Source organism: Dipteris shenzhenensis, chromosome 7 (genome assembly GCF_047967505.1).
Source record: "Dipteris shenzhenensis isolate YYH24624 ecotype China chromosome 7, Dip_SZ_1.0, whole genome shotgun sequence".
NCBI classification, from domain to species: Eukaryota; Viridiplantae; Streptophyta; class Polypodiopsida; order Gleicheniales; family Dipteridaceae; genus Dipteris; species Dipteris shenzhenensis.
Genome location: NC_141602.1, coordinates 40,564,748 through 40,708,926, shown reverse-complemented (window position 1 = coordinate 40,708,926; position 144,179 = coordinate 40,564,748). Strand labels below are relative to the sequence as shown.

At 41.0% G+C, this 144,179-nt stretch overlaps 2 protein-coding genes across 4 annotated transcripts in view; both read right to left on the bottom strand.

Annotated features, from left to right (window-relative positions):
* Positions 1-28,761: 28,761 nt before the first annotated feature.
* LOC147900346 (uncharacterized) lies at positions 28,762-90,252 on the bottom strand. Its single transcript, XM_087376626.1, has 4 exons — positions 90,160-90,252; positions 89,514-89,960; positions 89,104-89,215; positions 28,762-28,943 (listed from the first exon to the last, which is right to left on the bottom strand). Exons 1-4 carry the CDS (start codon positions 90,250-90,252, stop codon positions 28,762-28,764), a joined length of 834 nt encoding a protein of 277 aa, XP_087232752.1.
* Positions 90,253-134,061: 43,809 nt separating this feature from the next.
* Positions 134,062-144,179, bottom strand: part of LOC147900345 (pumilio homolog 3-like) — a 12,539-nt gene continuing 2,421 nt past the window's right edge. For all 3 annotated transcript variants that reach the window (XM_087376869.1, XM_087376868.1, XM_087376870.1), the window contains 8 exons: positions 136,860-138,601; positions 136,587-136,728; positions 136,316-136,423; positions 135,994-136,206; positions 135,538-135,648; positions 135,202-135,396; positions 134,935-135,109; positions 134,062-134,839 (listed from right to left, as the gene is read on the bottom strand). In XM_087376869.1, coding sequence (XP_087232995.1) covers positions 134,808-134,839; positions 134,935-135,109; positions 135,202-135,396; positions 135,538-135,648; positions 135,994-136,206; positions 136,316-136,423; positions 136,587-136,728; positions 136,860-138,601 — 2,718 coding nt within the window. In that variant the 3' untranslated portion in view covers positions 134,062-134,807. The remainder of the gene's footprint in view (positions 134,840-134,934; positions 135,110-135,201; positions 135,397-135,537; positions 135,649-135,993; positions 136,207-136,315; positions 136,424-136,586; positions 136,729-136,859; positions 138,602-144,179) is intronic.

Genomic DNA, 144,179 nt, shown 5'->3' with positions numbered 1-144,179 from the left:
CCACTTTTATTGGTCGGATTCACCTAGCTTTGGTCTACTATCATATATTCATATATATTGTACGTAGGTGTCAATAGAGCCGGTTATTGCACAACAAGACAAAGCACCCATAGACGTGCACACAGACGCGTTTACTGAACTAAATAAAAAACTTACGGGCACGTCTATTTACGCGTTTATTTTCGCATCTGGAGACCCGCGTCTATTAGTGCGTCTATATAGTAGACACACGTGCATATAGATGCGCATGTAGATGCTTAAATAGACGCGCTTATAAATGCGTTTATAGACGCAAAAATAAACACTTGTCGAATAGACAAACGCGTATATAGACGCGTTTATAGACGTACTGATAGATGCGCTTTATAATATTTTTTTTTTAATTTACAGAATGCTGTGTATGTTGTGTATGCTATATAGTTACAAGAATCCCATATCCACATTGTGTAATTTAATTCTTACAGCCAACCGCATTTTAATTACAATTCCAAATAAAACATTACAACTCCAAAACGCAATAAAATTGAAAGATCCAAAAGTGCTTGTATGTACATATAGCACAAAGCTAAGCCACGTCATGTGGCTTCAAGTAGAAAAAATAAGGAAGCTAAGCCACATCATGTGGCTTTAGGTACAAAAAATAACAGATATACAAGAGGCACGAAGCCAAGCCAGTGGCTTTAAGTACAAAAAAGAGTAGCTAGCTCTACTTCTACGAACACTTATTTCATTAATTTTGGACTCATAAGTCTACTTTTGGACTATTCCTTAAAATCCTTCCCAACTGAAAAGTTTACTTTATGAAACTGTCATTCGAGAATCAAAAGTTTACTTTCTGACACTATCATTTTCACATAAGACATTTCAAAATATCTCTCTACAATGTTGTACAAATAATGCAAAAACTACTATTAAATCCTAAATTTGTATTTCTTGTTTATAAGAATCATATTCTTAAAAAAAAAAATCTGAGTTATTAGTTTAAATCCATGAAAAACCATGCTATTGAAGATTCACAACATTTTAAAAATGTATACATAAGAGACCTGTAAGACTCTTTTTACTTTCAATGTAGAAAACTATAACACTCTTAAATATTCAAGAAATTAAAAGGTTTATATACACATGAGACATGATGGAAGCCTCTTTTGTACTCCAAAAAATAGCAATAGCTATGCTTGCAATTTTACATTATCATGTCATAAGTTTTACAACAAATATTGCTCTGGATGAGTCTTTGTACAAAGGATCTCTTGTGGCCTTTTCAATAATTTAATTTTTCCTTTACAATGAGTTTAGTACAAATGGGCGATCCAAACATTTGCTTGTTTGAATGTCCTTTTCTATCATGATCACAGAAATGAGCGATCCAAACATTTGCTTGTTCAGAATGTCCTTTCTGTCGTCACTTGTCGCTTGGGTGCCATCTTCATTCACTCTCATCTGACAACCACCACCACCTTCACTCTTTCTCGATATTTGAATGGTGTTATCATGGGCATTCTTCATTTGCGCTATCTCCTTCTACTTCCTCCCGGGCGAGCATCTTTGTGAACTCTGTAATGTGCATAATAATTGGTTGCGGTAATTTTATTTTGTCTTCTACATCATACCCCATGTGCTTCTTTGTTTTCTTTGACCTTGATTTCCAGGATACCATGACTGTCTCTGTGGAAAGTCTTGAAATTGCTTCATGGTTTGAGACCCATTCCTTTTTCAAACAACTACTATACAATGTACTGTTATCTTGGTTCTCCTTCCTGCCCCTTGGCTCATACCATACCGCTGTAAATGTTGTAGCTCTCCCCCGGTCATCCATGCTCACGTCAACTACTTTCGCAACCCAAAACTTCACATTCTCATGTTCATCATCCGATGGTCGAACTGCAACAAAACAATGGACATCTATGTCTATTTGTGGCATAAACTCTCTCTTCTTGGGTCCACAATATGGACGTGGGAGCAACGATTCAAACTCATTTTCAAAGAGACCACATGCTGGACGCAAGTCATTACCAACATTTGGCCAAAATAAAGGCCGTTCTGCCTTAATATCATCTTCTCGCATTTTTGCAAGGTCCTTTATCAATTGGTAGGTCTTGCTAATTACAACAGTAGTGTGTTCCTTCCAAGAGGGCTTCCAATCAGGAAATCTCCGGAGCATTTCCTCTTTGTATGCAATAAAAGCTTTTAAGCCTTCTATTTCACCTTTGGATTTCTCGCTGAATTCTTTTATAGGAGCCCATGTTGGATGCATTTCTTTGCTCGGGATTGAAGTTAAGAGAGAGTAAGGTTCTTTAGGTTCCCATTTTGTATCAAGAGAATAGTGTTGCCATTGCATCACTGGTTTTTCATCCTTTAAGAAAAATCGAAAATAGTGTGGAGCGCTATGACCAATCAGGGCATCACCACCTTTTTGTATGAAAGGTAGAATAAAGCTCTTCCAATCATACATCCTCTCAACCATTGAGCATATTGTTCCTTCCTTACGGCCACCAACTTGCCTCCCGCATTTTCTTATCAAGTCATCCATTGTCTCCATGTCCTTGTGTTTTAGTTCTCTTGAAACTGTGCTAAATACCTGATCGATATCCTCATGTGTGTGCCCAACCAACAAAAACCCAACTTCAATCTCATTGAAGATTCTATGAGCGATTAGCATTGAGCAAAATGCAAAGAAGAGTACATTCTTATTCTCTCGTCCGCAATTGTCTGCTTGTATTCTCAAAGTTTCTGGTAGGCAATCTTTTTCTGCATGTACATTGTGAATTGCCTTCATAACGGATGTTACAACTTGATTGCTATCGTGTAGATGCAAGGAATCAATCCATATGTCTGCAAAAAACTTAAATCTGTGCACTAACACTCCACATAGATGTGTCTTTAAAAAGTATTTGCCTTGTAGCTTAGGTGGAGTGTTAATGAATCGAGGTAATGTTATTGTCTTTTGATCCATACCATCTACAATAATGCACATGTACTCATTTAGGTGAGAAATAGCTTGCTCCTTCCAAAATGCATATTTTATTCTAGAATGTCGAACAAGTCCATGATGAAATTCTCTATTTCTTTTGTAAGCTTCTTTTTGTTCTGGAGATGTTGCACTCTCAAGTGCTCGCTTTAGATCATCACAGTCGTTGCACTTTGACATTTTTTGCCTCTTTGGGATTTTAACATGTCCAAAGCTTTTTTTCCAAAGAGTATACAAAGTATGAAAAGATGCCGGTGCATGCCCTCTTTGCCTCTGTGTTTCTCCAATAGAGTTAAATACTTCTTTTTTGGTCAAACCTATCGGAAGATGCATTTCTGATAGGTGGGGTTGCGGTAAAGCATTTTCATAAATGTAATCTTTCAAAATTGCTGTTGCCGCAACCATTGAGGCTCTTGTTTTGGGCCTTCCTATGTTTCCATGAATGTTAAATTTAACTCCATACTTTGCTTTATTAGCCAAATTCCAATATGTGCCATGTGATAATCCTGTAATAATGCGATATGCATTATTGCATATACTTTTTCCATTTATAAGAGGCCTTATTTGATGTCCTGAACTTCGCCTTCTCTTATCATTTACAAGAAAGCAAGACAATCTCGTGAGTAGGTATTCATTTCTTCTGCTTCCTTTCCTTTGCCAGACATGTTCTCTACAACCCTTGATGTCATGTAAGTTAATGGATCGCATACATGTATGCTTATAGCATGTAGATCGCATTGCTTTTAGCATAACATCTTCATTCATTACTCTTATTCTCTTTGGTTGCTTTTCTGGATCTGCCTGCACTCGTTGTCTTTTCATGCATCTGTATGTCCGTTTTGGGACCTTCTGTTCATTCTTATTTGGATTTGTGTAGTTCTCCTTGTAAGATTTATTTGTCACGTTGTTTTCATGAGATGTTGCATCCTTGATCTTATCACTCTGACAGTCAAATACTGAATATTCCTTTGTTGATGTCATCCTTGCTTTTGATACATTCGTCAAACCATTTGTAACATTTACAAGTTCACAATCAAAGTCAAACACCGAATAGTCCTTTGTTGATCTCATCCCTACTTTTGATACAATCATAGAACCACTTGTCACAATGGCATTAAAGTGTCCCAAATGATCTTCAAACTCATCTATTCCTGAGAGAACATCACTCATTGATGCACTTTCTATGGATTTCATAACTCCATAGTCAGTGGTGATAGAGTGTCCAGAATGATCTTCAAACTCATCTATTCCTGAGAGAACATCGCTCATTGATGCACTTTCTATGGATTTCATAACTCCATAGTCTTGAAACTCCTCTACTCCAGAGAGAACATCACTCATTATACTATCGTGCATGATTTCCATAATTCCATAGTTACCTGCTTTGACTCCAAGAACTTTATCAGTATCCATGAAGCCATCCATGCTTGAAGATATAACACTTTTGACATCTTTGCCCAAGTTCTCAATGTGCATGAACTCATCCACCCCGGATAAGGCATCACTTGTGAAATATTTTTCTTTCTCGGTACCAATGAACTCATCGACTTCTGATAAGACGTCAGTGCTATAGTTGAGTGCATTGGAATCATCCATCTCTGAAGGAATAGAGCTTGGTACATTGGCATATTCTTTCAATTCTTTGATGTTGTAGTATACATTATGTTTATCATTAAAAACCACATGCCGAGTCTTTCCAATCTTTAAAAATTGCATGCTCCATCTCAAATCCTTACCTACCTCATAGTAGGGACCATCCAATGACATTGAGTTATCATCCATACCATCATCAGTAACTTTTTGAATTCTCATCTGCGCAAATGTCCAGTGTTCAACTTGTTCAAATCCCAAGACTTGACCTTCTGCTACATACTTATTTGTAAATGATAACATTTGTCAAATATCACCCACTCTAAAATCCAAAGATATGCACTTTGTATTCCTGATGACATGTGTTGGATAAGTCTCATCTCTGTCCCATGCAATAAATGCTTTGTTGGAAGTATTATAGGGCATAACATCTCCAAGGATTTCCATATCCCCACACTTATGCTTTAGCTCAACATGTGCACTAAGAATCCTTGATACGATAACCGCCACCTTATCTTCGCCAAGTCTTCTAAAGTGACAAATAGAATTTGGATCACTTTCATGGATTGTAGCAAATGCAACTACTTCTCTTTTGCAACATAAAATCACCTCCATCCCCGGAATAAATTTTGTAGCCATCTCCTTTGTGAGTTTCCTTTGCAAACAAGCTGTAACAACCATTATAAAGAACATTAGTATCTTCTCAATAATCTACTTTATTAATGCTTCAAAAATCTAGAACGTGTTTGAAAATTTAATTAGACACTAACCAATAACAACCGTAAACCAATAACAACCCTAAACCCTAAACTAAAACAACCCTAAACCCTAACCAATAACAGCCCTAAACCCTAAACCCTAAACCCCAAACCCTAAACCCTAAACCCTAAAACCTAACCCCCAAACCCTAAACCCTAAACCCTAACCCCCAAACCCCAAACCCTAACTCCCAAACCCTAAACCCTAAACCCCAAACCCTAAACCCTAACTCCTAAACCCTAAACCCTAACTCCCAAACCCTAAACCCTTAACCCTAACCCCCAAACCCTAAACCCTAAACCCTAACTCCCAAACCCCAAACCCTAAACCCTAACTCCCAAACCCTAAACCCTAACTCCTAAACCCTAAACCCTAAACCCTTAACCCTAACCCCCAAACCCTAAACTCTAAACCCTAACTCCTAAACCCTAAATCCTAAACCCTAAACCCTTAACCCTGACCCCCAAACCGTAAACTCTAAACCCTAACCCCCAAACCCTAAACCCTAACTCCTAAACCCTAAATCCTAAACCCTAAACCCTAACTCCCAAACCCTAAACCCTAAACCCTAAATCCCAAACCCTAATCCCTAAACCTTAAACTCTAACTCCCAAACCCTAAACCCTAACCCCCAAACCCTAAACCCTAAACCCTAACTCCTAAACCCTAAGCCCTAAACCCTAAACCCTAAACCCTAACTCCCAAACCCTAAAACCTAAACCCTAAACCCTAACTCCCAAACCCTAAACCCTAAACCCCAAACCCTAAACCCCAAACCCTAAACCTTAAACTCTAACTCCCAAACCCTAAACCCTACCCCCAAACCCTAAACCCTAAACCCTAACCCCCAAACCCTAAACCCTAAACCCTAAACCCTAAATCTTAAACCCTAACCCCCAAATCCTAAACCCTAAACCACCAAACACCCTAACCCCTAAACCCTAACCCTCAAATCTTGAACCCTAAACCCTAACTCACCAAACCCCAAATCCTAAACCCAAACCACGAAATCCTAAACCTTAAATCCTATGAGTGTTTTCAAGTAATATCATTTATTTAAGTAATAGTTTTAATTAGAATTCATAAGTAATAGTGGAATTGATAGTTGGGAGGGTGGTAGTGGGAGAAAGGGAGAGTGGGAAAGTGGAGAAAGGGAGTGTGGGAGGGTGGTAGTGGGAGAAAGGGAGAGTGGGAGAGGGAGTGGGAATGGGGGCGGTGGGGGTGGGGGTGGGAGGATGGGAGTGGGAGTGGGAGAGGGAGTGGGAATGGGGGAGGTGGGGGTGGGAGTGGGAGAATGGGAGTGGGAGTGGGAGAGGGAGGATGGGAATGGGAGTGGGAGAGGGAGTGGGAGTGGGAGAGGGAGTGGGAATGGGGGAGGTGGGGGTGGGAGTGGGAGAATGGGAGTGGGAGTGGGAGAGGGAGTGGGAATGGGGGAGGTGGGGGTGGGGGTGGGAGAATGGGAGTGGGAGTGGGAGAGGGAGTGGGAATGGGGGAGGTGGGGGTGGGGTGAGGGTGGAAGGATGGGAGGATGGGAGTGGGAGTGGGAGGGGTGGGGAGTGGGAGTGGGAGGATGGGAGTGGGAGAGGGAGTGGGAGGATGGGAGTGGGAGAGGGAGTGGGAATGGGGGAGGTGGGGGTGGAAGTGGGAGTGGTGAGGTGGTAGGATGAGTGGGAATGGGGGAGGTGGGGGTGGAAGTGGGAGGGGTGGGGTGGGAGGATGGGGGAGGGAGTGGGAGTGGGGGAGGTGGGGGGGGTGGGAAAATGGGAGTGGGAGTGGGAATGGGGGAGGTGGGGGGGTGGGAAAATGGGAGTGGGAGTGGGAGTGGGAGAGGGAGTGGGAGGATGGGAGTGGGAGGGGTGAGGTGGGAGGATAAGGGTGGGAGAATGGGAGTGGGAGTGGGAATGGGGGGGGAGGGGTGGGGGTGGGAGGATGGGAGTGGGAGCGAGAGGTGTAGGTGGGAGGATGGGAGTGGGTGGGAGAATGGGAGTGGGAGTGGGAGTGGGAATGGGGGAGGTGGGGGTGGGGTGAGGGTGGGAGTGGGAGGGGTGGGGTGGGAGGATGGGAGTGGGAGAGGGAGTGGAAATGGGGAAGGTGAAAGAATGGGCGTGGGCGTGGGAGTGAGAATGGGGTGGGAGGATGGGGGTGGGAGTAGGAGTGGGAATGGGGTGGGAGTGGGAATGGGGTGGGAGGATGGGAGTGGGTGGGAGAGAGAGAGAAGATAATCTAATAGAGAGGCCAATGGGAGAGGAGATAATGTTATAGAAGGACCAATGAAATAGAAGCACTTAAAACCCTAGTTTTTCATATATATACTTTCCTTCTCTCATTGTTTCTCTCATTTCAACAAGGAAGAGCAAGAGGAGAAGCAAAAAGAGGAGGAAGAGCAAAAGCAAGCACAAGCATCGATTTCAACTTTTTTCCAGGTACTTTTTTAAAAATTTGTATTCTTTGAAATTTTATTATAGAGAGAGAAAAGTGAAGGAAAGATTTTTAGAGAGAGAAAAGAAGAGAGAGAGTCTTGCTGCCTCGGCAGCAAAAGAGAGAGAGAAAGAGAGAGGGAGAGAGAGGAGAGAAGGGGGGGGAAAGAGAGGGGAGAGAAAGGGAGGGGGGAGAGAAGGGGGAGGGGGGGAAGAGAGGGGAGAGAGGGGGGAAGCCGCGAGGGGGGGGAGAGAGAGAGGGGAGGGGGAGGCCACTGCCGCGGCAGCGCAGAGGGGGGGAGGGAGGGGAGGGAGAGGGGAGGGGAGGGGGGGCGGCGAGAGAGGGAGGGGGGGCGGGGCGAGAGAGGGGGGAGAGGGAGGGGAGGGGAGGGGGGAGAGGGAGGGGAGGGGGCCGCTGCCGCTGCCACGGCAGCGAGAGAGGGGGAGGGGGGGGAGAGGGAAGGGGGGGGCGGGGGCAAGGGGGGGGGAGAGAGAAGGGGGGGCGGCGAGAGAGGGAGGGGGGGCGGGGAGAGAGAGGGGGGAGAGGGAGGGGAGGGGAAGGGGGAGAGGGAGGGGAGGGGGCCGCTGCCGCGGCAGCGGCAGCGAGAGAGGGGGAGGGGGGGAGAGGGAAGGGGGGGGCGGGGGCAGCGAGAGGGAAGGGGGGGCCGCTGCCACTGCCGCAGCAGCGAGAGAGGGAGGGGGGGGGGAGAGAGAAGGGGGGGCGGTGAGAGAGAGGGGGGAAAGGGAGGGGAGGGGAGGGGGAGAGAGAGAAGGGGTGGGGCCGCGGCCGCTGCCGCGGCAGCGAGAGAGGGGGAGGGGGGAGAGAGGGAAGGGGGGGCGGGGGCAGCGAGAGAGAGGGGAGGGGGAGAGAGAGAAGGGGGGGGGCCGCTACCGCTACCACGGCAGCGAGAGAGGGGGAGGGGGGGGAGAGGGAAGGGGGGGCGGGGGCAGCGAGAGAGAGGGGAGGGGGAGAGAGAGAAGGGGGGGCCGCTGCCGCTGCCACGACAGCGAGAGAGAGGGGGAGGGGGGGGAGAGGGAAGGGGGGGGCGGGGGCAACGAGAGAGAGGGGAGGGAGAGAGAGAGGGGGGGGCCACTGCCGCTGCCGCGGCAGCGAGAGAGGGAGGGGGGGGAGAGAGAGAAGGGGGGGCAGCGAGAGAGAGGGGGGAGACGGAGGGGAGGGGAGGGGGAGAGAGAGAAGGGGGGGGGCCGCGGCCGCTGCCACGGCAGCGAGAGAGGGGGAGGGGGGGGGAGAGGGAAGGGGGGCGAGAGAGAGGGGAGGGGGAGAGAGAGAAGGGGGGGTCGTGGCCGCTGCCACGGCAGCGAGAGAGGGGGAGGGGGGGGAGAGGGAAGGGGGGGCGGGGGCAACGAGAGAGAGGGGAGGGGGAGAGAGAGAAGGGGGGGGCCGCAGCCCCGCTGCCCCGACAGTGAGAGAGGGACGGGGGGGAGAGAGAGAAGGGGGGGCAGCGAGAGAGAGGGGAGGGAGAGAGAGAGAGGGGGGAGAGGGAGGGGAGGGGAGGGGAGAGAGAGAGGGGGGAGCCACTACCGCGGCAGGGAGAGAGGGGGAGGGGGGGAGAGGGAAGGGGTGGGGAGAGGGAAGAGAGAGGGGGGGCCGCTGCCGCGGCAGCGAGAGAGGAGGGGGGGGAGAGAGATAAGGGGGGGCAGCGAGAGAGAGGGGGGGAGAGGGAGGGGAGGGGAGGGGAGAGAGAGGGGGGGGGGAGAGAGAGAAGGGGGGAGATGCGAGAGTGAGAGAGAGGGGGAGGGAGAGAGAGAGAGGAGGGAGGGGGCCGCTACCGCGGCAGCGAAAGAGAGGGAGGGGGGGAGAGAGAGAGAGAGAGGGGGGAGAGAGAGAGAGGGGGGGAGGCCGCTGCCGCGGCAGCGAGAGGGAGAGAGGGGGGAGAGAGAGAGAGAGAGGGGAGGGGGGGGGAGGTCGCGGCAAGTGAGAGAGAGAGTGGGGAGCGCAAGTGAGAGAGAGGGAAAAGGTGAGGAGAGAGAGAGAGAGGGGAAATGAAGAGGAGGGGAGAGAGTAGACTAAGATGAGAGGAAACGTAGACTAGAGCGGAGACGAAAGAGAGAGAGAGAGAAGAGTGAGAGAGATGAAAATTTAGAGAGGGAGGACACGAGAAAGTACGATCGAGATAGAAAATCTTACCAATGAAGAGGAGAAATGAGTGGTGGGTGACGATCGAGACAAGATAAAGGAGCTACGATCAATGAGGCATATGAGAGGAGATTGGTATGTGATTTAGTCGAAACTTAAACAAACAAAACTATAAACCTTGGTGTTTGATGAAAATTTAGAGAGGAAGGGCACAAGAGAAAGTACGATCGAGATAAAAAATCTTACCAATGAGGAGAAAAAATGAGTGGGCGACGATCAAGAAGAGATAAAGGAGAGATGTTTTGATGGAAGAATTTGGGAGCTACGATCAATGAGGCATATTAGAGGAGATTGGTGTGTGATTTAGTCGAAACTTAAACAAACAAAACTATAAACCTTGGTGTTTGAAAAGAGAAACGTGTGGAAACTAGAATTTCAAATTTCCCGCCTTTTTTTAAACTATGAATCCTTGTGTTTGAAAAGATAAACGTGTGAAAACTTGAAAATTGTGATAAAAGACAACCTTGTGTTTCAAAAGACAAACGCGTGGATGTGAAAATTGTGATAAAAGACAACCTTGTGTTTCAAAAGACAAACGCGTGGATGTGAAAAGACAAATGTATGCTAAAAGCAAAACTTGTAGAAACTTGAATTTTAAATTTTTCTTTGTTTTTGAATTTAAAATGAGTTTCACTTTCATTTTTAATTTACTAGTTTAATTTAGACTATAATGCATTTTGTTTTGGAATATAAAAAGTATAATTTTAATTTTATTACATTTTAAATTAAAATTTTAAAAGTAGTTTAACTTACATTCGTTATTATTACTTTAATTTATTTCTTTTTAGGGAGAATTAATATATTCTTCTAGGAAATTTTAATTTTAAGTCTTGTTTTCTTTATTTTATGTTATTTTTTCATAAACTTTAAGTTAAACTACTTTATAGTTTTTATTATTTAAATTCAAATTTATTAAGATTTTAACTTCTTATTAATGTGAATGTAGGTAAATATTAAATTTTTAATTTTAAGTCTTGTTTTCTTTATTTTACGTTATTTTTTCATAAACTTTAAGTTAAACTACTTTATAGTTTTTATTATTTAAATTCAAATTTATTAAGATTTTAACTTCTTATTAATGTGAATGTTCAATTCTTATGAGTTGTAAGTAAATTAGTTTTTGAAAATATAAATTTTATCTTTTTTAAAATGAGAAGGGGAAGGGAGAGAGAGAGAAGGGGGGGGCCGCTGCCGCGGCAGCGAGAGAGAATGGGGGGGGAGAGAGAGAGAAAGGGGTGGGAGGATGGGAGTGGGAGAGGGAGTGGGAATGGGGAAGGTGAAAGAATGGATGTGGGCGTGGGAGTGAGAATGGGGAAGGTGGGGTGGGAGGATGGGGGCGGCAGCGAGAGAGAAGGGGGGGGAGAGAAGGGGGGGAGAGAGAGAGAGAAAGGGGTGTGAGTTTAAAAAACATAAAATATAAATTTTATCTTTTTTAAACTCACAACCTTAGTGTATTAAAAAGAATAATGGAAAATAGATTATTTTTTGCTTTTAATTCGCAACCTAAGGATATTAAAAAGAACAATGGAAAAGAAATTATTTCTTGCTTTTCTTCGCTTCGACGGTTGGTGTAGTCTAGATTAGCATAGATTAGTTTGTCCTTAGAGGAGAGAACTCCAAAAAAACCAATCAAAGCCATGCTCAAAATTTCCCGACTAGTTCCTAATCGGAGTCAGTCCATTTGTTCACATTCGGTTTCACAGTCACAACAACCCTACCATTTAAGCAACGATTAAGGTTTTTAAACTTTCAAGATGATTGAAAGTTGTATCAGTGGACATGACAGATTACAGTTGTGGAAGTTTACAGAGCATTTTACACTTATATCAGTTGCGGGAGTTGACATAGCATTTTACACTTATATATGACAGACTTCAAATTTGTATTCAGAGATCATTGTAAATCCTTATTTTTTTTCACATTTATGCTCTAAGCCTTGTAAAGCCTTTTAGGCTATTCCCAAAGCATTTATGCTCTAAGCCTTGTAAAGCCTTTTAGGCTATTCCCAAAGCATGAAATTGATACTTATATGATTGGGAAGAATAAAAACTTGAGGTGTATTAATGGGACTCATTGTACTTTTGATTTTTCAAAGTAATTGTAGTTTGTCAAAGTACTTAAAATTTGTGTTGTGCTTGAATACAGGATGGATCTTGAGGCTACAGCATTTGTCAATGGTATGACACTGAAATACAATGGAAGAATTTATGCCCCAAAGGACTTCACAAACTGGACAGTTGTTGACACAACAAAGAAAGCATGGTTCTTGGTCTTAAGTAAAGGAAATCTCATTCTAGTGATGACAAAGAGAGAGTTGGAGAAAGATGAGTGCGCATCAAATGTATCTTTCTCAAAGAGCAATTTGATTCAAGGGGGCACCTTAGTAGGAATAAAAATTGAAAAAGACAACAGTACAATGATGATTTACACAAAGTCAAGAATGAGCAAGAGATCGTTTCTTCTTTCTAAGAAAGATGCAATGCACTTTGTGATGCCGCCGCCAAAAGCACCTAGATTTCCTGAATTGGTTCCTGCATTGGAGATCCTTCAACATGTGTGGGAGGAATTTCCCATTGAGGAAGCAAGAAAAATGCAGTCAAAGATTATCCTTGAATACTTTCAGGGTGTCATCCAACAAGGTTCAACTTCATTCGAGGGACCTAAGGTGCAAGAATCCACACATGAGAAAGGAAGTGATGAGACACGCCATGTAGACCTGGTTCATGGTAATACAAATGAGAGAGGAAGTGGGGTGGATGAGACAGAACACATTGTAGCAATGGATGAGGGTCTTGTACACGTGGATGCTTACAAGGGATCTACATCTGAGACAGGATTTGAATTGGTGGAGACCGGACATGCACATGCATCTCGGACAGAAATTGAATTGAGTGAGACACGACATGCATCAGATAAGACAGGACATGCACACACATCTCTTGTTCATGGTATTACTCACTTAGATGGTGTAACTCATGAAGTTGATGGAATAACAGAACAAGTGAAGCCCTTAAGTATACCTGAAGTTGAGGCAATAGAAGAAGAAGTAGGGCGATCTAAAGCAGTTCACATTGAGCCCCTAAAAAATAAATCTCGACGTCAAATGCAAAAGGCAAGTACTTCACGAGCTACAGTTCCAAGTCCTATAACTGGAAAAAGAGGTCGTTCATATACAAAGAAAGGGCAAAGAAGAGAAGAGGAAGAACATGAAGAGGATGCGGAGGGTCTTGAAATGGAGTCAGATCTAGAAGCAAAAATGTTATCAATGAAGAACCTAAATCTTCGCTTGAATGAGGCTGTGACAGATGAGGATCCAGGATATATGTGGGGCCAGAAGACTCAAGTTATACATGCTTCAACAGTGGTCAAAGCAAGTGTCTTCACCAACAGCAGGACCTTAGATACAGCCTATGCTGAAAAGATTTTTCAGGCTTTGATTGATGGGAAAAAACCAGTTGTTTTTAATTTGGTACTCCGTCCAAGAACATTTTGGCCAGTCATGGGAGATTATAGTCAATCCATCAATTTCTCTCAGCCTATAGATTTTGAGATGCAATTCACTAAGTTCCTCGGAAAACAAGTTCCCTCACTTCAAGAAGGACAGAGTTCAATGAATGATCCAAAACGACATATAAGGGATGCGAAGAGAAATTTCTTAGCTCATTGTACATTTGAGGCAATAGATGGTCAGCACTATGCCTATGCTTGTAATGAGTGCTCTAGAGATGCATACAAGAAAGGAGAAATTACTTATCAAACCTTCGCGAGTGTGCCTCAATTTCACTACTATTCTGCATGCATCTGTATCTTCAAGAACGAGAAAAAATATTTGATTGAGTCGGAAAGACTTAATCATGACATTTATGCACTACGAAAAATCACCTCCACTTCAGAGATGTTGCTCAAAGCTAGGACCATATGGAAAACTTTTAATTCTCCTTTGACCACTCTCAAAAGAACTGCAACTAAAGTGGAAGCGGATAATCTTGTTGACTTCTACACATGCTTGAGTGCCATTGTACCAAGGGGAAAGCAGGAAAGAGCAGAGGTGATTAGAAGCTTCAAGACAGTAAGGGATAGGTATCAAGACTACACAAGCATACTTTTCCGTAGTGATGAAGTTTTTCATCAGATCAAAGACGTGTGTCTTGCATGTGAGAAAGGAGATGTTACATATGAGGCTCCATCATTGATTAAAGAGAAGGCAAAGAAGATTGAGAAAAAAGAGATGACAGCTCGGATGTGGAGGCCTTTAAGAAACCTACCAGACAAATACGCAAGTCTTGCTGCAGAGAAATTAATGTCCAAAGAATGGTTTTTTGGCAAAAAGGATAAAGATCATTGCATGGAAGATTGCATCATCCAACAGGTCAAGCGTGATGCAGTAAAGAGTGCAATTGAATATTTATTGGGAGAAAAAAATATTCCAATTAGCCAATGTAAAATTGATCATAACATTGTGAGGCAGATGGCATCAGCTTTACCGTCAGCTAAACAGAAGGCTTGGGCGCATAAATGGGTGAAGGTAGAAGATGATGGATCTGAAATTACTCCCTCTATGAGAAGTGACATTCCGAAAAATGTGTATGCATATGCACAAAAAGTCATCAATAACCACACTCTCAGAAAAGAAAAAACTTTGTACAAGGGCTTTTATTTCATACATGAAATCATTTCAGAGTCTGGAAAGAGTGTTGAGTGCAAGGGAGTTTCATTGAGTGATTTTTTGTCCGACGACATTGCTTGGGAGAGACCTCAGCTTTTCTTTGTCTATGAAATATCACCGGATGACATCCGTCAACTCCTTGACAGAATATTACATACCACCATTGGTAGAGTGGGACAATGTAATATAGTCATATTTGCTGATAAAGATGACAAGGAACAAATGTCTGCTACCCTAGAAAAACAATATGGCAATGAGCTCAAGATTTACAATGGGATATACTCAAGAAAAATGGACAAGAGAGAATGCGGTCTCAAGATACAAAGTCTAGAAACCTTTTTCTTGTGCATGAAGAGCCCTTACAATGATCACTCCTTACAAAACAATATAAGAGGGAATGCAAAGAGATTGCAACTACTGCTGGAAGAGCATGAAGCTCCAAGTCCCCTCCATCACAATGCAAATCACTATGAAAGGCCAGCAAAAAGTGCTGATCTTTTAATTAGTATGATGGAATTTTTGCTACCGTCCGGATGGGAAGTCACATTGTGCCGAATGGGACATTTGTTTGAAGCTCTTATCAGAAAAGGACACAATGTAAATATTATTGAGAGCCTTGCTTGCTTGGAATACCTTGATACCGTGGCTTCTCTCACAATAAAGTTTGATAAGAAAGGTCCGATCTCACATGAAGAGGATGACATAGAGCAGATCATGTATGATGAGAGCAAGAAAGATGATGAAAATGATCAAAGCTCTGGATATAATAGTGAGGACACCAGCGATAGCAAGGAAGCAGAAGAAGATGGATATGACACTGACCTTGCCTCTGAAGGTTACATAAAAAGACCACGAAGATATGTAGAGGTATGAAGACTTATGTTTAATTTTCTTTATTCATTTAAAGGTCTTTTTAAATTTATAATTAATTTAAAATTTTGAATCTCATAATTATTTTATCCTTTTATAGGAGAAGGGAGAGGAGGAGGAGGAGGAGGACATAGCTGGAGTAGAGAATATAGAAAGCTCATCTCAAGAAAGCAAAGCTGCTCTGGCTATCCATCGGATGACTCTAGAAAATAATCATACATTGCAGCAAATGGAGAAGTCATTTCAAGTTAGGTTTCAAGTTCGAGAACAACCTCTTACTTTTATATTCGATGAAGAGGACATTTCAATCCTCATAAACTTCAAGAAAGAGGTCAATGACAAGGTTATAATAGCCATCCTCAGGTTTGACACAAACTTTTTACTGACTTTATGCTTTTGTATTTCCATTGGATCAAATGAACTAATATTCTTTTCTTTTTATTGCAGTATGGTTTTACAACAGCTTCCGCTATATATACAAAGATGTGCATATATGGTCGATCCTCTTGTTTCTAGTGTACTTAGCAATAAGCCATAGATGACGTTTTTAAGTGGTTGCAACCTATTGATTTGACTGCGGCGCGAGTTATCTTTACCGCATATCATGAGGAGTGAGTATCAATCCCTACCTAGCTTATCTCTTACATTGTGGAGGATTATATCAAATAATAATTATTCTTAATTGATAATGCAGCTTGCATTGGAGCTTGGTAATTGTGGACATCTTAGCCAAGCAATGCTTCTTTGTCAATTCAATAGCATCTATCCATGGCAGTGTGTCAGAGTAAGTATAACCTACTTGTGTCATAATTATGTCAATGAGATGCATCCTATGCAATGCGCACATTCATTTATGTTTTCTATTTTGATGTGTAGAACTGCTCGAAAGTTGGTAAGTGCTATAGATGCACTTATGCAAATGGAGGGTGACTTGGAAGATCAAATAGAGTATGTAACATGCCCTGCAGCGAAGCAGAATGATGACCACAGTTGTGGGTGGAGAGTTGGATATAACTGCTTTTTGCTCCTTGCTCAAATTTTTAATTTGAGAGGCGGTGAAACCTCATTGTCCACATATACAGACTTGCATCTATATGCATTTATGTCATCTATCATTAAGGCATTTATTGATAACGTGGTGGAGCATCCAGAGGAAACATTGGTTGCTACGCCCATAAGTTGTCCTGATGTAACTGCTGTATTGGACGAAATGGGGAGCTCTTCTGAGGTTAAGGTCATCATTAGCAAGCAACCTCGTGTTTTGACTTTTGGTAGCGAGGAAGTTACAATCCTCTCCGACCCTTTGAAAGAGGCTAATGACAAAGTCATGATGGCCATCCTCAGGTTTGATATGAACATCTCTTGACTTGATACTTCAATCATTTGATTCAATCTGCTTCTAACATTTGTTTATTTATTGCTGCAGTACGGTTATATCTCATTTTCCTAGATCAGTACAGAATCGCGTCTGTATGCTCGATTCTCTTCTTTCAACTGTACTTAGTGATACCAAGAAGACAGTAGATGATGTTTGTTCAATTCTACAACCTTTAGACTTGGATGGCATACTACTTGTCTTTATGCCATACTATGAGAAGTAAGTATGGTCTCAATCTTTCTTTTACTCTCTTATTTATAATATTGTGTCAATTAATACTTAATATTGTGATAAATCTTATCGCTCTTTATTGGTGATGTAGTTCACATTGGAGCCTGATAGTATGGGACCTTGATGACAACCATTGTTGGTTTGTCAACTCAATTACAGGCTTTCACGGGGTGTTCAAGTAAGTGTTCTTTTATCATATCATTATGAACATGCATCTTACTATTTACTACACAAATTCACTTTGTCATATGTCATGATGGACAGGTCTGCAAACAAGTTAGTTTCTGCGATTATGAAAATCATGGAGCATCAAGACCAACCAAATTTCCAGACACGCCTCGTAGTGGAGCAAAAAGACATGTTTAGTAGTGGGTGGAGAATTGCCTACAACTTGATGTTGTATCTCAATGAAATTTTTGAACATGTCTCCATAGAAGCATATACCAAGCTCGAGCTACAAGATTTTGTGGCTAAGACTGTTCACTATCTAACTGCTATCATTGGGAAACAACATGATGGACTCAATGAAGAACCTGAGGGAGCCAAAGAAAAAGAAGAGACAATTCAGTCTCCTTCTGTATCACAGCCTCAAGTAGAAGCATTACAGTCTAGACTTGAATTAGAGACTCAATGCATTCTTCCTACACAAGAAGTGGAGACTCAATGTGCATCTACAACATCACATCTTGTAAAGGAGGAAGAGATTAAGTCTATCTCGATTGCACCAGAAGTAGAATCTCAATGTACACCATCCACACAAGTAGAGACTCAATGTACTCTTAGAGAATCACAGCCTCAAGAGGACTCATCAGACTCTATTCAATTGTAAAACATGTAGAAAGAAACATGAGTCCTTGAAGATTTTTATTATGTTTGTATTGATTAATGATAGTGTTTTTAAAACTTATGTTAAATGTTGCAATACATTAGGATATTTTATGATATTTATTCATTACAATACATTAGGTTTTACTTTTTTGAAAGTCTAATTTATTATGTACAATAAATATCTTATGATGAGAATCTAATAATTATATCATTCTTATGTTCCATCACTTTATTTTATAGATTTCAATGTACTCAAAATCTATCATTTATTATGTACAGCAAGTCTAACTTATATTATATTAAAAGAATATCTCATGATGAGATTCTAATAATTACTAACTTATATTATATTAAAAGAATATCTCATGATGAGATTCTATTAATTATATCATTCTTGTGTTCCATCATTTTACTTTATAGATTTCAATGTACTATCACTATCTTATATGTCTCAAATGTCTCCCATTACAGTCTTGCATCCCATCATTTTATTTTATAATGTCTCGCATTACGATCTTGCATCTAGTCATCTCGCATTACGGTCTTGCATCTGTAGTTCTATAAATTCCCTAGTAGTCGTTCATCTTCTATATCTCACCCGCAGCAGACACTTCTTCCACTTTGCTCTTCTTACCTTACTCCTCTCCTCAAGCTTGCTCCTTCCATCTTGCCCGCAGCCTTGCCTCCTCTTCTCAAGCGTACTCCTTTCATCTTGCCTTACCTTCTCCTCAAGCTTGCTCCTTCCATCTTGCCCGTAGCCTTGCCTCCTCTTCTCAAGCATACTCCTTTCATCTTGCCTTACCTCCTCTAGTTACCTTCAGAAGGGCTTAGAGAAGGAAGAGGAAAGAAAAATAAGTATGGCTACTACTGAAATAGATAAATTGCAGTCATATAGGAGAGAGTTGATAGACTTTCAAAGTGAGATATCTTCGCGTGTGGCTCGTTATGGAAGATTTTCCCCCGAGGAAGCGCAAGCCATTCGGAACAAACAAAGTGTTATGCAGGAGAAAATTCATCAATCCTTACTTCTCTTCTATAATTTTAACTACATCGATGAGGAAGAGATGAGCTCAGCTCTTGAATGGGTTGAATTTAGGCTAAGGACTTGAAAATAGAAAATTCATCCTCGGGGGGGTCACTATGTATAAACCCTCTATACCACGTGCGTTCAAGGTATATTTCTAAAATCCCTTATCTGTGTAAAATTTTCATTAATAAATGTACCCCTTTTCTATACAAATCTGTAAATTTTTTCCAAAACTATTTTAAATAGTCCCTTATGTATATTTATTTCTGTAAATTTTAGAAATAAAAAATATCCTTTTGTTGAACTCATGTGATAGGGTTACATATGATGAGTGACCCCCCCGAGAATTCATCAAATTGAATGGTTGTAGTCTTGAAAATCTTAGGCTTAACTTTTGAAGGTGTTTATTAACACCATTAAATATTAAGAGAGTTTACAACAACCGAATCTTATTTTTTCATGTAACTTATGTAGTCTTGAAAATCTCAGGCTTAACTTTTGAAGGTGTTTATTAACACCATTAAATATTAAGAGAGTTTACAACAACCAAATCTTATTTTTTCATGTAACTTATGTAGGCTGCGTTAAATTTTATAATTTTAGTTTCATGTCCTTAAAAAATATAAAAAAAAATGCTTGTTTTTATGTTTTTATATGTGCTTTGAAGATTGGGTTTTTCTTAAATTTTATCTGAAAACTAGTCCAAAAGTATATGTAAAAATGAATTTGTACATTGACAAGTCCAAAATTAATGAAATAAGTGTTTACGGCTAATCCTCGCTGCCTTCCACGCTCCCTTTTGCACTCCCTTCTGTGCTCCCTTCTGTGCCTCCTTCCTCGTCTTCCTCATCGTTTTGTGCACGGGCCTATAAACAAGGGACAACATATATCAATGTATGAAAAATCAAATATTTACTTATAATTTTGGCATTATTTAATTACTTTCAAATACCTCGGGGGCCGCTCCAGTAGCCCAGGTATACTGCTCCTCAGTAATCAACCCGTCATCATAGAAGTGCCTCCATGTAGCTCCTTTGCGATGGTGGTGGTGGTAGGCTGTCTCCACAGGAGTAGGGTATCTGCCCACGATCTTAAGCTGCAAGACAACACACTTTGCGGAGGGATTAGTACAAAGAAACAACCTCCTAATAAACTACATAAGCAATATAATTTGGGATCGATACTTACAAATTGGGCCTTCCATGATTCAACACCCCCTGCTCCAAAATGCGCTCTTCCATATTCCTCCATTTGGATCCTTCGTGCCTCCACGTGCTGCAGACTGGGGTCCTCCCTCGTTGACTTCATTGCTTTTTTCCACTCACGCTTGTGAGCGGTGTGGGGCGGGCCCCTTGGTGGTTGACCTCCCTCAAGCCTGGCAAGCTCCGCTAGTGCCTACCTCTTAAGCGAAGATCTTTTATTGCCAAGTATTGTAACAATCTTTGACTTGGCCCATTTATCTGTGAACTGGCGATTGGGGGGGTTAGGATACCTAGAGCGAACAGCAGCGCGGGTCTCATCAGCCAACCTCTTTAGCTGGTCTTTGAAGTGGATAAAGCAATCTCTGTAATTGTTAGCAATTACAGAGCGCATGAAGGCGATGATGTCCTTCCCCCGCGCATCCATTAAGATGCCTCCTGTCTGAGTGATGTCATAGGATATCGTACCATCACCCGAAGGCACGTCTAAATCATCTGAATCATCATCGTCCCCACCGCCACCCCTCCCAAAGCACTGTGCCATGCATCCCCCACCGCTCTTCCTGCTACTACGCCTGCTACCGTGTCGTGTCAAGCTCGTACGCTAGCCACTCGTAGCTGGAGACTGCATGGGACTACGCTGACCACTCATAGCTGGAGAACCGAGTCTCGACTGCACATGAGTACGTCGACGGATCTATGAGACAGAAGGACCTCTTGACGGCATGGGGGAAGGGGCATAAGACGGCATGGCAGAAGGGGCATAAGACGACATGGGGGAAGGGGCATAAGAAGGGGCATAAGATGGCTGTGCTGACTCCGCTGAGGTGATCTCAGCAGGTGTGGGGTGGTTTGGAGTCTGTAGTGCCGACTCATGGGGAGTGTTTAGAATACCCGTCATATACCCGTATAACTCCGCAGGACTAGGAGGGTGCCCTAAAAGGTTATATAAGTCCTTCCAAATAGAATCCCGAGGATCAAGTGAGCTGGAAGCGCTTCTTGGCCACATGTTGAACTGGAAAAAAGAAAAAAAATCTATTACTGATGAGCTGTGAAGAAAGGGGAAGGGAAGAGAGAATCGGGTTACTGTCGGAGCGCGTCTGTAGACGCATTTGTAGACGCGTCTGATTAACGCGTCTATTTTTACGTATAACAGTGCATCTATAGACGTGGTTGTCTATGTCTGCAAACAGCCTAGATGCATGTTTAAACGCGCCTATAGACGTGGATTAGACGCGCTCTGATAGACGGACTTTTCTAAAAAGTAGAAAAGGACATTGCGCCCGATACACAAACATGACACTGATACCCATATCATGCGTTTTTTGGATAGGAGAAAGTACAAATCCAAAGAGAGTTGGATACGAGAAAGTACAAATCCAAAGAGAGCAAACTTCCAAAAAAGATCAACTGCAAAAAGACTTACCTTGAATAGAGGTATGGAAGGTTCTTCTCCTTTTTCAAAGTTGCAGCTTCTCCTCCTTGTTCACCCTCCTCTCCTTTAAGCTTGGAAGTAAGTGTGGGTGCCTTCCTCTTGAGTGTAAGCTTGGAAACAAGTGTAGGTGCCCTCCTCTTAAGCGTCAAAACTGTGGATCAACTAATAATGAAACAAGCAAGCCGCGCGAAGTATAAGTAGTGTGAAGAAAAGCAAAGCAAGTGCGCTAAAAGCAGGTTTAAAAGCCGCGTCTATAGGCGCGTTTAATAGCACGTCTATAGGCGCATCTCTATACATAGGGTAGACGCGGTTTTAGATGTGGTTTTAGATGCAATTTTAAACGTGGTTTTAGACATGCACCACAGAACAAACAGATGCTCCTTTAGACGCGCCTACAGATGCTCTTTTAGACGCGCCTTTAGACACGCCACAGAGTTTGAGGGGAAACATTTGAAGAAGAGCAAATTTTTTTGGGTTGTTTGTTTGTAGGATGTCTTCATCTTCAACAAGTAGCTCTAGTGAGGATGAATCCCTCCGTATCCACCATCATGAAATGTGGTTGGAGCAAAAAGTAAAATGTATGTGTGATCGCGATGTCGAGGAAACATGTATCGTGCATGCACGATTACACTCAATCACATCTCAAAGTATGGAGAATGGGATGCAACCGTAAACATGGTAAGTGTTAAAGAGTTAAGGTTGATTGAGATACCTATGGGTGTTCATATGTTTGAGTTATGATCCCGTTTTAATTTGATACAGGATGCAGTGCCACACCTGCATATGTTGCCCTATGCTCGCCGTGAGGAGGCGAAGCGTCGGCGATATGAGGTGGGATCTTCAGGAGGGACTGTTACGGATGCATGGAGTGATGGTGATAGTAGCCCTCCACCATTACCTCATGAAGCCGTGGAGGAGGAGGTGTTTGATGATATGGTGCGGGATTTATATGTCCATCAAAGGAGGGATGATAGCATGGAGTAGGATGATCTTTTTACTGCAGCATCGACTCCACTGTTTGAGGGGTGCACATTCTCTGTTCTACATGCCTCCCTTGAGTTACTAAACTTGCAAACCATCTATGGATGGAGCAATGCAAGTTTGAATGCATTACTCAAGTAAGCTTTTGCAAACATGGTGAATCATGCTAGTGGGTCAATCACTCGAATGCTTTTCCTCATTTATGGTCCATGTGTAGGCTATTGTGTAAAATGCTTCCAAGGGAGAATAAATTATGGACCTCAAGAGATATGGCAAGGCAACATGTGACCTCTCTTGGAGGATTAGATTACAAGTGCATCCATGCATGTGTCAACGATTGCGTTTTGTTTCATGGACTACATAAGGATGCAAGAGAGGGTCCTACTTGTGGAGAGGCAAGATATAGAGTAGATCTCAAAACTTTGGACATGCCTCGTAAGATCTGTGATATTTTCCCATAATCCCTCGCATCCAACATATGTTCAAGTGCAAATCTATTGCAGAGCTCATGTCATGGCATTCCTCCCATCGATCAACCGATGGCAAGTGGAGAACTCCCGTGGACTCTCCTGCGTGGAAGCATATTAAAGACACATGGCCAAGCTTCAAGGAAGAACCTAGGAGCTTGAGACTTGGATTGGGTATGGACGGTGTGAACCCATTTGGTCTCAAAAGCACCTCTTACAGTGTATGGCCAGTGATATTGGTGAATTATAATCTTCCACCCTCTATGGCTATTAAGAAAGAACATGTTATGCTGTCCCTTCTAATTCCACGGAAACATAAAGTCAAAAACCCTAATGTTTATTTGGAGCCTTTGATTGACGAGCTAGAGATACTTTGGAGAGGTATCGAGGTGCATGATGTGAGCAGGCCTCCCTCGTCACGAGACTTCAAGTGCAAACCAGTCTTGATGTGTGGACGATGCATGACTTCCCAGGCTATGGCGAGTGTTCAGGTAAGCATTGCACTTCTAATTATGAATAGGCAAAGGATGTGGCACCCTGACCCACCTTCAACTCTTAATTGCATCTATTGTTCAGGTCTCACTACGTCGGGTTACCATGCATGTCCTGTTTGTGGTCCTTCGCTAGTTGCCTCACGAGCTTGAATAAGGTCATCTATGAGAATCACCATCAATTTCTCCCACCTGATCATCCTAGATATGTTGCCCCTTGGAATGAAGTCCTCCCACAATCACTCACTGCAGGAGATTGGATGAGAATTTGGGATGGTTCCACGACTCCACCCCTTGGTATGAGCCGGTAAGGGTTTGTTTAGAAATAAAGATTGGCTGGAAATAAAGATTGCCTGCTAACACTTTATTTTGTTTAGATACTCCATCTTTTATCGTTTACCATATAGGTCCCACCTCAAGATCAATCACCTACATGATCCCATGCATATCTTCAAGAATGTGGCATCTACCATTTGGGAGCATTTGAATGGGACACGAGATTCCGCAGGCATAAGGGAGGATCTACGTACCATAGGGAGGATGCGTGAAGCTTGGCCACAAGAGAGACCAAATGGGCGTGTTTTTTTACCTCGTGTACCATGGATGTTATCAAAGCTAGAGATGGCGATGGTGAAGCGCGCTATTACTACAATTTGTACTCCCACTGGATGCATGAGGTGTTTGAAGGGAGCCTTTACAAAGAGCAAGAAAAGAGGTGTAGAGCAATTATATGATTGAAATCTCATGATTGGCACAAGATGCTCCAAGTAAGTATTTTATGTGCATAATATCTTTTTCCTTCCAAATGTGTGAGTGAATAATTATAAGCAACTAATCAACCACCTTCTCGTGGGTTCAGTTCGTACTACCTACTACCATTTCATGTAGTGCATCGAAGGACGTGAAAGATTGTATTTACAAGATGGGCGAGCATGTGAGGTACTTTACATGATACAAAATATGATGCGTATCAATGCTCCACGCATGTTTGAATGCATATTGCTAATATGGTGTACTTTTTTATTTCTAGGTATGTGAGCTCAAAGGAAATAGATCCCACCACGCTTGAGAATGCTCGAGTTATGTCAGTGGAGGTGGTTTGTTTAGTGGAGGAGACATTTCCACGTTCTATTCTCACAAGCCAACTACATCTTATAGTGCATTTGGTGGATGATATTGCTATATGCAGTATTATACATGCATGATGGTTGTTCTTCCTCGAGTGCTTCATGAAGACCTTGAAGGGCTTTGTGAGACAAAATGCAAGACCCAAAGGTAGCATGGCTGAGGGTTGGTTGGTACAAGAGTCACTTGTATATATTTCTGAGTTTCTTGTTGATGTGGATAGCTCTCTCCCACAACTATGGAGAGATGATGAAGACCTAAGGATGACCTCTATTGTGCCTCAAGGGAAAGGATGCAACAAAGTAATAGACACAGAGTTGCATAATAGTATCAACCTCTTTTGCATGCTTAATAGTGATGTGATGAAAATATGGGTGACAAGATACGAGGATGCAAAGGCAAGAAGACAAGAAGAAAGGGCCCTCTTTCGTACACACCACAGATCTCTGTGCCATACCCTCAGTATCTAAGAGCACTTCCAAAGGATATTCATGTGGATTGGCTACTTGATGAAATGGAGAAAGCAGAGAAAGACGAGGGGATGCATATCACAATGGAAGAATGGGTGTATGCTAGGGGATGCATGAGAAAGGTCGGTATATAGAATGTTATGCATAAGTTAGGAGCTTTCAATAATTTAGATTGCTTATTTAATTGATTTTTTCTTGGTGTAGTGCACTATGTTCAATGCTATATGGTGTGAGGGCAAGCATTTTTGAACACAACGGATTGATGATAAGAGAAACACACAAGATTGTGGCATCATTGCTAGCTTTGAGGGAGCCAATGGAGCCATGGATGATTATTGTGGCATAATCCAAGATATTATTAAGCTTGACTTTCGACGCTTCTATGTGTATGTTTTGGATGTAAAGTGGCTTAAGGATGTGGTGGAAAGAGGCCCTAATGCAACAATCAAACGCCATGCAAGTGGCTTTGTAACTATTGACTCCACAAAGTTTTGGCAAAATAGGAAGGACACACTAGTACTACCGCAACAATTATAGTATTTCAAGCCTGGTAATGATTGCTCATGAGTCATCACAAAGTTTCCTCATCCTCATCCTCCTCATCATCTCGCTAGAGCTTGCTTCGGTTGATGCAACTTGCAATTGTCCAACAATGGGAGGATCATGCAATGAACCTCAGAGATCACAATGTACCCACTTTTCTAAATATCCATCATTGCTCTTTCCCTTAACATCATCCAAAACTCTACCATTTGCATAAACATATACCAATTTGTCTATTCTTTCTGTCTTCAAGTGATTTCTTGTGACTGAATGACGAAGCGGGAGAGCTCACAACCTAGCCCTAACAAAGCTCAAAGATGACCTCGCCACAAGCGAATCCCTACTCGAAACTCTCATGGACCAAGTCAACAAGGCAGAGTCTGGCCTACGAACAACATTGGAGAAAAAGGTGCAGATAGAGGTGCAATATGCCAGGACACAACTAGGAGCGACAGATCCAATCACTACAAGATCTCCTAGCAGCAAAAGAACGAGCACTGACAATGTCCCTCTAAGAAGAGAATGAACGATAGCATGCCCTTCGTCAATTAGAAGAGTTTGGTTTGGAAGACCGGGAGTAATACGAATTTCAGATGTACAGGGAGGTCTCCACATAGCTCGCTACCTACACACTCACACCATGCACCATCCCACAAACACTACAAATTCACTTCAATGCACTCCACACAAAAAACCTCATCTTCCACCTAGACCTCATACCTCTACTCCCTCCGAACGCCCTCCAAACAATCCTCCTCCGTAACCTCGACCATTGCCACCCCATCCTAACCATGTCATATTTTTTACTAGATCTCCAACCCACTTGTCTCTCTCTCCTCTGCCCCTCTAACCTCCAAACTTTAGCTACCCATCCTAGCCTTCTCAATTTTTAGGCTTGGTGCTGCATCATCACGGAGTCCCTTAGTTATCCAATGGAGTGATGCAAATCACAAAGCTCGAGGAACTCACGCTGTGGATCTGCACTGTGGATCTGCAACTGTGGATCTGCACTACAAGCAGACATAAATTGGATGCAGACCTACTACCAAGCCTCTACAATCCAATCTCAAGCAAGGATGTTTTTATCAAAGCTATGCTCATATATTAATATAAAATATTGGCTATAGTTTTCAAGCTCCTTTTTTTAGTTTCATAATATCAATGGAATTTAGTACCTTTTTCTATATTTTCTTTTAAATTTTGAAGGAAAAAATGAAAGTACTGGTGAAACTTTAAAATTTTTTGCATAAAAGCCTCAAATCTTGGCGAATGTTTCAAATGGTTTTTTAAATTAGGGAATACAAACTTTCGATGCCAATATAAAATTTTAGCTTCTTAACTAAACTAACTTGAAAAAATCATCCATGATCTGAAGGGGACCTTGCAGCATTCTAGTCCACCATTTACAACCCCCTCGGCATAATAATCCTCTTCAATAGGGTGCTACAAGCTCTCCAAGACTCACTTGAGTCCTTGGTGAGCAATTTGAAACAATTCATGTAGAATACCCCAAGGACGAGGAAGAAGGCCAAGAATCCAATGCCCTATTTAATTCTACCACCCACCTACTGAAATTCCACCACCACCGCCTTTGGATCCGAACCAACCCACCCAATAAGCCACCCAACCTCCCCTCCCTTGGACAACACTGCTCGAGTATTCTTCTAACGCCTCTAACAGCACAACTGCATAGCATGGGACCTCCCCGTCCATCTCCTCTATAGCTCCGATTGACCTTCCTGACGAGGCCTTCAACACACTACTGAAAGCAGCCAATTTTGTCCAGGTGGCCAAAGAGACAATGCCAACATGTGCAGCAGAGCCAGAACCGATGCCCATTGCAGATGACGAGGCTCTTCCAGCTCATCTTGACTCACCCGCTAAAGATGTCTAATGACGCCCCAACTTGCAGTCATTTCAAGACATTCCAGACAGTGCACTTATGCATCATTGGAAGAGCCAACTCAAGGGCTCCCACATCCATATCTATGAAATATTAGAGGTGCGAACCCTCATGCGACTCATCACCCAATCCTTTGATGACTAGCGACGTGCACATCCAAAGCGCACAAGAGGAGGATACAACCTCGCCCTTGATGCTCCAGTACCAATGACTAATGCAGATGCCGCTCTACCACCATGATGGCGCCTTCCATTTTCAAGCTAGAGAAATTTTGGTGATACTACGTGTTAAGAGTTCACGCTCAAATCATGTGATCATGTGTGCATAGCACCATCACGTGATCATATGTGCATAGCACTAACCTTATAGAGTGCTATAAAGGAAAGGGTTAGATCCCCTAACCCTAACCCTAAAAGGGTTTGTATATATTCTATTTTTTCAACTAAATCTAGTGTACAGTTAGTCATTTGTGGTGTGCTCTCTAACTGTGCCCTCTCTCCTAATCTCCACTCTTCTCCTCTCCCCTCTTCATATTTTGTCATGGTATCAGAGCTCCCTTGCCTTCCGCTGAGGCATTGCGATTCTTGAGAGTGTGTGAGAGATTGTGAGATTGAGAGTTCTCTTGAGTGTTCTCCATGAGAGTCCACTTTCGGTGAGAGATCTTCATCCGTCCATTTGAGATAAAATTTCCGTCATTCCTTAAGAGATTTCCATTCATTTCTTGAGATTTCCTTGTGAGGATTTCAATTCATTTTGTGAGACTTCCATTGTGAGAGAGACAGAGAGAGATTTTCCATCCATTGTGCTTGTGAGAAAGATAGGGAGAGACTGAGTTTTTAGTGAGCTTTGAGGGAGAGGGAGACTAAAGGTTTCTGGAATTTGCACTCCAAAGCTAAGGCTTCAGCATCATGGCTCTAATGGTAGCACAAGCATAGATGGCTCAAGCATCTATGACTTCTCCTTTAATCGACAGCCATATGGGCTTTGTATCTTAGAACACGGATGTCGATTGTCATAGTCAAATCTCCCTCAACGACCAAAGCTCCCACACAAGGCTAGCTCCAAAGGCTCAGCCCACCGACTCGGATTCCTGGCTCTCCACAGCTAGCAATTTCAACAGCCTTAGACCTCCACCGAATGCGCGACCTCCAAGGCCTTCAAGCCTACCAGAGCCAACGGGCCTGCTCTAGCAAATAGCGCGGGTCCCCCAGAGCTCCTTCGCCAAGCCAGCTTCTCCAAGCAACTGCACCCTTCAAACGGCTTCCACCAGCGCCATTAGCAACTCCAGATGACCTTCACAAGCCTCTACAATCAGTGCGATGCCAGTCCATAGTGCCTCCAATGCTCTCTCCAACTCGACACTACCCATGCAAGCCACCTCTCCAAGCAGCTGCTTCTCTATAGCCGGCCCTTCTACAACGACTGCGTCTCTACCTGCAACGTCTCCATCACCCACTCATCACCCACACGGCTCCTGCTCGGCAACCTCATAGAGCACAACCAGGCCAATGAAGCAACAGGCCATGCCGAAGCAACATTAACTCCTCCAACGATTGCCACAACGGTGACTCAACCTACAATTGTGATGATGAGTGCCACCAGCAACGTAATCTTCGACTACAATGAGTGAGTCATCTGGGTCACTCTTCACAACACGCCTCCTGCGACACCGTCTACAATGAATTGTCATTTCTTTTTTCCATCTTCATCGATTTCCATCGACAATAACAGAGAAGACAATGGAATCCCAAAGATTCCGTCAAAATCTTTGATAGATTTCGATGCCTCACCTCGTGACATGTGGCACTTATCCACTTGCCACATCATCCAACTGATCAAGTGACACATCACCCTTATCTACCATGTCACCATCTCACTCAACTTACCACATCATCATCGACTGCCATGTCATCACCGACTGCCACATCATCACCGATAGCCACATCAGTAAGCCATGTCACTTGTGCCATGTCAATAATCCACCTCATCAGTGACATGTCATCCAAGCCATGTCATTAGTGCCACATCATTAAGCCACATCATCTGGCCATGTCGTCAAGGCATGTCATCACTGCCACATCACCTCTGCCACCTCAGCAGTTTCACCTCAGCTGTCCAGTCAGCATTGACCCCTGCCAGGCACACATAGTGCTCCATAGGCACTTCATGTGACCACTTCTACCACCTCAGCACAGAGCTTCACTGGCACACCTCTTGCTAAGCACAGTGCCACATCATCACTGCATGTGACTCACTGTGACACATCATCATTGAGCACATTTGCACTCCTTTTGCCCCTCCACCTAGATCAAGTCGTATCTCTTGATCCAGGAAGAATTTGAGGGTGCTCCAGAAAGGAAAGTCGCTCGTTTTTTTTGCTCTACATGCTCGTCACATCACATGCACATTTCGGTGCAAGTTACACTCACATTTGAGCCTTGCCTCCAAAACCACTTCCTTCATGCACATTTGCTTCTATATCGATGCATCTGACCCAACACTTAAAAAGAACAAAAGAAAAGGAATTATTTGGTAATCAAACATAGTGAATGCATGTGTAAAAGGATCATGCATCATCATGGTTGAGGTAATGAAGGCTTTTGCCTATGATTGGGGGTTGTAGGGTTTAGGAGGAGTTTAAGGGTTAGAGGGAGGTTCAGGGTTTAGAAGGAGGTTCCAAGGTTTAAAAGGAGGTTCCAGAGTTTAGAAGAGGTTCCAAGGGTTGAGAAACTAAGGGTTTAGGGGGAGCATAGGAGTGGGAGAGGAAGAAGGTATAAGAGCATGAGGGAAACAAGAGAGAGGAGGAGGGAGGAGGAGGGGGGAGGAGGGAGGAAGAGGAGGAGGAGGAGAAGGGAGGAGGAGGAGGGAGGAGGAGAGGAAGAGGAAGGGGTGCAAGGTTGGAGGAGAGGGAAGGAGGAGTTGCAAGGTTAGGACATGCTTTTGGACATGGAGTGCAAGGAAGCATGGACACTTGAGACAATTGCTTGGAATACCAAAGTAGAACTCAACACAATGCCCCAAAGAGTGTGGGCTTCATTCCATTATGGGGTATTTATACAAGTTGGAGAGATTCTCTCTCTACATGTAGGAATTGTAAGACATTCTCTCTCTGCATGTAGAACTTGCATATAGAAGTTGCATGTAGAAGTTGCAAGTTGCATGTAGGAGTTGCATGTAGAACTCACATGTAGAACTTACATGTAGAACTTGCATATAGGAGTTGCATTTAGAACTCGCTTGTAGAACTTGCATGTAGGACTTGCATGTAGAACATGCATGTAGGAGCTACATGTAGAACATGTATGTAGGAGCTACATGTAGAACTCACATGTAGGAGTTGCATGTAGGAATCGTATGTAGAACTTGCATGTAGAACATGCAAGTTGGATTTCTAAGAGGGATTATTCCTAGCCTTATGCAAGTACAAGAGGAGCTTTGCCGCTACTCTACACACACATTATGTACTACCTAAGTCCATGTTAGCACATAGACAACAGGTGAAGTGTATGGTGTAATCCTATAGTGCTCTTTGGATCTTTAGGAATTGATATTGTTTTGCTACATGTCTTATGTCTTTTTTCAATTGCTTTTAAGATATGTGGATCATCTTCGAGCAATGAAAAAACTTCTTCATTATGAATGTCTTTTGATGCATTGTGTAGAATAAATGAGGAATGTTTTTTTTGTCTATTGGTTGACGGAAATATTGGTTGTTAAGATGTGAGATGTCTTCTAAAGTGTGCTTACCTATTCTTATTCGATTGAGTATATCTATGTATTGAACGTTTGTTTGTCTCATTGGTTTAATTATTTCATATAAATAAACGTGTTCTTTCCAAAATGATGACATGGATGATGAATTTTGTGATTGTTCCATGAAAATCCATGAATCCTTGGTTGGACTTGCTTGGTATAGGTCTCCACACATGATAACGTCAAGTCCTACAAATGGTTTTTGATGATTGTGTTTAATCTCTCGTAGACACATGTTGGATGCAACCAACATGTTATATCCTATTAATGAAACCTCATAAAAAACAACCAATTGCATATCTTTATATAGTTGTGATAGCTTTTGTAATTTTTTAGATGAGAGGCCTATATAATTGGAAGTCATTAGTGGCAAATGTAGTGCTGAATGAATTGTTGTGCCTCCTATGTTGAATGCTGCTTTTTCTCTGTATGCTAGTAGCAATATTTTAGGGAGGTCAACATTGGTTGTTTGTTTATGTGAATAATGTCTCATACGTGCTTGTACAATGAGAAGTAGTACATATGTTTTTCCAGTGCCTGCATTGCCAGTTAGGAACAAATGATGAGCTTTTGTTGGTGTGCATCTTTTTTTTAGCATAATGTCTTATAAAATTAGGCGTTGCTCCTTATCTAGTTTTCTTAAAGTTGAATAGTACTCTTTGTTAGGCATTTTGTTGTATTTTGGCAAGGACTTGTCTTGATGTTGAGTTACATTTGGATGATCTTTCATGTCAATACCAACGTTGTATTTGTCAATGTTTGAGAATGTGGAGTTGTTAGTAGATGAGAATGTTGTGGATGTATTAGTTGAGTTTGTGGGGAACTTAAGAATTAGTTTGTTGATTTTTTTAAAATTTAAATCAATGACAATTTTATTTTCACAATACATGTCATTCCATGTAGTGATATTTTCTATAATGCAAAGTTTTGTGTGGTGGTATGGGAGGAAGAGAATACACAACTCTCTGTAGTAGTTTTCTAGATCGTGAGTTTCGTTGAAATTGTTGAAGCGAATTATTTTTTGTTTTTTTCTTTTTTGGATCTTTGTAGGGAATATTGTGTACTCACTAGTGAACGTAGCCAAATAAATAGGATGAAGCTCTATTTTGCGTTTGAAGTACTTTGCCATAATGTCATCAAAGAAAATATTTGTGCTCTCAAGATGCATTTTCTCTAACTTCTCTCGACGCTTTACTAAGTTATTTTTTCTAGTGGGTTTGTATTGATGTATTGAAATTGTCTTGTTGTGGAGGATAGTGGTGGCAAGGATAGAGCCAAGAACATTGCTTGTTGTGAGCTAATGTGTTGAGTGTTCAAAATTGCATTGCCAGCCTTGCGAATGCATTCGTTTGCTCCAAGGCCATTGGAAATGCTTTGTTGCATAGCATTTTTTACTGCTTCTATTGTCTCTTTGTCTGCTTTGTTATGTATGATGTGCAATATGCAGCAACACCATGTGGATTCAAGATGAATTGGATATCAGTATTTGCCTCCCACAGTTTGGACATTGTTGGATTGAAATTGTTTGTGTAAATGTCTTTTGGTTGTCTTTTCAAGAATAACATGGGTTGTGAAATAGATGATTGAATAGTGAAACTGTACTCTTTTTTCGTCATATTTAGTGCATCGAAAAAAGAGTCATAATTTAGCAACAATGTTTTCTCGTCCATCAAATGATTGTTGATGTGTTTCATTTGTTTTTTGAGGATTTTGTTAATTTGATCATCTTTGAAGGGAAGAAAAATTTTGGTGGATTGCATGGGCAATCACAAAAATCCAAACCTACATTTTTTTTTTCACTTGAAGCAAGTTTTTCAATGTTTATGTGTTTGTATTTCTAGTTTGTCAAGCGGGAATTCATTGATGTCAGTACTGATGTATGTGTCGATAAATTTTTCAATGTCTTTGTTGGAAGATATAGCAAATGTTGGGCATTTTGTACCCAAAGAAGACTACGGTTATGTTGGCTTCCTCGATTTTGAAACTCAGTGACAAAGAAGAAGTTGTTGACTTTTCCCAGTATGGATTTGTCTTTTTTCAATAAAGTTTTTAAAGCTTGGAATTTGTGTGCATAGTATTGCGCAGTTGTAATTGGATCGGATCGAATTAGATTTCACACAAGAAAGCACTTGAGCTCGGATCTTCATTTACTTGCTGGTTGCTTAGTTTTTTTAGACAATCAAGTAGTGGTTGCCATAGTTTCTTGTCTACTGATAGAGTTATGAAGAACCATGGAGGGCCTAGTTGTCTCAACATTGCAAAGAGGTTTTTCTTTAATTGGAATTTGCAGTCAGTAGAGCTTCTCAGGTGCGTAAAATCTGAAAATCCAATGTTTGATTGGAGTAGCTTTTCAATGTTTGTATCCAAAACAACATCTTTTACTTGCAATATTTTTCCCTTGGTTTGTGCTTTTCTCATTCGAACCCAACGTCAGGACAGTACTTGACGTACTAAAATTTTCATTGTTTTGAAGAATAAGTTGTCTATTGAGAAAGCAAAGCGTCTATCAACATATGTTAGTTCCCAACATGCTATGTTTTTATACAAAGTATGTTTGGGGATGTTGTAGTTTCTTTGTTGTCTAAAGAACAACTTGGGATATGCTAGTTCCTCGAAAATTTATCTTTGAAAATACTGTGGTGAAAATCCTTCTGACGGAGCAATAGAAATAGTTTGATCTTCATAATCTACAACTTGAGGGCTAGTGTAAATTCCATGGACGAATGTGTTTGTTGCATATTCTTCGAGTTCGTCTTTCAAAGAGTTTCTCATATTTTCATTTTGTAATTCTTCTTCTTTTTTAATGCTTTGAATGTGATTCTCCCAAAGAGGGTTTATCTTCACGTTGTATTATTGGTAAACAGGTGTTTTTGGTAATTCCATCATCGCAATCATAGTCAAAGTTGGTCGTATAACACTGCCCATGTAGCTATGTTTATATGAGAGCTTGCGATTAATGGAAATGGCACTATGTCATTTTCACTCAAAAACCTAGGTAGGATGCTTTGGGCTCTATCAACATCTGCAAACACATTCACAACACTCCCATGAAACCCATATTGATCTTCATAAGAGAGTTCTTGGATTTGTGCAAATGGAATTCGAATTGAAACAAGTCTAGCCTCCACTTCGTTTAGTTTATTTGTGGTAGGTTCGATTTTTGGCATTATTAAATCTTTCTTATTTAATAAGAGAAGCTTTGACTTTGCAATATCTTTAAAGCAAAGTGAACATAGCATTTTTTCTTATTTAGTAGTTGTTGATATAATTATTATATTGCTTTCTAAGAATATTGCCATATTTTCTTTAAGCTTCTTCAACTTAGATAAGAATTTCAATGAACCGCAGCATATACATGGATAGCTTGGACTATCCAATATTTTTTTGTAGTATTGTTGTTGATATATTATTTGGTCTCTCTTCCTTTTTTTGCCACAAAATTTTACCGGGCATTCCATATTTTCCTCTTGTGAATTGGATGGTTGTAACATAGAATGACTTTGGATAGGAATTTTTCTGATTTTGTATATTTTGTTTAAAATTGCTTGAATAGTATATGTTCTTTCCAAACATGTTTGGTAAAACAAAGATGCAATATGTTTTGCTGTTAAATTTGGGTTCTCTATCATTGCTTCTTGTAGCTGAATTTCATCTTCTTGGTTCCAAGTTTGATATATTATTTTTGCATTTAAAGAAACCAAAGGAATGATTGTAGAAAAGCCATTTAATGAATCCAAAAACAAAGTATTTCTACTTTCTTATTTGCTTGTGCCAATAGTTGTTTTAGTTTTAATGTAAAGACCATTGTAACACAACAAAGAGAACGATGTACCAAACACAAAATTAAACCTCTTGAGAATATCAACAATTAGTGCAAGTGATGTTGAAGAATATTGAATCAATCTTTGCACCATTTCAATTGTCAAGACTAGAGCCTTGGAAATTGATGTGAATATATACCATGGACTATTGAAAATCTTGAAATCAACACAACTATTCTCAAACAAAGTATGCAACAATTGATCATAAGTCAGAGTTGAAAAGAATTGTATGAGACAATTTAAGAGATTTGTGTTAGAAGGATTTTTATGCAAGAAAATTTCGTTTCTCTGGAAGTTTCTTTTTTGAAGAAGTACTTATAAATCCATTATTTAAACCCCAAACCTTGAAAAAATGAAAATTTGAACAGTATATGAACACAAAATTGAAGGTTGAAACTTAATCAAATGAGATAGTTCTTTCAAGTAGAAGCATACATTATGCATTCATCTCGAGTGCAATAACAAATCCAAAACTATTTATTGTAAAGCTTCCACTAGGTTTACGTGCATGTTTTTAGCTTGCCGCATGCCATCATAAGGTCTTCTTTGTACATTTGAAGAAACGAGTAACCTGACCCGTCTACGATGGGCTAGCGACCCGCTCCGCTGGGTCTCAAGATGCTAAAATGTCTAAAATCAACAATATAACAAAAGAAACATTTAAATGCAAGCAACATACTCTAACCAAAAAAAATCTCTATGACATAGTACTTCAAAATATTACATCCGAAAGTGAAGCTAGAGAACTCATTGATATGTCCAAATACACATCTGCAAACAAAGTCATAACTGGACATACAAAATCCATAATAGACACACAAACATCCCTAAAGAGAAAAGTCTGTGGCCATGTACTATAGGGAAAAGCCTACGCCAGCCATGTACTCCACATCCACCACGTCCAAAAAAAATTCTCTATGATAGAGTACTTCAAAATATCACATCCAAAAGTGCAATCACATGTCTAAACATGCAATAGCTACATCAAAGAACTGACTGATATATCCAAATACACAGCCGCAAATAAAGTCATAACTGAACATACAAAATCTACAATAGATGCACAAACATCCCTAAGGAAAAAGTCTGCAGCCATGTACTGTAGGGAAAAGCTTGTAACGGCCATTCACTCACATCCACCACATCCGTCATATCCACTGCAGCCAAAAGTGTAGCCACATGTCTGAACATGCAATAGCTACATCAAAGAACTTATTGATATATCCAAATACACATCCGCAAATAAAGTCATAATTGAACATACAAAATCTACAATAGACACACAAACATCCCTAAGGGAAAAGTATGCGGCCATGTCCTGTAGGGGAAAGCTTATGATGGCCATTCACTCCACGTCCACCACGTCCGCCGCATCCACTATGACAACAATCGTATCTGGACCACCATCACATAGAAAGATAATTTAGGAACTATATTTATTGAGCCATAAAACTTTTATACATGTATGTTGGTAAAACCCAACTCATTCTTTAGAGTACTTACTCAGACGCAAAGGGCTATCAATAATGCTCACAAAGGTGTACATGTAGTCCCCATTTTGCCCTCGATAGAATATTCGTGTCCGCACACATTCATAGTATCCCAGCCAGTGAACAGTGATGGTCTGTGGTCCATCATCCCTATGAAGCCAGTAAGCCAGGACCGCGTAATATCCCAAATGGACTCATCCATCCAAATGGACTCATCCATCCAAAGGATTGTGGACATGGAGATTCATTAGAAACCTTGAATCAGGAACAGTCCTAAAAGACAAACAATTGCATGTTTTCCCACTCACATATAATCCAAAAAATAAGCAACAAACAATGTACACGGTTCTTACCCAAGGTAGCTCTCCGGCTCAAGCAAATCCAACAACAATTGCGTGCTCTTCAGAGATCCCCAGCCCACAGGATCTGTAATTTTCTAAAAGTGAGTGACTATACTATTAAAGATGTCAACAAAAAATGTGGTTGTCAAGCAACTATGTAGCTTGCACTTGCGCTCTTGTTTCGGTGACAAACGTGAACTACCTACACATCCTATCGCATTGCAAAAAAGAACGCACGTGTCAATCTACATATACTGGAAAAAACAATAGGCTTTGAAGCGAAAATAGCCTGTAGTATATTGCAAACCCATAACTCAAATGAAAAATGAAATCCAAACATTATTAAGGATGAAGTCATGAAATGTTACATCTCACTTCATATTTGTATAAGTAGCCAAAATTCCCGAAGACCTATGATAGTTGGAATATTGAAAGAACTTAAAAAAAGCTATACAAAGATTACCGAAATGAAGATTTGCCACCCAAGAAAGTCTGAGGAGGGGTTGAAAGAGCAATGTCATACTCCTAGGCTCTTGCTATTACCAATTGCAAAACTTCCTTGTACACAACATTTGTGGTAGAAGTATTATCCATCTCCTCGCCCCTGGCATCAGACACACTCTGCAAAATGAAAACCTTAACAGTGTTTGATGCTTGGATACATGAAAATGCCACGTATAGTTGGCCATGATTGAATACCAGTGTCACCAAGTATAGCCCCAAAATAGACAATGTTTGGCCCTCTGACTTTTTGATTGTCATGCCAAATGCCAATCGGATAGGAAATTGCCATCTCCTCATGTCGAATGGAAGTTTAAGGTTGGTCAGAATGAATGTTATCCTTTGAATGAACGTTCTATCACCGGCATTGGTACCAATAATGATTTCAGCTTCTAACACTTTCGTGTGAAACTTTTTCCAAATACACATCTGCAAACAAAGTCATAACTAAACATACAAAATCTACAATAGACACACAAACATCCCTAAAGGGAAAAGTCTGTGGCCATATACTATAGGGAAAAGCCTATGCCAGCCATGTACTCTACATCCGCCACGTCCAAAAAAGAATTTCTCTATGACAGAGTACTTCAAAATATCACATCCAAAAGTGCAGTCACATGTCTGAACATGCAATAGCTACATCAAAGAACTGATTGATATATCCAAATACATAGCCACAAATAAAGTCATAACTGAACATACAAAATCTACAATAGACACACAAACGTCCCTAAGGGAAAAGTCTGTGGCCATGTACTACAGGGAAAAGCCTGCGACGGCCATTCACTTCATGTTCACCATGTCCACCGCATCCACCACGGCTACGAACATACAACGGAGTACCAACAATCGTATCTAGACCATAGAAAGATAATTTAGGAACTATAATTATTGAGCCGTAAAACTTTTATACATGTATGTTTGTAAAACCCAACTCATTCTTTAGAGTACTTACTCAGACGCGAAGGGCTGTCAACAATGCTGACAAAGGTGTACGTGTAGTCCCCATTTTGCCCTTGATAGAAAATTCGTGTCCGCACACATTCATAGTATCCCAGCCAGCGAACAGTGATGGTCTGTGGTCCATCATCCCTATGAAGCCGGCAAGCCAGGACAACGTAATATCCCAAATGAACTCATCTATTCAAAGGATTGTGGATGTGGAGATTCATTAGAAACCTTGAATCAGGAATAGTCCTAAAAGACAAACAATTGCATGTTTTCCCACTCACATATAATTCAAAAAAGCCTTTTGTTTTAACAAAAATAAACCAACAAACAATGTACACGGTTCTTACCCAAGGTAGCTCTCTAGCTCAAGCAAATCCAACAACAGTTGCGTGCTCTCCAGAGATCCCCAGCCCGTAGGATCTGCAATTTTCTAAAAGTGAGTGACTATACTATTAAACATGTCAACATAAAACATGGTTGTCAAGCAACTATGTACCTTGCACCTGCGCTCTTGTTTCGATGACAAACATGAACTACCTAGACATCCTATCGCATTGCAAAAAAGAATGCATGTGTCAATCTACATATATTGGAAAAAACAATAGGCTTTGAAGAGAAAATAGCTTGTAGTGTATTGCAAACCGATAACTCAAATGAAAAATGAAATCCAAACATTATCAAGGACACGGTCATGAAATATTACATCTCACTTCATATTTGTATAAATAGCCAACATTCCCAAAGTCCTATGATAGTTGGAATATTGAAAGAACTTAAAAAAAGCTATACAAAGATTACCGAAATGAAGATTTGCCACCGAAGAAAGTTTGAGGAGGGCTTGAAAGAGCAATGTCATACTCCTAGGCTCTTGCTATTGCCAATTGCAAAACTTCCTTGTACACAACATTTGTGGTAGAAGTATTATCCATCTCCTCACCCCTGGGATCAGATGCACTCTGCAAAATGAAAACATTAATAGCGTTTGATGCTCGGATATGTGAAAACGCCATGTATAGTTGGCCATGACTGAATACCGGATTGATTGTCTTATTGACAATAAATGTTTGGCCCTGTGACTTATTGATTGTCAAGCCAAATGCCAATCGGATAGGAAATTTCCATCTCCTCATGTCGAATGGAAGTTTAGGGTTGGTCGGAATGAATGTTATCCTTCGAATAAATGTTCTATCACCAGCATTGGTACCAGTAATGATTTCAGCTTCTAACACTTTCGTGTGAAACTCTTTCCAAATACACATCCACAAACAAAGTCATAACTGAACATACAAAATCTACAATAGACACACAAACATCCCTAAAGGGAAAAGTCTGCGGCCATGTACTATAGGGAAAATCCTACACGGGCCATGTACTCCACATTTGCCGTGTCCAAAAAAAAATTTCTCTATGACAGAGTACTTCAAAATATCACATCCAAAAGTGCAGTCACATGTCTGAACATGCAATAGCTACATCAAAGAACTGATTGATATATCCAAATACACAGCCACGAATAAAGTCATAACTAAACATACAAAATCTACAATAGACACACAAACATCCCTAAGGGAAAAGCCTGCGATGGCCATTCACTCCACGTGCACCACGTCCGCCGTGTCCACCATGGCTACGAACATACAACGGAGTACCAACAATTGTATCTAGACCAGCATCATATAGAAAGATAATTTAAGACCTATAATTATTGAGCCATAAAACTTTTATACATGTATGTTGGTAAAACCCAACTCATTCTTTAGAGTACTTACTCAGACACAAAGGGCTATCAACAATGCTAACAAAGGTGTACATGTAGTCCCCATTTTGCCCTCGATAGATTACTGGCCCAACCACATCATGGCCTTGTCTCTAACTAACTTAATTCACTTTCCTCTCTCTCTCTCTCTCTCTCTCTCTCTCTCTCTCTCTCTCTCTCCCCTCCACTATCTTTTAGTTCTTCTGTCTCAATTATATAATCATCTACAAACTATAAGATCATAATGGTTTGGATGATTTTTAAAAATGTAGCTTGTCTTAAACGATGCAAATGTAGCGTGAACATATGGATAGATAAATCAATCACTACTCTCTCTCTCTCTATCTCTCTCTCTCTCTCTCCTCCGTTACCTTTTTGAAAAAATGGTTCTTAGTTTGTTTTTCCCCTCCCAATAGTCTAAGCGTCCATGAATTATAAGATCGGAATGGTTTATTGATTTTGAAAATGTAGCTTGTCTTTAACAATGCAAACACACACACAATGTGTCCTAAGGAAGCAAAGAATTCACGAATTATAAGATCGAAATGGTTTCAGTGATTTTGAAAATGTAGCTTGTCTTAAACGATGCAAACACACACACGCACACACAATGTGTCCTAAGGAAGCAAAGAATTCATGAATTATCAGATTGGAATGGTTTCAATGATTTTGAAAATGTAACTTGTCTTAAATGATGCAAACACACACACACACACATAATGTGTCCTAAGGAAGCAAAGAATTCCAAATAAAAAGCAAGGGCGATTGGAAAAAAGGTAATTACCTACCTTGTAGCTTGTCTTAACTGATGCAAATGTAGCTTTATATGATAGATTGCAAATGTAGGTTTTCTCTCTCTCTCTCTCTCTCTCTCTCTCTCTCTCTCTCTCTCTCTCTCTCTCACAACAAGACAAAGCACCCATAGATGCGCACACAGATGCGTTTACTGAACTAAATAAAAAACTTACGGGCGCATCTATTTGCGCGTCTATTTTCATGTCTGGAGACCCACATCTAATAGCACGTAGACCTATATAGGACACACACGTGCGTACAGACGCGCATTTAGATGCTTAAATAGATGCTCTTATAAACGCATTTATAGATGCAAAAATAGACGCTTGTCGAACAGACAGATGCATATATAGATGCGTTTATAGATGCATTGATAGACGCGCTTTATAATATTTTTTTTTCAATTTACAGAATGCTATGTATGTTGTGTATGCTATATAGTTACAAGAATCCCATTTTCACATTATGTAATTCAATTCTTACAGCCAACCGCATTTTAATTACAATTCCAACTAAAACATTACAACTCCAAAACGCAATAAAATTGAAAGCTCAAAAAGTGCTAGTATGTACATATAGCACCGAAGCTAAGCCACGTCATGTGGCTTCAAGTACAAAAAATAAGGAAGCTAAGCCACGTCATGTGGCTTCAAGTACAAAAAATAAGAGGAGTGTATATACAAGAGGCACGAAGCCAAGCCACTGGCTTTAAGTACAAAAAAGAGTAGCTAGCACTACTTCTACGACTAATCCTTGCTGCCTTCCATGCTCCCTTCTGCACTCCCTTTTGTGCCTCCTTCCTCGTCTTCCTCGTTGTCTTGTGCACGGGCCTGTAAACAAGGGACAACATATATCAATGTATGAAAAATCAAATCTTTACTTATAATATTGGCATTATTTAATTACTTTCAAATACCTCGGGGGCCACTCTAGTAGCCCGGATATACTGCTCCTCAGTAATCAACCCGTCATCATAGAAGTGCCTCCATGTATCTCCTCTGCGATGGTGGCGGTGGTAGGCTGTCTCCACAGGAGTAGGGTATCTGCCCACAATCTCAAGCTGCAAGACGACACAATTTGCGGAGGGATTAGTACACAGAAACAACCTCCTAATAAACTACATAAGCAATATAATCTGAGATTTTGATACTTACAAATTGGGGGGTGGTAGCAAGCTAAGGGTGTTCACTTCCGGACCACTTTCGGGTGAGTGTGACACCCGCTCAAGTGAAAATACAAAGGTTTTGCTTCGGTCTGCAATACCTCGATCGAGGTATTATCTCCAATGAAAATCACACTGAAAATCACACATGAGGACAATTGAGCCAAGTTGATACCTCGATCGAGGTCTTGGACTTTTTTCACTAAACCGAGCCGATACCTCGATCGAGGTCTCCTGGCATGCCACCTATACCTCGTTCGAGGTATCGTGGCAATCCAGCTATACCTCGATCGAGGTATTGTGACATATCCAGCTATACCTCGATCGAGGTATGTGCGATCCGACAGGGCAGTTGACATACCTCGATCGAGGTATGCTGGACCGATGACTTAGTCGCATGTCGAATACGTCAATCGAAATATGTGGCATCCAGCTGGCTGCTGACATACCTCGATCGAGGTATCGTGGCAGGTCCATACCTCGATCAAGGTACATGTACCGATGTGTATGGGGCATGTTAAATACCTCGATCGAGGTATAGAGGTATGACGGAGTGATGTATATATGACATGTAAAATACCTCGATCAAGGTATCGTGGCATGTCTATACCTCGATCAAGGTATGATGGATCGATATGTGTGTTGCATGTGAAATACCTCGATCGAGGTAGGGAAACCCTAAATTTTCTTATATAAAGAGAGGGACCCCCCCTCATTCTTCATACCTCGATCGAGCTCCTCCTCATCGATCGATTTCGGATTTGCGAGAGGTTGACGTAATTGCGACAGCGACGGAGAGTGACCGACGGACAACAACGGAGATGGACGCAGCGGGAGAGTCCAGGTAAGGTTTCTTTTATGTAGCTTTTTTTTTTTGCTAAAATTTATTTAAATTTTAGTTTATAGGAATAATTATAAAATATTTCTAAATTTCAAATGCATTTTAAAGTTTTTTTTTTGGGAATTACGACATTTTTTATTTAAAATGTGAAAATGTAAATATTTTATTTTTTAAAATCATCTTTAAAAAAAAGAGATTAAAGTTATTTTTTAAATTAGTGCTATTTTTATTTAAATAAAAAAACGTTTAAATTTTGTTTTTAGGAATCATCTATTAAAAAAAAGAAAATAAGAGTTTAAAGTAGCTTTTATATTATTTTAGTTTATAGGAAAATGTAATGTAATTATAAAATACTTCAAAATTTCAAATGCATTTTAAAAATTTTTTAAATAATTTTTTTTAATTACATAATTTTTTCTTTAAAATGTGAAAATGTATATATTTTGTTTTTTAAATTCATCTATTTAAAAAAAGAGAGATTAAAGTAGGTTTTATGTTATTTTTCAAATTGGTGCTATTTTTATATAACTAAAAAAATGTTTAAATTTTAGTTTTAAAAATCATCTTTTAAAAAAAAAGAAAATAAGAGTTTAAGGTAGCTTTTATGTTATTTAAGTTAGTGAAGTTTTTATTTAAATGTCAGAAAGTATATATTTTGTTTTTAAAAATCATCTATTGAAAAAAAAAGAGATTAAAGTAGTTTGCATGTTATTTTTTAAATTAGTGAAGTTTTGAATTAAAAATAGCATTTAAATTTTAGTTTATAGGAATAATTATAAAATATTTCTAAATTTGAAATGCATTTTAAAGTTTTTTTAAATTATTTTTGAAATTATGTAATTTTTTATTTAAAATGTGAAAATGTATATATTTTGTTTTTTTAAATCATCCTTTAAAAAAAAAGAGAGTAAAGATATTTTTTAAATTAGTGTTATTTTTATTTAAATAAAAAAATGTTCAAATTTTATTTTTAAAAATGATCTTTAAAAAAAAAAGAAAATAAGAGTTTAAGGTAGCTTTTATGTTATGTAAGTTATTTAAGTTAGTGAAGTTTTTATTTAAATGTGAAAAAGTATATAATTTGTTTTTTAAAATTCATCTATTTAAAAAAAATTATAACTAAAGTTTATAAATTACTGAAGTTTTGAATTAAATATAACGTTTAAATTTTGTTTTTAGAAATCATCTTTAAAAAAAAAGAAAATAAGAGTTTAAAGTAGCTTTTATATTATTTTAGTTTATAGGAATATGTAATCTAATTATAAAATATTTCAAAATTTCAAATGCATTTTAAAGTTTTTTTAAATATTTTTTTTTAAATTACGTAATTTTTTATATAAAATGTGAAAATGTATATATTTTGTTTTCTAAATTCATCTATTTAAAAAAAAGAGATTAAAGTAGGTTTTATGTTATTTTTCAAATTGGTGCTATTTTTATTTAAATAAAAAGACGTTTAAATTTTAGTCTTCAAAATCATCTTTTAAAAAAAAAGAAAATAAGAGTTTAAGGTAGCGGTGTGCATTTATTAATCTTTATGTGGAATATTATAGATTATTTAAGAGTTGTTTCATAATTTAGGTAGAGTAAGTAGGCTGTATAAAACACCACATGGGCATTATCCCTAAAACACAACACCACATGGGCATTATCTTAAAATTGTATCCCAACATAGCTAATCATGTCCTCATCATCCTTGGGATAAAAGAGCAAGCAATATTCAATGTCATGTGGTATGTGAGTTTCTCCCTTATATTAGCAAAATGATTTTTTCTTTCATGTCTTCAGTAAAGTAACTCGTTCCTTCCCACCTGGCGCCCACCTACATCCTCTCACTTGAGGCTCACATAATGACAAAAAAGTATCTTCTATTTCTAACCTTAGTATAGCATGGCCCAAAGCGTAGTAACTTGGCTTCATTCACACCATTCACTTGGTGGTCAAATGAAATTGGAAAAGCGTTTTCTACTTTCCAGCCTCAATTGAGCATGGGATGAATGAAGTCTATCCAATGATGCATCATCCGAGGATGATTGCCCACATGCAACACCACCCTACTAAGACATTGTGCTACCCATGTAGAACATCTATTTTTTTTGCTTGGCCATATGGCAAAGACCCCAACACTAGAGTGGTTAGATGCATAAGTGTATGGCTAATTGGATCTTCTAAATGCATCAGCTCATGGAAAACACATACAACACCTATTTCATTAATTTTGGACTAGTGCACTGTCCAAATTCGTTTTGTGAGATAATTTTGGATAAAGCATTTCAAAAAAAGAGGCTCTTATAAAACAAAATTTTGAGTCAAAAAGTAAGATTTTAAAAAAGCAAATTAGAAAAAATGATGTGACATGTTATTAAAACTAGAGTACATTAAAAAAAGAGGACTTCATGTTGTTAAAAGAGACAAAAAGTAAGATTTTAAAAAATCAAATTAGAAAAAAAACTAGAGTATATTTAAAAAACTAGAGTACATTTAAAAAAAAGCATGACACATTTGTACAAGAAGTAGATCATATAACTCAAAGCCATAATCCCAAACATTCATTTTTATCGAGGATGGCTTGCGTGTTGAACTAGTAGCGCTTTAGTCAACTCCCATTTATTGTTGTGTTGACTTGGACTCCAAACAATGTTTCTCATAGCACAGCTCCGATGGGATTCATCTTTTTGACTCGATAGGGTCCTTGATCTAAATACTTCAGTTTGTTGAGGTAATGAAGGCTTTCACCTTCATTGGGGGTTGCAAGGTTTAGGAGGAGTTTAAGGGTTAGAGGGAGGTTCAAGGTTTGGAACGAGGTTTCAGAGTTTAGAAGAGATTCCATGGTTTAGAAGAGGTTCCAGAGTTTAGAATTCCCTGATGTATGTGGTCATTATAGGTATGTCTTCCAAGAATTTTAGGCTCTCATACAAACTTCCTAGACCCCTTTTCTCTAATAAAGTTGTTGCATTGGAAAGAGCATAAGTTGATGTAGGTGGCCACAAAAGTTTTATCGGTTGGGCCCCATCAATTTTTGTGTAGGTTGGTGGTGATTGGGGTGGCATTTGTTCTTCTTGGGTTTCCATGTCCTGCATAGAATCCTCCTTAGAGCTATTGCTCTAAACCACAAATTCTTGTGATCGCTGTGGTTGAGAGGAGGTAGATGGCTTGGAGCTCTGGAGGGGGTCTCGTGGTTCAGGCGGTGGGTTCTTTCAATGCATCCTCATTAGTGGCGGCATTGTTTATGAACCTACATCCATGTGCATATGGTGTACCATTGATCATTAGACTAGATGGCATGCAGGTATGACATTTATGTGTGTTGTGAGAGATCTTATTTCTACACATGCTTTGAGAGTGTTGAATGAAAGTGTGTGGCACAATTATTCATGCAATAGACTATATGTCTAAGTGAAAGCATGTGAGTGCATGTGACCTAGTAGCTATGTAGGGACTAACTATATGCTTTTTTTTGTTGCTGGGATTTCATAGAGAAGCTAGGACTCAGGCATCACTTCTAAGCCCTAGGTTGAAATTGATTGATGCTACCTATATGTGTGAAGATGTACATATGCAAGTGAGTGCTTGTGATACAATCTAATCCTAACTAAGGAAGACTTGGGTTTCCCAAATCTTCATTTTTGTCGAGGATGGCTTGCGTGTTGAAGTAGTAGCACTTCAGTTGGCTCCCATTTATTGTTGTGTTGAATTGGACTCCATCCAATGTTTCTACTGGCACAGCTCCAATGGGATTCATTTTTTTGATTCGGTAGGGTCCTTGACCTAGATACTTCAGCTTGCCCTTATGTACTTTGGCATTGTATAACAAGACCAAGTCACCTTCCTTGATGTCTTTAGCTTTAATATTTGTGTCAAAGCATGCCTTTCTTCTGCGTTTTTTTGTTGTCATGGCATGGTAGGTGACTAGTCTCTTCTCTGCATGCTTCTCCAATTGATAGAGTCTTTCTTTCAAGGATTCGTGATGTCCCATGCATTCCTGTACTGCTATGCGTGGGCTTGGTATTACAAATTCTAGTGGGACCACAGCTTCGAGACCGTACACCAATTGCAAAGGTGTGTTCCCTGTACTGACCTTGAGTGTGGTTCAGTATTCCCATATGGTTGCATTTAGCTTCTCTACCCAATCAAAATGCTATGATTCTACTACCTTGTTGAGGATAATGCATAATATTTTATTGGTGGATTTGGCCTATCCATTCCCTAGGGGATAGCAGAGTGTGATTTTTCTATGGAAAACCATAAAGCCAGATAAGAGCTCTTGGATTACCTCATTGAGAAAATGTGTGCCTCTATTCGACACAATTTCAATGGGGCATCCGAATCGGGTGATCACATTCTCGTATAAGAATCTTGCTATGCTTCTAGCATCTGCCTTTTTGATTGCATTATCTTCAACCCATGTGGTAAAGTAATCAGTGGCCACGATGATGTAGCGTGCCTGTGTTCCCTTTGGTGCTGGATGGATGGGACTCATATAGTCAATCCCCCATTTTTCAAATGGTTTTTGTGCAACAACTATTGTTAGGGGATTGAAGTCTTTGTGTTGTGGTTTAGTAGTCCATTGACATACATCATAGCCTTTTACATATTCATAGGCAACTTCCCAAAGTGTTGGCCACCAATAGCCTACGAGGTGGACTTTTCTTGCTATGGTTTCCCCTTGGAAGTGTTCTCCTGCAATGCCTTCATGGACTTTCACTCAAGATTGGTGTGATCTCATGAGGCATTACACATCTTAAAATGTGGTCCTTGCCCATCTTGTACAGTTGTCCTGTAATGAGTTGATAGGGTGCTACTTTTAAAATTAGTTTTCTGGCATCCACTGCTTTCATTTCAGGGGGTGGTCTTCCTACCATTAAGTACCCAATGATATCTCCACACCAATCTTGAGTAGCATCTATTTGAAATAGTGTGGTAGCTGGCAAGTCATCTTCTACTCCAGTGGCTTCTTCTCTCAGCTTGACTCGAGACATGTGATCAGCAATGCAATGTTGGGAACCTTTGTGGACCACAATATTGAAATTGAATTCTTGAAGCAAGAGAATCCATCTAGTTATTCTTCTTGTTGTACACAGATAGTTCACAAGATAAAGCAATGCTTTATGGTCATTGTAGAAGACAAAATCATTTGCTAGTAGATAGTGCTGAAATTTCTTAACACTATACACCATTGCTAGGGCTTCTCTTTCTGTGGTGGTATAGTTGATCTCTGCATCATTGAGTTGCCGACAGCTTGTGAAGTAGAATGGGTAGTCTTTCTTATGTTCACCAGGTTGACAAAGCACACTCCCAATTGCATACTTGGATCCATCAGTATGAACATGAAAATCAATATCCCAATTGGGAGATATAAGGATGGGTGTTGTGATTAGGTGCCACTTTAAAACCTCAAAGGCTTGCTCACACTCTTCTATCCATAAGAATTCCACTAATAATTTATTTGTAAAGTGGTCTGGCTATAATGAGATACCACAATATAAATCTTCTATAATAGTCGACATGTCCCATAAAGACCTGTACACCTTTGGAATTTGTAGGAGGAGGCTATTCCATGATGATTTTGATTTTCTCCAAGTAATTTTTTGTTGCAATTCCATGTTGAGAAACGATGTGTCCCAAAACAACTCCGTGGGTGACCATGAACTGGCATTTTGTTGGATTTAGGGAGATGCCATACTCCTTGCATTTGATTAGTACTACTTCAAGACATTTGAAGTGGTCTTTTTTGTTTGAGTGGATGCACAAATCATCCAAGAGCACTTGTAAAAACTTATTCAGAAATGATTTGAAAGCTATGAACATGACTCGCTGGAATGTGGCCGAGGAATTACAAAGGCCGAATGGCATGACTCTATAGGCAAAAATACCCCATTCTATAGCAAATGCTATTTTTGATTGGTCTTTAGGAGCAATTTTCACTTGGTTATAGCCAATGAAACCATCCAAGAAGAGATATATTTCAGAACTTGCCACCTTTTCCAACATTGTTTCTATTAAGGGTAGGGGATAGTGATCCCTAATTGTGGCGGCATTCACATTTTTTAAGTTTACGCATATTCTGAGCTTCTTGTTGCATTTAGGGATGATGCCAATGGGTGAAACCCAATCAGTGTGCTCTATCTCATAGATGAATCCAACAATTAAGAGTTATTCCTGCTCGTCTTCATAAACCATGGTGCCATACTTTGGATTTGTACGATAAGGACCACATACCTTAGGGTGGGCACCTTCCCTTATAGGTATCGTGTGTACTGCCATATATGGTGAAATTCCTTTCATCTCTTTGTATGACCTTGCTAGGTAGTCATGGTATTCCATTAGGAGTGCTTTGCATTTGGTTTCATCTTCATGTCGAAGTTGTTTCCCAATGAAAACCAGTTTTTCTTCCTCCCCTTCAAGGGCGAGGTTTATTGTGTGAGTTTTTGCTGGTCCCTCATAGATTGGAGTTTCTCCAATGCTATCGATTTCTTGAACTTCACATTCTCTTAGTGGTCTTGTAATTGCTATGGGGACATTGCCACTTGTGTAATTCTTGAAGTACTCTGGTACTTCTCAAAGATTAGCCTTTGATTGTGCTGAACTAGCCTGACATGTGCTATGGGTACTAGGTGGCATAGTATTATTAACCAATTTGTTAGGCTCTTGGTGACTTTATTTTTCTAAAGTCTCTTGATAGAGCTTCATCCACAAATGTGGCTTATACTTTCGAAACTTCTTATGTTGGGAACTATGGGATAACTTTTCCACTGGTAAGGTGTTCCCAAGTAAAGGTTCATTTGCGGTGCATACTCCATCCAGTCCCTCAAGGGACCATTCAAGAGGAGGTGGCTCAAATTTTGACGGAGATGGCTTTGCAAGATACAATTCGATGATCCTTGTTTGGACTCATTTGAATTCATTTTAGTGTTCTTTTTTGCCATTTCCTCCTTCAACTTTCTTGCGGGATCTTCTGCTGTAATAATTCAACTTTGGAGGTTCAATTTTCAGAAGCTCGACTGCCATTAGGGCGTGCAAAATGGCTGTCATTGTCATCAACTTGATCTTCAATTTGAGCATTCTCAGCCTCAGTTTCAAGGTCCCAAGGAAAATCTGAGTCATCATTGGTATGGGTACCTTCTTTAGGTTCATTATCCCACTCGAGGTCAGCCATAAATAATGGTACCTCTAGATTGATTGGTTCTTCATGTATGAGTTGAGGATCTACCTGTATCACCTTAGCATCTATCTGCGAGAAGATGGGGTCTAATGAATGGCAATTGTCGATGGTTTCCAATGTTTGTATCTAGTTATTGACATTGCTTTGTGAATCTCCTGCTATGGCATGCTATTGTAGGGGAGCTGATTTGCTTAAGGTTGCCATTGAAGAGTTTTCAACTAACACTCTAGGCACCATTGGTTTTATTGCTCCTATCCCCACGTTTACTCTGACTGTGGTGTCACGATTTTTTATTGTTAATCTATTAGTTCCCTAATCATGGAGGACTGATGCTTCCTGCAACCATGGACGTCCTAGTAAGATTTGATAGGATTTCTTGGGGAGATCCGAGATTGTGAATTGAAGGGAAAAGCGGACTCCTGTGACTTTTGTTGACATGCCATTCACTATTCCCAAGGGTTTTTCCCATGAATCATCGGTAAAGCATATGTGGAAATAAGCCTTTTGCATTGGTGGGAGACCCCATTCATTGTAGAGCTCCTTTGATAGGACATTTACACCTGCTCCACCATCCACTATGGCTTGGACTTCATTATATGCCTTGTGTATCAAAGGCATAGTAATGTTGGGTATGTCATCTCTCTCACCCATCTGCACAGGGATATCTTTGACGTCTTCCATAGGTGGAGGGGGATTTTCCAGTTCAATCCAGCCTTTGAAACTCTCCCAGAGATTCGAACAATTCCGTAGTAGGATTCCAATGGGAATTGACACAGGGCAACTTAGGATGCTAGAGAGTGCGCCTCCTTCAAGTTGACATGGCGGTACATTATGATGCAGAGTTTGTTGTTCGAACAGAGGCTTGAGTACATTATCAATACTTTGTGGGGCTAAGTCATGGATTGGATCTTGAGCTTGCTTCTCATCCTCAAATTCAGCTTGTTCCTTTTATACCCATTATTGAAGTGCCAGAAAATGAGCTTCTCCACTTCTGCATTGGGATATGGAGATTCTTTTATTTGAGGCTCAAGAGCTGATGTGGATGAGCTGGGTTGCTCATTACTTAGCAGAGGTAGAGGACTTGTGATTTCTTTTGAAGAAGCCATCTTGGTTGGATTGGAATATTGGGGTCCTTGGTGGCCTCTTTTTGCTGGTGTGTAATTACATTCATAGGTTGTGATATGATGCTTGCCAGCCCTAGACTTTGATGGTCCACCCAATAATTTTGATTGGGACATCAGGCTTAGCCTCTATTTGTTATGAGAACTTATTTTTCATGGGACAATCCATACAGGCATGCCCTATGCCACAATCTCTACAGAGTGGTTGGAAAGTAGCGGGGCTACCACGATGAGGGCACTCTACGATCCGGTGATTTTCTCCAACAATTGTAGCACTTGATTGGCACTTGATATGTATTGGATGGAACTTGATTTGCATAGACTAGTATTAGACCTTTTGCACCTTCTACATAGTACACTGGGTACTCAGCTTCATACTCGAATGGCTAGTCTACTTCCTCGGCTTGCAGTTGTTGTATTGGAACTGCCTGAGGAGATGGAATTGGTGCTCTTGGATATTGTCATGGATTTGGATTCCTGAGTAATTGCAGAACTTGTATCTGAACAGAAACAGGATTCAACCTCAGAGCTAGAGACACTTGTGTAAGTTCCAATTGCACGTACATTGGCATGGGTACCGGTTGGTATTGTTGAGGGTGAGGCAGGTTGTTGCGCATGTGAAGATGCAACTATTTTCATCATGGCCACCGACTACACAGATATAGCACCACAACCTTGGCGGTGGATTTGCTTGTGTAGTGATCCTTTCTCTTAGGAGTGGGCATTCATTTGCTATATGATTGGCCATGCAATGTGGGCACCATACATTTTCTCACCGTGGATATGTTTGAGGTGGTGGCTATGACTTATGAAGCGTTTGCTCCATGGCCTGCGTCATTTCTTCTTTTAACTTCATGATCATTGTCTCTAGGAGATCTTCATTAGACTCTTTGGTAGTGGACTTGGATTTGCCCTTTTTAAAGTGCTTATCTTATGCACTGGATCTTCCATCATCTCTACTGGTGTCAAAGTCAGTCATGCCATCCTTGATGTCAATGGGCTACTGCATGAGCACCACTAAACGTTTCGTAATTGCTGCTAATATTTTTCATGTCTTTGCGGATTTTCTTCCTTTGTCCTACAATGAACCAAGCCGTGAGGCACTTTACAGTGGGACGAGGGTCTCATTTGGTAATTAATCTTTTCAACTTGCCCAAGTACGTGCGTACATCTTCTTGACGACCTTGTTCGAGCTTGCTTAGTTGGAGACTAGGATCATCTTGTAGTCTCTTCATTTGAAAGCACCTCTTGAATTCAATTTGAAGCGGGTCCCAAAAATTTGAGTTTTCCCAAGGGGTTCCTGCCTTGATTGTTATGATTGTTTTGATTAAAGAAATTGTTACCCTCTACATCAAGGTCAATATCCCCATCATCGTCGCTCACAATGGCGATGGGCCATGTTATGTCATGGAGGAGTCAAAGGGATTTCTTGAATTTCAAGGGGGGAATTGGGGTAGAGGATTGTCAAAGGCATTGGCCACAATGGAGGTGTATGCAGATTTGGCGAGCATTGGTGTCAAAGGCATTGGTCAGAGCGTAGCTGCATGTAGATTTGGCGAGAGTTGCAAAGGGTGTCTCTATCGTGCAAGTGTGGGTGTTAATGTAGTTGTGTTAGGGATGTTCTTAGGATTGTCCCACATGTCTAGGGAAATGTGCTGGTGCGGATGAATCATCAATCGAAGGTCACGACAAAAATATACAAGTAAATTAGTGCAAAAAGAGGTCCACACGGGGGTGCAAATTAACGAGTTCTAGAGATGCCTAAATGGTGTGAAATGGGCTGAAAAAATGCCCTATAGCGTTGTGTTTTTGTGTGTGAAATTGTGGTTCAAACCATGTCCAATTTGGATCCCAAACTAGCGAGATACGAAGTGTTAAAGTAGGGGTAAAATGGGGTCTTTTTGGTGGTGGTGGGGGGGGGGCTTGGTCTTAAGGTTGGTGTTTAGAAAAGGTTCAAGATTTAGAAGGAGGATCCAAGGTTCATGGTGGAGAACTCGTCTCCCTCATAGATCATGGAGGTTAAGGGTTGAGGAACCAAGGGTTTAGAGGGATCATAGGAGTGGGAGAGGAAGAAGATGTAAGAGCATGGGGGAAAGGAGAGAGAGAAGAAGGGAGCAGGGAGGAGGAAGAGGAGAGAGGATGAGGAGGGATGAGGAGGAGAAGGAGGAGGGAGGACAAGGGAGGAAAAGGAGGAGGAGGAGGAGGAGGAGGGAGGAGGAGGAGGAGGGAGGAGGAGGAGGAGGAGGAGGAGGGGGGAGGAGAGGGAGAGGATGGGTTGCAAGGTTGGAGGATAGGGGAGGAGGAGTTGCAAGGTTAGGACATGCTTTTGGATGTGGAGTGCAAGGAAGCATGGACACTTGAGATAATTTCTTGGAATACCAAAGTAGAACTCAACACAATGTCCCAAAGAGTGTGGGCTTCATTGCATTATGGGGTATTTATACAAGTTGGAGAGATTCTCTCTCTACATGTAGGAATTTAAGATGTTCTCTCTCTACATGTGGAACTTGCATATAGAAGTTGCATGTAGGAGTTGCATGTAGAACATGTGTAGGAATTGCATATAGGGCTTGCATTTAGAACATGCATGTAGGAGTTGGAAGTAGAACTTGCATGTTGAGGATTCCTAAGAGAGATTATTCCTAGCCTTATGCAAGTATTTAAGCAGAGCTTTGCTGCTACTCTACACACACATTCTATACTACCTAAGTCCATGTTGGCATAGAGACAACATGGAGCTTGTTGGTTTCTTGTATGGCTTGCCTTGATTGTGAGTAGCAAGGTAGTTGCTCACAATCAAGACTGCAAGGGTTGATGGCGATTGTAAAGGTTGATGACAAGCATGCTCGTGAGCTCACTAGAGCTTGTAGAGTCAATGCTTGGAGCATAATTGGTGGTATAGGCTGGCTGTAGCTGGCTGTAGTAGAGATGCTTTGGATCAACGATCATAGAGGAGGCTGTTGGCCCATAGCTTTAGAGTAGCAGTTACTAGAATATCTTTGGAGTTTCTTGCAATCTGATGCTTGCCTTGTGCACATCTTGTTGCTTCCCTTATGAGAGCCCAGCTTTGCAGAGTTCATTTCTTCTGAGTCGCCTTGATAGTTTGAAGCATTCTAGATAGTTTTAGCTCTATGTTAGCTTCTCTTTCACACAAAGTAGCTCTCTTTCTTGTGCTAAAGAAATGAAAAACAAAAACTCTCTCTTAGAGAGAGGCAGAAGAGAGGTCCTTTCAGGCACGAGAGCAAGCTGAGGTTGCAGCAAAAATGATTGACATGGAAAGGCATAGAAGAGGAGAAGTAGAGAAAAGCATCAAGGAGCTCTGAGATAGGCTTGAAGAAGTTAGAAGTGATTGGGACATCGTGGATAGGGAGCTAGCAATGATGCAAAAGGAGCTCGAAGATTAGAGAGCTGAAAAGAAGGCTCTTTACCAATAGCTCTGCAACATGCAGAACACATTGAACGTTGAAAAAGACCACATGATGGAGGATTTGAAAAGGGAGAATGCAAAAACTAGAGTGGTGATATAGGAGATATGAGAGAGCTTAAAGGGTAGGAAGGATAGGGCAGAGAGCAGAGTCAGGGTGGCAGCCGGGGTGGAGAAGACAATGAGGCAACTCTCCAAGACAGGAAGGATGAAGAGAGTAACCATAGTGGAGCAACTTGGTACAGCCACAGGGGGGGGTTTTTATTTCAAAACACTATTGCCAAAAGTTTAAAGAGTAAGCTACAAGACCATGCAACAAGATTACAATAGGGTTGTGCATGAGCTTGTAGTGGCTTTCAAAAATTTTGAAAAGTAGTCTATCATCATGAGAGATTTCCATGTTAGCTACCTGATCCTCTATGCTGACATAAACTAGATCAATAAAACCTACTAGAACCTTCTCCCGCACATAGTAATAATGCACCTCAATGTGCTTTGTTCTAGCATGATAGACTGGGTTATTTGCCAAGTGTATACTGCTCATGTTGTCACAATAAATGACAGCTGGCCCATCTGTAGATTGATGCATATCATAAAGTATATTATGCAACCAAGCTACCTCACATGCAGCCATGGCTGCACCCATGTACTCAGCCTCTGTGCTTGACAAGCTGTTTCTTGCTACTCCAAGTGACTGCAGCACTCCCAAAAGAGAACACATATCCAGTGGTAGATCTTCTATTAGAAATACTACTAGCTGAATCAGCATCAATGCATCCATACAAATGTATCTAAACCCTAGTCTCATAACATAGTCCACACTGCAATGTGGACTTCACATACCTCAGTATGCACCTAGCCACATAGAAATGCGGTTTCCTTGGAGCCTGCATAAATTGACTTACCAACCCAACATCATAGCTCAAATCTGGCCTGGTAATGGTCATATAAATCAAACTTCCTACTATGCATCTATACATAGTAGGGTCTTCAAGAAGCTCACTTGCATCTGTGCTCAACTTCACATTTTGCTCCAAAGGAACATAAATAGGCTTATAGCCTATCATCCCATATTTGGACAGCATGTCCAATCCATACTGCCTCTGCCAGAGCCATATTTCACTTGTGGATCTAATCACCTCAATGCCCAAGAAGTAACGTAGCTCTCCCAAATCCTTCATCTCAAATTTGTGCTTCAATAGCATTTTCACATGAAGGATATCTTCATCACTATCACCTGTGATGATCAAATCATCAACATAAATGACAAGCAGCATAATGCATTTCTCTGTTTTTCTCACATAAAGTGAGAACTCTACCTTGAAAATATGAAAGCCAATGGTGACAAGATACTATCCTATCTTGTCAGACCATGATCTAGGTGCATGCTTCAAGCCATACAAGGCTTTCTTCAACCTGCAAACAAACTCAGGATGAACAGCATGCACATAACCTGGTGGCTGCTCCATATAGACCTCTTCTTGCAAATCACCATGCAAGAAGGCATTCTTTACATCCATATGATGTAAAGACCATCCCTTTGATGCAGCCATAGCAATGACTGCTCTTATAGTTGCCATCCTTGCAACCGGACTGAATATTTCTTCATAATCAATGCCATATGTCTATGCATACCCCTTGACAACCAATCTTGCCTTGTATCTGTTCACAGAACCATCTACATTGTGCTTCACCTTATAAACCCCCTTGCAGCCAATTGCATTCTTGTCTTTAGGCAAAGGCACTGATTCCCATGTAGCATTTGCTTCCAAGGCATCCATTTCTTCATCCATGGCTTTCTCCCAATTTTCTTTTCCCATGTCTTACTCAAAAGAAGTGGGTTCTGGTTCATGTATCACTTTGACCATATAGGCATAGTGAATGGCTGTAAATCCATCATATTTCAGCCTATCCACAACATACTTAACTGTGGTAGACCTGTGCAAAATAGGCTCACTACTAGGTGCTCTCAAAACATCCCTTGTCTTCCTTAGTCCAGGTGTAACAATAGAAGGAATACCCAACTCATCATCAAGGCTCTGTTCTGAGCCACTGGATTCACCATCCACATAAGAGTGACTTGCATTCACATCAAACATGGGCTGATCTACTTTCACATTTCCTTTTTGTGATACTTGCATACCACTATCTGCATTGCTTTGAGGAGATCCTCCTAATCTCAATGTGCTTCCCATCATGAAGTATGTGAACCATTGCTAGAGGACACTACAATTCCTCTAATATTTTGTGATTACTGCTATGAATTCTATGCAGCATTACCATTTTGTGCATTTACATCATCAATCACATTTACTGGTTTATACCAGCTACTCATCTCATCAAAAACAACATCTCAGCTCACTATAAACTTATGAGTAGAAGGGTTATAGCATCTGTACCCTTTTTCTTGGAGAGAATAACCAATAAAGATGCACTTCTCAGCTTTTGGATCCCACTTGGATCTCAACTCATCTTGCACATGAACATAGGCAATGCAACCAAAAACTTTCAAATAAAAAATATCTGGTTTCCTACCAGTATACCTCTCCTCTGGCCTCATGCCATGTATTGATGTAGTGGGAGTCCTATTCATTATGTAGGCTGCTGTTGCAACTGCTTCAGCCCAATAATAATCTAGCTGGTCTTTTTCGTTGAGCATGGCACGAGATACCTCTCCAATATGCCTGTTTTTACTTTCTGCAAGTCCATTTTGCTGTGGGGTGTGACTGCATGAATATTGCTTCTTTATGCCATGCTGCTAGAGGAACCTTGCAAACTCATTTGAGAGGTACTCTCCCCCTCAATATGACCTTAGGCGTTTTATTTGTAGGCCTATTTCTTTATCAACCATAGCTTTAAAAGCTTTGAAATGCCCAAACACTTCACTTTTCTTTTTCATAAAATACACCCAAACTTTTCTGCTATAGTCATCAATAAAAGTGAAAAAATACTGACAGCCTCCAATAGATGCAGCTTTAGTAGTCCACACATGAGAGTGGATTAATTCCAATGGCTTCTTACTCTCTTGAACATGCCTAGGAAATGGTTTACTTGCCTATTTTCCAAATTGATAGGATTCACATACCTTATGCATTTGTGCAACCTTGAACTTAGGCAATCCTGCAACAATATTTTGGGCCTGCATTAATTTAAGTCTCTGTACATTATTATGACCAATGCGTTTATGCCAAATATAAATATTTGCAACTACACTATCCCATGTGCAAACATTGCTGCACTCAATTCAGGCATGTCCGCATCCAATGTGAACATCCTACCCTTCTTCTTCCCTTTTGCTATCAAGCAACCTTTATTTTTCATATGCTCAACAAAGCATCCATGAGGATTAAATCTGCCTTGCAAGCACTACTCGACCATTTGACCAACAGAAACTAGGTTCTTGGTGATATTAGGGACATGAAATACATCAAACAGGTATTTCTTTTTCCCATCTTGCATAGACAGGAATTTTACCAATCTGCACATTAGGATGTGTAGTATCATCACCAGTCTCCACAAATCCCGTTCTTTCGATTTTCCTTGCATCTTGCATCCATTATACAACATGACCCATCATGTGGTTTGATGCACGTGAGTCAACATACCACACACACCATGTCCTTAAACCACTTTACATCCAAAACATACACAAAGAAGCTTCAAAAGTCAAGCATAATAATATCTTGGATTATGCCACAATAATCATCCATGGCTCCATTGGCTCCCTCAAAGCTAGCAATGACACTGCAATCTTGTGTGTTTCTCTTATCATCAATCCGTTGTGTTCGAAAATGCTTGCCCTCACACCATATAGCATTGAACATAGTGCACTACACCAAGAAAAAATCAATTAAATAAGCAATCTAAATTATTGAAAGCTCCTAACTTATGCATAACATTCTATATACCGACCTTGCTCATGCATCCCCTAGCATACTCCCATTATGCATCCCCTCATCTTTCTCAGCTTTCTCCATTTCATCAAGTAGCCAATCCACATGAATATCCTTTGGAAGTGTGCTTAGATACTGAGGGTATGGCACACGAGATCCGTGGTGTGTACAAAAGAGGGCCCTTTCTTCTTGTCTTCTTGCCTTTGCATCCTCGTATCTTGTCACCCATCTTTTCATCACATCACTATTAAGCACGCAAAAGAGGTTGATACTATTATGCAACTCTGTGTCTATTACTTTGTTGTGTCCTTTCCCTTGAGGCACAATAGAGGTCATCCTTAGGTCTTCCTCATCTCTCCATAGTCATGGGAGAGAGCTATCCACATCAACAAGAAACTCAGAAATATATACAAGTGACTCTTGTACCAACCAACCCTCGGCCATGCTACCTTCGGGTCTTGCATTTTGTCTCACAAAGCCCTTCAAGGTCTTCATGAAGCGCTCGAGGAAGAAGAACCATTGTGCATGTATAGTACCGCATATAGCAATCTCATCCACCAAATGCACTATAAGATGTAGTTGGCTTGTGAGAATAGAACGTGGAAATGTCTCCTCCACTAGAAAAACCACCTTCACTGACATAACTCAAGCATTCTCAAGTGTGGTGGGATCTATTTCCTTTGAGCTCACATACCTAGAAATGAAAAAGTACAGCATATTAGCAATATGCATTCAAACTTGCATGGAGCATTGATACGCATCATATTTTGTATCATGTAAAGTACCTCACAAGCTCGCCCATCTTGTAAATACAATCTTTCATGTCCTTCGATGCACTACGTGAAATGCTAGTAGGTAGTATGAACTGAACCCATGAGGAGGTGGTTGATTAGTTGCTTATAATTATTCACTCACAAATTTGAAAGGAAAAAGATATTATGCACATAAAATACTTACTTGGAGCATCTTGTGCCAATCATTAGATTTTAAGCCATATAATTGCTCTACACCTCTTTTCTTGCTCTTTGTAAAGGCTCCCTTCAAACACCTCATGCATCTAGTGGGAGTATGAATTGTAGTAATAGCGTGCTTCATCGTCGCAATCTCTAGCTTTGATAACATCCACGGTGCACGAGGTAAAAAAACACGCCCATTTGGTCTCTCTTTTGGCCAAGATTCATGCATCCTCCTTGTGGTACGTAGATCCTCCCTTATGCCTACGGAATCTCATCTCCCATTCAAATGCTCCCAAATGGTAGATGCCACATTCTTGAAGATATGCATGGGATCAAGCAGGTGATTGATCTTGAGGTGGGACCAATATGGTAAACGATAAAAGATGGAGTATCTAAACAAAATAAAGTGTTAGCGGGCAATCTTTATTTCTAGCCAATATAGCACACAATAGTTACAAACCCTTACCGGCTCATGCCAAGTGGTGGAGGAGTCGTGGAACCGTCCCAAATTCTCATCCAATCTCCCGCGGTGAGTGATTGTGGGAGGACTTCATTCCAAGGGGCAACATATCTAGGATGATCAGGTGGGAGAAATCGATGGTGATTCTCATAGATGACCTTATTCAATGCGTCTGCCTGTGAGGCAACTAGCAAAGGACCACAAACAGGACATGCATGGTAACCTGATGTAGTGAGACCTGAACAATAGATGCAATTAAGAGTTGAAGGTGGGTTTAGGGTGCCACATCCTTTGCCTATTCATAATTAGAAGTGCAATGCTTACCTGAATACTCACCATAGCCTAGGAAGTCATGCATCGTCCACATCAAGACTGCTTTACAGTTGAAGTCTTGTGACGAGGGAGGCCTGCTCACATCATGCACCTCGATACCTCTCCAAAGTATCTCTAACTCGTCAATCAAAGGCTCCAAATAAACATCAGGGTTTTTGACTTTATGTCTCCCTCGAATTAGAAGGGATAGCATAACATGTCCTTTCTTAATAGCCATAGAGGGTGGAAGATTATAATTCACCAATATCACTGGCCATACACTGTAAGACGTGCTTTTGAGACCAAATGGGTTCACACTGTCCATATCCAATCCAAGTCTCAAGCTCCTAGGTTCTTCTTTGAAGCTTGGCCATGTGTCTTCAATATGCTTCCACGCAGGAGAGTCCGCGGGAGTTCTCCACTTGGCATCGGTTGATCGATGGGAGGAATGCCATGACATGAGCTCTACAATAGATTTGCACTTGAACATATGTTGGATGCGAGGGATTATGGGAAAATGTCACAGAACCTTATGAGGCACGTCCAAAGTTTTGAGATCTGCTCTATATCTTGCCTCTCCACAAGTAGGACACTCTCTTGCATCCTTATGTAGTCCACGAAACAAAACGCAATCATTGACACATGCATGGATGCGCTTGTAATCTAATCCTCCAAGAGAGGTCACATGTTGCCTTGCCATATCTCTTGAGGTTGGTAATTTATTCTCCCTTGGAAGCATTTTACACAATAGCCTGCATGTGAAGACCATAAATGAGGAAAAGCATTCGAGTAATTGACCCACTAGCATAATTCACCATGTTTGCAAAATAGACTTTAAAGCTTACTTGAGTAATGAATTCAAACTTACATTGCTCCATCCATAGATGGTTTGCAAGTTTAGTAACTCAAGGGAGGCACGTAGAATAGAGAATGTGCACCCCTCAAATAGTGGAGTCGATGCTGCAGTAAAACGATCATCCTGCTCCATGCTATCATCCCTCCCTTGATGGACATATAAATCCCGCACCATATGATCAAACACCTCCTCCTCCACGGCTTCATGAGGTAATGGTGGAGGGCTACTATCACCATCACTCCATGCATCCGTAATGGTCCCTCTTGAAGATCCCACCTCATATCGCCGACACTTCGCCTCCTCACGGCGAGCATAGGGCAACATATGCGGGTGTGGCACTGCATCCTGTATCAAATTTAAACGGGATCATAACTCAAACATATGAACACCCATAGGTATCTCAATCAACCTTAACTTACAAACCCTTACCCTGTTTATGGTCACATCCCATTCTCCATACTTTGAGATGTGATTGAGTGTAATCCTACATGCACGATACATGTTTCCTTGACATTGATCACACATACATTTGATTTTTTGCTCCAAACACATTTCGCGATGGTGGATACGGAGGGATTCATCCTCACTAGAGCTATTTGTTGAAGATGAAGACATCCTACAAACAAACAACCCACCAAATTTGCTCTTCTTCAAATGTTTAATTTTAAACTCTATGGCGCGTCTAAAAGCGCGTCTGTTTGTTTTGTACTGTGCATCTAAAAATGCGTCTACTACACCCCTCAAACAGTGGAGTCGATGCTGCAATAAAAAGATCATCCTGCTCCATGCTATCATCCCTCCCTTGATGGACATATAAATCCCACACCATATCATCAAACACCTTCTCCTCCATGGCTTCATGAGGTAATGGCGGAGGGCTACTATCACCATCACTCCATGCATCCGTAATGGTCCCTCCTGAAGATCCCACCTGATATCGCCGATGCTTCGCCTCCTTACAGCGTGCATAGGGCAACATATGTGGGTGTGGCACTGCATCCTATATCAAATTAAAATGGGATCATAACTCAAACATATGAACACCCATAGGTATCTCAATCAACCTTAACTTACAAACCCTTACCCTGTTTATGGCCACATCCCATTCTCCATACTTTGAGATGTGATTGAGTGTAATCCTACGTGCACGATACATGTTTCCTCGACATCGATCACACATACATTTGATTTTTTGCTCCAACCACATTTCGCGATGGTGGATACAGAGGGATTCATCCTCACTGGAGCTACTTGTTGAAGATGAAGACATCCTACAAACAAACAACCCACCAAATTTGCTCTTCTTCAAATGTTTAATTTTAAACTCTATGGCGCATCTAAAGGTGTGTCTAAAAGCGCGTCTGTTTGTTCTGTGGTGCACGTCTAAGAAAGGGGAAGGGAAGACAGAATTACTGTCGGAGCACGTCTATAGACGTGTCTGATTAGCACGTTTATTTTCGCGTATAACAGTGCATCTATAGATGCAGCTGTCTGTGTCTGCAAACAAGCTAGACACACGTTTAGACGCACCTGTAGATGCGGTTTTAGACATGCTCTGAGATGCGCCTATAGACGCGCTCCGACAGACGGACTTTTCTAAAAAGTAGAAAAGGACATTATGCTCGACACACAAACATGACACTGCTACCCAGATCATGCATTTTTTTGGATACAAGAAAGTACAAATCCAAAGAGAGTAAACTTCCAAAAAATATCAACTGCAAAAAGACTTACCTTGGATAGAGGTATGGAAGGTTCTTCTCCTTTTTCAAAGTTGCTTCTCCTCCTTGTTCGCCCTCCTCTCCTTTAAGCTTGGAAGTAAGTGTGGGTGCCTTCCTCTTAAGTGTAAGCTTGGAAGTAAGTGTGGGAGCCTTCCTCTTAAGCATCGAAACTATGGATCGTTTTTTTCTTTTTTCCAGTTCAACATGTGGCTAGAAGCGCTTCCAGCTCACCTGATCCCCGGGATTCTATTTGGAGGGACTTATATAACCTTTTAGGGCACCCTCCTAGTCCTGCAGAGTTATATGGGTATATGATGGATACTCTAAACACCCCCCAGGAGTCGGCACTACAGACTCCAAACCACCCCACACCAGCTGAGATCACCCCAGCGGAGTCAGCACAACCCGGCCGGCTATACAGCGCAGGCCCATCTCCCATGCCATCTTATGCCCCTTCCCCCATGCCGTCTTATGCCCCTTCTACCATGCCGTCTTATGCCCCTTCCCCCATGCCGTCAGGAGGTCCTTCTGTCTCGTAGAGCCTCGACGTACTCCTTTGCAGTCGAGACTCGGTTCTCCAGCTACGAGTGGTCAGCGTAGTCTTGTGTAGTCTCCAACTACGAGTGGCCAGCATACGAGCTCGACACGACATGGTAGTAGGCGTAGTAGCAGGGAGAGCAGTGGGGGATGCATGGCACAATGCTTTGGGAGGGGTGGCAGTGGGGACGATGATGATTCAGATGATTTAGACGTGCCTCCGGGTGATGGTACGATATTCAATGACATCACTCAGACAGGAGGCATCTTGATGGATGCGCGGGGGAAGGACATCATGGCCTTCATGCGCTCTATAATTGCTAACAATTACAGAGATTGCTTTATCCACTTCAAAGACTAGCCAAAGAGGTTGGTTGATGAGACCCTCACTACTGTTCGCTCTAGGTATCCTAACCCCCCCAATCGCCAGTTCACAGATAAATGGGCCAAGTCAAAGATTGTTACGATACTTGGCAATAAAAGATCTTCGCTTAAGAGGCAGGCACCAGTGGAGCAGGCACCAGTTCACAGATAAATGGGCCAAGTCAAAGATTGTTACGATACTTGGCAATAAAAGATCTTCGCTTAAGAGCCAGGCTCAAGGGAGGTCAACCACCAAGGGGCCCGCCCCACACCGCTCACAAGCGTGAGTGGAAGAAAGCAATGAAGTCAGCGCAGGAGGACCCCAGTCTGCAGCACACTCGGGGGGGTCACTCATCATATGTAACCCTATCACGTGAGTTCAACAGAAGGATATTTTTTATTTCTAAAATTTACAGAAATAAATATACATAAGGGACTATTTAAAATAGTTTTGGAAAAAATTTACAGATTTGTATAGAAAAGGGGTACATTTTATTAATGAAAAAATTTACAGATAAGGGATTTTAAATATAGGCCTTGAACGCACGTGATATAGAGGGTTTATACATAGTGACCCCCCTGAGGCAGCACATGGAGGCACGAAGGATCCAGATGGAGGAATATGGAAGCGTGCATTTTGGAGCAGGGGGTGTTGAATCATGGGAGGCCCAGGGAAGTAGCAAGCTAAGGGTGTCCACTTTTTGTTCACTCCCCAATCCTTAGGAGGTGGAAAAACAAGCTTTTTAGTACACAAAAATGCAAATCTCACCTACTTCCCTATGGATCTAGTCTTTGAAGTCTTCTGACACAACATCACACTTGCTATTGTGCACACAATTGTATAGTCTGATTGAAAATTCGATGCACATACAAAAAATTTCTTTGTGTCACACCGCATGGTTCCAGGGTGGTCTCACCTTTGTCACGAATAGAGAGTGTCATATTAAATTCTAAATTTCTCACGCATTTTAGATTAAATGTTATTGAAACTTTGTAAGTGGTCTCTTTGCATAATGTAGAGCTTAACTTGATTTATTGGTAATTTTTTGAATGATTTATCTAATTATAAATAATTATTTATAATAAATAAAGTCATAAAATACATGCATTTTAGTAGCACACCACATTTTTTTAGTATTTTGAATAATTAAGCAAATCCAATTCGGTGGAAGGTTAGTAGGCACATAAGGGTGTGTGGTTGAATCATCAAATCCCAAATCCAACGGTTAGATTTAGGAAGATTAAAGTTTAATTTTTACTTTTACTCCTTGGAGGATCAATAAAGAATATTAAAAATAAATCTAGTAATTCTCAAACATGACCAAACATTTCAAAAATGTCAATATTTTTAGTCCTCCACATGATGAATAAGAGGAAAAAATTTTGGTTAAATTTGAGTAGGGGAAACATACGATATGGCCTCCAAGAGTGAAATCTCCCTTTTGTGGGAGAAAAAGGGCCACCCAAGCCTAATACCAAGACAAGGTAGGCTTGGTATTAGGCTTGGTGAGGTAGGCTAGGAGCATCACCGACCCTAGTGGCAAGCCTTTGGAGTGTGCATGCTACCCATGCGGAAGGCTGAGTCATCTATTTTTGCCTTGCAACCATGCCACGTTGTTAGACCGCGTGGTGCCATGTCATCAAGAAGATGTGACATCACTCCTTGCCATGTCACCTTACATTGCCACACATGCTGCCACATCAGCCACATGTGCCACCTCATCATTCCACATCATAGGAACTCCTGGAGCCAGGTCATCACACCTTGCCACCTTGGCATACCTCGTCAACCTTGCCACATCACCAATCCCTCCACCTCAATTTGCCATGTCAATCTACCACCTCATGAATGGAAGAGACTATATTGCCACATCATGATCATGCATGGTGCCACATCAACCACATGTATACACATCACGATGTGCGAGGCATAGAATACCTCGATCGAGGTATATGACCAAGGGGTATGTACCTCGATCGAGGTTTATACCTGCACGAGGCATTGAATACCACGATCGAGGTATATGACCTGGGCATAGCATACCTTGATCGAGGTATTTGTAGGTACAAAAATGGAATAAAATCAAACGATGCAAATATTCGAAATTAACATTGGATTCCAGCCAATTAGTTTCAATCTTAGCACCTTCTCCACCAATAATAATGAAGAGCAATCTAAGAGCAATCTAGTGGATGAGTTTAGGCTCTCTACAAGACACCACGTTTTTGTTCATTTCACCCATTCTTAGCCATTCTTGCCTCCTCATCACTTTGTCACACCTTCCATCATACTTTCATTAAGAATGGGTTCTCAAAGCCGTAGAGCTAGTAGACGTGAAAGATGTAGGAACCCCCCCCCCAAATCTCATTGACGAGGAGCGCAAGTGGAAGGCTCGTGAGTGCAAGAGAGCCTCTAGAGCTAGAGCTCGCGCTGCCACCACCGATCCACCTCCACCTCCACCCCCACCCCCACCCCCACCTCCATTGTCCCCCCATCCTCATCCGCTCCCCTACCTCTAGCCTTCGCCCTTCCCCTAGCCACCTACATTTTGGCCTCCACCTCTACCTCTTCCCCCTCCACCCTCCCCCCTCCCCCTCCCCATCCCCCGTTCCCCTTGGCGCCTCCCTTCCCCAATCCACCCTACCATCTCCCATTGATCCCCTTGCCCCACCTTGCAGCAGCAATGTTGCTTCACGATGTGACTTGCCGAAGTCCATTATCTGTCATCGTACTAGCAAGATTGTGCAGTCTTTTTTTTGTGACCTCACGCCAGCATCGTAGTCTTCTCTTCTCACGTCCCTGATTGATCACCTTGGCTTGGTAGAGTGTAGGAGGCTTGCTGGTCTTGGTGCACATAGAGATAGGGTTGTATGTAGTGAGTTCCTTAGTAGTGTTCAACGTTCCTATGCTTCTATTAAGCATAGGAGCTCCAGTGATGCCTTGGCAGCACATCGTGCTATTGTGGCTGCCATTAGTAGACCTCATATGATAGGCCATGTGCGTACTGCTTCACGTCTTCTTCAGATTGCACCACGCACATTGCGAGCAGGCATGATTAGGAGGCAGAGTCTAGAGGATAGTGAGACTGATGCTCTTTGGGCTTCGAGTGGTCGTGCACCTCGCAGCGATCAATTGTTGGATGATTCCACTAGGTCCTTCATACAACAGTTTTGGGAGGAGCATTGTAGAGCATCCCCAGTGTTCAAGAAGGCATTGCGGAAGAGGGTGTCATGCGGTGTGTACATTGAGCATGGTGCATGTTTTTTGGAGTGTACTCAGACTGAGTTGTACACTCAATTTGTAGAGACACACCCGGAGTTCAGGATTGGGCAGAGGTCATTTGAGCGATGCAGGCCATGGTTTGTGCGATGCTCTCAGGAGCGTGATACATGCTGTTGTCGCTACCATGTGGATTTTGGATTGATGTATGATGTATTCTGTTCCCTTGGTCATCATAGGGGAGTGGTTCCTACTAGCCCTCGCGACTTCATTCATTCCATATTGTGTACACGAGATGGTGATGCTTTATTCCACTCCCTTGATTGTGTGGAAGGCAGGTGTACTTTGTGTGGTGACTTTGCTAGAGTGCCAGGAGTTGCACTAGATACTTGTGATGTGCAGATGGTTCATTGGCAGCAGTATGAGTACAGTACCTTGACATTAGATGGTGGTGCACAGTCGAGGAGGTTGCAGCTTGTGGGGAAGGAGACACCACGTGTTGTATTCATTGACAGTTTTCAAGGGAAGTTGTACTGCTACATACGCCACTGGCACACTACGAAATAGGAGGATCGTCAGTTTCGTGCATGTTTGAGGACATTTCCTACAGGGGTGGTTGTCTCAGTGGTGGACTTTGCGGAGAATTACACCTTTGCACCACAGCATGAGATCCAATCGGAGTATTATTTCTCCGAACAGGTGACGTGTGATTGAGTATTGATTTTTTCCCTGCCTCATTATATTGAATTATTTCAATAGTCATATTTTTTTTCAATGCCATATTGCAGGTTGCTATATTTGTGCACATTAGCTATCGTCATGCACAGGCTCATGTGGATGGCATTGATAGCAGCATGGACTCACGCATCATTGTGCAAGAGTATCACTTCTACATTAGTGATGATCGATCGCATGATGCCCATTTTGTGCAGCATTGCTTCACTTTGCATGATAGTTTCTTGAGGGATCATGGTGTCACATGGCAGTGGCGCTGGATCTGGTCAGACGGCTGTGGTGGTTAGTTCAAATCTGCTAGACATTTTTATTGGTTTTGCAGATGGCACCATGAGACAGGCATTCTGATCACATGGAGCTACTTCGAGACAGGGCACGGTAAGGGAGAGCACGATGGTGCAGGTGCTGCCATGAAGCATGCTTTGCGTCGATACCAGTTGCGTCACAATGCCAATCGCTTCAAGGATGCACATGACGTGGTGCGGTGGTGCAACCCGCACTTATCCACTAGTGCTATCTCCTCGTTTCAGTCACGTGACAATAGGGTGGTGAGCCGGTATTTTTGGTGCGTGGACATTGGGAGTCTTGATCGGTCTAAGCCTTTTGATTGTCATTCAGTGTCTGACACTCTTGATTTCCATTCCATCAGGAGCATAGGTGAGTCTCACCTGCGATCTTTTCTCGACGGTTTGCATGTTTTCTCTCTGCATGCATTGATGATGATTGGGGAGGGTGCTCCATGATACCATGGGCCGATCCATGGGTACGGCGAGTGCTTTCTCCCTTCCAGCCTTGGGAGGAGGTACATGATGATTAGGATGCGGGATTCAGTTCCTCTAGAGATTATGACCAGCTTACAGATATTTTGCGTATTGGTGATATCTTCGCAGTTATTGCTTCGGAGGGCAATGAGGAGGGTGTGGATTATTACTTGTTGCGATGCTCTATGCTGAAGAGTGTGCTGAATGAGGATACAGTGGATAGGCATGGGATGCACTTCAATGCTCATAGCATGATTGTAGGTGGCCACTATTTTCAGCAAATATAGAGGCATGGTCGCTATATTGAGTTCCAGGAGTACATGGCGGATCAGGAGGCATACATGTATTCTCATCTTGCTGTTGCGATCAAGATTACTTTGAGTCATGTTCGCACTCACAAGGCAACGTCCACTCCACGATGGCGCCTTGCAGTGGTGGATCACGAGAGCATACTTGCAACTATTGGCATGAGAGCTGATCCTGAGGAGTAGCACATTACATATCATATTTTTTGGGATCATCAATTGATCAGATTGATTTTTATTGGGTATCACTAGTTGATTACACATTTTTGTATTCGATATGTATAGGCTCACTATGTGACCGTACCATTGTAATTTTCATGGACTCATATTTTGTATTTCACTCTGATGGTTGTATACATGTTCATACATATCATTGTATTAGATTCTATTTTATACATGATGTTCGATGTCTTCTCAATGGGATTTGTTGTGTTTGTAAAACAAAAAATTGTTTATTAGTAGTAATGTTGTAATTGTGTTTTGTGCTTTAGGACATTTTAAAAATGTGACTAAGAAAATTCATGCACGTACTAATGAAATACGTGTGTGGACTTATCTGTTGGTCCCTACTAGCACGACTACGTATGAAAAATGGTGCACGTACTAACGAAATATGCATGTGGACATTTCTGTTGGGGATGAAACTTTGCACGACTCTTAGGTCACCCTAGACATACATCCATGCAAGATTTGGTCTCCAACTGATTTGGTATGCGCCACATGGAAGGTATAATGCGTACATTTTTACAATCCCTACTAGCACGACTGTGGCAAAGCTATGGCGCACGTACTAACGAAATACGTGTGTGGACTTATCTGTTGGGGATGAAACTTCGCACAACTCTTAGGCCACCCTAGACATACATCCATGCAAGATTTGGTCTCAAATTGATTTGGTTTGCATAGTCGATCTCACATTATACACCATTTTGTTCCTAGTGTTATGCACAATCGTCATAAAATACATTTGGAGGTGTGTTATCCGAACAAGTACTTATGGGATGGGTGCACCAATTTGTATGCAAGTCAATACGACCTAGGTTGAGGCGTGTACAAAGTTTTGTGCCCATCGGTGAAATGTAGATGCGATAATATTAGAAAATTCTTGGTATGTGTATATGTGTGTGTGTGTGGCAAACAATTTTGATACAACAAAGTAAACACCTAGTACACAAATTATGCACTTCATACCTTGAGTAAATAAGCTTGTTGATGAGGATAAATACGCCCTTGAATAAAAGCACAATTGTTGTATGACCACAATAGGATCGCTTTGACACTTGATTTTGCCCACATGTAAGTTTGCAAATAGTATAAAAAATCATATAATAATATATTAATAGTTTGTAAATGTGTATAGCGAGTGAGTAATGGGAAGTGGAAGTGGGAGTGAGGAGGGAAGAGTGGAATGGGAGAGGGAAGTAATAGGGGTGTATGATAATAAGTATAATAATATATTAATAGTTTTCAAATGGCAAATGAGTAATGGGAAGTGGAAGTGAGAGTGGGGAGGGAAGAATGGAATGTGAGAGGGGAAGGTAATAGGGGAGTAGGATAATAAGGGAGTGAAATGAGTGAGGGGAGTTAATAGGGGATGAAAAAGAGGAGGGTGAGATGGAGAAATATAGGATTTTGGGAAATGGGAGGAGTATGGGACGTGGTGGAAATGTGGGATGGGAGTGGTGGCAATGGGGGAGGAAGAAGAAATGGATGGGGGGAGGGCTAATGGAAGATTGGGATGAGGGATGGGGGTCCAATGGGAGAGGGGGAGTAATGGGAGCCAATGGGAGAGGGGATAAATGAAAAGCCAATAGGAGAGAGGGGAGGAATGGAAAGCCAATAGGAGAGGAGGAGGAAAACTTAATTTTGCTTATATATAGTCTTCCTTCTTCATTCATTCTCCCCTCATTTCATTCATTGAAGCAAGAAAGCAAGGATGATCAAGAAAGCAAGGAAGGAAGAGCAAGAAAGCAAGAAAGAGCAAACTTACAAACTTTTTCCAGGTACTTGCAAATTTTTTTGATTAATTCTTTATCTAGATTTTTTTTTTTAAATTTGAAGAGAGAGGAACTAGAGAGAGAAAGGTTCCTGCCAGGAGGGGAGGAGAAGGAGAGGATGGAGGGGTGGGAGGGAAGGGAGGAGGAGGGGAGGGAGAGGCGGGGGCGGGGTCGAGGGGGGAGGGGGGAAGGGGGGCGGGGGGGAAGGGGAAGGGGGGGGCGCGGTCACCCCCTCCCTGGAGGGGGGGAAGGGGAGCGGGGGAGGAAAGGGGGGGGAAGGGGGGCGGGGGGGAATGGGGAAGTGGGGGAAGGGGGGGTGGGGGCTGGTGGCCATGGCCGCCAGACCCCCTGGAGGGGGGGAAGGGGGGATGGGGGGTGGAGGGGGGCGGGGGACTAGCAGGGGGGGGGGGAGGGGAGAGGGGGGGGCTGGCGGGGGGGGGGAAGGGGGGGGCTGGCGGTTGCCAGCAGGGGGAAGGGGGCAGGGGGGAAGGGGGGGTGGGGGCTGGCGGCCGCGGCTACCAGAACCCTTGGAGGGAGGGAAGGGGGGATGGGGGGGGTGGGGGGATGGCGGGGGGGGGTGGATGGGGGAGGGGGGGTGCTGGCGGGGGGGGGGGGGGGGAGGGGGGAGGGGGGGAAGGGGGGGGGGGCAACCGCGGCCGCCAGTAGAGGGAAGGGAGGAGGGGGGCTGGCCGTGGAGGGGCGGAAGGGGGGCACGGGGGAAAGGGGGGCTAGCGGCCACGGTCGCCAGCAGGGGGAAGGGGGGCGGCGGGGAAGGGGGGGTGGGGGCTGGTGGCCGCGGCTGCCAGACCCCCTGGAGGGGGGAAAGGGGGGATGGGGGGGTGGAGGGGGAAGGGGGTGGGAGGGGGGTGGGGGGTTGGCGGGGGGGGGGGGGAAGGGGGGAGGGGGGCTGGCAGGGGCAGGAAGGGGGGAGGGCGGGCTGGCTGTGGAGGGGGGGAAGGGGGGCGGCGGGGAAGGGGGGGACTGGCGGCCGCGGCCGCCAGCAGGGGGAAGGGGGGGTGGGGGTTGGCGGCCACGGCCGCCTGACCCCTTGGAGGGAGGGAAGGGGGGATGGGGGGGTGGAGGGGGAAGGGGGTGGGAGGGGGGCGGGGGGCTGGCGGGGGGGAGGGGACAGGGAGGAAGGGGGGGCTGGTGGCCGCGGCCACCAGCAGGGGGAAGGGGGGCGGGGGGGAAGGGGGGTGGGGGCTAGTAGCCGCGGCCGCCAGACCCCCTGGAGGGGGGAAGGGGGAATGGGGGGGTGGAGGGGAAAGGGGTGGGAGGGGGGCGGGGGGCTGGCAGGGGGGGAGGGGGGAGGGGGTGGGAGGGGGGCGGGGGGTTGGCGGGGGGGAGGGAGGGGGGGACTGGTGGCCACGGTCACCAGCCCCATGGAGGGAGGGAAGGGGGGAGGGGGGTGGCGCTCCCCTCCAAGGGGAAGGGGGGCAGGGGGGAAGGGGGGATGGGGGGTGGAGGGGGAAGGGGGAAGGGGGGCGGGAGGGAAGGGGGGGGAAGGGGGGAGCGGAAGGGGGGGGAGGGGTTCTGGCGGCGGAGGGAGGGGAGGGGAGGAGGGGAGGGCGGGGTCAAGGGAGGGAGGGAGGGAGGGAGGGGGGGAGGGGAGCGGAAGGAGAGAGAGGAGAGAGAGAGAGGGAGAGAGGGAGAGGGAGAGGAGAGGAGGGAGCCGAAGGAGAGAGAGGGGAGAGGAGGGAGGGGAGTGAGAGAGAGAGTGAGGGGAGGGAGAGAGAAAGAGAGAGAGAGAGAGGAGGGAAGGTATGGGAGAGAGAGAGAGAGTGAGGGAGAGAGAAACAAGGGAGTAAAGGGAGAGAGGTCGAATTCTTACAAGAGCGACAAATAAGATTTGACTTAGGAAAAGAATGAAAGGGACTTACTAGAAGAATGTTGAACACAAATTTGAATTCTTACAATTAAGAGTAGAACTATCACGAGCAAGAGCGACAAATAAGATTCTTGCTCAAATAAGATTACTATCACAAGCAAGAGCGACAAATAAGATTCGACTTACTATCACGAGCAAGAGCGACAAATAAGATTTGACTTACGAGAAGAATGTTGAACACAAATTTGAATTCAAAAGGAACGTACGAGAAGAAAGTATGAGAAGAATGTTGAACACAAATTTGAATTCAAATTTATAATGAATTCAAATTTCCCTCTCTTTTTTGAAAATTCAAATTTATGCGTAGGAGGAGTGGGCTAGTTTTTCTTATATATACTCTTCTTTCCATTCATTCATTCTCACTCTCTCCTCATTTCATTGAAGCAACCAAGAGCTGAAGAGAAAGGATAAGCGGAGTCTTACTTTTTTCACTTTTTCTAGGTACTTGCATTCTTTTTCATTCGTCTTGTAATTCTTTTTCTTTACTTACAATTCTTTTTCAATTAGTTTCTTGTTAAAGTTTTTGAGTTCTATTTCTTAAAATTCGTCTTGTAATTCTTTTTCTTTACTTACAATTCTTTTTCAATTAGTTTATTGTTAAAGTTTTTGAGGAGGGGGGTCTTTTAGAAGGCATTACAATTCTTTTTAAATTAGTTTCTTATTTGAGTTTTTGAGTTCTATTTTAATTAGTTTCTTATTTATATTTGAGTTTGTAAATTTGAGAAATGAGAGAATAGGGAGGGAGAGAAAGAGAGAGGAGAGAGGAGAGAGGGAAAGAGAGAAATTAAGAGAGAGAAGAGGGGCTCTTGGCGGTCGTGGCCGCCAAAGGGAGAGAGAGAATAGAAATGAGAGAGAGAATGAGAAATGAGAGGAGTAGGGAGGGAGAGAAAGAGAGAGGGGAGAGAGAGAGAGAGAGAGAGAGAGATTCACAGAGAGAAGAGGGGCTCCTTAAATGAGAGAGAAGAGTAGGGAGGGAAAGAAAGAGAGGAGAGAGGGGGAGAGAGATTAAGAGAGAGACGAGGGTCTCTTAGCGGCCGTGGCTACTTGAGGGAGGGAGAGAGTAGGGAGAGAGAGGGAGAGAGGGAGAGAGAGAGAAAGAGAGAGAGAGGGAAAGAGAGAGAGGGAGAGAGAGAGAAAGAGAGAGAGGGAGAGAGAGGGAGAGAGAGAGATGTTTATCACAATGAAACGTGGCGAGAGGAGAGAGGGAAAGAGATAAATTAAGAGAGAAGAGGGGCTCTTCGGGGCCGTGGCTGCCAAAGGGAGAGAGAGAATGAGAAATGAGAGAGAAGAGTAGGGAGGGAGAGAGACAAGAGATTAAGAGAGAGAAGAGGGGCTCCTTAAATGAGAGAGAAGAGTAGGGAGGGAAAGAAAGAGAGAGTTGAGACGTGGCCACCAAAGGGAGAGAGAGAATGAGAAATGAGAGAGAAGAGTAGGGAGGGAGAGAAAGAGAGAGAGGGAGAGAGAGAATGAGAAATGAGAGAGAAGAGTAGGGAGGAGAAAGAGAGAGGGAGAGAGACAAGAGATTAAGAGAGAGAAGAGGGGCTCCTTAAATGAGAGAGAAGAGTAGGGAGGGAAAGAAAGAGAGAGCTGAGAGGGAGAGAGAGAAGAGAGTCTCCTCGCAGCAATGAGAGAGAAGAGTAGGGAGGGAAAGAAAGAGAGGGAGGGAGAGGGACAGAGAGAGAGAGAGAAGGGAAGAGGGAGACTTAGGGAGAGAGAAAGAGAGAGAGGGAGAGAGAGAAAGAGAGAAAAAGAGAGAGAGGGAGAGAAAGGGACAGAGAGAGAGAGAGAAGGGAAGAGGGAGACTTAGGGAGAGAGAAAGAGAGAGAGGGAGAGAGAGAAAGAGAGAGAAAGAGAGAGAGGGAGAGAAAGGGAATGAAACTTCTTTGCTAGAAGAGTAGGGAGGGAAAGAAAGAGAGGGAGGGAGAGGGAGAGAGAGAGAGAGAAGAGAAGAGGGAGAATTAGGGAGAGAGAAAGAGAGAGAGGGAGAGAGAGAGAGAGAGAGAGAGAGAGAGAGAGAAAGAGAGAGAGAGAGAAAGAGAGAGAGGGAGAGAGAGGGAGGAATGAAACTTCTGTGCTAGAGAGTAGGGAGGGAGAGGGAGAGAGAGACAGAGAAGAGAGGAGGGAGACTTAGGGAGAGAGAAAGAGAGAGAGGGAGAGAGGGAGAGAGAGAGAGAGAGAGAGAGAGAGAGAGAGAAAGAGAGGAGGGAGACTTAGGGAGAGAGAGATAAAGAGAAAGGGAGAGAGAATGAAACTTCTAGCGGCCATGGCCACCAAGAGAGGGAGGTGGAGAGAGAGAGAGAGAGAGAGAGAGAGAGACTTCTCGAAGCCGTGGCCACCAAGGGAGGGAGGGAGGGAGGAAGGCTGAGAGAGATTAAGAGAGAGAGAGAGAGACATAGAGAGGGAAAGAATGACAAATCCTAGCAGCCAAGAGGATAGAGGTAGGGAGAGATGGAGAGAGAGAGAGAAATAATTACAAATCCTAGGAGAGAGAGAGAGATAAAGAGAGAGAATGAAAAATCTTAGCTGCCATGGGAGGGAGAGAAAGAGAGAGTTGAGATAAACTAAGAGAGAGAATGAGTGGGATGAGGACAGAGAGGGAAACACATAAGAGTTGTCAGAGAGAGAGAGAGAGAGATTAAGAGAGAGAATGAGGTGTCTTGACTATGGCTACAGAGAGATTTAGGAGTCAAGAGAGAGAGAGAGAAAGTGAAGAGAGTTTTATATTATACTTTTAAAAAATTATAAAAGAGTGAATTTATGGTTTGTTTTGAAGGTGAGATAATATTTTTATATATATTCATCTTTTAAATTAAAAAATGTTAACTATTCTTTAGATACTTGTTCTTCATTTATCTCACATGCAGGTTGAGCCTCTACATCAAAACCCCTTCTTTTGCATATTTAAGCCTCTTAAACCCTAGCACATTGAAATGAACACAAAAAAAGAAATTATTTATTGCTTTTCTTCGCTTCGACGGTTGGTTTAGCATAGATTAGATTGTGTTAGAGGAGAGACAATTCTCCAAGTTGCCAATCGAAGCTATGCTCAAATTTTTCTAACTAGTTCCTAATCGTTGTCAGTCCCTTCGCTCACATGCGATTTAACACTCATAACATGCTATTAAATAAGACCTTTTACCATTTACCAAGAAGTTTATCACTGGGCAGATTGCATGAGTAGATATCAGTGGACAGATTACATGTCATGGGACATATTGGAGCTTGATGATTATTGGTTATTTTTATTGCATTTGTATAAATATTTGAGCTCCTTTATTGTCATAAAAAACCTTGTAAAGCCTTCTATGCTATTTTTTACATTTATTGTCATATGAAGCGCCTTGTAATAAACCCGACCATCCTGACCATTCACTATTTAACGAGTATCAGTGGGATGCATAAGTGGATATCATGTGGGCTGCAGAAGTGGATATCAGTGGAACAGTTTTTAGTGGGTAGATTGCATCAGTTGGGTATCAGTGCACATATATCAATGGATGGACAGATTACATGTCATCACGAAGATTGAAACTTTATGACTAGAGGGCAAATTAATGGATGGACAGATTACATGTCTTCACGAAGATTGAAGCTTTATCACTAGACGACATTTTATATTATTGTAAACCTTTATTGGCTAATTTTTTTACATTTGTACAAATATTTAAGCCTTGTAAAGCCTTCTAGGCTATTTCCCACATTTATTGCCATATGAAGCCTTGTAAAGCCTTTTGGGCTATTTCCCACATTTATTGTATCAAGGGTTGTATATTGTACTTTACTTGTATGTATCTAAATTCTTCATTATCTTTTCTTGTAGGATTATGGAGCAATCAACTAATGTGGTGGCTATCCTAAATGACTCTGAGATTAGAGAATGGGTTTCTGATGTCACTTTGAATTTCAAAGGAAAGGAATATAGCCCCAATGGCTTTGGTAGGTGGACTCGATATCACATGGGCAAAAGAGCTTGGTTTCTTCATCAAAAGGAAAAGAGACTCTTTCTACTTATGTCAAAAAGGGAGTTCAATGGTGTTGAAGATCCATGGGATGCTACTTTCTTCAAAAAAGATATGACTTCAAGCCTCGTGGTAGGCATAATGATAGAGCCAAAAGAGACCTTTGTGGATATTTTTACAAAGAGTTCAGATCTTGAAGTTGGCGGTCTTCATATCGTTGTGTCAGGGAGAGACTCAAAGACTTTTGTGATGCCTCCTCCTCAACCATCAAAGTTTCCAGAGCTGCAAAGTGCAGTGGAGACTCTTTCATATACTTGGGAGCAATTTCCTAGTGTGATGGCAAAAAGGATGCATGCAAAGATAATGTTTGAGTACTTTCAGGATGCACAATATGCTCCTCATATTCAAGGATCTTCACATGAAGGAGATCAAAAAGCTCAAACTTTGATGCAGGGACAAGAAGAACAGGCACACTATCACAAACGTGTAGAACATGAGCGCAAACTTCTAGAGCAAGAAATGGTGGATGTAACTAAGGACGATGAAACACAAGCCTTGAGTGCACGGGAATTAAAAAAAATTGAAGAAGATCAAGGTCGATCCACTACAGTTATGCTAGAAGCTCTTGCTAGCAAACCACGACGTGAAATGCAAAAGGCTAGTACTGCAAGAGCCACGGTTCTAAGCAGTAAAAAAAGACATCGTCCCATTGTAGAGAGAGATAATGTGGATGAAAAACGGTTAAAAGAAGAGAAAGATGAAGAAGACTCAAAACCCGAGGCTGAAGATGATCAGGATGAACTCACATCAATCAAAAATCTTAATCTACGTCTTAATGAAGCAGTTACAGATGATGATGTGGGATATATCTGGGGTCAAAGGATGTGGTTTGTGAATGCCAAAGATGTGGAAGGTGCAGCTCTCTTTACTAATAGCCGAAGCCTTGATATATCCTATGCAATGCAAATACACGAGGCTTTGAGAGATGGTAAGAAACCTATGGCAAGCAATGTGGTCTTGCGCCCAATAATGTTTTGTCCAATCAAAAATAATTTTCTGGATCAAATAACATTTACAGGGCCTACACATTTTGAGGAAACCTTCAGTCGATTCTTTAAAGACACTCTTAAAAATATTCCACATGAACAAGGCGAAGAGGCACAAGGTGAGAATATGCTAAAGGAAGCAAAGAAGGAATTCCTCCTTCATTGCAGATTCTAGCCCATTGATGGTCAACATTGGGCTTATGCATGTAATCAGATCACAAAGGAAGCAAAGGAGGTCAAAAGACTCACTCCAGAACAATTTGCAAAGATAAGTTCATTCCATTATTATCCTGCAACAATCTATATATTCAAGCATGAGATCAAGTATTTGATTGAGTCCGAAAGACTTAATCATTATGTCCATGGAAAGCGTAAGATATCCTCAACATCAGAGGTCTTACAGAAGGCAAGGGTTATATGGACAACATTTGGTTCTCCAAATCCTGATTTGAAGCAAAAGGTCACAAAAGCAGATGCCGACACACTCACGAACTTCTATATTTCTTTGAGTGCAGTTGTGCCTAGGGGAACTCAAGAGCAAGAAGAAAGTATGACAAGCCTCAAGGTGGTGAGGGACAGATATTCCGACTACACTTCTATCATATTTCATCCTGTTGAAGTGTTCAATGAGATGTTTGAAACATGCATTGCTTGTGAGTGTGGACAGTTGACCTATGAAGCTCCTTTGTTTATCTCCAAAAAGTCAAAGGTAATGGATAACAAGGAGTTGACGGCAAGGATGTGGTGGCCTATAAAGTACTTACCTGACAAGTATGCATCCATGACAGCACAAAAAATTTTAAAGAAAGAATGGTTTTTTGGAAAAAAAGACAAAGACCACTGCATGGAAGAATGCATCAATGTACAGGTGAGGCATGATGCAGTGCATAGTGCCATAAAGTATTTGCTGTCAGAGAAACAAATTCCACTTACTCATTGTAACATTGACTATAATGTGGTGAAGCATATAGCTTCTTTGTCAACACCCAAGGTAAAGCTATGGGCAAACAGGTGGATTAAAAAGGATGAAGATGGGTCAGAAATAGTAATCTCTTATGTGAGAAAAGAAATCCCACAACAGGTGGTTGCATATGTGGAAAGATTAATCAGCGCTTGTCAACTTCAGGGGAGTCTCAGAAGATGACTTCTTCAAGAATGAGTCAGCATGGGATAAGCCACAACTATTCTTTATCAATGAAGTTTCTAGCGATGATATCCATAACTTGAAGATTGATAGAATAGTATATACCAGCATTAGCAAAGTGGCAATTTGCAACATTGTCATTTTTGTTGATAAAAAAGAACAAGAAGCCATGTAGGTTACTCTAGAGCGAGCATATTCATCAGATTTGAAGATCTATAGTGGTGTTTATGCAGTAAAGAGAGGCAAGAGAGAATGTGGCATAGCGATTCAATCTCTTAAATCATTCTTTTTGTGTATGCGGAGTCCCAACCCTGATCACTCCTTACAAAAGAACATAAGAGGAAATTCAAATAATTTGAGATTGATGCTAGAAGTTCAAGATATTCCCAGGTCCATACATTATCAAAAAAACAACTATGGAAGTCTTGTAAAAAGTGGGAGTCTCTTGCTTACCATGATGGAGAATTTGCTACCGGTAGGTTGGGAGGTCACCTTGTGCAGGATGGGATATTTATTTGAGGATCTCCTCAGAAAAGGCAACTCCACAAATATTATTGAAAATAAGCATTTCATGGCTTATTTTCAGCTTCAAGTAGATCTAACCACAGGCTATGAAAAAGAGATAGACCACAAGGACACTGATGACATGGATGATTACCTTGAAGATCATAATGTCCCAGTTGATGATGATGAAAAGATGGACTTACATGACTCGTTCAGAGAGGGTTGGTGGATGAAGACAAACATGATGATGCCTTCTTTGATAATTATGGCTCGTAGGGTTATGAAAAAAGGCCACTACAACAATACTTAGCGGTATGAACTCTCTATTTCTCAACTAAATACAATTTTTTAAATAAGATTTAAATTTAAAGATAATGAATCTAATCTCTCATATTTGTTTATAGGCAATAGAGGGAGAAGAAATGGATGAAGTCAATATGGAGGCACTCCCTTCTACTTCAACACTTCTACTTCAACAATGCAACCACCTCTAAATTTTATTGAAGAATCCCATGAGCACAAGAGCTTTAAAGACACCATGGAAAAGCAAAATGACCCCAAACATAGAATACAAGCTATGACAGAGACCCATTCTGCAAATTTAGCTACATTGGATAAAATGGAGAGCTCATTTGAAGTTAGGATCGTTTTGAAACGAGAACCTCAATATTTGAGCTTTGGTAGAGAGGAGGTTTCAATCCTCTCCAATCCTTTAAAAGAGGTTAATGACAATGTTATCTTGGCCATTCTTAGGTAACGTTTGTTTATTTGTTGCTACTTCAATGAGCTAACATTTGTTTATTTATTCACAGTGTAGTTATATAATATCAGTTTCCTAGTGCAAAATGCAAATCAATTCTACGAGCTAACGTTTGTTTATTTCTTGGTGCAGTGTAGTTATTTCTTAGCTTCCTAGTGCAGTGCAGCATCGTGTCTACATTCTCGATGCTCTCCTTTCTTCTATTCTTAGCTCTCCTCAAAAGACTATAGAAGATGTTTGTACCTAGTTAAGCCCTTTGAATTTAGATGGGGTGCGAGTCATCTTAATGCCTTATCATGAGGCGTAAGTATCAACTCTAACCTTATTTTTACTATTTCTTTGACAAGTTTGTGTAAAACAATAATCATTTTTATTCTGGTCGTGTAGCTCACATTGGAGTCTGATCGTTTGGGACCTTGAACTCAACCGTTTGTGGTTTGTGAATTCAATGGAAGGCTATCATGCCAACTTCCCAAGGTAATTATTCTCTTAATATTTTTGATACTTTCTTATTTTGTATCTTATGATCATGACATATTAATATATTTAATATGTCATGATGGACAGTGCTACATATCGGCTAGTATCTGCTGTTAGAACAACCACGGAGCAACAAGATCAAGTAGAATTCAAAAGACATCTGCCAGTGGAGCAAAAAGATGGGCACAACTGTGGGTGGAGAGTTGCCTACAAGTGCATGTTGTTTCTTAGAGAGATTTTTGATTTGGAGTTACCAGTCAAAATGGAATCATATACAGAAGCTGATTTGCTAGCATTTTGGGCTGAGAGTATTCAGCATCTAATTACTACCATTGGGAAACAACCTGAAAATATGACTACATTGCAGCATGTATAAAACCTTATCTTTATACTTGTTTGCTTGTTCAAGCCTTTAATTGGGATGTGTAAATCTCATAACTTTTTTATATTTTTCTCCAAGAGGAGAAGAGACTGAGTCTAATGAAAGCATGCTATCTTTATACTTCTATGATTATTTAAACCTTTATTTTTATTTAGGATGTGTAAACCTCATAACTTTTTAAATTTTTCCTCCAAGAGGAGAAAAGACTCACTCTAATGAAAGCATGTATGAAACCTACTTTTTAAATTTTTGCTCCAAGTGGAGGTGAGACTCACTCTAATGAAAGCATGTATCAAACCTTATCTGCTTGTTTAAGCCTTTATTTGGGATGTGTACATCGCATAACTTTTTTATATTTTTTTAGCAGAAGGAGGACGTAGAAGACATAGCAAGTGAAGAAGAATACGATGTAGACTACTCTCTCAATAAGATGAGTCATGAAAATATGAATCTATTAGAGCAGATTGGAAGTTCATTCACCGCTATGTTGTTAATTCGACAACAACCTCATTTTTTTGAATTTGGTGAAGAAGAGATTTCAAGCCTCTTGAATCCTAAGAAAGAGGTTAATGTCAAAGTCATTACAACCATCCTCAGGTTTGATGCAGCCTTTTCCTTGGCTTTATACTTTGCTTATTTTGATTAAACCCAAGAAGCTAATACTTTTTTTTTAAATATAGTAATGTTATAGTAAATTTTTCGCAAAATATACAAAGCGTTTCATCTTGTATTTCGGAAGTGCTTAGAAACAAAGAAGAAACCATAGAGGATGTTTGCAAGTGGTTGAAGCACGTTCCTATGAATGACGCACGGTACAAAAACTCGGTAGACTTCCAAAAGCGTTTACTAGTAGAGTAGGAAGATGGGCATAATTGTGGGTGGAGAGTTGCCTACAACTGCATGTTGATTTTCAAAGAAATTTTCTCACTTAAGCCACAGATCTCATCAGAAGACTCTTTGGAGCTCAAATATTCAGAGGAGGATATACAATTGTTTAGGGCTCAAATCATTCGAGAGCTAATTGCTGCCATTAGAATACAACGTGCAACTGAAGCAATATCACACCAGAGACATTCTAGCTCGTGCTATGTTTTTGCTCTAGCATTTTCTGGCCTACCCTGGGGGTAGCCTAAGCAATGGGTTCAAATGAGCAAAGCTAAAATTACTCTATTTTTTTATTTTTCTGGAATTTCATGGGGTTGGTCCACAAGTGCCACTTGTTGAGAGGAAGAGAAAGAGGAGAGAGATGGACACAAGAGTTGTGTTGAGAGGAAGAGAAAGAGGAGAGAGACGGACATAAGATTTGCTCCCAAGGAAGTGACTATTCATAGATCATAGGCATATATATAGTTGAGGACTAGGCTGAGTTAGGGCAAGCTATATATAGCTCTAACACCCCCACTCAAACTAGGACCTCTAGCTATAGATGAAAAAACCCTTGGGGAGTACAAGGGAAAAACCCGAGCCGCTATATATATCCCATGTAAAAATATATATACAAAGGATGGCCATATGCGAGTTTGAATGATACAGTGTAATGTTGGATGATATAATGCAAATTGCTTGTGGATAGTACAAATGCATAAGACAAGCACTTATCCATAGTACAGTGCAAAGTATAGGTGCTATGTTTGGTTCATGATACAGTGCAAAGTATGTGTGAAAAATAGAAAAATCTACCTAGAAATCTCAACTTGTTTGACATAGTGATGATGCATAGTTAGGGCTTGAGATCTTCAAGTTTGATGTTTGAGATCTTCATCTGAATAGTAGAGCTTGTTGTCTCCAAGTTCAATCTAGTCAAACCTCCTCAAACCTTTATAATCATGCCTTCATGTTTTGCACAATTCATCAACCTAAAATGACCGATTTCATGTAGTGTATTTCATATGAAGACAACAAATATTCAAGTGTCCTTTTCTATTGTACCAAGGATGAATGTATGAGAAAATTTCTTCAGTCACTCCAAAGATGAGTATGGAGGGGCGACTGAGATGTCCACAAAGCCATGGTTGAAATGTCTCTTAGATAATGTAAGAAAGCTGTAGCAACACAATAGGAAGGCCCATAAAGATCTTGCAAGTCAAGAACCAATAATCCAGAAACACAACAAGCATCTGGACATCCAGAAGTACCGAACAATTGGGCATCCCAGAAGTATCGAACAACTGGGCAACCGAAAGTACCGAACATCCAAAAATACGAACAATTGGGATCGTAGAAGTACCGAACAATTGGGCAGCCAAAAGTATCGAACAACCGAGAATACAACGAGCATAAGCCATGCACGTATGGCAAGAGGCAAGTTGGTGTGGATTAGACACAGCTTACATAATCATAGGCGGAAATTAAATAACAACCTCCTTATCTGAAAGTACCGAACAATTTGAAATACAACGAGCATAAGCCACACATGTATGACAAGAGGCAAGCTGTTGTGGATTAGACACAGCTTACATAATCATAGCTGGAATGAAATAACAACATCTTTGCATCCGGAAGTACCAGAACAACTAGGAAGACGAGCATTCGAGATTACAAAGAACATCTAGAACCAAGAAAATGGGCATCCAAGAATGGTGATCATGTTCAAACAAGTAATCCATATGTGCCATGTCCAAACAAGTACTTAATAAATAATCCATATGTGCCATGTCCAAACGAGTACTTAAGAAGTAATCCATATGTGTTTACCTGAAAGACGTTGAACCTTGCCACGTCCAAGTGAGTACACAATATGACCATGTCCAAATGAGTACTCAATAAGTAATCCATATGTGTCCATTGTGAAGCCAGATAAATATGTCTCACATCCAAATGAGGACTGAGTAATAGTCCATGTACCACATCCAGATGAGTACTCAAGTAGTTAGCCATATGCTATATCCAAATGAGTACTCGAGCATTAATTAGCCATATGTGTTCATAAATATTGTCACCTGAAAGACATTGAACCTTGCCATGTTCAAATGAGTATGCAATAAGTAATCCATAGGTGCCACGACCAAACGAGTACTCAATAAGAAGCCATATGTGCTCATCGTGAAAGACATATAAGTATAGCTCACCACATAAAGGACGAAATAAAAGTATGACTTGCTTGAAGTTATAAGGTGAACCAATAAGTAAATACATACCATAAGTCATCAATAAGTTAATCAACAAAGAAAGAATAAATTGCTGGTCTAGAAACACCTTGCATGCACTCGTAAATATAGATGACTATGAAAAACAAAGTAGATGTACTCATCCTGTAGGTATCAAATGTGAATCTAGTCCATTGGATTATATCTAGGCACTTGTGCAAACCTATATGTACTTGGAGACACAACTGAGTGTGATGAAAGAGAACATATGAGCTCACCCTAGAAACAAATGGGTGCCTTGAAAACGACAAGAAAACATGTGAGAAGCACCTTCACATATGTGAAGTAACGTATCCAAGATGTAATGATATCAAAGCTAAATAGAAAATAAACATTGAAAGAAAACATGTTAGCATATTAACAACGTAAAACATTTGATAAATCCTTTTCTTCCATAGGATGGATGTGAAGCTAGTGTTAAATACATGATGAGCAAGTCAAACAAGATGTTAGCTTATAAGAGAGAAAGAAACATTAGATTGATATTTTCTTTTGCATATCAAGTACACCTACATGATCTTTACCCTACTCCAGATCAAATACGATGGATGGCCTATAGGCATGCCTGATTAACAAAAGATGAAAGAGAGCCTGCTTTCGAAATCATAAGATAATCGAAAGTAACTCTCACCTTTAAAATAACATAAAACATTTAGGAAATCAAAAGTAAATGATAAGATAATCAAAGAAAATCTAGCCTTCAAAACTATATAAAATATTTTGGAAGCTCCTTTGAATCAATCATCTCATGGTGAAAGTAAAGCTAGATATAGAATATTTGGCAAGTCTCTTTAACCGAGATTCATGGAAACTTGAAGCTGTAGCTAAACTTGCTAGTAGCAAAACATAATAAAACATGTATTATCATTGCAAATAAAACACCAAGCATATGAATGTAGTGGAATACAAATAACATAACCTTTCAAGTGAAATATCAAGAACAAAGCATTGTACTGAACTACAATGATATCATGGTTTCCAATTATGTACAACATTAAAGGAAGTTGGTTTATCTCTATACCAATAGGCAAAGAAAAGCTCCAACACATAGATGTATATTATAGTGGTTACTAAAAAACAATCAAGTTTTGTGAGGCACCCGAGTATAGATATTGACAGAGCTCATTGGTTGAAGGACATTCTATGAATGTTGAGTAGCAAAGCACTTACACAAAGACTCAGCAAGCGATGAACTAACTAAGAAGCTGGTTAATAAAGGATGCACTAAATAAAAACTAGCATAATATATGTGAAGCATCATTGGCTTTTAGTTTTGCAAAAGCAACATGAAACCATAAGTGCTGAAACGCTAAACTCTTGTTTTCACTCATGACCTAATAGAAATCAAAAATTGCTTTCATATAGTAGATAACCTTTTGTCCAAGTGATTTTTGTAATCAACTTTCTGGTCTGTTGACTGTATATAATTATCACTGCAAAAGCATATAGATTGAGTTGCCTTACTCTTAACGATAAGATTGAGACTGTACTTGGCATTGATTAGATAAGATCTTGATCCTTAAAGATTGACTAAGCTTACAACAATAATCCTGTACTCTTGGTTTTTATGGATATGACCGGTGGGTGTTGGGTCTCCTCTTCATTTAAATTTTTGTGGAGTCCTATATCTAAAGAAGTTTGCTTTATGTGATTGAACATCTTATTTCTCCATGTGGGAACGTAAAATCATGATATGCCAGTGTGTTAAATCTAAGGAAACATAAATACTGAGTGCAAGATGGTGTGATCAACTGGTGGATATTGAAAGCGGGAGGGCAACACTGTATCAGGAAGCTTCTTTTCATTAAGTGTATTTTTTTATTGCTTTTGCTTTTGCTTCAAATATTGTTGATTCTATAAAATTATGAACCTTTTCTATCCTCATGTCCTAGATCAAGTCCTCTCTAGTTATGGGTGTTCAATTCTTGTCCAAACACTCTTCTACCAGTTTATTTGATAGTAGGCAGCAAAAAGAAATAACCACTAAAAAGAAATAACCACTCTCTTACCTGAAATCAAAATATAGTGATCCAACTAGTCAAAATAACCGGCGCATATGCTTCGAATAAGACATCGCGAGCCGTTTTCATCAATCATGACCACATCGCTGATTTGAGACGCATCTTTGATAACTTTTGCATATCAACGTAGTGATCAAGTAGTCGAAACAATAAAAAAGAACGTTCTGTGAATGATCGCGTTGCTAGATTGATGAAAAACATGTTGCCTTCTCCTCACAGTCACACTAGAGCATAGCCAGGCTCTAATAGCATGTTGAAAGGAAGAGAAAGAGGAGAGAGACGGAAACAAGAGTTGTGTTGATAGGAAGAGAAAGAGGAGAGATATGGAGACAAGATTTGCTCTCAAGGAAGTGATTCTATTCATAGATCATAGGCATATATATAGTTGAGGACTAGACTGAGTTAGGGCAAGCTATATATAGCTCTAACACCAGTGGTATTGATACCTCCAATGACACGTGGCACCTATTCATTGGAGTTTGCTGCATGGTTAGGTGGCTTGATTTAGGAGGGATTTGCATGGGTTTTCTACTTTTTCGTCTCCCGTTTCGCATTTGCTGTTCATTTTTGCTACCCTTTTTTGAGTTTCGTTTGTACGATGAACTGCTGCTGGTGTTTTCCGTCAGCCAGCCTCCATTGAATGACAAGAATGTCTTAAATTCTATCATTCATGGAGGAAGAAATATGGCAGCTCTGTTTGGCTCTGTGGTGGCTCTGTTCACAAATGCTCTTGCATACCTACTGCGCGTATCAAATCTGTGAAACGTTTTCCTTCGCATGCTCTCACGGATACCTTGCTTTCGCGAATTAATAAGGGAGCCTCTAGATAAGCACCATGAGTTAGCCTTAGCTGCAGGTACATATCTATCTTTGCTCAGTGCGTGAAAGTTGGTACTATGGAAGCATCCACTCACTTTATGGATACAGACAGTGGAGCCTTTGCTAAAGGTTGGCAAGTGGAGCTTCTTTTCTGCTCTTCATTGTCTCCAATCTTCTTTCCTTACTTTATTTTCGTTCTTTTGGAAAGTTTCATGCATGTCTCCTTCGTTGTAATTCTATTTATTTGCATTTGAATCTTCCTGCGTTGCACCTTCCTTGTAATCGTCTACTTTGTTTGCGTTGCAGGATTAGCAAAAGTTTGTCCTGACGCAGTCGACTCCCTTGCGACTCCTCCATGCGGCAAACGGTCTATTGGTGATGATGTTCACAAAGTTGCTAAGGCACCTGTCCACAATTTGTGCATGCAATTTATTGCACTACTTCTTGAGTTTGGGAATCGCAACATATCTGGTCGTTTTGTTTCGTGTTTGGTTGCCTTAAATCTGTGTGGGACGGAACTTCTAGTTCATTTTTCGTTCGTCCGACTCCTCTATGCAGCAAACAGTCTTACACTTCTGTTTCGTTTTCGTTCGTCTGACTCCTCCGTGTAGCAAACAGTTTGTTGGTGTTGACTTCATGAAGATGCTAAGGCATTTGTCCACGGCAGTGTGCATTCAATCTATTGGAATCGCGTCGTTTTGTTTCCTCTGCAATTCTTGCATTGAATCTGTGTGGGACGGCACTTCTATTTGTTTTTCGTTCGAACGCTTTGCTAGTGTAGGGACTCCTCTTTTACAGTTTTTCGAATGTTTTATTACGTCCGCAATTGCTGTGTTAACTGTATGTGCCATGCCACCTTTGTTTCGTTTTCGTTGGAACGCTATTCTAGCGTTCGGTTGTTTTTATAATGGTCTATGCAGGGGTGGAATACAAACAGAACGTTTCTGCAGCACCTGTGTGATTCGATTCCTTGCGCTTTCCTGCAGTAGAAGTAGTAGTTATTTCTTCATTTCGTGAGTTTATTTCTAGGAACAGAGGTATTTAGAGTTCCAATTGATTAAGCAATTGATGTTTGAGGAATTGATTTAGAGTTCCAATAACAGTGGTAGTTGCAATTGATTAAGCTTTAGATGTTTGAGGAATACAATGCTTCTACCATCATATATTCCACCTATTTATATTTTGTAGAAGTGGTTACTTTTTCTTTTCTTTGTGTGGTATTTGAGACGTATTTGTTAATGTAAATTTTTTTTGTTAGGGATTTGTCAAGCGATATATGGAAAGCTCCACATAAGTAAGATTGTAGGCACTCCAAAGAATTTTGAATTTAGTTTTCATGAATGTGCCTAGAATCTGATATTTTATCTCAATTTTCATGTTCTTGTCGTCTTTATTGTTTTTAATGCCTAGTACGATGTAGATGTCGATATGGTACTGAAATAAAGTAAATATGAAGCTTGAGTGAATCTTTTGATTTTGTCAATGTTGTATATGTCCAAATGGCATGGCATTTTTTACTCAACCAAGCAACATGTTCCAAAAATGTCGAGGATGGGCAAATGGACTGCATACAATCAAAGGAATGGTTGTTGTAGCAACCCTAAACCTCTAATGCCTAGTTCGTTCTAACAAAATGTACCATGTTCAAAAAACGAGTGGTACAAAAAAAAGTTCACAATTCACATCAATACTCAAAGGTGGCTCTCATTGAAGATTTTCATTACATCTTTATTCTATAAGAGGAGAAGAGGCTAAAAGCCACATGTGAGATACCTTCTCCAAGTTGAGAGAGTTACTTCCTAGTAACCTAGAAGAGGTAGCTTCACACACTAGTGTGCTGAAAAAGTATACATAGTAATAGTCCTTTTATAGTAGCAAAGCAGTAGTAGCTACGACTCGAAAAATCAAACTAAGCAATTTGGAGAGTACCAACATGTACCTAGTCACAGTCAAAAATATTCAACGTTTTGGCTACCAAAGTTTTCACGGACTACAATGACTTCAATGTCGTAACCTCCAAAATTCATGGTGGCCTCCACGGTACGGTTGGTGCCTTCTAATCTGCATTCGCTCTCTTTTGTATATTTGGGATTTGAACTGTGCAAATTCAGGGGTAGCACTTTGTCTGCGTGATGCGCTGGGCTGTAGCGGTGCTTCACTGACGTATTCGTGGCTACCCGCTCCCCCATCCTCACAAATACATCGAACCGTTCCCGCAAAACTCATCTCCATTGTCGTTCATAAACACCGAATCAGCCGGATCATCTGCTTCTGCGGGCTTGGACATTCCTAGCGCGTATGTCTTCTTTGATATCCTAGACTGAATGAAATCATTTTGCATGCAGAGATGGACTGCTCCGTTACAGATTGCACTCCCTGGTTCTATTGGAACGATGATATGGCCAACTTGCCTGGCGAATGGCTTTTGTATCCTCTTTATTAGATAAGGTGATAAGGTGAAGAAGCGAATCCGCCTACCACCGCATGTGCTTCTACCCCGTGATTTGTCGCTTGATCAAATCGAGCACCTTCTCGACCTCTGGATCAAATATTTCCCTCGTATCGGCATATCGTGTAGTCTCACCTCAGCATAGTCTTCATCGGGCCGCGTTGTGTACCACCGGATCAATAGTTCCCCCTCCTATATCAGCTACCAAAACCTTCTCGCCTTTCCTCAGCTTCAATTCTCTCACATTTTCAGGCTCCAGGATAATGCGCAGAGCATGAGGGCTACCATCGGCCGCCGCAGGACACAAGGGCTCGTCCCAGATCGCCGGAACGGTTACACACCACTGGACGTCTTTCTTCCCCAATTGTGTACCATAAGACAGTCGGAGCTTCTCGATCACGTATTCCCCTATGAACCGGAGATAATCGACAAGAAGCGTTTCAATCGTAAGGTCAACAGGCAGCTCCTTACGGGTGCTGCTACCTTGATATCCATTCGCCAGAAATAGCTTGAACTTGGTCGTGAAGAAGGCGTCTTTCCCTTCGACGGACAGTGTATGGTTCATCAGATGGACGATTTCACGATCACGACTATTGTCCGCACCGTGTAGAGTCGCCTGTCTTCAAGCCGCAACAAATTCATGCCAGCAGAAATTGGCTGGCGAGGCGGCTCTCTGGCTTGAGTAAATTTCCACAAGGCACTCCAGCCCCAATCTTGGACGACATGTTTCCCATCGCTGCCATGAGAAACATAAGAGACTGGTTTGTGTTTTGCAGTAAGGTTTGCCTCCTAGGCCAGTGGTACCAATTGAACACCCTATCCGGGTCAGACGTGCGTGCATGGGCAAATCCAGAGAAAGTAGTGCCCAGATCTACGGCTACCACCACACTCGCTGCTGCCGTAGACATTGGGACAGATCTCTCGAGCTTCTCCATCAGCATTCTCAGTGATTCCCAGGTGCCCAGATCTATGGCAAAAGAATGCAAAAGTCCTCTCTCTCTCTCTCTCTAGCCCGAAGGCCCGATGCAAGAAATGTAGTTAGCACGAGCTCAGCTGCTTGGCACTATGTTAAAGGGCCGAAGACACTCTCCAAAATGTCATATCTCCCACCCCTAGGCGCGTAGGCGATGTAGACAGGCCCGTACTACAAAGAAAACGAAGACAAAACTACTGGACTAGTGGATAACGAGAGGGGAGCAAGTCTACAAAATCCCACTTCATGAGTGTACAGCTAGTACTTTCCAATAGGCATGTGAAGTAGGGCTAATGAGAGGGTCGCTCTAAGGTTGGCATCTAGTTTTCTTTTTCTCTGCTAGTGGAGAGTCCCTTCCCTAGTACAACTAATAAGACGATGTGTTGAGGGTGGCGGTAAAATGTGGTATCTAGTTTTCTTTTTCCTTGCTAGTGGAACCTTGGGATTTGGTTGTGGTTTCATAGGGGTGTTTGCTGGTCATGCACACGGAAGGTTCATAGAGAGTTTTCGCATGACACAATGAGGTCTACAATCGGAGATAACTTAATCTCCACTGTACGATTTCACATTCTTCCTTTTCAGAAGATAACATGGAGAGACTTGCACGTCAACGTCAAGCACAACAAGACAAAGCACCTACAGACATGCATACAAAAAAAAACTTATGGACGCATCTATTCGCGCATCTATTAGTGCGTCTACAAACCTACATCTAAAGGCACGTCTATATAACAAACAGATGCGCCTATAGACGTGCAAATAGATGCTCTATTAGAACACAGAGACGTGTATATAGACACGCATCTATAGACACTGGGGTGGTTTAGAGTCTGTAGTGCCGACTCCTGGGGGGTGTTTAGAGTACCCGTCATGTAGCCGTATAACTCCCCAGGTTTTGGAGGGTGCCCCAAAAGGTTATATAACTCCCGAAAGATGGTCTCCCGAAGATCAGGTGAGATTGAAGAGCTTCCTAGCCACATGATGAACTGAAGAAAAGAAAAAAAGAAGATTACTAATAAACTAAAGAAAAGAAAAAAAAAGAGAGAAAAAAAGAGAAGGAAAGAGAGGAGAAAAGAGAGGAAAAGAGAGGAAAAGAGAGGAGAAAAAAGGAGAGAAAAAGAGAGGAAAAAGAGAGGAGAAAAAGGAAAAGTGGGGATAAAAGAGAGGAGAAAGGAGAGGAAAAGAGAGGAGAAAAAGAGAGGAGAAAAAGTGGGGCACTACCTTTCTTCATTCATGCAATCACTTATTTCCATCATTCAATATGCAATCCTTTACTTGGAAGTGGAAGGGTAAGGGGAAAGGAAGGAAAATGAAGAACATCTAAGACTGTCGAAATGCATCTATATCCGTATCTAACAGTGCGTCTATGGGCGCGGCTATCTGTTTCCAAAGACAAATGCATCTATAGGCATGTTGTTAGATGTGCTCTTAGATGCGTCTATAGATGTGCTTCAACAGACTCACTTTTTTTAGAACTTGAAAAGGACATGCGCCCGGCACAAAAAAACAACACTAGTACCAAAAACATTTGTTCCTTGCATACGACAAAGGACGACGAATCCAAAGAGAGCAACTTCCAAAGAAGATCAACCATCAAGAGATTTACCTTAGATAGAGGTATGAAAGCTTCTTGTTTTTCTTCAAAGCTGCTTCTCTTTCTTTTCTTCCTTGTTCACCCTCTGCTTGTCTTTCTTCTCTTCCTTGTTCACCCTCTTCTCTTGTGTGCTTGGGGATGATTGTGTAAGCCTGGAGATGAGTGTGGGTGCTCGGAGATAAGTGTGGATGCCCGGAGCTATGTCTGTTAATAGCAAGGCAAGTCACATGACATTAAATGTATGTGAAGAAAAGCAAGCACGCTAAAAGTAGGTTTGAAAATTAACTCGCAGTCTGCGTATCTAAAAGTGCGTCTATATGCGCATCTAAAAGCACGTCTAAAATGGAATCTAAATGCGCGTCTAAACGTGTGTCTATCAGTGCATCTACAATACGTTTTTGATGCACCTATAGACATGCACCACAGTATAGATGCGCTTTTAGACACGCCATACAACTCATGCAAGAGTAAATTTTTTGGGTTGTTTATTTGTAGGATGTCTTCATCTTCAACAAGTAGCTCCAGTGAGGATGAATCCCTCCGTATCCACCATCGCGAAATAACGGTTAGAGCAAAAAATCAAATGTATGTGTGATCAATGTCGAGGAAACACGTATCGTGTACATAGAATCACACTCAATCACATCTCAGAGTATGGAGAATAGGATGTGACCGTAAATATGATAAGTGTTAAAGAGTTAAGATTGATTGAGATACTTATGAGTGTTCATGTGTTTGAGTTATGATCCCGTTTTAATTTGATACATGATGTAGTTCCACACCTGCATATGTTGCCCTATGCTTGTCGTGACAAGGCGAAGCGTCAGCGATATGAGGTGGGATCTTCAAGAGAGACCGTTATGGATGCATGGAGTCATGGTGATAGTAGCCCTCCGCCATTACCTCATGAGGCCGTGGAGGAGGAGGTGTTTGATGATATGGTGCGGGATTTATATATCCATCAATTCGTACTGAGGGATAATAGCATGGCTCAATTTTGTCTTAAGGGAAAGGACGCGACAAAGTAATAGACACGCAGTTGCTTAATAATATCAACCTCTATTGCATGCTTAATAGTGATGTGATGAAAAGATGGGTGACAAGATACGAGGATGGAAAGGGCCCTCTTTCGTATACACCACGGATCTCGTGTGCCATACCCTTAGTATCTAAGAGCACTTCCAGAGGACATTCATGTGGATTGGCTACTTGACGAAATGGAGAGAGCATAGAGAGATGAGGGGATGCATATCACAATGGAAGAATGGGAGTATGCTAGGGGATGCATGAGCAAGGTTAGTATATAGAATGTATATGGTGTGAGGGCAAGCATTTTTGAATACAACGGATTGATGATAAGAGAAACACACAAGATTGCGGTGTCATTGCTAGATTTGAGGGAGCCAATGGAACCATGGATGATTATTGTGGCATAATCCAAGATATTATTAAGCTTGATTTTCGACGCTTCTTTGTATATGTTTTGGCTGTAAAGTGGTTTAAGAACATGGTGGAAAGAGGCACTAATGCAACAATCAAACGCCATGCAAGTGGCTTTGTAACTAATGACTCCACAAAGTTTTGGCAAAGTAAGAAGGACACACTAGTACTACCGCAACAATGTGAACAGGTATTGTACACACATATAAAAATACTCACTTTTAAATATTTGATACCTTCGATGCAAGGAAAATAACATGATTATATTTGTGTTTAAATTAGGTTGTCTATCAACCAATGGTGGATAATAATAGATGGTGGTATGTCATACCTATTATGCCATGTTCCAAAGTGATGTATAGTACATTTACTAATATTGAGCGTATGGAGGATGATCATGGCAATGGAGGTGATGATGACCGTGATACAAGAGAGGAGGATGATCATGAGATAGGAGATACAGATATTGAGGCCATTACTCGTGAGGACGAGCCTACCATTAGTGATGCTGATTTCGATGAGCACATGAGTAGCACAAGTAGTGGGTTGAATGTATTTGTAGATCTCAATACTGGTTTGGATTTTGAAGTAAATAGTTTGGCAAGGGTTGATCTCATTGAGGATGAGATTGTTCATAGCCCATCATAGATATTGACAAAACTATTTTACATATTGTCTTATTCTCCTCACCTCACTTAATTTTTGTATATGTGGCATGGGTTTGCAAAAAAGCATTGATATTTTTGTTAAAATTACGTGCTTTGGTAATCATGACATGGGCAATGTTTGGAAAGCATTGATGTACATTTATCAGGCTGCCCCAAAATCTCACTTTTTGTATTCTCTGTTTTGTATCTAAATATGTGTCTAAATCCGTGTCTAAATTCGCGTCTAATTAAGAGTGCAAACACGTTGGTAGACGCACTAATAAATGTGCTAATAGATGTGCTATTACATGCACTATTAGATGCACTAATAGACGTGCTAATAGACGTGCTATTAGATGCACTATTAGATGTGCCCGTAATTTCTCTATGTGAACAATGCCTATAGATGCGCCCACTATTTTGTGCTTCTATGAAGCGCGTCTATAGTTGCTTTGTGTTATTGTGAAGCAAGATGTCGCTTTCAAGATTGGAAGATCCAGGAATGGCTAAATTTTACAAGTTATAAACTTAGGTATGTAAATAGTCCCCGCTCAGATAGGAATTTCCAACAAGGGTCCCTTCCCCCACGTGAAGTAGGGCTCATGAGAGGGTGACTTGAGGATGCCTGTAATTTCTCTATGCGAACAATGCCTATAGATGCGCCCACTATTTTGTGCTTCTATGAAGCGCGTCTATAGTTGCTTTGTGTTATTGTGAAACGAGATGTCGCTTTCAAGATTGGAAGATCCAGGAATGGCTAAATTTTACAAGTTATAAACTTAGGTATGTAAATAGTCCCCGCTCAGATAGGAATTTCCAACAAGGGTCCCTTTCCCCACGTGAAGTAGGACTCATGAGACGGTGACTTGAGGGTGGTCCTAAATATTTTCTTTGTGATTGCTAGCTAGCAGAGACTGATGTTTGTTGGTCTTGCACATGGAAGGTTTATTGACAACTTTTGCTTGATATATAAGGTTATTAGGTACCATTTTAACATATTTCTTTATGATAAGGGACATCACAAAGAAGACAAAGAAATGTCCCATGACCAAGCAATATCAAATCACAAAAGAAGAGATACATATTTTAGGTCGGTGCTGACCTTGTAGGCAAGACTTGAGACTTGGTTGGCATTTTCTTAGGGTTGTGAATTAGTCATGCATGTCTTCCTCAATATTAGTCATGCACTGAATAATCTACGTATAATGACCACTACTACACACAGATCCTATTGCGACGTTTACGTACCGACGCTTAGCGCGGATGGGGCACTAATCGTCGGTATGAAAAGCGCGTCTCGTAAAGCGTCGCTATATAGCGACGTTAAGCAAAAGTCGCTATATAGCGACGATTATAAAGGTCGCTATATAGCGACTTTTAAAAGTCGCTATATAGCGACACTAAGATACTATGTTATAGCGACGTTTTTCAGAGATGTTTTTTACTCATATAGGCCTTAAAAGTTAGTTTTTTCCAATGACAAAATTTTTTAAATTTTCATACATGTTTGATCTCATAGAGAATAAAAATACGAGAGCATGTACATGTTTGATCCTTTAAAAGAATAAAAGTACAAGAACATGTACATCAAGTTTGAAGCTCATATAATCATGTCTACGTTTGAGACTTGGTTTCATCCTGAGCCAAGTCTAGTGTGCCAAACAAGTCTATCTCCAACTCTATATTGAGTTGATCTCCTATATCATCATCGTACGTTCACCATAGACTTGATCATCTTCTTCAATAAAGTCGGGTGATTCTTGATGATTATCATCTTCTTCCTCAATATCATGATCTCCATCTTCCTCCCATATGATGTCATTATGCACATCTTCATCTTGGCTCGTATTGTGATCTTCATCTTCTTCTCTAAATCCATCTGGATCAATTGGATCCGGCATTGGTAGTGGCATCTCCATATCCACATGATCTCTATCTTCATATCCACATTGGTAGTGTGAAGGTATATGCACACCACCCTCCTCATCCTGTCTCAAGATATTGTGTCGTGTACGCATGCAATATTAATCATGAACTCAAATAGCAATGACTTTTTGATGATCCATCACCATGTGCACCACCATGTCCCTTCCATCTGCACACCTCTAAAGTCACAATACAAAATGCAAGGAAATCCTTTAAGATCCAAAAATTAGCCACCCATGAGCTCCTTCCCTCTCTTCTTAGATCAAGTGCCTTGAATTGATACTTTTAAGGTATAAGTGTCGCTATATAGCGACACTTAGGGTTAAAGGTCGTTATATAGCCACTTTTAGGGTTAAAAGTCGCTATATAGCGACTTTTAGGGTTAAACGTCGCTATATAGCGACTTTTAGGGTTTGAGTTTTTTAATGTTAAAGGTCGCTATATAGCGACACTAAAGAGTCGCTATATAGAGACGGAAAAGCGTCGCTATATAGCGACGGAAAAGTGTCGCTATATAGCGACGCTGTGGATTTAAACCAAAACCCGTCGCGATGCGCGGCGCTTTCTTTTCCACTCTCTAATTTCTATTGTAAGCAAAGCGATCTCTCCTCCCACCTATTTCCGACAACCTCCCACTCCATTCTCCACTCCTCACCACTACTCACCACTCTCCTAGCTCTTGTGCTCCCCCTCCACCCTTCTCCCTCTTTGGTTTCTTGAAAGGAAGTTTTTGAAGAGGTGAGTCTCTTTGAACAATGTAGGTAGGTTTTTTGTGAGATTTCGTTTTGTGAGTGCTTCTCCTTGTATTGCTAAAGCTCCTTACTAGTTTTCATGCTTAATTACTAGTCTTCATGCTTGATTTCAAAGGATTGAAACAAAAAACGAGATTTCAAGAAAGAAAGAAGACTCTTCTCTTTTGTAGGGCCAGTCCACAAAACACCGAGTGGGACGTACTATTCCAAGTAAGTGCTTCCTCTTTTTTCCATTTGTTATTTTTTTAATTTGCATTGGCCTGCAGCTAGTGCCTTAAGTGCTAGCTGCAATGATGGGCGTAGGAATCCTCTCTTCCCCTCTCTTCCCTCTTCTTTCCCTCTTCTCTCCTCTTCTTTCCCTCCTTTCCTTCTCCTTCTCCTTCAATCTTTCAATCTCTTTCCCCCTCTTTTTTCCTCTTTCGTTTCCCTCTTCTTCTCCTCTTTCCCCTCCTATTTTCCCTCTTTCATGCTCATGCTCTTATGCTCATGCATAAGCATAAGCATAACCATGAGCATAAAAGAAGGAGACATATGCTCATGCATAAGCATGAGCATACGTCTCTTTTTCCCTCTTTCCTTTTCCTCTTCTTCTCTCTTTCTGTTCCTTTTTCCCCTTTTCCAATCTCTCTTTCCTTTCCCTCTTCTTCTCTCTTCTCCTCTTTCCCCTCCTCTTTTCCCTCTTTCATGATCATGCTCTTAGCTTATGCATAAGCTAAGAGCATGATCATGAAAGAGGGAAAAGAGGAGGGGAAAGAGGAGAAGAGAGAAGCTTATTCATAAGACTCCTCTTATGCATAAGCATAAGAGAAGGAGACATATGCTCATGCTTATGCTTATGCATGAGCATAAGAGAAGGAGACATATGCTCAGGCATAAGCATGAGCATATGTCTCTTTTTCCCTCTTTCCTTTCCCTCTTCTTCTCTCTTTCTTTCCCTCTTTCCCCTTTTCCAATCTCTCTTTCCTTTCCCTCTTCTTCTCTCTTCTCCTCTTTCCCCCCCTCTTTTCCCTCTTTCATGCTCATGCTCTTATGCTCATGATTAAGCATAAGCATAAGAAAAGGAGACATATGCTCATGCTTATGCTTATGCATGAGCATAAGAGAAGGAGACATATGCTCATGCTTATGCTTATGCATGAGCATAAGAGAAGGACATAAGCATGAGCATATGTCTCTTTTTCCCTCTTTACTTTCCCTCTTCTTCTCTCTTCCTCTCTTTTTCCCCCTCTTTTCCCTCTTTCATGCTCATTCTCTTATATTCATGCATACGCATAAGCATGAGCATTATAATGCTTATGCTTATGCATAAGCATAAGTGCATAAGCATAAGAGAAGGAGACATATGCTCATGCTTATGCTTATGCATGAGAATAAGAGAAGGAGACATATGCTCATGCATGAGCATATGTCTCTTTTTCCCTCTTTACTTTCCCTCTTCTTCTCTCTTTCTTTCCCCCTTTCCCCCTTTCCAATCTCTCTTTCTGTTCCCTCTTCTTCTCTCTTCTCCTCTTTTCCACCCTCTTTTCCCTCTTTCATGCTCATGTTCTTATGCTCATGCATAAGCATAAGCATAAGCATGAGCATATGTCTCATTCTCTTATGCTTATGCTTATGCTTATGCATAAGACTCCTCTTATGCATATGCATAAGCATAAGCATAAGAGAAGGAGACATATGCTCATGCTTATGCTTATGCAATGTAGGTAGGTTTTCTGTGAGATTTCGTTTTGTGAGTGCTTCTCCTTGTATTGCTAAAGCTCCTTACTAGTTTTCATGCTTGATTACTAGTTTTCATGCTTGATTTCAAAGGATTGAAACAAAAAACAAGATTTTAAGAAAGAAAGAAGACTCTTCTCTTTTGTAGGGCCAATCCACAAAACACCGAGCGGGACGTACTATTCCAAGTAAGTGCTTCCTCTTTTTTCCATTTGTTATTTTTCTAATTTGCATTGGCTTGCAGCTAGCGCCTTAAGTGCTAGCTGCAGTGATGGGCGTAGGAACCTTCTCTTCCCCTCTCTTCCCTCTTCTCTCCTCTTCTTTCCCTCCTCTCCTTCTCCTTCTCCTTCTCCTTCAATCTTTCAATCTCTTTCCCCCTCTTTTTTCCTCTTTCGTTTCCCTCTTCTTCTCCTCTTTCCCCCCCTCTTTTCCCTCTTTCATGCTCATGCTCTTATGCTCATGCATAAGGATAAGCATAAGCATGAGCATAAAAGAAGGAGACATATGTCTCTTTTTCCCTCTTTCCTTTTCCTCTTCTTCTCTCTTTCTTTGCCTCTTTCCCCTTTTCCAATCTCTCTTTTCTTTCCCTCTTCTTCTCTCTTCTCCTCTTTCCCCTCCTCTTTTTCCTCTTTCATGCTCATGCTCTTATGCTCATGCATAAGAGCATGAGCATGAAAGAGGGAAAAGAGGAGGGGAAAGAGGAGAAGAGAGAAGCTTATGCATAAGACTCCTCTTATACATGAGCATAAGAGAAGGAGACATATGCTCATGCTTATGCTTATGCATGAGCATAAGAGAAGGAGACATATGCTCATGCATAAGCATGAGCATATGTCTCTTTTTCCCTCTTTTCTTTCCCTCTTCTTCTCTCTTTCTTTCCCTCTTTCCCCTTTTTCAATTTCTCTTTCCTTTCCCTCTTCTTCTCTCTTCTCCTCTTTCCCCCCCTCTTTCATGCTCATGCTCTTATGCTCATGCATAAGCATAAGCATAAGCATAAGAAAAGGAGACATATGCTCATGCTTATGCTTATGCTTATGCATGAGCATAAGAGAAGGAGACATTGAGCATATGTCTCTTTTTCCCTCTTTACTTTCCCTCTTCTTCTCTCTTCCTCTCTTTATCCCCCTCTTTTCCCTCTTTCATGCTCATTCTCTTATGCTCATGCATACGCATAAGCATGAGCATAATGCTTATGCTTATGCATAAGCATAAGAGAAGGAGACATATGCTCATGCTTATGCTTATGCATGAGCATAAGAGAAGGAGACATATGCTCATGCATGAGCATATGTCTCTTTTTCCCTCTTTACTTTCCCTCTTCTTCTCTCTTTCTTTCCCTCTTTCCCCCTTTCCAATCCCTCTTTCCGTTCCCTCTTCTTCTCTCTTCTCCTCTTTTCCACCGTCTTTTCCCTCTTTCATGCTCATGTTCTTATGCTCATACATAATCATAAGCATAAGCATGAGCATATGTCTCCTTCTCTTATGCTTATGCTTATGCATATGCATAAGAGGAGTCTTATGCATATGCATAAGCATAAGCATAAGAGAAGGAGACATATGCTCATGCTTATGCTTATGCATGAGCATAAGAGAAGTAGACATATGCTCATGCATAAGCATGAGCATATGTCTCTTTTTCCCTCTTTACTTTCCCTCTTCTTCTCTCTTTCTTTCCCTCTTTCCCCCTTTCCAATCTCTCTTTCCGTTCCCTCTTCTTCTCTTCTCTTATGCATAAGCATAAGAGAAGGAGACATATGCTCATGCTTATGCTTATGCATGAGCATAAGAGAAGGAGACATATGCTCATGCATAAGCATGAGCATATGTCTCTTTTCCCCTCTTTACTTTTTGTAATAACAAACTTTCTTTTGTAATTTTAAAAAAAAAAGCATTAGTGGGGCAAAACAGGGCTTGCTATGGCCCTGTTAGGCCCCACTAATGCTGTTTTTTTTACTTCTGTTAATCGTCGCTATATAGCGACGTTTACCAGTGTCGCTATATAGCGACGATTAGTAGTGTCGCTATATAGCGACGTTTAACAACGTCGCTATATAGCGACGCTTTATAGCGACGGTTCTTTTCCGACGCTTTTAGCGACTTTTATAACGACGTTTGTGCCCGTGAAAAAAAAAAAATTAATGTAAAAAGCGTCGGTATTTTCGTCGGAAAAGGGCCTATGCCTTGTAGTGGACTATTCTATAGTTTCTCTTCAATCGATTATTTGCATTTATAGTAGTTGTTTTTATATATAGTTGAGCAATCACTATATATAAATATAGGTTACCTTTCTTCCTCTTGAATATGTATTGATTTCTTACACTTCTATGGGGACCTTCTACATTTACATTTTCACGTACATGTATAGTTCTATGATAGTCTTGTACATCTACATCTACATCTATAGTTCATGAACATGTAGATGTAGACGTACAAGGCCCTCGTAGAAGTATCCATCTACATCTTCCCTAATTCCTAAAAGAACCTTTCCAGTATCCATATGAATATTTTCTCTATCCTTGCTAGCTAGTAAAGACTTGGTATTTGGTTGTGCATCACATGGATGCTTGTTGGTCTTGCACATGGAAGGTTCATTGACAGATTCTACTTGATACATAAGGTTATAGGGTACTATTTTTACATATTTCTTTTATAAGGGTCACCAAGAAGATAAAGAAATGTCCCATGACCAAGCAATATCAAATCACAAAAGAAGAGATAAAGATTTTAGGTTAGTGCTGACCTTGTAGACAAGACTGGGGACTTGGTTGGCATCTTCTTAGGGTGGTGAATTGGTCATGCACGTGTTCATCAATATTATTCATGCACGTACATTGGTTGGAAATTCACATGTTCTTCCTTACCTACCCACCTTAACCACTCATGCATGTCTTCTTCCTCACCTTCCCAATGCTAGTCTTTATTGGCATTTTCTTAAGGAACACTATTGTGGTTGAAGTGAGAACATTGCATGGCTTCTCAAAAAAAGATTCTCTTCAAAATCCTAGGACTATTGGCTAATTTTCAAAAGTAATTTATTTTCTCATAGGTCCATCTCCAAAAACAATCGATTCTTAAAAAGGGCACAAATTTATGCAATGTAGCTTTTTAAGATGCACTAGATACATATACTTATGTTTTCATTCTTGACTACACATGAATATGATCTTCAAAACACATGCTAGATTATGCATATTTATTCGTAGGTTACAAGAAATATTTTACATCCACAAAGTCACCCTAATATTTCATCATCATTGATGGTATAGAAATTTAACTCAAACCAAATGAAGGTGAAAGATATTATTATTTATAAGTTCCAGCCCTTCTTTAAAGCAAAAACTATAGTTATACCAGAACCAAAGAAGAGGTCCAAGATGAAATCATTCTCAAAAGAGAATAAGTCTATCATCTCATTGATCAGCATTTGGGGCTTTTGATATGGATTCACCGTATGATGGGATGAATCTGAGAAACACAACTTTCTTGTCACCACATGATGCTTAAATACATTTTGAACATTCTTTTTTTTGCAATGCATCCCAACCTTTCTCTTCTTAGAGATAGAGAAATACCCAATTGTCATCATCTCAAAATAGTTCACCATCCTTTCTCCAGGTACATGGGTGAGATTTGTTTTATATCTATAGAAACCAGCCATATAGATAAATCTTTTGCAACACATATATAATAAATGCTGAATTTTAGAAAACATCATAGAAAACTATCATAGGGATAACGATGCTTACCACAGCACATTGATTCAAGTGCATGTGTTTTGTGCATAAGAACCTTTGCTTCATAGAATGGGATATCAAAATCCTCCAAAGTGGGGCTGTTGTTACCTATTTAAATTTTTGGAGCATTTCTGTCAATTGCTCATAGTTAAAGGGGCTTTGATCAAATGTTGATCCCTTTAGTTTATAACCGAATGGAATGTGAGCTACACAGAATGTGTAGTTCAGCTTTGGGATCTTGTCAACCATGTCTACAACATCAATATTGAAGATGCCATACTAGAGAGGCTCAAGAGGACACCCCAATCGAGTAATTTTTTTCATTTTGAAAGTTGGCAAAAATTGTTGTTGGCAGGCTCTACTCTCCTTTTCAAACTTTGCAGATTCAATATGGGAAATAAATTTGGTAGGACATGGGAACTCTATTGTATTTGCTCTACCCCTTGTCTTCTAAGCAAAACAGCATGAATAATCCAAGAAACATTTACACTTGTATTACTATTTAGTAGCAACTAGCCCTTGCTTTCTAAGTAAAAAAACATGAACAATCCAAGAAACATTTACACTCGTATTACTACGTAGTAGTAACCAGAAGCTAGAGTAAGGTACATGAGGAAGGAAGGATTTATAACTATCAACAATGAAAGTATAAGACATTCAATTAAACTCACAATATTCTTGAACAAAATGAAGAATTGCTTTAATGAGTCGTGACTACTTGAGGTTGGCTAATTTTTCCTAACCTCCTCCCATGACGAACAATTTAAGCAAAACATCATTTGTTCCTGCATTTTCAAATAAGTCTTGTGCCTATTTTTGCCAAGACACATGTGTTAACATCATTAATAAATCAATATCTTAGAGAAATACTTCAACAACAAAGTCTCATGAAAACTTTAGAAAACACTCACTCATCAACTCATTCACCATTTCATCAACAAGTGAGAGCTCCTTGCCAATAACATGGGATAAAATAAAAGTTATCACCTTCTCATCACCAATCCCTTGCATTGACTTCCAATGACTGATTTTCATATCATCTAGAACCGACTTCGGAGATACATCAACTTTCTTCTCTTTCCCTTTGTAGGACTCATTTGGGTCATCTCGTTAGATAGCCTTCTTTTGACCTTTCAATTCTTTAACGTCCCATAGGGTAAATATTTGATCCACTAAATCCCAAATTGGATCATTTCTAAATGCCAACTAGAAGAAATTATCATATTTTTGTAAGGCATTAGAAGCCTTACTTTCATCGAATACCAATCTAGTTTCAAAGCATCAAATTTTTCTCAATTCAATGGAAGTTTTACCATGCTCTGCAATCCACTCCACATACTCACTGTGAAAGAATATGATGCGTTGAATGAACGTCATTGTCAATGTTATGGTCCCATGCTAAGAGCTTTGCCTACACTGAGTTAAGACTTTTATATATCTTACATTCATAGTTCTTAAAATATAGGGAGTCTGGAAACTCATGTACTAGCTCTCTCTGGGCTTGTGTAGAATGACCACCACCAATGCATTAGTAGGCATATTGATCCACTTGATGAGCATCAAAGTCATATTTTGTTGGACATTGTGCAGGATGAAGCATTATAAGAAATAGAAGAACATTAGCAAATGGATTGATCTTCATCCTAGTCTTTAGGTTATGGACATGCAAAGGATGAGGTACACGGATTTCTAATACTCTCGTTCTAGTGTCATCATCAATAACAGGTTGGTGAAGCTTATTGAAATGTATGTAATAATTCCTGACATCCACAAGATTTTCTCTTTGAATTTTTTCCCTTATTCTATTTTGTTCGAAATCTATAGCTCCAAATCCCAAAGCAACACTAGGGACCTTTGTGACGGACACATCATCACCATCTTGCACATGTTTTTTCTTGTCATCCTTCTTTGTCTCAAGTCTTCCAGATTTTATAGTGGATATTTACCTTTAAGCAGCATGCACGGACTTGGTTGCAATATCCTCATCTAGATGTCTTGATTGTTGGAGTTGTAAAGCCGACACTTGCTTAGGTTGAGAGGGAGAAAAAGTGAAATGCTTCAGTAGCTCAGTAATAATGTTTCTACTTTCTTTGATACATTGAATTATTTCTCTTGCAAACTCCATAGGTGTAGAAACATATTCACTAAAAAGAGATTCCATAACAACATCACATACCTTCCCTTTATTTATAAGACTAAAGTGCAGAGCATCAGTGTCATCCTCATCGTACCAAGAACTAGGAAGAACACCCAAGGGTTTTGGTGTACCAAAATTAGCAATGCCTTTATTTCTTAAGATGATCAAGACTACTCCAATTATTCATACCTTTTTGGTTAGTGACCATCTTTTAGTCGCATAAAAATTCTTTGCTTCATCTGAAATGTCCTATGCTTCAATCCTGATAACAAGCTCCTAGATTATACTCTTTCCCATGTCCCTGTGAGGAGAATATGCTTCTAAGGAAGACTCCAATTGCCTTTTTTATCTCTTCTTTTTAGGTACAAGAGACAGTTTCTCTTGCAAATCATATTGCAGGCTACTTTGATGTGCATCACTCTTCTTGGGAGGAGGTGTTAGATCTACCTCAACATAGCCTTGCTGTTGCCTCCTTTGTCCTTGAGCTTTTCCTAGTCTCCCAACAAGAGGCGACTCAATGACTCAATGTCCTCAGTGTTCTTTTGATACCTTCCCTTCATACCCTTTCCACCAATTGGTGAGTCAAACTCATCGTGAGGCTGCCTTCCTTGATCAGATTTTTGAGAATATGCATGCTTTGTTGGAATTGGGTTGTTTGAATCTGGTGATTCATCTTTATTCCTCTTATTTCTGTAGATGAGCCCAACATCTACAATGAAGAGCCCATAGATGAAGAAGCTGAGGAGCGGGAAGCTGCATTCACCTTGGAAGTGCTCCAGCGACCTCCTGAACCCCATTCTAGTTCTCAAATTCCATCCACCTCGGGCACCACCTCAGTTGACCCCACAAGAGTAATATGATTTCTTGCCCCCCTTCTTGTTGATGGAGAACAATAGCTCTTTCTCCAAATAAACCAAAGTGCATGTGCTCTAATAGGCATCCATAATTCCTATTTTGTCCTTGCAGAGTCTCCTAGTAATATGGCCTTCCAATTTATTGGTTCCCCTGTTTCAAGTTGTACTATTTTCCACACCTTTCTAGTAGCAAGACATGCAACAAAGAGATGGAAACTATCTTCATTTGTAGAGGGGCACCTCATGCATTTCACATTTACCTTTCCAATCCTTAGTCCTCTATTGTTAGTCCACACAGCTTTATGCATTATTAGCCAAAGCAAGGCAGACATTTTGTCAGGAATTGAGATTTACCAAATGGAGCAGAATTTGAATTTTCATTTGCCCTTAGAGTCGTGATGTTTCCACCTAGTATTAAGGACCATGCAGAGATCTCCAATGTCCCTTCTTACAGTGGGGATAGGGAAGAAAGTAGTACTCTCCACCCAACTAAACTCTCTACTGTAAACCAAGAAAGATCCACCTTTCCATTGCTGATTTCCCTCCCAGAGTTGAATTTTGTTCAAGACAAGTGTCTGGCTTTGGTTATTGAGCCTGAAATCTCTCCTAATCTCAATCTAGGTTGTAGCTGCAGATGCGATTGGTACACCGCCCACGAATAATAGCTAGATGACAGCTATCCTTATCTACTTTAGTTCGTGGCTCAGTTAGTATGCCACCTTAGTTAGTTGAGTTTGGTTTGAGACCCACATATAGGGTTCTTCTATTTCTTTATACTAGAGTTCTTTTGGATTTCACAACTAAGACGAGGAAAACTGTTTTGAGCCTCCACCTGTGTGTGTAATCTCCCATTGTGTATGTGAGAAAGCCGCAAGTGAGACTCCTTCCCTCTCTCCCACTATCTTCACATGGTATTAGAGCCTTTTTCGTGGTAAGGAGCTCAAGAAAGCAAACCAAGTTCACGGTGTCCTAGTAAGAGGACCAGTGTTGCTTTCCTTTTTCGAGTTTGGGAGCAAATCTCTGCAAGTAGCATAGCCAGAAGTGCAAGAGTGCACTGTCTCAGATTGAGATGCCCTTCATGGTGTGGCGAGAAGGTAGTATATGCTGTGGGATAAGGGCAAAGCCCTTGGTGACTATATTTTTCTAGTTCGAGGCCATTTCGGGGCCCGTTTTAAAGGCGGAAGTTCTTCGTAGGCACTCAGAAAAAGGCCGTGTTTTTGCTGTGCGACCACTGCTCTGCTGATCGGTGAAAAGTTGCCGTAAAAATTGCATTGTATGCCTGTGTGCAGAGATATTGGGAGTTGCAGAATCATGCTTGTTGCCTGTTGATGCAAAATCGTCACTTAGAAGTGACTGTGTGGTCAAATACCACTTTTGTCAGTTTTGCAAATCTGCCCGTGTGAGGCAAAAGCTGTGTTTTTTTGTAGTGACAGAATATTTTGCAATGTTCTATAATGGCGTCTGATTCTCTTTTATAGATTGTCACTAAAAAGCTTGACAAGAACAACTTCCAGGCATGGAAGTTTAGAATGATGAATTTCCTTATGGGAAAAGGCTATTGGGAGTTCATTACAGGAAATGAAGAAGAACCAGTTCTTCCTAATGTTCCCAATCAACAGGAAATGCAGGCATTTAAAGGATGGCATGAGAGAGCCAGAAAATTTATGTACTGGCTGTCTATCAGTATTTCGGATTCTATGATTGTGCATATTCAGGATGCATGTACGCCAAAGGAGGCATGGGATACTTTGGCAAAAATGTATAGCACAAATACGCAAGCCAGGAAAATGCAGCTCAAGCAGGAGTTGCACAATGTGCAGAGAGAAAATATGAGCATCAATGACTACCACATGAAGGTGAAGAAAATTATAGATGCACTTGCTTCCATTGGGTCACCAGTGGAAGATGATGATCTAGTTTCTGTGACCTTGAATGGTCTAGGAAAGGATTATGCACAGTTCTAGACATCCATTGCCATCCGTGAAAATTTTCTTGATTTTGAAGAGTTGTTTGCTCTTCTAATTTCTGAAGAGTAGAGAAATGGGGGTGCATCTTCTTTAGGAGGAACTTCACAAGAAACTGTCTTCTACTCAAATGCTGGAAGAGGTAGAGGCAGAGGTAGAGGAGGCCAATCTGCAGGCCATGGCAGAAATCAGAATATGCAGCAAACTCAAGAAAACCAGTCCTATGGAGGAGGACGTGGTAACTCTAGAGGCAGGGGGAGCTGAAGAGGTCGTGGTGGATGGCAGAGAGGCCAAAATGCAAACAACAATGTTGAATGCTACTACTGTGGTAAAATGGATCATATGGCTAAGGACTGCTACAAAAAGCAGAATGACATTATGAATGGAAAATTGCAGCAAGGCAATTATGCATCTTCCAGTAGACAGGGTGATGACAGAAATGAGAATCTATTTATGGTGCAGCACATGACCAGTTCTGTGAGAAGTGCAGAAGAACAAAATGATGTGTGGTATGTTGACTCAGGTGCGTCAAACCACATGATAGGTCATGCAGAATGGATGCAGGATGCAAGGAAAATGAAAAAACTAGGATTTGTGGAGACTAGTGATGATACTGCACATCCTATTGTGCAGATTGGTAAAATTCCTTTGTCTATGCAAAATGGAAAAAAGAAATACTTGTCTGATGTATTTCATGTCCCGAACATCACCAAGAACCTGGTTTCTATAGGTCAAATGGTTGAGCAGGGCTTGCAGGTTAGATTTAATCCTCATAAAATGCTTTGTTGAGGATATGAAAAATAACGGTCACTTGATAGCAAAAGGAAAGAAGAAAGGCAGAATGTTTACGTTGGATGCAGACATGCCTAAATTGAGTGCAGCAATGTTTGCACATGGGACCGGTGTAGTTGCAGATATTGATATCTAGCATAAACGCATTGGTCATGTTAGTATATAGTGACTTAAATCAATGCAAACCCAAAATATTGTTGCAGGATTGCCTAAATTCAAGGTTGCAAAAATGCATAAGGTTTGTGAAGCCTATCAATTTGGAAAATAGGCAAGAAAACCATTTCCTAGGCATGTTCAAGAGAGTAAAAAGCCATTGGAATTGATGTGTGGACTACTAAAGCTGCATCTATTGGAGGCTGTCACTATTTTGTCACTTTTAGAGCACTTTTATTGATGACTTCAGCAGAATAGTTTGGGTGTATTTTATGAAAAAGAAAAGTGAAGTGTTTGGGCACTTCAAAGCTTTTAAGACTATGGTTGAAAAAGAAACTGGCTTCCAAATAAAATGCCTAAGGTCAGATGGAGGGGGAGAGTACCTCTCAAATGAGTTTGCAAGGTTCCTGCAGGAGCATGGCATAAAGCAGCAATATTCATGCAATCATACCCCACAGCAAAATGGACTCACAGAAAGGAAAAACAGGCATATTGGAGAGGTATCTCGGGCCATGCTAAATGAAAAAGATCTACCAGATTATTATTGGGCTGAAACAGTTGCTACAGTAGTTTACATAATGAACAGGACTCCCACTGCAGTAATACATGGCATGTCGCCAGAGGAGATGTATACTGGTAGGAAACCAGACATTTCTCATTTGAAAATTTTTGGTTGCATTGCCTATGTTCATGTGCCAGATGAGTTGGTCCAAGTTGGATCCAAAAGTTGAGAAGTGCATCTTTATTGGTTTTTCTCTGTAGAAAGGGTATAGATGCTATAACCCTTCTACTCGTAAGTTAACAGTGAGCAGAGCTGTTGTTTTCGATGAGATGAGCAGCTGGTATAAACTAGTAAATGTGATGATTGATGTAGATGCACGAAATGGTAATGCTGCATAGACTTCACAGCAGCAATCACAAAATATCAGTGGACCTGCAGTGTCCTCTAGCAGTGGTTCACATACTTCACCATGGATAGGCAGCAGGAGAATCTCCTCAAAGCAATGCAGATAGTGGTACGCAGGTATCACGAAAAGGAAAAGAGAAGGTAGATCAGCCCATGTTTGATGTGAATGTAGGTCACTCTTATGTGGATGGTGAATTCAGTGGCTCCAAACAGAGCATTGATGATGAGTTGGGTATTCCTTCTGTTGTTACACCTGGAGTAAGGAAGACTAGGGATGTTTTGAGAGCACCTGGAAGTGAGCCTATTTTGCGCAGGTCTACCAGAGCTAGGTATCTTGTGGATAGGCTAAAATATGATGGATTTATAGCCATTCACTATGGCTATATGGTCAAAGTGATACAGGAACCAGAACCCACTTCTTTTGAGCAAGCCATGGGAAATGAAAAATTGGAGAAAGCCATGAATGAAGAAATGGATGCCTTGGAAGCAAATGCTACATGGGAATTGGTGCCTTTGCCTAAAGACAAGAATGCAATTGGTTGTAAGTGGGTTTATAAAATCAAGCACAATGCAAATGGTTTTGTGAACAGATACAAGGCAAGATTAGTTATTAAGGGGTATGCACAGACATATGGCATTGATTATGAAGAAACATTCAGTCCGGTTGCAAGGATGGCAACTGTAAGAGCAGTCATTGCTATGGCTGCATCAAAGGGATGGTCTTTACATCAGATGGATGTAAAGAATGCCTTCTTGCATGGTGATTTGCAAGAAGAGGTCTTTCTGGAGTAGCCACCAGGTTATGTTCATGCTATTCATCCTGAGTTTGTTTGCAGGTTGAAGAAAACCTTGTATGGCTTGAATCAAGCACCTAGAGCATGGTCTGACAAGATAGGACAGTATATTGTCACTATTGGCTTTCAAATCTCCAAGGCAGATTTCTCACTCTATGTGAGAAAAACAGAGAAAGGTATCATGCTGCTTGTCATTTATGTTGATGATTTGATCATCACAAGTGAAAGTGATGAAGATATCCTTCATGTGAAAATGCTATTGAGCAGAAGTTTGAGATGAAGGATTTGGGAGAGCTGCGTTATTTCTTGGACATTTAGGTGATTGGATCACCAAGTGGGATACAGCTCTTGCAGAGGCAGTATGGATTGGACATGCTGTCCAAATATGGGATGACAGAGGCTGTAAGCCTATTTCAATTCCTTTGGAGTAGCATGTGAAACTGAGCACAGATGCAGGTGAGCTTCTGGAAGACCCTACTATGTACAGACGCATAGTAGGAAGTCTGATTTATATGACTATTACCAGGCCAAATTTAAGCTATGTTGTTGGATTGGTAAGTCAATTTATGCAGGCTCCAAGGAAACCGCATTTGGATGCGGCTAGACGCATACTCAAGTATGTGAAGTCCACATTGCAGTATGGACTATTTTATGAGGCTGGGGTTCAGATACAGTTGCATGGATACACTGATGCTGATTGGGCTAGTAGTACTTCTGATAGACGATCTACTAGTTCTCTTTTGGGAGTGCTGCAATCACCTGGAGCAGCAAGAAATAGCCTTCTCAAGCACAGAGGCTGAGTACAGGGGTGCAGCAATGGTTGCATGTGAGGTAGCTTGGTTGCATAAGCTACTTCATGATATGCATCAGTCTATAGATGGTGGGCCAGTTGTCATTTACTGTGACAACATGTGCAGTATACACTTGGCAAATAACCCAGTCTATCATGCTAGAACAAAGCACGTTGAGGTGCATTATCACTATGTGCAGGAGAAGGTTTTACTAGGTCTTATTGATCTAGTTTATCAGCATAGAGGATCAGGTAGCTGACATATTCACGAAGGCATTGGGCATAGAGAAGCTACGCAAGTTTAGAGACCTGCTTGGTGTGCAAGAATTGGGATTGAGCTCGAGGGGGAGTGTTGAGATATCGAGCTCCACTCGCGATATGCCAGGGTTGAGATATCGAGCTCCACTCGCGATATGCCAGGGTGACCGTTGTGCATTTAACCATTGTGCATTTATGTCACCGACTTGTTAGCTGCAGATGCGATTGGTACACCACCCACGAATAATAGCTTGATGACAGCTAAGCTTATCTACTTTAGTTCATGGCTCAGTTAGTATGCCACCTTAGTTAGTTGAGTTTGGTTTGAGACCCACATATAGGGTTCTTCTATTTCTTTGTACTAGAGTTCTTTTGGCTTTCACAACTAAGAAGAGGAAAACTATTTTTAGCCTCCACCTGTGTGTGTATTCCCCCATTGTGTATGTGAGAAAGCCGCAAGTGAGACTCCTTCCCTCTCTCCCACTATCTTCACACATAGTGAGATCCAAAGCTGATTGTTGGCTCTAGCTTTGCAGGGTTCACGGTTACAAATATCTAACAGCATAGGGTACTTTTTCCACTTGGGGGCTCTCAGAGGTCTTATGGAGTTGACATTCCTTAGAAGGATTTGGGCCCAATCCTCAAGAGGATGCAGGATTGCCTTAATTATCCAAGTTGAGGATAGTTTCAGAGTAGCTTGTTCTATATGTATAGCGCCTAAGCCTCCTTCTTACTTGGGTTTGATACAAAAATCCCATTTGACCTTGGCTATCTTGCCCCCCTAAAGAATTGATCTACAAATTTTAATGAACCTATCAATTCCAGTTCTAGAAGGGGACCAAGAAGTGAGGTAGAATATGACAATAGGGTATATGCAATGGTTGAGGACAGTTCTTCTTCCAGCTAGACTAGCTTGGAACCCTCTCCATTTCTCAATCTTGTTTTGAAACCTGTTAAAAACCAGTCCCATCTCTATTTGAGGGAAATGTCAAAACCCATAGGGATACCAAATAATCTGAAGATTGTGCCATGTTCGATTCTCTACGAAAGCCTGTTCATCCCCTTTGAGAGTTGCATATTCAGTTTTGGAGTGGTTGATTTCGGAACTAGAAGCTTTACAAAAGATCTCTAAGGACTCCATATCCTTTTTAATATCCTGAGTCTCATTCCTGAGGGTTAAGTTTGTATCATCAGCAAACTGTTGGCATCATATAAGGTGCTTTCTAGAGGGTAACTCAATGCCTTTCACCTTTCCTTCTTGACTCTAATGTTGAAGTAGCCACCCTAATGAGTCTGCAGCAATTGCAAAAAGTAGAGGAGCAATGGGGCAACCCTATCTTATAGAGCTTTTAAGGACAAAGGGTTGACTCATGATCCCATTGACACAAATCTTGGCTGTAGCATTAGTGAGAAGGAGTTTGATATAAGAGATGAAAAGGGGGCCAAGGACCATATCAGCCAGAGTCTGGATGATGAAGTCCCATTCAAGTCTATCATATGCTTTATCAAAGTCAACCTTCAAAAAAAATGTCATGATTTGTTTCTCTAGCATACTCACATCCCTCCCACATATTGATGATGGCTTTAAGAAGATGTATGCCCTTTATGAAGCCTTTCTATTCTAGAAGTATCCACTTGGCCATTCTATTCTTTACTCTCAGAGCCAGTGCTTTAGCCAAAATTTTATAGCTGCAATTAAGCATAGTGAGAGGCCTCTAGTTTCTTAGCTCTTCCTTATCCCCTTCCTTTGGAATAAGTTTAATAACACCCCCATTAATATGAGTAGGCAGATTCCCATTATTGACACTCTTGCCATAACAGTAGGAGACAAGGACCAACAATGGGCCATAATTTTTTGTAGAATTCAATTGGTAGTCCAATCCTCTCCTGGTGTTTTGCCATCTACCATCACCTTGACAGCCTCAAAGAGTTCATCAATAGACAGAGGTTTTTCTAGGTACTTGTTACCAAAGCTAAGTACAGAGTTCTTTCTAGCATCCTTGCATTTTTCCCTGGCCTTGGTCACTTCAGTATCTACTTGTATAGTGGAAGATAGTAGATTTTGAAAGTGGAGATGAATGAGATCAATATTCTCCTCAGTAGTAGATAAAGCAAGAGAGTTGTCATCTTTTCTAAGAAGGGGAATCTCTTCATTAGACCTTTTCCTTCTAAAATAAGCTAGAAGTACTCTTTGGTAGGTCTCTCTCAGCTTTACCAGCCCACCAATCCCTAGAATATATTTTGGAACCACTAAGAAGAATCTGTTCTTGAATTCTAAATTCATTTCTTTTCAAAACCAAGTTAGCCTAGGCCTATGGATCCCCCTGTTTGGCTAAGTTCTTCAAGGAAACAATCATGTCCTGAATGCTATCCATTCTCTTAGCCCTTATTTTGGCTCTGTCCTTTCTTTCTTTTCTGAGTAGTCTTTGGGTCTGTTCAAATGCTATACACCAAGAGTCACTGATTGAGATAGAATCAGTGAAGCCCATCAGCCGAATTACTTTAACTCCTTCTTGGACACTTTTCAGGTCAAAGAATTTAGGATCAGCCTTAAACCATGAGGTGGCTTTTTGTCCTGGGCCAAAATTACGTTTGAGAAGGATTGGCTTGTGATCAGAGAGAAAAAGAGAGGAGAAGACTTGAGTCTGAAGAGAACTAGTCTACCTTACTAGTTCTTGAGAAGCATAGATCCTATCCAATCTAGCCTCTCTTTTGTTGGCTCCAACTTGGCTATTGGACCAAGTGAAAGTACCTCTCATCCCCATGTCCACAAGGATTAGGTCTTCTTTCATATTCTCCCAAAGAGTTAGTTCCCTGCCTCTAATTACTGTTCCTTTGCCCATCCATCTGTTAGTGGAGTTTTTGACCATGTTAAAGTCTCCCACCACAAAACATTTGTTTCCTACAAGCAGTAGAGATTCCCAACTCACCATTCTTTCTTGTGTACTGTTAGGGGCATATAAAGAAACCACAGTGAAAGATTGACCCTGTAGAGTGCATTTGAGCATAATCCATCTGTTCTGTGCATCCAATTCAACCCTAGGATTCCATGAGAATAGTTAGAGGGTATCCCAATTGCTACTCCACACTTTCCATCCTCATGCTGACTAAAGATGTTAGTAGATGATGTGGCAATGATGACATGGTAGATGACATGGCACTGATGATGTGGCAGTGATGACATGGTAGATGACATCGAGTCAAGCTAGGCAAAGGATTTTGAAGAGGACATCAACAGAGAGGATGATATGCCCTCTTCCAAGATCAGTGAGGAAGACCTAGAAGTTGATCAACACATGGTCACAACTATGGAAAAGGATACTATGGCTCAAGGAAAGACTTTTACTCAAGTGCAAAGGAAGAGAAAGATCTCTCAAGGAAAAAGTGCTTCCCCCTACACCAACAGCCCCAATCCCAAGGCTAGAAAGGGAACCAAAAAGAATGTCAAGTAAACCAATAGCCATCCTCTCCCTCAATGTCAGAGGACTCATTGACCCTGGCAGAGAAGAAGAGTTAGCTTATTGGCTGAGAACCAACAATCTTTCCCCTACTTTCCTTACTTTACAAGAACTTAAAATCTCTAGACCCTCTCTAGAGAAGAGACTTATAGCTATTGTACCTCTTGCATGTTTTACCTACATATAAAATTGCCTTTGCTTTACACTTGCAAAAGATTAGCTTTTATGCTCATGTAAAATGAGACATTTGAGAAAGAATTTATTTTTGTTGTAATTTGTTTCAACCAGCCTCCTTAGGAGGAGGTACTCAATGGTACTTCATTTTGGTGCTATCCCGAGATCTACGAACGGTTTTGCCACAGTGGATCGGACACAGACAACGCTCATGGCGGTCATGGCACAAGTAGTATGAGCAGGGAGTCTCTGCATGGGAGGACAGCCAAGGACCGCAAATCTTATAAGAAAACAATACAACGTCTATGCTCCACATGTTATTTATAGGATCTTGTATGCAAGAGAGAAAAGCAGATAGTATGGAGAATCAAAAATTTGATTACTATAAAACTGATACAATAGATGGCGCTACCTCCCAGCCGTGCGCTACTGTGAGAGAAGCTTCGATGGCATGCTGGAAACAGTAGAGGATGGAGGATGGATGCTAAGGAATCACGGTTGCTATAGCTAGTTATGAATATGGGCTTCACGGGCTTGCTCTTATATAGCCACTAGTCGTAGTCGGTTAGACTCAATTGGGAGACCGACCCAGTCTACCCAAACCAGCTGACTAGAGGTCGGTCCCGAAATAAGCCACCGACCACATGATAGAACCGTGGCGCAGAATAGAGCAACTAACCTACAGTCTCCATTCAGCCCACAACCATCCAGGATCATCTCGGGCTCCAAATGGGCCCCGCAGCCCGAGAGTGGGCTGCCCCAGGAAATGCTCCGTCTACCCTCAGTGTGGTCAGTCATAAGATGTCTTCCCGCAATTGCATCTAGCCTAGTTGGTAGTGTGCTAACTCTATCTGAAGCCGTCCAGCCATCAGGCCACACATGGCCCCCATCTGGTGCCAAACCAAGACCTACCGGATAACCGAGCTACTCAAATGCCTTCTCCTCATATGGGGGGCTTACAAGTAGAGTTAGCTGGTTCCCGCATAGTTACACGAGAGTGGAGCATTGATATCTAACACCCCCCCTCAATGTCCACTCGCAAGTGAACTTACTTTTTTGGTCCAATGCCAAGTCGATGAAGATGCCTCTCCAGCAAGTCTCTTCCAAGAGCCACATAGGGTTCTTTGCAATCACCATGCAACTCAGATTGTCACATGATAATTGCATAGGCTTGTTCTGCATTGCACCCATGTCCCCTAAAATACTCCTCAACCACACTGCCTCAGAAGAAGCAAAACATGCTGATTTGTACTTAGCCTCGGTAGAAGAAAGAGCAACTGTAGGTTTCTTCTTGCTGACCCATGACATAGCTCCACATCCAAGTGAGAAACAGTAACCTATCAGTGATCTCCTGCTGTCCATGTCTCCTGCCCAATCCAAGTCACAGAATCCGGTCAAGATGTTGCCCTTGGTATAGGTGATGCCATAATCAAGTGTGCCTTTAATGTATTTCAGCACCCGCATCCCTGCCCTCCAATGGTTCTCCCGGGGCTCATTGGAAAACCTGCTTAGTACACCAGTCGCAAAGCTAATGTGTCTGACCGCGTGTTGCACAAGTAAATCAAGCTACCCACAAGCCTTCAGTACTTCGCTTCATCCACCAGTGGTGATGAATCCTCATTTGAGAGCTTCACGTCTACCTCCATAGGGGTGCCAATTGCAGCTATGCCAAATCCCTTCAGTATCTCTCCAGCATACTTCAGCTATGAGATGAAGATCTCTTTTGGCTCTTGCCAAACTTCAATCCCCAAATAGAAATGCATCAGTCCGAGGTCATTTCAAACTCTCTTCCTAGCAAATGCTTTGTCTGTGAGATCTTCTCTTCATGGTTCCCTATTATGATAAGGTCGTCCACATAAAGGACCACGATCATAGACCTGCCTCCTTCTCTGTAGTTATACAAATTTGCATTAGATGGGCTCCTCCTGAACCCATTTTGTAGAAAGTAGGCATCAATCCATTGGTACCACGCTTATGGGGCCTGTTTCAACCCGTAAAGTGCCTTCTTTAGTTTACAGACTTTACCTTCTAAACCGGGGATCACAAAACTTGGTGGTTGTTCCATGTATACCTCCTCCTTGAGATCTCCATTCAAAAAGGCAGATTTGAAATCCATTTGAAACACAGGCCAACTTTCTTGTGCTGATATAGCCAAAACACTGTGAATTATGGTTAGTTGAGCTGTGGGAGCAAAAGTATCTTGATAATGAAAACCATGTACCTGTGTGAATCCTTTTGCCACGAGCCGAGCCTTGTGTGAAGATAGTGGGAGAGAGGGAAGGAGTCTCACTTGCGGCTTTCTCACATACCCAATGGGGGAATACACACATAGGTGGAGGCTGAAAATAGTTTTCCTCTTCTTAGTTGTGTAAGCCAAAAGAACTCTAGTACAAAAGAAATAGAAGAACCCTATATGTGGGTCTCAAACCAAACTCAACTAACTAAGATGGCATACTAACTGAGCCACAAACTAGAGTAGATAAGGATAGCTGTCATCCAGCTATTATTCATGGGCGGTGTACCAACCGCATCTGTAGCTAACAAGTCGGTGACATAAATACACAACGGTCACCCTGGCATATCATGAGTGGAGCTCGATATCTCAACACTCCCCCTCGAGCTCAATCCCAATTCTTGCACACCAAGCAGGTCTCTGAACTTGCGTAGCTTCTCTATGCCCAATGCCTTCGTGAATATGTCAGCTACCTGATCCTCTGTGCTGACATAAACTAGATCAATAAGACCTAGTAGAACCTTCTCCCGCACATAGTGATAATGCACCTCAATGTGCTTTGTTCTAGCATGATAGACTGGGTTATTTGCCAAGTGTATACTGCTCATGTTGTCATAATAAATGACAACTGGCCCATCTGTAGACTGATGCATATCATAAAGTAGCTTATGCAACCAAGCTACCTCACATGCAGCCATTGCTGCACCCCTGTACTCAGCCTCTGTGCTCGACAAGGCAACTATAGGCTGTTTCTTGCTGCTCCAGGTGACTGTAGCACTCCCAAAAGAGAACACATATCCATTGGTAGATCGTCTATCAGAAGTACTACTAGCCCAATCAGCATCAGTGTATCCATGCAACTGTATCTAAACCCCAGCCTCATAAAATAGTCCATACTGCAATGTGGACTTCACATACCTGAGTATGCGTCTAGCCGCATCCAAATGCGGTTTCCTTGGAGCCTACATAAATTGACTTACCAATCCAACTGCATAGCTTGAGTCTGGCTTGGTAATAGTCATATAAATCAAACTTGCTACTATGCGTCTGTACATAGTAGAGTCTTCCAGAAGCTCACCTGCATTTGTGCTCAGCTTCACATTCTGCTCCAAAGGAACTGAAATAGGCTTACAGCCTGTCATCCCATATTTGGACAGCATGTCCAATCCATACTGCCTCTGCAAGAGTTGTATCCCACTTGGTGATCTAATCACCTCAATGTACAAGAAATAACGCAGCTCTCCCAAATCCTTCATCTCAAACTTCTGCTTCAATAGCATTTTCACATGAAGGATATCTTCATCACTATCACCTGTGATGATCAAATCATCAACATAAATGACAAGCAACATAATACCTTTCTCTGTTTTTCTCACATAGAGTGAGAAATCGGCCTTGGAAATCTAAAAGCCAATAGTGACAAGATACTGTCCTATCTTGTTAGACCATGCTCTAGGTGCTTGCTTCAAGCCATACAAGGCTTTCTTCAACCTGCAAACAAACTCAGAATGAATAGCATGAACATAACCTGGTGGCTACTCCAGAAAGACCTCTTCTTGCAAATCACCATGCAAGAAGGCATTCTTTACATCCATCTGATGTAAAGACCATCCTTTTGATGCAGCCATAGCAATGACTACTCTTACAGTTGCCATCCTTGCAACCGGACTGAATGTTTCTTCATAATCAATGCCGTATGTCTGTGCATACCCCTTGACAACTAATCTTGCCTTGTATCTATTCACAGAACCATCTGCATTGTGCTTGATCTTATAAACCCACTTACAGCCAATTGCATTCTTGTCTTTAGGCAAAGGCACCAATTCCCATGTAGCATTTGCTTCCAAGGCATCCATTTCTTCATCCATGGCTTTCTCCCATTTTTCATTTCCCATGGCTTGTTCAAAAGAAGTGGGTTTTGGTTCCTGTATCACTTTGACCATATAGGCATAGTGAATGGTTGTAAATCCATCATATTTCAACCTATCCACAGGATACCTAGCTCTGGTAGACCTGCGCAAAATAGGCTCACTTCTAGGTGCTCTCAAAACATCCCTGGTCTTCCTTACTCCAGGTGTAACAACAGAAGGAACACCCAACTCATCATCAGTGCTCTGTTCTGAGCCACTGGATTCACTATCCACATAAGAGTGACCTGCATTCACATCAAACATGGGCTGATCTACCTTCTCTTTTCCTTTTCGTGATACCTGCGTACCACTATCTGCATTGTTTTGAGGAGATTCTTTTGATCTCAATCTGCCTGTCCATGGTGAAGTATGTGAACCACTGCTAGAGGACACTGCATGTCCACTAATATTTTGTGATTGCTGTTGTGAATTCTATGCAGCATTACCATTTTGTGCATCTACATCAATCATCACATTTACTGGTTTATACCAGCTGCTCATCTCATCAAAAACAACATCTCTACTCACTGTAAACTTATGAGTAGAAGGGTTATAGCATCTATACCCTTTCTGCTGCAGAGAATAACCAATAAAGACGCACTTCTCAGCTTTTGGATCCAACTTGGACCTCAACTCATCTGGCACATGAACATAGGCAATGCAACCAAAAATTTTCAAATGAGAAATGTCTGGTTTCCTACCAGTATACATCTCCTCTGGTGTTATGCCATGTATCGTTGCAGTGGGAGTCGTGTTCATTATATAAACTGCTGTAGCAACTGCTTCAGCCCAATAATAATCTGGTAGATCCTTTTCATTTAGCATGGCCCGAGATACCTCTCTAATATGCCTGTTTTTCCTTTCTACAAGTCCATTTTGCTGTGGGGTATGACTGCATGAATATTGTTGCTTTATGCCATTAGCCCGCCAAATACTTCCTCTTGTTGTGGCCCCTTTGATCTCTTGATCTCCTCTCTTTGCCTTTCTTGCTCCCCTTTTGGTCTAGATGCTCCATGCCAGGACCCCACAGAGGAGGGATGACAAAATATGAAGAGGGTAGAGGAGAAGAGTAGAGATGAGGAGAGAGGGCACAGCTAGAGAGCACACCAGAAATGACTAACTATACACTAGATTTAGTTGAAAAAATAGGATATATACAAACCCATCTATGGTTAGGGTTAGGGGATCTAACCCTTTTCTTATTGCACTCTATAAGATTAGTGCTATGCACATATGATCACGTGGTGGTGCTATGCACACATGATCACATGATGTTGAGCGTGAACTCTCAACACCTTCCCTCAAGATCATCATGAAGTAGGCCTTCCCTCAAGATGATGATTCTAGGGAATCGAAGAAGGACTGAGCATTACATTCCATCACACCCCTTTAATGGGAATGTCCTTCCTTTGCGTCAAACCAAGAGCTACTAGCCGGTGTTTCTCGAATAACTCTTTACTGAGTGGTTTGGTAAAGATGTATGCAACATTCTCTTTGCTATCACAATGCTGCATTGTGATGTCACCAAGTAACACTCTTTCTCTAATGAAGTGCTCTCTGACATCAATGTGCTTTTCCCTGGAGTGATATACTATTTTCTCGGCCAATGCTTGAGCCGATTGATTATCACAGTATATTGTTGTTGGTTTGACTCATCAAAGTAATATGTTTCTAACAATAGTCTTCTCAGCCATATAGCCTCACATGCACCTGTAGTGAGTGCTCTATATTCTGCTTCAGTCGAAGACAAAGAAATAGTTGGTTGTTTGTTCAACAACCATGATATAGCACCTTGACCAAGGAAAAATGCATATCCATGTGTCGATCTCCTAGTCTCATGATCTCTGGCATAGTCACTGTCATAGTATCCATGCAACCGTGGATGACTTCCTCTGTATTCTATCCCAAACTGTCTTGTACCTCTGATGTATCTCAAGACTCTTTTGGCTACATTCCTATGAGACTGTTTTGGATTTGCCATAAATTGTTCTAGTGAGCTTACTGCATAACAAATATCTAGCCATGTAATTGTCAGATATATAAGAGATCCGATGAGCTACTTGTAGTATCTATCATTGACTGTAGGCTTTTCTTAATCTTTAGTAAGTTTCAAACTCTGTTCCATAAGAGTGGCTACAATCTTGCACTCTACCATATGAAACTTCTTTAGGAGACTGTCAACATACTTGAGCTAGCTCATGAATGTGCTATCTGAATCTCTCCCGAACTCAATTCCAAGACAATAGTGCATAAGTCCAAGATCTTTCATGTCGAACTCTGTAGATAAGTCTTGTTTCACTTTTTTGATGAAGCTATCCTTGCTTCCTATCACAATCAGATCATCTACGTACAAAAGTGCAATAGTAATGTCTTCCCCTTGAACTTTGTAGTAGAGAGTATGATCTGCATTGGATTTCATGTATCCCAGATCAATAAAATACTTATCAATTCTGTTGTACCAACTTTTGATGCTTGCTTTAAGTCGTAGAAACTTTTCTTAAGATGGCAAACCTTATTCTCCTTTCCTAGTTCAACATAACCTGCTGGTTGTTGCATGTAGACTTCCTCGTCTAGGTAACCATTGAGAAATGCATTCTTGACATCGAGCTGATACACATTCCATCTGCTGAGTGTCGTTAGTGATATCAAGGATGGTATGGAATCCATCTTTGCTACTTGAGCATAAGTCTCATCATAGTCCTGACCATATTGCTGTGCAAATCCTTTTGCAACTAGTCTAGCTTTGTATCTCTGAATACGTCCATCTAGATTGTACTTCACTATGTATACCCATTTGTTTGCTATGGCCTTCTTTCCTAGTGGAAGGTCACATAATTCCCAAGTATTATTCTTATACAAAGCATCCATTTCTTCATTCATAGCAATTTGCCATTCTAGCTTGTCTACTGCATCTTCGAAGTACACTGGCTCTTCTGTAGCCATGATGGTAGTCATAAGAGCATAGTTGGTGGTTTCCACCTTAATTGCTTTTCCTTTATGAGCATATGTCAATCTAGCTGGAGGTCTACTTTCCCTAGTAGACCGTCTGAGCCACTGTGGCTCTGCTTGGGGTGATGCTGGCAATTCTTGCTCTTCTTCATCAACCTGTTCTGTAGATGACTATGAAGTCGATGCTTGTATCTCTTGTGTAGGTGAGGTTTTCCATTATGATTCCTCATCAAAGATTACATCTCTGGAGATAATGACCTTGCAGTTGATGGGATCATACATTTTTTAATCTTTACTTTCTTCACTATAGCCAACCATGATGCATTTGCGTGACTTCGCATCTAATTTCCTACGATGATCATCATGTATGTGGGCATATTCTATGCAACCAAATATGCGGAGATGCCCAATATGTGGCTTGTGTCCAGTGAATGCTTCATAAGGAGTCATTTCTTGTATCGGTTTGGTAGGAAGATGATTAAGCAAATAGTTTGCTGTAGCTATTGCTTCTGCCCAATACTGATTTGGAAGATGCTTTTCACTAAGCATTGCTCTAGCACTGTCTGCTAAAGTCCCATTCTTCCTTTTAGCTCTTGCATTCTGCTGAGGAGTGTCTGCACATGTGAATTGTCTTCAAACGTTGTGATTTCTGCAAAAGTTCATGAATGCTGAAGACATGTTTTCACCTCCTCTATCTGATCTCATGACCTTGATCTTTCTACCTATCCGGTTTTCTACCATGGATTTGAATTCCTGAAATGTGGAAAACACTTCAGATTTCACTTTTACAAAATAGATCCAACAATATTTGCTGTAGTCGTCGATGAAAGTCAAGTAGTAAAGTGAACCATTGATGCTGCAGGTCTAGGCATAACCCCATACATCTGTATGTATCAAATCAAGAATACCTCATGCACAAGAGGTACTTCTGACAAAGTTGGTTTGCTTTTGTTGTTTCCAAGAAACTGTAGCTTTGGAATCCCAATTGCCATATTTTGATTCCTGAGATATAACAAGTACTTGAAGTTGACATGACCATATCTCTTGTGCCATTTTGTAGATAGTGACATTTGTTGCAGTTGAGCTGACATGGCATGCTTATCTGGTACTGTAGCTAGCATTCTGTATAAGCATCCTTCCTTGACACCTTTTGCTACCAGTTGACATCTTTTGGATTTGTCTCTAATAGTGCATTCATCACCATCGAAGATGACTTTGTAATTGTGTTCCGTCATTTGACCTACAGACAAGAGGTTCTTACTGAGCTTTGGAACATAGAGCACATCTTTCACCAATCCTTTCGTACCAGTGAAATTGTTCATAGGGATAACGCGTGTCCCTTGAACTGGATTCGGTGTATTGTTTGCTGTGTAGATGACATTATTTTGACCTTCTAATGGCTTCATTTCTATGAACCATTCCTGATGATTTGTCATGTGAGATGATGCACCACTGTCAATATACCAAGGATCCTATTCCACTTGGTCAACTTCATAGATGTAATCCTCTTTGGGATTGTAATTAGTGTCTGGGTACATTGTCTGGGTACATTGTATCAGTCTGATGCATTTCCTCACTTGCAAGAAACATATTTCCATGTTCATTTGCAAAATGACTGTGTTTAAAATGTCCACCACGATGATTTCCTCTACCTCAAAAATTCCCTCGATTACAACTGGATTGACCGCCTTGGTCGTACTACTTTTTGCAGCAATCTCTTTCATAGTATCCAAACTTGTGATAGTAGTTGCACTAGATGTTTAACACGTTGGTGGATGTATTCCCTCATCCTTGAAATCTTCCTCGGTTGGAATAATTTCCTCTGTTGATTTTGATGTTGCTGAGGATGATGCTGATGCTGATTCTGATTTTGTTGACGATGTTCTTGTTGATGATGACCACTTTTATTATATGATCTACCTCTGCCTCTGCTTTGCCTCTACTTCTGTCTGAAGCTGTAATGTCTGATCATTAGAATGACCTTTATGTGCTTCAATTGCGGAGTCCTGAGTTCTTCACCAAGTAGGATTGACTGAAGTTCTTCCAGTGTCGGAATTTGCCGTTGAATGGCAATACTCTGGACTAGATTCTCATATCCTTCTCCTATTCCATTCAGAATGATTTGAACCATTTCTACGGGGTTCATAGTCTCTCCTGCTACTGCAAGTTGATTGTTGTAGTATTTTATGTGGAGTACATAAGCATGACCGGTTTCACTGCTATTGCAAAAACTCTGGTTGATTTGGTTTCTCAGTGTGAGAATCCTGGAAGTGTTCTTGGACTCATAGAGAGCTGCAAAGATATCCCATGCTTCTTTCAATGTCTTGACTATGTTGAGATATCGTAGCATGACATCTTGCACATTTTGCTTGATCAAATGATAGGCATACTTGTCTTTCTTATCCCATTTTACCTGAGCTCGGGCGATGGCAGGATCTGCTAAAGGTGTAAAAATGATTTGTGTAGCTATAGATCCCGTTGCTGGTGCTATGACAACAGATGGAGTAGAGCTACTTATGGCTAGAGATGAAGCCAATGGTCTAGGTGTAGACCCATCAACATACTCCCATTTGTCTTAAAGTACAAGAATGGTCTCCATTCGATATTTCCATGCACTGTAATTGGAGTTGTCTAACTTAGTAGATGCCTCCAGATTGAGGTTGCTAGTCGTAGACATGGTGCAAGAAATTTACTCAAAAGTGTCGTGAAAATCTCTGTATGAATCAATTGCAAATACATTGACTATGCCAAGTGAAATCTCTGAACCATCAGTGAAGATAGAACTGCAATATATAAAATCTAATCTGTATTATAAGGCTTGTGGCAATGATGCCAAGAATAGCCAAGAGGCTTTACAAGGCTGAAATGGTGTGCACGATACCGTGAGATATCGAATAGGCTTTACAATGGTGGCATGTGTGTGTGAAATCAAGTGCTATCTGCTCATTAAAACAATCTGCAATGCGTTTGTACACTCTGAAGTCTGCTCACTGATTTGATGAACGTAAGGTTTCAGGTAATGTAATGATGTGAAACCATATGTGAGCATATGGACTGACTCCGAGTAGGTACTAGTCAAGAATTTCACGCATGGCTTAGATTGGCAACTTGAGGAAATTCAAAGTGTCCCCTCTATGGTGATCTAGTCTACTTTGATCTAGATCTATACCAACCATCGATCAATGAAAGAATAGCAAATAATTCCTTTTCTTTTATTCTTTTTAAGTGCTAGGTCCGATGCGTTGATGTAGAGGCAAATGTGCGTGAAGGAAGTGTTTTTGTCGACGAGGCTCAAATGTGAGTGTAACTTGCAACGAAATGTGCACATGTTGTGACGAGCACATAGAGCATAAAAAAACGATTGACTTTCCTTTTTGGAGCGCCCTCAAATTCTTCCTAGATCAACAGATACGAGCTGATCTAGGCGGAGGGTCAAAAGGAGTGCAAATGGTGCTCAATGATGATGTGTCAATGTGGGTCACATGTAGTGATGATGTGGCATTGTGCCTAGCAAGAGGTGTGCCAGTGGAGACGTATGCTGAGGTGGCAGGAGTGGTCACATGAAATGAATATGAAGCATTGTGTGCGCTTGCAGAGGTCAGTGCTGATTGGACAGCTGAGGTGGCACAAATCCTTTTAATCATCGTGATAGAAAGAGACAGTTTAAGGAGTACATGTCTACTAAAAACTTAGAGCACATGTCTAAAAACATGCACGAGGTACATTTTATCCATTTGGCCTTTTAATCATAGTAATAGAAAGAGACAGTATAAGGAGTATATGTCTACTAAAAACTTAGAGCTTCAATAAGACCATAACAAATCTAAATTTTTATAAGCTCAAATTTATAAAGTACATAGGAAATTCCTTATCAGAGCTATGCGTGTTGCAAGAAGTCATTTTATATGAATGACTTACAAGGGAAGCTTGTGACACACATTGCTAGAGTAAGTTGTATCTGGACACATAATCCTCCACATCCTGATCTCCCTGATCCAAGTGTCGCAATCTATCCAAAGTTTGCGGAATCGTTTTTTCCTTACGAAACCATTGCAAGAATGCTTCGCAGACGAGATCATATGTGGCGAAGTGATCCACTGCATACTCTGCCAGCCACTGTGCATCCTTGCCTACTAAAGTTGACTCAAAAACTGCCTCCTGTTGGAGTGGTACCATGGGCGGTGGAATGTTGAGCTCATACACCTCAAACTGTCGGACATGGGCATCCAGGTCATCTGACTTTTTCCCCAAAAACTTGGCATATTTGACTTGGCCCACCATTGCGGCGCCTCCAATGTTTGGTGCTCCTCATCTGGATGGCCCTCCTTGACCGAAGAGATTGTGAGAAGCAATCGAAACTACTGTTGGAGACAAAGATGCACTCAATACTTGCCAGCATCCATCAAGCGAGACCCACACCCGTAGCCGTGGCAGTGAAACTCAATGAGAAGGCATACTTTGACGCCAATCAACTCCTTCCAGAAAGCCTTGCGGCATGACGTCTCCATGCTCAGGATCACTGTTCCATTGCAGTCACAATCGTGTCATTGGTGTTAAGGGATTGGGAGGTCCTTGCGAGCGTGTGCGCATGCATGCCTACTAGCAAGATAGCAATCATAGAATTTGTTGCCAAGACCATCGGATGAGGTTCTTCATTGGGATTTCCGCACTCACTCGACCCTAAGCAGGGTACTGGGGATCGGGTCGCATTTGCTGGAGTTCATCTTGAAATCCATGGATGTGCCTCCTTACAGTAGCAATCTCCTCTCGAATCTCCGCCAGAGTGAGTGCAACTACGTGCAAACCTCCATGTGAAGTGCCTCCGCAATGATGGCAAGGAACGAACGACATGAGAGTGCCCAAAACACCTTGTCGGAAGACAATCAATTGCCAAATTGTTGCGAATCCCTTTCATGATGGTATGAATGCGCATCATGATCGCCAATATGTAGCGTCATAACTCCGCGCAACAAAGATAAATTGATACAGGCAACATCTACGAAAAAGGAATATAGAGAATGCTAATAGAGACATAACACTGAGGATCTCTGTATTCCGAAGCAAGAGCTCTCACAATAACTGTGTAATGAACATCGGAATGCTAGTAATAGCATGCGTACAAGAACCGTATGATGGTTAGAGAGAGACCATTGAAGACTCAACCGCTTGGAGGACTGAACCACCAATCCTTGCGGCTAACCTATCCTCGCACACCCCTCAGAGTCACTGTTGAGTTATTTAAATAACTCCATTATGTTTGAAAAATATGGTAGACTCTTCCATATTCAAGGAGAACATGATGTGCCCAACTCTCCTCTTATTTGTTTGATGGAATTGGAATGACTTCTACAACAACAACAATGCAAGTTATATCTCCATGAACTTTCTTCTATTGGTGATTTTATTTTTGCTACATCTAAAAAAATAATTTTTCCATTAATATAATCAACAAATATGATTCTTCATTTAAGGATAAAATGGTTGAATTTAAAGATGTTTTTTCAAATGATTTTCGTGATGGTTTACCTCCTGAATGATGTAGATCATAAAATAGATATAATTCCAAGATCTACCCCTATCTATAAACCACCCTATAGACTTAGTCAAATAGAAGAATGTGAGGTCGAAATACAACTAGTTGAATACCTTAGAAAGGGCCGAATTCAACCTAGCAATTCACCATGGTCATCGCCAGTTTTACTGGTAAAGAAAAAATATGGCACTATGCATTTATACATGGATTATAGAGCTTTAAATAAAATCACAATAAAGAATAAGTATCATATGCCTTGCATTGATGAGCTCTTTTATCAATTGCAAGGGACAAACTATTTTACTGAACCTAACTTAAGATCAAGATATCACCAAGTATGAATTAGAGAAGAGAATGTCCCTAAGACATAATTTCACACTAGGTACAGGCATTATCAGTTCAAAGTGATGCCATTTGGTTTAACTAATGCTCCAGCAACTTTTATGACACCTATGAATAGTGTCTTGAGACCGTTTTTAGGAAAATTTGTTGTAGTATTTTTAGATGATATCCTAATCTATAGTAAAACAAGAAAAAAGCATCTAGAACATCTAAGGAAAGTGTTTCAATTGCTTAGAGATAATTCTCTTTTTGCAAAAGAATCCAAGTGTGAATTATTTGCAAAAGAAGTGAAGTACTTGGGACATATTATATCCCAAGAAGGATATAAGAATTGCAAACATTCCTGGGCTTGTCTAGATTTTATAGGAGATTCATCCGACTATTCTAAGATTGTTGTTCCAATGATGGACCATCTTAAGGGGAAGGGAAGTACCTTTAGGTGGTTGAAACAAACGCCAGTGATTTTGCTATTGGGGTGGTACTATTACAAAAGGGTGGACCAATAGATTTTGAAAGAAAAAAGTTAAATTGTTGCCCAACAGAATTACTCAGCATATGAGAAGGAACTGTATAGTATAATCTATGCTTTAAAGAAATGGAGGCACTATTTGTATGGTGCCAAATTCGAGATCATTTTTTATCAAGAACGTATTAAGTGGATTTGCAATCAGCCAGAGCTTAAAGGTAGAAAAGCAAGATGGGCTAAAATAATGCAAGAGTTCAATATCCAATTGACATATCGGAAGGGGAAGTTCAATATGGTAGCAGACTCCCTAAGCCGAATACCAATTGTTAATGAATTAAGTTTTACTCAATTTTAGAATGATTTCCTAGAGTCCTTAAAAGGAAAATGTGAGCTTGATCCACACTTTTCTTAAAAATGGAAAGCAATTAAGAATAGGGATCCAACAATTGGAGGATCTTTCAATGAGGAGTCACATGGAAGTGGTGACATACCACATGTTGGTGATAAAGGACTCAGAGGGAAAAAAATATACTATTGAAGATCCATATAATATTGACATTAGGCACCAAATCCTTTTTGAGTGTCATGATAGTACGAGTGTTGGACACCCGGGAATTCAAAAGACATATGCGGTTTAAAAAGGCAATTCTTTTGGCATGGAATAGATAAGGACGTCCAAGACTATGTATTGAAGTACCAAAAATCTCAGGTGAATAAGGGTGAATTCCTTAAGGTAGGAGGTCTCCTACACCCATTGGAGATTCCATCTGGCAAATGGGAAAGTATCTCCCTAGATTTTATTATTTGTTTACCTAGGACATAGAGGGGGCACGAATCGGTGTGGGTAATTGCAGATTGATTGACCAAGATGGCTCATTTTATTCCCACCATTGAAGAGGTTAAAACTCTAGAATTAGCTAGGTTATTTGTGGATCTTTTTTATAAATTGTAAGGGCTACCCATCAGTATTGTTAGTGATGGGGATAGCAAATTTAACAACCATTTTTGAAGGGTTGTGTTTATGAGGTTGGAAACTTCTTTCAATATGAGCATTGTGCATTATCCACAGATTCATGGTCAAACTGAAAGGGTCAATCAGATCATTGAGGATACGCTTCAAGCATATGTAAGTAAACGGCAAACTAATTGGGAACAATATTTGCCCATATTAGAATTTGCACACAATGCCAAATATTTAACTACATGTTTTAGTCCATTCATGATGATGTGTGGATTTCAACCTAGTGCCCCAGTTGTAATGGGACTCGAAAAAGAGAAGGTTCAATTGGCCAAATACTTTCTTGAAGATATGAATCAAATGCTTAAGTTAGCTAAATATAGCATAAGAAGAGCTGAGGATAGTAGAGCAAGTAGTTATGCAAACCCCCACTATAGAAGGTTGGAGTTTGAAGCAAATGAGAAAGTCTATCTTAGCTTAATCTTTAGAATCCTTAAAGACAAGTAAATGTCGAAATTTGTCTCCAAGGTATTGTGGACCTTTTACAATACTTAAGAGAATTGGAGAACTTGCATACAAATTAGCCTTACCAGAGGGATGTAGAGTACATCTATTCTTTCATGCGAGTAGGCTCAAAGGAAAGTTAGGAGATGCTGATAATCTCATTGGAAATGAAGTCCTGGTTGAACTCATTGAACCTGCCCCTTTACTACATGAACCAAAAAGAATTTAAGATAGATAAGAAAAATGTACGCGACATACAATATGGAAATAATGTATGGTTAAGTGGAAAGATAGGCCTGAAGAGAGTTCAACATGGGAAAGGGTAAGCAATCTCCAGAGGAGGTTCCCCAATTTTGTTTTCGAGGACATAAACCATTCTTAAGGGGAAGGGAATGTTACGTCAGCCATAATCATAGAAGCCTGAGGCTTGGTTATGGTGAGATGGGAGATCATGAGGGCTTGATAGAACTTGCAATTACTGGGGCTTCAAGGGCTTGGATCTAGCTTTATTCCTAGGCCTAGGCATTAATGAAGAGAAGCAAAGGGGAGCCCATGAGACGGTTAGAATCGTAAGGTCTCTTGTGCGACACATGGCACTAATAGAAGAAGCCATTTGGCAAGTTCTGGGTTCAAGGGAGGATTCTAGAGGGATTTCATAAAAGAAAGGAGGTTGAGATCTCACGGGACACATAGGAAAATAAAAAGGAAGGAGCTCACACATGAATCCGTGGCTAGGTGGTGAACAGTTTGAGAGCTCTCTATGTTTTCAAGTGTAACAAGAACCTTCTGAGAAGAAACAAAACGAACAAAAATAGATCTCTCAATCATATATTCAGTTGACTAGTTTGAACATCAGCATAAAACTTCAGTTTACGTGTGACAATTGATACTGCTGCTTTTGAGAAAACAGAGGGCCTGACCCATAGCGGCAACTATTGCACTACTTAACATAATAGGAAAATGCACTGCTTCCATCTGCCTTTGATATGTGGAGGATGACTTCCTTTTATGCATATTTCCTTCCTCTTCCCTTTGGCCTAATTTCTAGGTTTTGTTCCCAAAGGCGAAGGATGACCTAAACAGGAGAGGGGGAAATGCACATTTATATATAGGATCTAAGTTGTGTACTCAATATCAGACTTTCGCTACATATTCATTGTGCTCACATACACACATACTACTCTAATTGTCTCCACGTTTCTTTTTTTAAAATATGGATGCTATTATATGCATCAAATGAAATCCACGTACCCTCTACTTACCCAATGCAATTTAAGAGGGGGCATTAAAGGATGGTATAAATTGCACCATACCATAAAGGGCATAGGGAGAGACACTAACCCTAACCGTAACCCTAAGAGATTTTCATGTATATATTCATGTTTATGATCAATACAGTGTAGTTACAGTGCATAATGCATACAATTACCTATCTTATGCACTTTACTTTCTCCCTCGATCCTTAAACATCCAAAAGTTGCAAAACTTTTCATTCAACATATCTTCAAAGATCATGGTATGCCTAGATCGATTGTGTCATATGGAGATACTAAGTCCACTAACAACTTTTGGAAGTCATTATTTGAAGGCTTGGCTACTAAATTAAATTTCTTCTTAGCATTCATCCTCAAACAGATGGCATGTCTGTAGCAGCAATTTGTGAAATTATAAACTTGTGAAAGGACTAGGTGCATGATCAACAACATGAGTGGATCCATTTATTACCCATACTAGATTTTCCTATAATGATACCAAGCACTATTTTACAAAAAGGCCACTTTTGAGAAGTTTATCAGTAGGCTTTTCCAATACCATTATGAATTCCAAGGACTTAATCTTGGTCAAAAAGTTCATAAGTGATCACAAAGAGATTTGGAAAAGCTTGAAGTGGCAATAAGTACTTCCCAAGAAAGATGAGAAGAATACAAATAGAAAGACAAAGCCAAAGACATTTATGGAAGGAGACTAGATACTTCTTCTATTCGATAAGAAGTGCATTGCTAAAGCCAAGAACATCATCTCAAGATTAAGTTGGTAAAAAGGTACTATGATCTCTTTTAAGTTGTGAAGGTCATAAACCCATTAGCCTTTTCGCTAAAGCTTCTTGGATCTTGGAAGATGCACCATGCCTTCCACACTTGGACTTGAACAGATTGTTGATGTTCCTTTCAAATTGTTGATGGAGAAGAAATACTTGGACTTGAAAAGATTGTGATACATCAAGAGAAAGAAACAAGATTTGGATGGATGTACCATATGTTCTAACTAAACTCCAAAGGATATTCTACCATGGATGTACAATGGGTACCTAGGGAATTCTTTGATGATTTCCCCTCCTTGTTATAGGAGTATCTAAAGAAGACCTTCCAATTGAGCGCATCTGCTTAAAAGTCGAAGGGAATGTTACGACCATGGTTACTATGACCACTATTATTACAATTATCTAATCCATTATGGTTACTATGACCAGCCATTAGTTAGCTTTTGATGGAATTCAATTTGCCTATTTGACCATGAGTCAATTTTGATGAAATGATATATATGTAGTATTTAACACAATAGTATTTTATTGATCACTCTAACTACAATTCAAGCATCCGACCAATGTTGCATCCAAATAGTGCCGTGGCTTTGTATGAAGCCAGTATAACTTAAATAAAATAACAAAGCCTAGCTTGCCAATAAAAGCAATTGAGGAAATGGGAGCCAACATAAAATTGCAAGGGATGTATTCAGGAAAGACTATTACATCTGCAATTTATTCAAGGAGGACCATTAAACCTAGAGTTTAGTACTTGGCCTAGTTCTCTAGTTTGGTCATGTGAAAAGAAAGTCTCTTTAATAGCAAACAACACACAAGGTGAAACTCATTAAAAGTTACAATCACAAACTACATGTGTGGTTGAGTAGCTCCGCTTGTAATACACTAAGTTTGAGAACATATATCCAATAGCTTAGGCATAGCCAAAACACAGCCAAAACACACTATGGACCACATTTAAACACTTTTTAAATCTTTCCTTTTTATGTGAGAGATGCTAGGTCTAGTGAGAGTCTCTCTCGTTGAGAAACTCAATAACTGAAACTCCATTTGCACTTTTGATGATGGAGAACTCATTTTTCATAAAGGCTTGGATTTAAACTCTAAGTGCATTTTGATATTAAAGAGGCAACAACCTTAGAGAGGCATCAATCTCTCGAGCACCATACCTGTGAGGCATACATCCATGAATGAAGTCATGCAATAGTTCTTGGATTCTCAAAGGTGTACGAAGTGACACTTTCTATTTACATGATGGGGATTTTTGATACTATAGACGTAATGATTTCTTCAACATAAATTTAATGGTGTCCTATCTTATACAACGATGATGTTTTTAATAATAATGTAATCATTTAATGTATATAAAATACTGTTCAAATACATGATGAGTTTAATAATTCCAACCTTGCTTACATTTCAATATTGAGTACTATAGTTCTACCAAAAACTTATAATAGGGTGTAACATGTTTTATAGGTGAGATGCATTATGTTTTAAATATCGACTAACAACAATTATAAGACAGTTCCATGACAACCTAGTAGACATTGATGCATGACATAATGATCCAAGGGAAAATGAGACATGCTATAAAGAAAATGTCACATCAATGGTTCTCAAGAGTGTGGGATATAGCACCTTGAGGTCTAGAGCATGAAGTGCTATTTCCCATGGTCCCACCCTATTTCCCACCTATTTCCCATGGTGCATTTGCACAGCATAACAAAAATGGCTATTTCTTACGTATTTCCCTTCCATGACATAAGGCCCAAAGAGAGAGAGGAAGGGGCGGGCGGGAGCCGGGGGGGGGGGGCAAGTGTATGCTCATCTGCACAAGCTAACTCAATTGTATGCCATGAAAGAAGTCAATGCTTAACCAATATGGCCATTGGTGTTTTTAAGGGTAGCTCAAAGGGCAAGAATCACGCTCACCTTGCCATGGAGCCAATAGAATTCTCAATTACATATACAGTAAGGCTCTCCAACACCATAACTTGCCCTCGAAAGTGTTTTATGCAGAATTTGTACTCACAAGAGAATAAGATTATTCAAGCAGGGAGGCACAAACTCGTAGGGAGCTTACATCTATCAAAGCCTCACCAATAGAATTTTTTGAGAGACATGAACAAGTCTCATAGGGGGTCCAATTTCTAAGCGAGATTTTCTGGAGCAACCAATTAGCCAGTTTCAAGTTTAGTACAATTGTTACTGTTGCCTTGGAAAAGACCAGAACTCATCAGCACACTTTACTCACTATATATCCAACCCTGTTCTTTTTCCAAGACCTACATACATAATATATTTCTTGGTTGAAGTCAGGCTCACTCATCTGCCTCTTGCAATCAAGGTGACCGGATTAAACTTAATATTTTTAAAATATTTGGAAATTTTCAAGATGCACAGACCAATTTGACCAAAATACACTCCACTGTTGAGGATTTCAAATATTGTGCTCGTAATGTACAGAGCCACAAAAACGCTCCTTGCAGCAAAAGAGTTGCATGGAGCAGATACAATAATTTTGTTTGGAAGCAGCAGTGCTAAGACTATGCTTGCTCTGAAGAAAATCAAATTCACATCTAGTTCATCATTTACTTCCAATTAATAGTTCAAAGACAATGTATTGGCCCAAACAAATAAAGAAAACAAAAAACATAAAACACAAAAAAAAGTGTTCCCCCTTCCCCAGCGTGGCCACCCACAAAAATACCCATGAATAGTGGAGCTTCTAATATACTAATAAGCCAAAAGGTGCAGCACCACTCATTTTGTATTTAACCAAAACTGACACAATATTGGATGTCGTTTTTAAGTGCCCCATTTGTTCTTTATGTTCAACTGTAAGCAAGGGAACACATTCCAAAAGCACCACCATAAAGGGGCACAATATCTGGCAACGCAATGAACAATTAATCAACAGCTGAGGTGGACCATGAACCTTATGTACAGCTTGAGTCCTTAGGAGTTGTCTGACGCTGAAGCTAGCAGAAAACCTCATGCAGCAGCACATTCCAACATTTACCATGGCCAATGCTAATATTCAATTTGAGCCTGTACAGTTGACTTTAAATATCCTCTGTACACACAGCCAGCTGAAGCATACTCAATTTCCTACATAACATACAGTCAATGATGCACTGACAAGGTTAGGATCCCAGAAATTTGGGGAGACTGGGAAGCCTAACTTCAATGGATCTAGCACTTGTATACAAATCAGCTTTGCTGTGAAAAGATACATTCCGGTACAGCTATGAAAGCCCTCTACACCGGCTTTTGTTCTGTCCATCTTTACCAGAAGTTACACGACTGCCATAACAGCTTGGATGATTGTTTCTTTTCAGAGTTGATAAATTTGTATGATGTAACACCATTTGACGATGTATAGTATGCACAGATGAGATGAAGACAAGTCAAAAGATACAATTTTCCATCTCATGGACTCCACTATTCAAAGTTCAAGCTCATGCTGATGGCACCTGTGCACCACGACGTTCTGCCCACAACATGCCACTAACATCAGGGGAACAGAAAAGCCAGAAAACATGTGCGACATGAAACCATGGAAGCTATTTATAAAATCTCTAGTACCTCCAGCAGCAACCAGCTTCTCCACACGAGCGACTATATGCTTCCCATAGGTATACTTCTTCAATGCATGAAGATGCACCCTGATACGAGACAGAAGCAGCTCACGTTGCTGATCATCACACGTTTCCAGCACTTTCTGAACTACATAATTAGCATACTGATCTTTCATCATAGCCTGCAGATTGTAAATTCAAGAGATTAGGCAAACTAAGACTTGGAACACAATATAGGACTTTATTGGAGTCGAAGTCTTTAGAGAAAAACTACCTGCAATGGCTCATTTTCATCAGTATGACCAAGCATTTCACTGATTAGAATTTGCCGCTCTGCAGGACCTCCAAACTCTAAGCACTTCTCAACCACATTAGAAGCAAATTTGTGTTGACTCATTTGTACAATCTGGCCAGCCAATTTTGTTAATATTTCACTTCTCTCATGTGGTTTTCCATGCTCCAAGACATGCTGTCATAAAACAAAAATCAGGATTTAAAAGCACAGCTTTCACGTCCAGCAACCCCAGTATCAGAGAAAGTAGTCCACTTGGAATTTTTATACACCCCAACAGCTGGGGAAATGCAATAACTGTTATCTAAAATTATAGACCTGCACAACATAATTGCCATATTGATCTTGCGCTAAAGTACACGTGGAGCGTAGAATCTCCTCCATTACACCACTCTGCTTCTGCTCATCAGTACAATGTTCCAGAATGCGCTGCCAAAACATGAGGCAATAACATGACTCCAATAGAGACAAAACTTCGCATTTTGTGATCCACACAGGACTTTGCACCAATTAATTATATAGACCTTCATAAGACTAGAATAGATCCAATCTTTCAGTTTAATTTTTTATAAAACAAGCGGAAGAACAAAGGAAAGAAGGGATCTTGTAAGTGACTTTGAACAAAATATGAGTAAATGAGAAGAAAAAGAGAAATAACTAAGGAAGCGAAGCTACGCTTATCTTCTGATCAGTACCTAGGCATAAGAAGCAGGACATGCGCCAATTAATGAGTATGTTTTGAAGATCCCCAGGACTGTAAAAATTATGTTTTACCTGGATGACTCTACAGCCATAAGGATGAGTAGAAAGCACAACCACTTGACCATAAAAGGCTGATATTATGAAGTGGATATGATCAGAAGGAACACACTCAATGCATTTCTGAATCACATGATTGCCATTTTGGTCACGCACACATCGCATCACATGACCATCAAGTTCTGAGACTATATTTGTTTGCTGTTCAAGGTCAACTACTTCTAATGCCTGAAACAGTGCAAAAAAGTAAGTCAAACTAAGTGCATCAATACAACAAAAAAGAATGGTTTTCAACAAGCAAAACAAACAGATCTTCTACGAGCACATAAAAGGATACCTTTTGTATAACACGACACCCGTACATTTGAAGACTCAGATCCAAGACATGACCAATGAGGTTCTTTGCAAGTTCTGACCTCTGTTGAGGAGTTCCATGCTCAAAAAACTGTCACCTCAAGCATCCAACTAAAATCAGCATCAATACGTAACTACACATGGTCAAGTGCCTACAAAACATCTATATGCTTTAGTGGAAACTTTTTTAAACGTACTAAAAATTCAAAAACTATTTTTGAGGTGAAAAGACTGACGAAGATATGAATTGCTACCTTTTGAATTACATAATTCCCAAAAACATCCGTCATAAGTGTGAGTGCTTGAGGCAAGACTTCCTGAAAAACTAATGTCTTTTCCTCTAACGATGCTGTCTCCAACTTCTGCTGAATAAATCTGCTGCCATGCTGATCAGCACTGAAACCCAAACGCCCCCAAAAATAGGAAACACAAGAAAAAGAGAAAAAAGAAGAAAAGGGAAAAGGCTTGTTAATTCCCCATGAAACAATGTCAGAGATGTTCCGAAGAGAAATCAAGTGAAAGGTTACCTGAACTCCACCACATGGTCTGCAATGTCTGCGAGTTCAAACCTCCGTGTTTTATTGTTCTTCAACTCCTCCAGCAAAAAGGATACCTTCAATTCCTCGCTTGCATCACTGGCTTTTGGGCCTTGCCGGCCCATATAAGCACCTCCAGCAGTGGTCCTACCAGCCCCTGAAGGGAGACGATAGTTCCGCTCTGCCTGTCTCAGTGAAAAAGCTCCAGGTACAACTGGGGAGCCAGGCAGCACAGGACTTGCAATTGGAGAGTTTGCATATGGCATAACAAATCCAACACCAGGAGGACTACCATAGTAAACTGGGCTGACAGAGCCACTCTTGTTTCCAATTGGAACACCAAGGGAACCACTCCTTGAATACTGGACCTTATGTTCAGTAGGGTATCCAAGCACTGAGCTTGACTGGTTCTTTTGTGATTCCAGAGGATCAATATGGGACCCAGTTACATACCCTCGAAGTAAAGAGGGATCGTGATAATTTACACCGGCACAAGCATCCTCAGCAGAGCGCTGCTGCAAATAGTGAAGATACAAAGGGTCTGGTAAATGAGATGGCAGGGAGGTCCCTGCTTGACCTGTATATTTGTACAACTGTTGCATGTCTAAACCTAACCCAACTGGAGATCCTGTTGCAGGTGCCCGTGCACCAATCCCAGCAGCTACCGCTGCAGCAGCAGCTGCTGCTGCTGCTGTTGCAGTATCATAAGCTACTGGAGGAGGATAATTTGCCATCATTCCAGGAATAAGAGCTGGGTTCATAGCATAGCCCCCTAGTCCATACTGGGGAGCATAAATATTAGCTGCCTGAACATTCTGGTAATAAGGATTTCCAGCAGTCATGTATGACATTGCTGCAGCTGCAGCTGCAGCTGCATACATATTATTTGCAGCTCCTGGCTGGAGGCTTGCATTCTGAGCCTGAGATGTTAATTTCAATAGACCATATTTTCCCTGTGCTCTGTAGCCCTGTTCCATGCCGGAGAACTGATGCTGGTGGTGAAAAGCTTGTGGAAAACTTTGAGATTGTGAAAACTGTGATTGAGCCTGGGAGCTTTGAGGTCTTTGGTTATGCCGCTGAGGTTGTTGCATCCGTAAAGATTGATGCTGGCCATGTGTTTCCTGAGGCAACTGGTGGGGCTGTAGTGGAAGGTGCAATTGCTCCTGTTCAATAGAGCCAGACCCTTGCACATCAGGCAGGCTTAAACTTTGCAAAGCAGTTGCCAGCTGTGTAGCTCCAGCTGCACTAGGGCTGGCCACCAGGGACTCACTTCTGGACTCTGTGCTTCCAATGTTGGGATTACTGTTCGAAGAGATGCCATCAGCAAATGCTTCGCCTGTGTTTGATGGATCTGGTGTAGGGATCCGTGTAATTGGCCCAGAAGACCCGGAAGGTGCTCCATTAGAATTGCTTCCAATAATGTGGACTCCAGGAGGATTAGGTGTTGCCGAATGCGACTTTAGTGCAGGATTAGGAGTCGCTGAACGTGAAGATAATACAGCATTAGGTGTCGCTGAACGCGAGAATAATACAGCATTAGGTGTTGCTGAACGTGAACCTAATAAAGCTGCAGTTAGCTCTGCCACAGCTGCAGCAGACATGTTGGAGTCTCGCAAATGAGCTAGCTGTACATCCACCGCTCCAGAAGATCCATCGATGCCATCTTCATTCGCTGTACGACTGGAAGATCGTGTCTGGTTATATACTGGAGATGGTGTTCTTGGAAAGTCCTCCTGATAGACATGGGCACAAGGCTTTCAGAAATTAAATCCAACGTTTAACATGATTGGAAAGTCCTCCTGATAGACATGGGCACAAGGCTTTCAGAAATTAAATCTTAACATGATTGGAAAGCAAGAGTGAAAGCATCCCTACGATTCTCACAAGCACTCGTATGATAATAGATGGACGCCTAGGAGAAAAGAATAACCAAAAATTTTCAGACAGATAAACCAAGGTCAGAAGTGAACCAACCCCACCACGCAACCATCGCATTAGTCATGGTGAAGAGAGCATCACTCAGAAAAAATAGTCAAAATATCATTTACTAGAAAAAGCTGAAATATGTTTGGGGAAAAGCAATGGATGCCAAAATTATAAAAAACAGGTGAATTAAAATAACACCTGAATTTGAAAAAATAGAGATAACATGGGGTCCCAAGGCAGAACAATGCAAGGCACTTTAGAGTTTCCTTATTCCAACCAATTGAGCTGCCTCGAGAGTCGTTTCATGCTCTCAAACAAATCTTTTCTCTGATGTTTTCGTCAAGGGATTAAGTAGCAGTCCCAGGTGTGCCCACAAATAAATAAACATGTCGAGACGATAACCCCAGAACCCACTAACAAGACTTAATACTATGGACTCCAACAAGCACTATGTCACCACACACTAGCTCATCCCTTTTTGCATCATCAGCAGATGACCCTCGACCAAACAGGCTAATTACCAACCCAAAGATCAGCCAATAATAACACACCTTCCTCTCCTCAAATAATAAAGTGCAAGAACCTTCTCTTCAATGGCTGATTCTTTCCAAGCTGGATCTTTCCTTTAACTTGGTACACTATCCAAAGGTCATATCACTCATACGTGTCAGGTTCCTAGACTGCCACCACTGACTCCATCAATAGTACATATCCTTTAAACACCCGCATTTCTGCTTATCCGATTCAATTCTTATTTTATTCCGAGTGTACAGTATCCTTCATGTATCAATTCATGCACGTCTTGCAAGAACTCTCTCATTGCTTTCACTTTTGAGACCTGGCTTGAGAGAGTGCTCGGTTTGGTCAACATCCATTAGGTGATTATTAATAAGTTAATCAATAAAATATATTATGAGCTTTGAAGTGATAGGCACATTTGTACCAATTTGGCAAGTCCATAAATTATATAACCCAAAATGTTTTATGTCCTCTATTTATACACAAATAAGCCTGCAGCAGTTCCCATAGTGATAACATCTCCCAATCCATAGAAAATCTTTGAATTTTTCTACTTCAGCAAACTGGTTTCTGTTCACCAACGGTTTACCCATCATTGTTGTTGATAGTCTTAAATGTAAAAAGAAAACAAGAGAGGCAAGACATAATTGCATTCCACAATGATGAACATCCACGAGCTTGAATTGGGAAAGAAACTTTCCTCTCAATGGTCTTAATGTACATAAAGTACTATGGTTGCACAAATTCATCCCATGGGATACAAAAAAATATTAGAGGAACCCAAACTCTGGAAGTACAAATCAGTGATGATGTTTCACTATCCCGTTCACAATTTCATGAGAGATCTCATCACTAAGTTGCTCTAAGATAACCAAAACGTTTTGAAGCTTGAGATGTTCTAAGGTTTTAAAACTTTCAAAAACACTAGTAAAATTTGAGCCCAAGTTTTAAAAATCAAAGATCCTTTAAAGAAAGAAAATTGTGATACATACCTAATGTCCAATAGCCCTAAAATGCAAAAATTATAGATTGAGAGGTCTAATAAAGCAAAGGGTGTACTTGTGAGCCAAAGATTTATATTGAAAAGTTCAACCTTAAGACTTGGCAAGTCAAGTGCCAAGTCTGTGTTTCATCAGCAATGAAACATCTCAAAATGTTCATGAACGTTTCTAACTTTCTTTTGCATGTGTCCTTCAAAGGCTTTTGGTATAGATACACAACATAGTGTGTATCTATCTACATGAATCCAAGAACCTGCCCAAACACGTCCTCTAAAAACACAACATAGTGCAGTTTCAATCTAATGATAGTCACTCATAAGGTTGAAAACCATAAACTCCATCAAGCATAGCACAGACTAGCTACTATGACATTGTGTCCATAAACGGAGAACAACAATGGAACACCCTCAATAGAACTCCAAACATGATGGCGAGCATTCTCGATGTGTGTCACGCATGAATGAAATACGAGATTTTTTTGTTGGATGTGAGAAGCAATGAAAAGGAGATGCAATGCAAGGAGAGACAACAAGCTGAGGGAGCTGATGTGTACTTACATATGGATGATGAGAAAGTACAAATGGTGGCATATATAGGACCCAAAGTCAACTTATGACTAAATGTCCTAAGTGAACTAGGACTAGTGTCCCAAGTGGACTAGATGTCCTAACTATGCCTAACTATATACCTTTGTAAGACTAGAATATATCAAATCGTACAAATTTAGAATTTTTGTTGTTCTAAAGTCCAAATTTCTACAAAGAAAATAAAAGAGTAAACAAAAGAGAATAAAAATGAGGTGACATTTTTTTTCGAAAAACAAAAGGTGGACATACTTAGCAAGCAATGCAACACTAGTGCCCAAGCATAAGCAGCTATATTGAATCTCTTGGGCAAGCCCAGTGCTTACTAAAATACGTGAAATAAACAAAAGAGAAAGATAACAAGAAATAAAGAAGACGACTAAGCAAAAATAAACACCAAAATCGACCAAAAAACTGGAATAAAATCTCCCTCTCTCTCTCTCTCTCTCTCTCTCTCTCATGTAGGAATGAATGAAAGAATTTACTGAATGAATGACTTATTTAGAATATAAAGAACTAAATAAGAGCAAAACTACATTCCTAACTTAAGAAAGCACATGAGTCAAACTCTCTTCTGAAACTAAAAGAAAGACGAGCTGTTCAGCTCCCTGCTTTTTGTTTTCAGCTTATGTTCAATAATTCTAAACGTGTCTAAGGCCGATACCCTAGATAAAAGACTTCATATCTAAGGTTGTGCGTACTTCTTTCATTATTTTGCTTGGATTATGCTTCTTGTGTATTAGTAAAGTTATCAGATTACTTAAAAGACTTCTTAGTTGTACAAAGGCAGGAAAATCTATCGAATTGGGAAAAGGTGACTCCATATTTTGCCAAATCAGAAATGTTCGAGTCAATGTAAGGCATTTTTATAATGTGTAAACCACTATATTCAGGTTGTTCATGTTTATCATATTAATCCTACGGTGGATTGAGAAAGTCTAAGATCTAAGAAAACACAAGAATCCCCTCTTGAAGTGCAGTTCAGTCCTAACTTCGCCTAACTGGCCTACAAGGCCATACCAATGCCAAGTGGCAACAAACCCCTCTCCAAGGTATGGTAAAAGTATCCTGGATACATCTCATGTATACCTGGCAACTAAAGCATGTTGCACATGTTCATCCATAATGAATATAGCAACCTATGGTGATACAAGGTAAGCAGAATCATATGACAAAGGAGTGTATCTAAAATTGCACATTCAGCAGCTGCATTTACTTCTGTAACAGTCTGTTTTTCATAAGCAGCAAGATGATACAGCCCTCTGTAACGTGTGCTTGTAATAGTGATCATGCCGGTTGTCATACACAACACAACGATAACCGTAAAAAATAACCATGAAGCCATTTGTGGATATGGTTGAGATAGAAAGCAGGTTCTTTTCTATACCTGAAAAATATAGCACTTTCACAAGAGTCACTATATCCCCTAACACTAAAATGACCTGCACTTGGCCAATCCCTCTCATGGGATATGATGCATTGTTTGCACAAGTGACAATACCCCCCTTGAGTGCATCACTTGAGAACTATAATAGATTTTTCCAGAATGTAATGTGCTTGGAAGCACCATTATCAAAAAACCAATTGGACATAGAATCTGAGACTAACAAAGCTGCATCATGCTTCAATGAATAGTAGTGGCAAGTCACAAGAAATGCCCACTCATCATGAGCCATACATGCTGCCTCATGGCTGGGCTCATGGGCAGCAAGGGCCTTTGTAATTGCAAGAGCTTGCTGCTGTTTTTTTCTTTTTTGAAGCAATGGGCTTCCAACACTCAGAGATGTCATGTCCTCACTTCTTGTTTTCTTCTTCCCATCAGCCGGGGTAGAAGAGGATGAGGTAACAGATGAAGGATTGGACTTGCTGAAATTCTTGCCCCCCTTGCCTTTGCCTTTGAGATCCATCGCAAAGACCTGATCTGCATGAATGAAAGCAATCCCGGTCTTTACAACTTTGCCCTTCCTGCAAGAGCAAGGAAACAAGCTGATCGAAGGTGTAGTGCTTGGGTTTCCCATGGCCACTAACCTCAACATCATAGAGCAACTATCAACAACCAAGATCACATGAACTGCTCGAGAGAAACATGAAGGAATAGAAGCCAACTCGCATAATTGATAATGCCTCCAATCTGAAGAAGCCTCCAAACTAGAACAACAATTCTAGCACATGCTTACTTCAAAAATGGACTGCTCCTCGCAGACATTGGCTAGTATCTGGACAGACACCATACATACCTTGATGGCCGTATGGACAAGTATGCAGGGAGACTCTCGTGCAGCCTCAGCTAGGAGGGCTTCTTTCTTTAGGGAATGGAAGGATCCTCCTTTCTTCTCTGAGACTCTTACAGGGTTGAGGTGGCACTTTCAGCCTCAACCTTGGTTGTTTTCCACCTCATTTTGAGGGGGTTTATTTATCCTCATGGTTTCATGATGTATTCCACTTTGAGCTTGCTCTCGCGGGTTTTTTCTCTTACTTAATAGAAGTCTCTTTATTGAAAGAAAAAAAAAATGGACTACTACTTGTAAGCACAGCCTTGCCCCAAAATATTGATATCAAATGAATGAGAGGAGACACTTTGCTACTGGTGTATCAAAGTTTTGCACATGGCCTTTCGAAACCCTTAGGCGGCTGCAGTGGTATATGCTTGGGCTTACCCCTGTTCCTTCTAATACCTCCTCCTTTGTAGAAAGAAGAAATCACTTTCTTTCTGTAGACAGACCAAATTCAGAAGACAGAAAATGGCTTTTTTTGGCAAGTTTGTAGCCCAAATATGTCATTTCCTGCTGGGTGACATTTCTACCATCATCCTACAAAAATGAGCTATTTCCTCGGAACTGACTGATGTTGAAAAATCAGCGGATGAGCTGTGGTTAGGGGTGAAATGCCACTCAAACCCAGAGCTAGCTGGTTCTCCCCAAAATGCGTTGAGGAACAGTTCTCCTAGAACTATAAAACAGTTCCCTTCACTAGGCAGGCCGCAGCTTCTTTTTTCAATTTGCTGATTTATATACTACAGTAAAGTCACATGACAGGCAATCAGTACTAGGTCAGAAAGTCTTCAAAATTCTGGTCAAAACTACTGGAAAGCTGCATATTGGCACTTTGCAAGTTAGAGAATTCTTTGGTGGAATATTCCAAATGGTCATTCCTATGGATCCACACATCAGGGATAGAATATTTGCATATGCAAAAAGATTGTCAGGAAAGTTCAATGCAAATCCCAAGAGGCTATCAATCGTTACCCCAACTTTGGGCTGAACCAGAACGTGCTCATAAGG

Coding starts and splice junctions, on each gene's coding strand:
- LOC147900346 (XM_087376626.1), bottom strand. CDS start 90,252: ATGTCTACGGCAGCAGCGAGTGTGGTGGTAGCCGTAGATCTGGGCACT. Junction 89,216..89,513: donor GGGGAACTATTGATCCGGTG/GTACACAACGCG, acceptor GATTTCATTCAG/TCTAGGATATCAAAGAAGAC. Junction 28,944..89,103: donor AGATGAGTTTTGCGGGAACG/GTTCGATGTATT, acceptor GAGACGTTGCAG/GTAGAGACGCAGTCGTTGTA.